We start from the raw sequence: 144179 nt of genomic DNA on the forward strand, positions 1-144179 counted from the left end.
TGCTGCTTGGGCCAGTTGTCACCCTGCACAGAACAAAACATATACCATCGTATCCTGGACACAAAGTAACATACTTTATGTTTGGGATGCAAGAGCTACTACTGCATGCAAGACCTCGGACTCCTGATAAAATTTAACCTGTTCGTCTCATGATGAGTGAATATACATTGCATATAACATTGCCCCCAACCAAATCTAGAAGATAGACTATGTTGGATTTTTGCTCTTTTGGGACTATAAATGATATCTCTGCTGATTGTTTTTTGTTCTTTTGGGGTTTTTTTGTTGTTGTTTTGTTTTGTTTTGTTTTGTTTTTTGGTACAGTGTTGCTGATCCAAACCAGCTGGTCAATTTCTGTCACATAAATATGATTACCAAAACTAATCTCTTGGTACCTGATCAGTTTCTCAAACATTTGCAGTCTGATATGGTATGTCTTAGTCACAAAAACCTCTCAACAATGGGCCAATAGTCAAGATATGACTCTTTCTCTCTCAAATAAATAAATATTTTAAAAAATGGTAAAGAAATAATTCTTCCTGTTGAAAATAAGGCACCTGCCTCCCTTTTCTTAGAGCATCTACATAGAAGACTTGTAATTGCAAGTTCTTTCTCTATCTCTTTGAAATGTTTATAAATCTTTTCAAAAGCTAAATAGGACTCTTGCTCACTTTAAGACTCCAGTATGTCTTTCTCTAGAATCTGGTTTCCATCTTTTTGAAATGCAATCAGCAAAGAAGATGAGTCCCTATCTCCCAATTTCTGTGGAGGGCAGGAGCCTATCTCCAGGTGCCTCGGTCCAAGTTGCAAAACCACTTCCTGCCATCAAGATATAAATTCATTTTTTTCCTTTGGATAAAGTCAGCTGGCTAATACAAACGATCATCCTAATTACCAAATGGATTTAGAATGAACAATGTGTGGTAAATGGTGCTGTCAAACCCTCTTATATATCCATTCTCAAGATCAACAACTGATCAAGTGAGTGGACTTGTATCTTCTATGAAAGGGTGAGATTTATTTGTCTTTGCAATTTCTTTGTGGTTTGCCTGTGATATACATCCCACTCTGGTTTAATACTTATTCAACAATAAAACTATTTTCTTTCTCTTTTACCTTTAAGGAGAGGTTTTCTAGTTTAGAAGGAAGTTATAATTTTTATTATATTTACCCAATAATGGAGATCAAAATCCTGGCACCCAGGGAGGAGGGAACATGTTATGTATGTCCTAGGTGCTAAGGGGAAGGAATGACATTAATTACCTCTTTATTTCAGAACAGCTCCTGGACCCTTCCTCACAAAGGAAAACACTCTGGTGTGGCTCTCTCAAACCATTACAAGCATCTTAAATTTAATGGAGTGCTGGCCTGTTGTTCTTTCCATTTGGCTTTGACAATGATTTGCTCACTATTCCTCGGAACTTTATCAAGAAATCTTCTGGAAACAGCAGCAAACTCTGCCCCTCTCAAACAAGGCACTTGTCAACACCACAGGTGACTTCCCTACCCCTGCTTCTTTGTCAGTCTGTTTCTCAGTCACTTTATATAGCCAACTAGTGGCATGGACATACAGGCCAAATTTGTCTGATTGAAATTAGGCAGATCTAAATATAAGAAATAGACTCAGTAGTTTGAAGGAAACTGTGACTCCTAAGACTCACCGGCAGTTAGGAAGCCACACTGTATATAATGACATTCTATGCCCCCCAGCCAATATAGATCTAATTGTCTGTCCCCATGAGTTATAATTAACTACATGTTTCCAGTGGCATGATAAATATACATGGAACTCTAACCTGTGTTGAAGCCAGGTGCTAACTTGCCTCCTCCTCAAAACACCAGGACTCACACTTTAGAGATAGCCATAAGAAAACGTTAAGTGTTGCATGAAGCACTGGGTGTTATATGGAAACAATGAATCATGGAACACTACATCAAAAATTAATGATGTAATAATGTATGGTGACTAACATAACATAATAAAATAAAATTAATAAAAAATAAAAAAATAAAAACCACGTGCATTAGAAAAAAAAAAGGAAAAAGAAAATGTAAGTGTTTAAGAAAACCAGTGGATCATGTAACCCTTGGGTCATAATGACATCATCATCATCTTTGGTCTACAACCAAAGAGTCTTCTGTATTCTTCCAGCATTAACCTAACGGTTGCAAGTTTACTTTTTGGATTGAAGTATGGCAAAGCTCAGATGTTTCACAATTTCCACCAACTATCTGATGGTAAGCTTAGAAATAAGTGTTTTTTTGAGGAAAATTTTAAATGCCATATTGAAATATTATACTCTATTACTTAGACAGCAAAACATCACCACCTATTTCTGAATGGGAAACAATCAACCTGAAGTTCTGCCTTCAGACGATTTATGTAGTAATGGTAACTAGAAGGATGTGGAAGTAAATGAGTCTTGCATCATGGATAACCCCTAGGAGACATTTGCTATTACCCAGGGTAGAGTGAAAAGTGGTCAGTATAAACGTTTGTCTTGGGATGGCCTCCTCCTACATTTACTTTACCTTTTGTTATGTTACATACAACATGATTTAATAAACTGATAATTGATATTGAATTGATGTCTTAGCTGGCTTATTCATATTTAGTTTAAATTCCTAATAAAAGATGATGGCTCTTTATATACATTAGAATGATATAGTGTATTTAATTAAATTAAAACATTTGATCACAAAATAAAAATATATTGTTTGGTGGAGTGAGATTTATATTTGCTGTTTTGAAATTTTTATGTCCCTTGGGATAAATTTATACTATCAGATAAACAGTGATTTTATTTGTTGTTTTTTTCAGTTGGACATTAATTTTATTAAGTTCAAACGATGTCTAAGTATTCAAAAACATGACAACTATGCCCAAACTAACAAATCATTGCAATTAGTCACAGAAACAAAACAAAACAAAACAAAACACATACATTTTAATGTCTGTGAGTAGTGACCTAGTTTCAATTTACTGGCAAGAGGAATAAAATAAAACGTGTTTTGTGTGAGAAAAACTAAGCACATCAAAAATAAATAAAATACAGCTTTGATTAAGGAATAAGAAACTTTAGTAGCAATAATAATATCTGTGGAATGAGTAGTTTAATTATCTTTCATGTTTTTCCACTACATGAAAAATATTTTATACATCAGTAAAAATATACCAAAATTCCTAATGTTTTTATATTATTTTTAAGAATGAATTTACTAGACTTTTGGAAAAGTAGTCCAATTGAGTACTTGTAAGTATATTTTTGCTCCTTGAATTCTATGTATTTTTAATTATAAAATATAATGCTTTTTACTCCCTAACATATAGTGTTGAATGGCACGCATCATATTTGTAAAAACAAAATAAGTAAACTAGGAATAGAAGGGTACTTTCTCAACTCAATGAAGACTATCTACACAAAAAACCCTCCATTTAACACCCTACTTAATGTAAGAAACTAAAAGCTTTCTCACTAAGATGAAGTACAAGACAAGGATTCTACCCTGCTCCTTTTCAACAACAAACTGAAAGTCCTTCCAAATGCAGTGAGGTAACAAAAGGAAATAAACGTTATACAGATTGGGTATAAAGAACTACACTGTCTTTGTTCACAGATGACACAATGTCTATGCAAAAAATCAGAAGAAAAAGAAACCCTCCATGAACAAAATAGTGATTATACTAAGTTTGCAGGATATAAGGTTAATATTTAAAATTCAATCATCTTCCCATACCAGCAATGAACAAGTGGAATTTGAAATTAAAGCACAATATTATTTAAGAAAAATGAACACAATACTATTGATATTAGCATACCCCAAAATGAAATAGGTATAAATTTAACAAAAATCTATGTAAGGAAAATTACAAAATTCTGATGAACAAAATCAAAGAACTAAATGAAGGTGAGATATCCCAGTTCAGGAATAGGAAAACTCAATATTGTCAAGATGTAAGTTCTTTCCAACTTTATCTATAGATTCAATGTAATCCAAATCAAAATCCCAGCATGTTATTTTATGAATATCAACAAACTGATTCTAAATAAAGTAAGAGGATTCATTTAACCCAGATTCAGGAGTTACTATAAAGTTACAATAATCAAGACATTATGATACTGGTGAAAGACTAAGCACAGAGATCAATGGAACAGAATAGAGGACCCCAAAATAGATTCCCATAAATATAACCAACTGATCCTCGACAAAGAAGGAAAGTCAATATAATGGAGCAAAGATACTCTCCTGAACAAATGGTTCTAGAACAACCTTAGGAAAAAACCTAGGTGCCCTTGAGTATGACAATGACTTTTTACATAGAACACCAAAGACATGATCCATAAAAGTAATAATTGATAAAACGGACTCCATTAAAATTAAAAACTTCTCTGCAGAAAATAATAATAATAATAAAGTCAAAAAAAATAAGAGGCCACAGACTGGGAGAAAAATATTTGCAAAAGACACAATAAAGGACTGTTATCCAACATATATTAAAAAAAAAACAAAACTGTTGGAAGTTAACAATAAAAAAGCAAACAACCTGGGGCACCTGGGTGGCTCAGTCATTAAATGTCTGTCTTCGGCTCAGGTCATGATCCGAGGTCCTGGGATTGAGCCCCACATCGGGCTCCCTGCTCTGCGGGAAGCCTGCTTCTCCCTCTCCCACTCCCCCTGCTTGTGTTCCCTTTCTCTCTATGTCTCTCTCTGTCAAATAAATAAATAAAATCTTTAAAAAAAAGCAAACAACCCAATTAAACTGTGGGAGAAAGGCCTTAATAATAGACACCTCTTCAAAGAAGATATATAAATGACAAATAAGCATATGAAAAGATGCCCAACATCATACGTCATCCAGGAAGTGCATAACACCACAATGAGATACCCTTACGTGTCTATTAGAATGGTCAAAATTTGAAAAACCTACGAAAACAAATACTAGTAAGGATGTGGAGTAATGGAAACATTGCTGGTGGGAATGAAAAATAGTACAGCCACCTTGAAAGACAGTTTGGCAGTTTCTTACAAAACTAAACATACTCCTTACCCTGTGATCCAGTAATTGTGCTCCTTGGTATTTACCTAAAGCAGTAGAAAACAGGTTTATATAAAAAACACCACACTGATATACATATAGCAGATGTAACCATAATTACTAAAACTTGACAGCAACCAAAGCTGTCCTTCTGTAGTTGAATGGATAAATGGTGGTCCATCTAGACAAAATGGTATTCAGTGCTAAAAATAAATGACACAAGCCACAAAAGACATGAAGCAACCTTAGCTGCATCTGAAGAATATAAAGGAGCCAATCTGAAAAGGTTCCATACTACATGATTCTAACTATACGACATTTTTAAATGGCAAAGCTCTGGAGAAAATAAAAATAGCAATGTTTGCCCACTCTACTGTATACTACAGACTTTAGCTTCATCAATTATAGCAAATGTAACACTCCAGTGTGAAATGTTAATAATGGGGAAGATTCTACTAAAGACCAGGAAGGGAGTATATGGGAAATATCTATGGACTTTCCTCTCAGATTTGTTGTAAACCTAAAAAATGCTCTAAAAAATCAAGTCTCGGAGCGCCTGGGTGGCTCAGTTGGTTAAGCGACTAACTTCGCCTCAGGTCATGATCTCAGGGTCCTAGGATCTAGCACCACATGGGGCTCCCTGCTCAGTGGGGAGTCTGCTTGTCTCCCTCCCTCTGCCCTTCCCTTCTTCGCTTACGCACACTCATCCACTCTTGCTCTCTCCCACTCTCAAATAAATAAATAAGGTATATAAAAAAAAAAGAATAGGATATATTGAGGGATGTGGTCCAGAAACTTAGCTGTCTCTAAGCACCTATATGAAACATGAGATTCCCTTTGACAGGCTCTGTAATAGTCATATGCATTTAAACACATAAATAATAAATAAATAAACAAAGTCTTAGAGGAAAAATCATTTCTCACTAAAAGAAATAAGTTCAAAAATAACCTACTTAATCATAAGATGATTGATATTTACAAGGCTTGGTACCTCACATTAAGTCTCTACTTCCTATCTCCTCAGAGAGGATGATAATAATTTTCATATCTCTAGTGGTTACCCAATCTCCACCAGCAGAATATAAACTTGGTGTGTGTATGTCTTTGTGTGTGTAGGAATCATGTATATGACTGTCTTTTTGTATCAGAAATAGTACTTAAGAGCCCTCAACAATGATTCGTGTTTGAATCATTAAACTGAAAGCTTTTTGCAAACCAGGAAAAAGAAAAAAAGAAACTTGCCTAATTGATAGGGCATCTACAAAAAACGAAATAGGCAAACATTGTAAAACATGGCATTCAACTGAAAATATCAAAATAATCACTTCTAAATTTTGAAACAAGAACAAAATACTAAACTGTAGTGCTTCAATTAATAATACTAGAGATCTCTGCTACATTAAAAGACAGAAAATAATTTTAATTTTTGAAGATTAAAAATATAACTGTCATTTTAATGGATATGTTTAAAGGTAGCATAGGAAGCCATAGAAATATAATAATAATAATATTTAATAATATTATTAAAATGAATAATATTTTAGCAACATTATGGTTAAAATAATATAAAATTTTAATTGCATTTCTACTTATAAGAGAGTTTAAAATGAAATGAAAAAGATTCTAACAATAGCAACACAAAATACAGATAATTGAGAAAGTGCTCATTAAGCTTTCATTTTTAACTTTCATTAAAAGTATACAATATAGGGGTGCCTGGAAGGTTCAGGTGGTTAAGCATCTGCCTTTGGCTCAAGTCATGATCCCAGGGTCCTGGAATGGAGCTCCCTGCTCAGCGGGAAGCCTGCTTCTCCCTCTCCCAAAGCCCCTCCCTCTGCCTCTGCCTGCTCCCCCCCACCGTGCTCACTCTCTCTCTCTCTCTCTCTCTCTCTGTCAAATAAATAAAATCTTAAAAAAAAGTATACAATATAAATGTGGAAAAATATAAAAATATTCAAAGAAGTTAAAAGTAATAGGGGAACAATTTCTTATTTCATGGATAAGAAAACTATATTATAAAAAATACAAGTTGTTCCCAAATTAAATAATGAATTCAACACAATTTCATTCGTACTTCTAATATTTTTTGTAGAATTAAACAATATTTTAAAATTTAAATAAAAGTGATGGTACAACATATACAAAGTCTATAGAATTAAAGTTGGGTTCATGTTTGCTTCAATAAGGCATGTCTAAAATTTGGCATTTGTCCGGACTCTAGGAAAGTAACCTCTACACCCTTGAAATTTCCCTTGTGATATGTGTCTTAGTTATTCACAATGAACTCTTCAGGCTACACCTGGTAGTTGATGCTAATAAGATGACTCTTACTGTTAATGAAGGCAGGTTTCATCATTTAAGAAGTTGGCATGAATTAAATAATATTATACTATCTGCTAAAACTTTTAGACATGTAAGGATGCTGCTATAAAATATGGACCCACACTCTAAGATCTGTTAAGGCAGGTGGTTATGATGATAATTAAATATTTAACATTGATTAAAATATCTTTTTGGAAGGCAACCTCATTAAGAACTTGTGTGATGAAAGACATAAGATTGTTAAGTGGCCTACAAGAGTGAAAGATACATTAACTCTTAGGAGGCACTGCAGAAGATGACTTTAAATTAAAACCTGCCCTTATCTTCAGTCTTTCTGAGAATCCCGGAGCACTAACAAGTAATGACAAAGCATCCCTGTCAGTCATTTGTCTTGTCATAAACTAAATAACATGGTTTCAACACTGGTTTCAATTGTATTTTTTTGCCCAGAGGTAGAGAGATATATAGATACTTAAAATTTTTAGATAAACATTAAACAATTATTGCATTTATTCATAGTTTTTGAATATGTACTTTTTCTAGAGATTCTTCTTTTTAGGACATCAAAGAATTTTGCTCATCTTGAACTTTCTCTGATTTCCAAGGCAATGCCAGAAAGTGTTTATGTAAAAAAGCTAATTTTTCACTAATGACTTGATCCTCTTTGATTTCCTCCTTCAAAGGCTCCTTTTGTAACTTTTATCTAAAACCATAAAATTAGCAGCTGATTACACATTTTGTGTTCAAAGATAGCTCAAAGCAAAATTGTGGATTTAAAAAGATTGAGATCTTCCTCACCTCTTTCCTATGCAGTTTACCTCATTTGAAGGAAACATCTGACTCAGAAATGCTAAAATCCCCTTTTAAGAAAATGGTACATCAGCAGTGGGAATAAAAGTAATGGTCTTCCTCTTCCATATTTATAGTTTTAACTTTTCTCTGCTTATTTGGATAAAAAGTTTTGTTGTCTGTTACTCCTTCTCCATAAACCTAAACATATGGGTAAGTTTATTCATATCAATTTAATTCATATCAAAGTTTAGGTCTTGATTGTACATATCACTTCCACAAATTTACTTATGAACACCTTTTGTTAGAATATTATTTATAGTGTGGTCTGAGGATCGACATGAATCTAAATGTTACGATAAGTCTTGCAATAGACCTAGCTGACATGGCTGAAAACTTGGGCTGGGGATGGTACTGATACCTCAAAATGGGATTTGTTACAACTGGTAAACTACAATGAGGACTCATTGCTCTGTGACCTCTGTGACCTTTGAAGGGAAGCAGGAGATCTATTGGAAGATTCTTGAAAAGATTCCACATATTAATATCATCGAGCCCAAGCCTCTGTCTTACCTTACACACTGGAGCCTATTCTGAACCAGAAAGTAACTGAGAGGAATTTACTGATTGCGATAGAAATTTCTCCTCTAACATCTTGTATCCTGATACACTAGGGCTATGTTGGTGTGGCAAATTTGGAAGGTCAGAAGTGCAGGTCTGTGTGACTCAACTAGATAGCTTCTCCAGATCTCAAACATTAAAATTGAGGTGTCTGCAGGGCTGTGCTCCTTTCTACTCTTTAGGAAAGAATCTGCTTCCCAGATTCTAGTTCGTGGTTAAATTCAATTATTTCAAATGATATTCCTGTTCCCTCGTGGATGGATAGCCTAGGATCATGGCCAGCTTCTAGAGGCAGACCTCATTTTCTAGTCTGGGACTCCTTCCATATTCAGACCCAGCAGGGAAGGACTGAGTTCTCTAATTTCTTCCATCAGGTGTCTTTATCATTCCAACCATTTCCATTTTAAAGCACTACTACTCTGAGGTAATGTTTTGGTCACCCTGATTCCCTCAGGGCCTTGAACGAAAATATGAAAATGTATTTTTTTCACCAAGTACAACTTCATTAACCCTGCCAAAGGATCAAAGAATTATTTCAACTTTTGAAAACTTTTACGTAGTTATTGATATTACAACTGAAGATCATGAGACTTCTTTACCTGAATTTTGGAAAACATGATATAAAGCATGTAGCTGAAAACATGTAAGCATCATGCAATAAGTAAAAGGGATGAAGGATGGCAGAAAATTTTAATGCACCTGTTGAAACAATTTTACAGGACTCGAACTGAAAGTAAATGAAGTTATAAGAAGAAATAAATGGCTGTGAGAATGTTGACACTATCCTCATTTGAGAGACCCTAGATATGAGACTAGAGAAATTTAGCAAAGATAAACTCACAGAAATAAATGAAGGCTATTGTGACAAAAATAATGAAGCTGCCCCAGAAAAACTGATGGTGGGCAAAACTTCACAATAAAGGAACTCTCAGGAATATTTCAAGACATTGAAAGTTCAAAAGATAAAATGTTGGAAACAGATCTAAGTTTAGAAAGATTATGACAATTCATTAAGGCTCACTATCATAACTTATATGTCAAGAAAATGCAGGTAAGAACTGCTAAAGTGTAATACCAAATTTATAAAGTTGTTTGGTGTTGTTGTTCTTTTACTAAGAGGTAAAACACAAATTTCTCAAAATTTTCTAATGTTTAAACTGTAATAAATAAATATTTTTCTTCATTTCTCAAACATGTAAAACCAATGGCAAAGGAGTTTTTAATGTTGTAACAGAAATTTGTAGAGGTCATGGAACAATCATAATTTTTCCAGTTGATTCTTAAGATCGTTTGCATGGTTGCACTTAGCGTGGTTATTTTTTTGGTTCCACACTGGTACAAAGCGCTGCCTGCTTGTGCATCCCCAATTCCTTTCTCCCATCACTTTTGCCATGGTTGGCATAATTTTCAGTTTTGTATATGCTATGTGTACACAATACATTGTCTCTCTTTTTGTTTTAATCTAACAGTTATGTTTTGGAGCAGTGAGAAATAAGAAAACGTGATTTGGCTTCCCTATTCCACTTTAGACACTTCATTTATTTGGGTAGATCCAAGTTTCTAATCTATATTATATTTCTTCTGTATGAACAACCACCTTTACTATTTCTTATAAAATAGGCCTACTGATGATGAATATTCTTGGTTTTTATTTTCCTGAGAAAGTCTATTTTCACCACCATTTTAAAGGATATCTTTATTGGGAATAGATTTGCTTGACATTTTTCTTCTTTCAATAATATGAAGATGTCTTCTTACTTGTGTGGTTTCTGATCAGAGTCTGCTATAATTTTTATCCTTTTTCCTTTTATCGGTAATTTGTCTTCTTTTTTCCCTCCATTAAGGTTTTCTTTATGTCTCCAGTTTTCAAGAGTTTGTATATCATGTGCCTAGGCCTTATGTTTTGGTGTTTTGGGTGTTTAGTTTGTTTTGGTATTTTTCCCGCTTGCTCTTTTCTGAACTTCTTGGTGTCTCATTAACTTGAAATGCTCAGTTAGTATTCCTTTAAATAATTCTTTTGCCCTGTTCTGTCCTTTTTTCCTCCTGTGATTCCAATTTATGCATATGTTAGGTTATTTGATTTTGTCTCACAACTCTTAGATCTATTGTTTGATTTTTTTTATATGTTTTTCTCTTTGCGTTTTTAAGTATTTATTTATTACCCTACTGCAAATTGACTGATTCTTTCTTGGATGCACTGCATAAATTGTTTAGCATATTGATGACATTCTTCATCTGCTAACTTTGTTTTTAATTGATATCAATTCCATTTCATTTATTGATTTCACCTTTCTGCTGCAATTACCTATATGATCTTGCATGTCACCTATGTTTTTTTCTTTTTTTCTAAATATTTTATTTATTTACTTGACAGAGACAGTGAGAGAGGGAACACAAGCAGGGGGAGTGGGAGAGGGAAAAGCAGGCTTCCCGCCGAGCAGGGAGCCCAATGTGGGGCTCGATCCCAGGACCCTGGGACAATGACCTGAGCCGAAGGCAGACGCTTAACAACTGAGCCACCCAGGCGCCCCTCACCTACGTTTTCTGTTAAAGATTTTTACATATCATACATTATTATAGTATCATATTAACAAATATGGACATACTTGTTTTAAATTCCTTGTATCATAATTAAAACATATTTATCATATCTGACCTTCTGGTGATGGCTTGGCCTTATCAGACTGTGTTTTCTCCTTGCCTTTTTGTATCCTTTAAGTTTTTGTGAAAATGTCCTTGCCTTTCTAGATGCTTTTAAGTTTTTGTTTTTGTTTTTTTGAAAATGAGACATTTTACGTAGGATGGTAGATAATAAGTTTTTGGATATTTTTTGTTTTGTTTTGTTTTGTAATGATTAGAGATGAGCATGTCTTTTCTTCTCCCAGGCTTTCGGTGTTAAATCAGAATTTGAGCTTCGTTAAATTCTGTTGTATTTGTTCCCTCTAGTGCACCACAGTCTTCCATTCCTTCTGAAAATAACTTGGGCTGGAGAATGAGATACTTTGCAGAAGTGTTTCTCAGTGTCTGCTTCTTTCTGGGCTTTGGATCTTACTGTTTGGCAGCTCTCAGAGAGCCTCCTTCTCTTGTGGTTCTCCTTGGCACTTGCAGCATGGGGGTGCTGGTGGTATGGATTAGCATTCTCTGATGTTCTGATTAAGTCACAGTCTTAGGCAAGTGTGATACTGGGTTTGGGGAGTGTGAGCAGTAAAAGGAGCCTATCATTCTATCCTTCCTTGAGCAGTAAAAGGAGCCTATCATTCTTGCTGCCATTCCCCAGGTGTAGAGCTGTTTTTTCCTCTGTTCTCCTCCCCTAACTGCAGGAGGTTGCCTCCCACCCCACACTCCCCCATAAACCTAGACTACTCTTTCTGTTGCTCTTCCTCTGCAGGTCAAGGCTCTTGATTCTTATGGAGATAGGGGAAATGGGCAAGAGTGGAGTCCTGCAGGGGCCAGTGTTTCCATCATCCAGAAGTACTGGGTGGGGCAAGTTGCATTCTCAGGGTGCTACCTACATTTCCCGGGAGAACCTGGTCTGGATCCTGGAGGAAAACCCTGCAAATGGATGTGAAAGCCCCTCTAATTGTGATCTCCAGGAGCTTCAGACTTTCATTCCTGCTCATAGCTAGCCTTTAGCAATTTATTAAAAATTTCAGGCTGAATCTTCTTTTTAGGATTATATGGTGTCCTTTGAATCATACCCAGGTAATCAAATCCATAGAATCTATTTCTCCCTGAACTAGACTGTTATTCTCATGATTTCACTTAGCCATTTGTCTTATGCCCTGAAGAGTGAAGAGTAGTCATTAATTGGCAGTTTCTCCAAGTTTTCCTCTTGTAAATATGATAAGATGCTCTTTTTGCTTTCAACATTGCTAAGCTTGTGTAGCTTTTTAAATGAAAATTAATATTATTTTCAATTCCAAAATTGATGATTTTTTCTCAATCTAGTTTTGAACCATAAAAAAGTAAAAATAAAAAGGTAATCTGAACTTATTACAATACCATGTAAAAATGTGAAAAAGTAACAATCATCCAGTGTTAAAGCATTTAGTTTGCATTCAAGTATAATCCAGTAGAAAGAATCATGTATTTTTTCATGTTTATTTATTTAATTTATTCATTTTTTTAGGGGGGGTGGGCACTGGGAGAAGAAGAGAGTGGCTGAATAGATTAAAAAACAAACACACAACAACAACTATGACAAAAACAAAACCCATCCATATGCAACCCACAAAAGTCACTTTAGATATAAGCACACACAGATTGAAGATAAGGATATGGAATGGGGCACCTGGGTGGCTCAGTCATTAAGCGTCTGCCTTCGGTTCAGGTCATGGTCGCAGGGTCCTGGGATCGAGCCCCACATCGGGCTCCCTGCTCGGCGGGAAGCCTGCTTTTCCCTCTCCCACTCCCTCTGCTTGTGTTCCTTCTCTGGCTGTGTCTCCCTCTGTCAAATAAATAAATAAAATCTTAAAAAAAAAAGATAACTATACGGAAAAAGATGTTCCATGCAAATGGAAACCAAAAGAAAGCTGGGGTAGCTATCAGACAAAATATATTTTAAAGCAAAGGCTGTGTTAAGAGACAAAGAATGGCATTACATAATGATACAGAATGGAGGTTTCTCAAAAAAAAAAAAAAAAACTATGATCTGGCAATACCACTTCTGGGTATTTATCTGAAGAAAACAAAAACACGAATTTGAAAACATATCTGCACCCCCATGTTCATTGGGCAGTATTTACAATAGCTGAGCTTGGAAACGACCTAAATGCCTATCAACGAATGAATACCAAGATTTCTTTATAATATATACCATATATATATATATGGTATAGGCATATATATATGGTATATGCATATGCATATATATATATATGCAATGGGATACTATTCAGCTATAGAAAATAATGAAATCTTGCCATTTGTGACAATACGCATGGACTTTGAGGTCAGTATGCTAAGTGAAACAAGTGAGACAGAGAAAGACAAATATTAACAAAGCAAACAAACAAAGTTCACAAATACAGAGAACAACAGCCTGATAGCTGCCAGGGGCAGAAGGGGGAAGGTGAGTGACATGGAGAAGTGGGTCAAAAAGTATAAACTGCCAGTTGTAAAATAAATAAGTTATGGGGACAAAATGTATAGCATAGTAAGTATAGTTAATAATATATTTAAACAAAAAAATTCACACTGTTAAGAGCTACACATAAAATTTCCTACAGTTTAGTTCCACAAAGTAAAATATTTTGAATTAAATAATATATATTTCTTTGTTGTTTTAGCAATGCAAATAACATGACTCCTGTATTCCCTCTAATTTGTAATACTGATGAATGACTCTCATTCATCATTTCTCATCTAAACTAACACCAGAGAACCCTGAAATGTCTTACAGTTCAATGAACTTAGAGTTAAATACCAATGAGTTTAGAAGAACAGCAACTCAAGGAATGGCCATTGCAAAAGATAGAGAACACTGTGATAAATTTGAATCTCTGAAATGAAAATAATTCTATCTTGTCAAAGTATTCTTCACTTACTGTGAAATGACAATGCAAACATTAAACAATGTGAAAGAAGGAATGAATAATTTTCAACGCCTTTTATTATTTTTATCATGGTGTGTGTTATTTTTTCCCAACTTTTCATTCTGCATACTTAAAATATATTAAACTATAAATCCGCTTGTCTTTTTCTAGGATATGACTCATTGTGCATACATATAGCTTCAAAAAAACCTTTTCTTCTGGGGCGCCTGGGTGGTTCAGTCAGTTAAGCATCGGACTCTGGATTTCCACTCAGGTCATGATCAGGGTCATGGGACCAAGACCTGGGTGGGGATCCGTGCTCAACATGGAGTCAGCTTGGGATTCTCTTTCCCTCTCCCTTTCCTCTGCCCCACCTGCCTGCTCACCTGCATGCACTCTCTCTCTCCCTCTCTCTCTCTCTCTATCTCAATAAATAAATAAATAAATAAATAAATAAATAAATAAAATCTTGAGAAAAACACAACTTTTCTTCTGCTTGACTTACAAATTTTAATTGGCGGATATTAGATAAAATAACTATTTTGTCTACTATGTAGATCATCTATAATTCCTCTGCTCTTGGTCCCCTACAACTTCCTTTTTTTGTCTGCTTGTTTTATAGATTGCAAGAGTTATACCTAGAAGAAATCCTAAAGTTTTTTATCACTCCCCTTATTTGACAAGTAAGAAGACTAAATTTAGAGACTTTTAGTGATATTCTTCGAGAATTATGCAGCTAATGGAAGTCTCATGGCTGCCAAAATTATACTATGTTCTCTCCTCCTTGACACCAAAAGTGTAATAGCAGTAACATTAGTGATCCCAGGAACTGAAGCTGGATGCATATTTTACTTACAGCTTCATACTGATAGTATTACACCATGATTTATATCTTTGAATATACAATAAAGATTCCTACATGTATGATAAATGATGGACATAAGCAGATATTTTAAAAGATTCTACTTTTTAGAATGGTTCTAAGAGGACATTTTGATAACATGAGCAAAATTTAATTGTATGGTTCCCATCACTCTATTGGTCCATAATATTACAAAAACAAGTGTTATTAGAGTACAGATTAAAGACAGTAGGTTAAAGATGTGGAGAGATACAATGAATTTTTAAAAACCAAACTGTTCAATGTATAAAAATTCTTCCAAGTTTATTGATCAAATAAAACAACATTCATTCTATATTTTATTCTCAAATATGCAATATATACTTTGAAATGGAAATAATCCCTTAGGGTAAGTGATAATGAACTGCTTTCAATTACGTTTTATGGTTATGACCTTTGTTTCAACAATAATTTAACATTTTAATTAAATCTGCAATCAGTCTTTTTTCTAAAAATTTGTTCTTTATCCCTTTTGTTAGAATTTAATGAAGTAATTTTCCATCCCAACCTGCAATATCTGGTTACGAATTTAATACCATTTTTTCAATGAAGTACCTCTATGTTATTTATCTTTTTAAAAATATTTTATTTATTTATTTATTTGACACAGAGAGAGAGAGAGAGAGCACAAGCAGGGTAAGTGGCAGGCAAAGGGAGAGAGAGAAGCAGGCACCCCACTGAGCAGGGAGCCTGATGCGGAGCTCTATGCCAGGACCCTGGGATCATGACCTGAGCCAAAGGCAGATACTTAACCAACTGAGCCACCCAGGCACCCCCCTTTATGTTATTTATCTTAAGACAATCTTTGGATGACTGAAAAATTAAGAAATATTTTGACTTATCATCAAATAATTAACGAATATAAAATTGAGGTAAATTATAATTAAATTATAATTAGCACTTTATTGTAAATGTATTTTATTTTTTTTTAGTGTAAATGTGTTTCAAACTGTCTGGACATACAAATAAATATGTGTAAGTAAGATTTTTCTTGAAACTTTTTGACTCCAGAACTTCACATCATCTTATTTTTCTTGAAATTTCTTTTTTTTAAGATTTTATTATTTATTTGAGAGAGAATGAGAGAGAGAGAAAGAGAACAAGATGGGGGAGGGTTAGAAGGAGAAGCGCACTCCCAACTAAGCGGAGAGCCCAATGCGGAGCTAGAACTTCGCATCACCTTAGAGGGGAAAAAAATGGTGGAAGAGAGAGAAACCAAGAATCAGACTCTTAACTGTAGAGGACAAACTGATGGTAACTGGAGGGGTGGTGTGTGGGGGATGGGTAAAATAGACGATGGGGATTAAAGAGTACATTTATCATGATGAGCACCGAGTAATATACAGAATTTACACCCGAAACTAATATAACACTGCATGTTAACTATATTGGAATTTAAAACAAAAAACTTAATGGAAAAACAACATTTAATGTAAAAAATTGGAGTATTTGAAGTCAGTAGCTTAAAAATGGAAATGTATTTATTCATGTATTTACATGAATTAATTACCTACTAGTTACAAAATACTCTGTGAGTACATTTTGACATAAAACACTTGAGGGGTCCCTGGGTGGCTCAGTCAGTTAAGTGTCTGCCTCCGGTCGGGTCAGGATTCTGGAGTCCTGGGATCAAGCCCAGAGTTCCCTGCTCAGCGGGGAGTCTGCTTTTCCCTCTCTCTCCTCCTGCTCATGGTGTTCTCTCGCTCGCTCACTCTCTCTCTTTCTCTCAAATAAGTAAATAAATAAAATCTTTAAAAAAACACTAACTGAAAAAAAATCTGTGACTCTACCTATGAATACTGTAGTGGTAGTTTGAACTATAGTTTTCATGCTGTGATACAAAGATGTGCTTGAAAGCATAACACTAAATAAAGACAGTAAAAAAGAAAAAAATCTCTACCTTGTCATATAATAGGGAAACCACAGAAAAACTTGTGTCTTGTTTTCCATTCTTTTATTTTCTACTTTATGTCCTACATCCTCTGTAAATAGCATAAGATTATCGATAATATATGATAATGGATAAATTCATAGACTTCTAAGCTAAATGTTAGAATTCAAATTTTAGTTTGCTGTCTTACAGAATTTAACTTTTTCCTACTAGTTTTCTCTATCTTTAGACATATATTAATATAATTTACCACATTAAAATAATAAGTGTATGATTGCCACAACAAATGTAAATTTATCATAATTCAAAATCTATTCCAGATTAAAATAAAAATCATGATATTATCTTATTGAAAAAAAATTCTAAAGCTAATATCAGACATTATGGTGAAATATAAGAATTATACCTTTTAAAATAAAAAATGAGATCAGAATGCCTACTATCCCCAGTTTTGTTAAATAATGTACTGGAGGAACTTGCCAAAGACATAGGACAGGAAAGGAATTTGAATATTTTTAAGGCTACAGGATACCTATTCCAAACAATTACTATCTTCAAGACAATGATGTTTAAAGATATTATTCAAATATTAAATTTCAGCCTGTTTTCTCTATTTACAAGCAATATTTAGAAAGTAGAATCCTTTGTAATATAAATAGTTTAATTATATAAATTATTTGACAATATCAGTAGTATTTTTTTATGTAGTGGTCTGGGTGAAAACTTTGGAGTGGATTTAACAGATCACAGAGGCTATGGGGCAGGCTTGCTGAAGAAGACCATGGGGCTTGTGGGATTGGGTGTATGTGACAATCTACAGGAGAGGCTAAGAAAATTGTACACAAAGATTCTTGATGATCTTGAGCAAATTCCTAACAATTCAGCATATAGAAAGTATACAGAACAGATTACAAATGAGAAGCTGAGTATAACTAAGTCAGAGAGAAAAAGACAAATTTTATAATATATAAAATATTAAATCACTATGATGTATACCTGAAACTAATAAGATATCGTGTGTCAATTACAATTCAGAAAAAAAAAAAAAACTGATTCAGTATCTCTCAGTTAGGTGATTGCATGTTTATCCACAGCTTTAAATAAATCAACATCTCTCTAAAATGGTAGGAAGAAAGGCAGGGGAAACTAAGAGGAGGAAGAGGAAGAACAATTTCCTGAACTCTCTCTAACTTCCTCCTCTCCAACTTCAATATAGCATGCCACCTTACCTGGGGTTGACTCCAAGTAACTAAAAAAAAAGGAAAAATATCATATTACTTGTTCCACATCAAACTACAACCATTAAGTTTAAATTTGAGCAGCATTATTTATTGAGTAAACATTACAATTTTATGATAAATGAAATGATACATAGGAAAAAGTGTTATCACATAATATTTGGGGTCTATCTTCAAAATGCAACTAATTAATGTTGAAGTTTTATAGTTATTTTAGATATGACTTTATACTAACTCTAATATGTTTATTAAAATTACCATATTTCTATAAATATAAAAGCAATTAAATATCTACAAGCCATCATTTCAGAATATTTTTCTGACAGATTTTGGGTTTAAAACAGCAAGTTTATAACAAGAAAGTAGTGATTATGAAGAATCCATAAGAAATCTTAATTCAGAAAAATAGTACCAGAGGAACAAGACTTTTATTCATATTCTTGCTCTGATTCTAATCCAACTTGATTTTTGTTTTCATTTTCTATTTTAACTCTAGAATCTCAACATGTAACCTGTAAACAGATTGAGAATGCCAGGGGAAATCTAAGGATGAGAAATCAACTGGCAGAGCATAGATTAAATATTGAAAATAGACGCCTTTGAAACTCCCATTTGAGAGTTTAGAATTTAGAGATAAAGCTGGTATATTAATTAGGAGCCATTGATTATACCACTACATAATTCAGAATGGATTCAGAAAGAAGCCTAATACATATTTTATGTATATGCTGTTACAAAGTTTTTGAAATTATTATGTTAAAAAGGCATTTTAACTTTGAAAAGTCATGTCATAAATCAAGATGAAGAGGAGAATTTAGAACATTAGAGTCATTCCTGTCCTTTATAATGACTTGTGATATTTAAAACAGCCAACTTTTTGTTTTTTTATGCTCCTTAAGAAGTTAATATTTTAATTTAATATTTTTCAAGAATTATTGCTACCTAATAACTTATATACTAATTAAAACTTGGTAGAAATAATTGTCAAATCTTCTTTCTCCAACTGTAAAATGTTAGCATATTAAATATAACACCATAATATTATCTACCCACCATATTTAATATATGTGTGTGAAGGCATGGAAACTTAAATCATTTTAGGCAAGAAAAGAAAATTTCAAGAAAGTCCTCATGATTTTTTTCTTCTATTTGTATTTATTATAAATAATGTCGATCTATTGCTTAGATCTACTGTTAATACTAAATAGTTGATGAATTACATTAATCTAACCCTTTCTGAATTTAATCATTCTTCCTTTAAGTAGTGTAGAAATGACTTGACAGAGTATTCTTAGAAAAGGAACTAAAAACAACGTGCAATTTGAGCTCATTTTTAAGGGAAAAAAATGCCATTTTGAAGTGAATGCGTGTACCTTTATTTTTCCCTCAAGATTTTATTGGCTATTGCTTTGCTTGAATTTAAGTGCATAAGTAGACAACAAATGTTGAAAGGGCATAAATAAATGGATTTGCCTCTGAGAAGCACTGTTTAATTACCTATATTGAGTGTCTCTTTGTATATGTTTTATCAAAAGTGTTTTACTCTCTAAATACATATAATTTTTCTTCTGATTTCTTAATTATGCATATTATATGTAATTTGGAAAGAAAAAATCCCAAGAACTATAAATAAAGATAGAAGCATAACAAAGTTTATTATAAAAACAAACCAAAAAAAAAAAAGAAAGAAAGAAAGAAAAGAAAACAGAAACCAACCAGATTGTTAGCATTTTCCCTATTAGTAAGTGTTCATCTGATTAGGTAGAACTGTATCTAAAATTTGGCCCCAAGACTTAATGACATCATGATTCTACTAAATTATATAATTTTAAGCTTTAGCTTTCATTTGTTAATGTGTAAACTGTCACCAATGACTTTCGTAAAGATAATATAAGAAAACTGTAAGAGCCATGATTGTAAGAGCAATGCATATTAGTCGTTTTTATTCTTTAGAATGAGCTTCAGTGCTGGGTTGGAGCTGTATCTTAATCTAAATAATTTCTATATCAAAATTCCAAAAATAATTCCGTAGAGAATTGAAACCATTCATCAGATTATATGAATAATTGAAAACATTTTAACATATAATGTTAATTGATTTTTAAAAAACATTATATCCGTGCTTTCTCTCTCTCAAATAAATAAATAAAATCTTAAAAAAAAAAAAAAAGGTGGGGGCCCTCGGTGGTTCAGTTGGTTAAGCAACAGACTCTTGATTTTGGCTCAGGTCATGATCTCAGGGTCTTTGGGTCAATCCCTGCATTGGGCTCCATGCTGACAATGGAGTCTCCCTGCTCCTCTCTCTCTCTCAAATAAATAAATAAGATCTTTAAAAAAATAAAAAAAATAATAAACCATTGAAGCCATGATATTGCCATGATGTTGATATTCTTTCAATGTTTTGAACACTATGCATAACTATTGAAATAATTATTGCTATCTTGTTTATGAAGTTTTTTAGATTTGTTGGTGTTTATCTTTTTTATTTTTTTTATTGAAATTCAATTAATTAACATATAGTGTATTATTAGCTTCAGAGGTAGAGTGCAGTGATCCATCAGTCTTATATAATACCCAGTGTTATCTTTTTTAAAGGTTTATCTGCCATTTGTATCTTTCCTTTGACGACTTTTGTTCAAATTTTGATCTATTCCTCTACTGTAGAGTTTTCTATTGATTTATTAAGAACACGTTATCTTGTGTTTTAGTATTAAGTATTTTTTTAAAGATTTATTTATTTGAGAGAGCGAGAATGAGAGGGTCAGAGGGAGAAGCAAGCTCCTCGCCGAGCAGGGAGCCCGATGCGGGACTCAATCCCGGGACTCCAGAATCATGACCTGAGCCGAAGGCCGTCGCTTAACCAACTGAGCCACCCAGGCACCCTTAGTATTAAGTATTTATAGTTCTTGTATTTGAGTATATTTTCCCATTGTTACTTACATCGCAGCTATTTGAGGACTCTGAACGTAAATAGAAGCTTTAACTAGTGAAGAATATCAAAACTGCAGTAAACCTGAAGAATTTGAAATATCATAGAAAATTCAATGAATTTACCATTTCCCCTGCTCCTGTATTCTTCACCTGAACTTAATGTACCCAGAAACTTGGGAGGGAAAGCAATGACACAGAGATCAGGGAATCTCCTTAATCTTTCTCCTTTCTTCTCTTTCTCTCTCTATACGCTTTATTTATAACCATGCAATAAGCACTTTGCAATGGGAATGAGGAAATAATTCATTTAAAACAGTACAAAATATATACTAATAAAAATATAAGGATATTTAATAAGAAACGAAGAAGACTTTAAAAAAATTCATAAAATGATATTGAAAATAGTAAAATATTTTTTGAATAAGTGGGACAAATGTGTTCTTAAGTGGAATATTTAATATCATTAAAAATTTCAAAAATTATCCACACAGATTTTTTTTAATTTGATAAAATAATTTTAAAGTTTCGGGACGCCTGGGTAGCTCAGTCGGTTTAAGCCTCTGCCTTTGGCTCAGGTCGTGATCCCAGCGTCCTGGGATCAAGTCCCACAACGGGCTCCTTGCCACTTGTTTCTTCCTCTACCTGCTGCTCTCCTTGCTTATGCTCTCCCTCTCTCTCTCTCTCTGACAAGTAAATAAAGAAATAATTTTTAAAAAATAATAATTTTAAAGTTTCTATGGAAGAGTAAATCCTTCACTGAAACAAAACAAAACAAAACAAAACAAACCACCATGAAAAACTATCACTAGAAAAAAGAAAATTTGCTCAGAAAAATACCATGTTACCATAATCAGTTTAATATCATAGTAGGATAAAAGTTGTAACTAGATACATGCAACAAAATAAAGACTACAGAAATAGTCTTACAGTATATTATTCTGAATCTCACTTTTCCCAATATTACATCAGGGGATCACCTCAGGGTTAGTATATACAGACCTAACTCTTTTAAATAACACAAAATGCCAGAATGTAGATGCATTTTCATTGCTATAAATATTTCCATATTATTTTGAAGAATTTTGTACTAATTTACCCTTATGCCAATTGTGATTTTTTTTTAAGAAATTAAACTCTGGAACCAGAATAATTGAGTTCGGTTTCTAACTCTGCCGTATACTTGCTATCTGAATTTGTACGGATTAGTTTACCTAATTGTGCCTCAATTTTATCATTTGTAAAGTTGGTAGTAACTAGCTTGTGGGGATATTTTGAGGGTTAAATGACTCAACATTCATAAATGCATTTATGGAAGTGCCTTACATATAAAAACACAATATAAAGGAATACTAAATTAAGAAATAGTGGTGTGATGGGATGCACATGATTTAAGACCTTATGAGTTAAACAAAAAACAAAATAATTTCCATATTAAAATTATATATTTTCAAATAAATATACACCTTATACCTATACAATGTTATAGTCGATTAGATCTCAATAAAGCTGTAAAATGTTAAATTGCACATTTGGTAACATAGCACAAACCACAATGGTAATAACTCCATAATTTGTATATTTTACCCAAAGATGTGGAATGATATGACTTAACCTTATAAAGTTGCTTTTTTGGTTGTTATTTTTTGCTGTTTTGTTTTTTGTTTTGTTTTCTCATTTATTTAATTTATCATAGTAGGTAGAATAACATTAAAATGAAAGGAAAATTTTAAAATTTTTCTTCATCAACCGTTCGGGTATGTTTTTGTAGTAAGCATATTAGTTGTACAATATGTGAAGTCCTTTCATGATGAAATCATAGATTATTTACACTGTTATTTTGTGCTTTCTGCTTTTATTTTAATGAGTATTTATTATCTACATATTAAAATGATACAATATTTTTAAGTTACCCATACCAATTATAGAATCCCAGGTCTATACTAGGCTATTTCTTTGCTTTATTGAAGCTTTGGAAACATTTATCTGTATTCACTACAAAAAGCTTATTATTCATTCACCTCAAAATGCTTTCTGATAATTAGGAGTGCATTCAGGGACTTTAGCAGTGTAACTTGATACTCCCAAACTCTAGCTGCTTAATTTCACCAGTACATGAGCTATAATGCCTCGACCCCAACTTAGGTGTGAGAGGGCCAAATTTCTTTCTTTATTTGCAATGCAATTTTATTTATTTGATATAATTTATTTTAGTGTTTATAGCAGAGTCTTCATTACTGTTCTTTAATGCTTATTTAATACAAAAGAAAGCCTTATTTTTAAACTCTGTTGATTTCCTTATAGGGAAATAACACATTGGGAAATAGCCTAGGGGCTAACTTGTATGAGCTTATGTATTTTCAGCAAATAATTCCCTGGCTTGTCTTTCTAGTTATACTTCAGTGATAATTTATAAATTTAGCAACTTTGTCAAAGCTAATAGAACATTAATATCCTTTAACATCACCTATACTACCAGATATTTTTTTTTCATTTTGTTCTACTCTAATATTCTGCATAATCTGTTAAGCAGAAATTTTTAACAATCCCTCCTTTCATTGCCTATTTGATTTATATTTCATTCAACTAGCTTCATTTAAACCAATATACGCTATAGAAGTATTCTGTGGCAAAATTATAATTGACATGAAATATGCATAGATGAGCAAAATATAAATCCTGTCTATACATAATGTGATTCACAAAATAATGAAACAATTCTGTAGCATTTGGCACCCACTGAGTTCTTAATGTGTATTTATGTAATATGCATATATGTGGCTTCATATAAGCCACACATTTTATAACATTTAAAAATAAGTTGAAGAGGGGCGCCCGGGTGGCTCAGTTGATTAAGCGACTGCCTTCGGCTCAGGTCATGATCCTGGAGTCCCGGGATCGAGTCCCACATCGGGCTCCCTGCTCAGTGGGGAGCCTGCTTCTCCCTCTGACCCTCCCTCCTCTCATGCTCTCTATCTCATTCTCTCTCTCAAATAAATAAATAAAATCTTTACAAAAATAAAATTAAATTAAATTAATAACAGTTTTCAATAAGTGACAGAAGTAATGTTTGCAATCCCTTAGCAGAGCTTAGTAGTAGACTGAATCAAAGACAGAAGTCACCAGTAGGACTTCACAATTGCTGCTTTTCATTTTTTATCATTTATTTTTTTTAAAGATTTTATTTATTTATTTGACAGAGAGAGACACAGTGAGAGAGGGAATACAAGCTGTGGGAGTGAGAGAGGGAGAAGCAGGCTTCCCACAAGCAGGGAGCCCGATGTGGGGCTCGATCCCAGGACCTGGAATCATGACCTGAGCCGAAGGCAGACGCTTAATGACTGAGCCACTCAGGTGCCCCTATCATTTATTTTTCTTAAGTTAGCATACAGCTATAAATCATTGAAAATGGCAGCAAATGTTTGAAGACCATCATAATTTTGTATAGTTGTTTGAATACTGACTGAGAAATTATAAATAAATTTCTAACTGCAGACTTCTTCCAGCGTTATTTTTAGAAGCTCAATCAATAAATATATGTTGGGGGCACCTGGGTGGCTCAATTGGTTAAGTGACCAACTCTTTTTCTTTTTTTGGTTAAAGATTTTATTTGTTTATTTATTTGACACAGAGAGAGAGACAGCAAGAGAGGAAACACAAGCAGGAGGGAGTGGGAGAGGGAGAAGCAGGCTTCCCGCCGAGCAGGGAGCCGATGCGGGGCTTGATCCCAGGACCCTGGAATCATGACCTGAGCTGAAGGCAGCTGCTTAACCAACTGAGCAACCCAGGTGCCCCTAAGTGACCGACTCTTGATTTCATCTCAGGGTTGTGAGATCTAGCTATGCATCGGGCTCCATGCTTAAAATTCACTCTCTCCCTCTGTCCCTCCCTGCTCTCTCTCTCATATATATATATATATATATATATATATATATATATATATATATGAGATATATATATCTCATTTATATAGAGAGATTTATATATCTCATTTATATATATCATTTATATATCTCATATATATATGAGATTTATATATATATATATATAAATGTTGGAATGTTAAATGTTACAATTTTTTTGAGTAAGCTCTGAACCCAACATGGGACTTGAACTCAAGACCCCAAGATCAAGAGTCACTTGCTCTACCAACTGAGCCAACCAAACGCCCTAAAGAGAGGCAGTGACAAACAGCTTCCGACTTCAGGCTTTGTTTCTTTATTGTTACTTCATTAATAAACTATGACAGTATTTAGATATATTTGTCCCAATAAGCCCCCAACCATCAAGTTATCTTTCTTAAGATAAAAATAAAATAACCTAGTATTGAGAACAAGTTGAATTTCACTGCTTGAACCATTTACACATAATTATGTCTGAAGAAATTATATATTTTATTCTCAACCACAACAATATAATTTTGACATGAAAGTGATCCATTTCCTTCAATGAGTAATTATTTCTTGATTATATACCCATATATACCACTTGAACAAACAAAAGGATGGGGCTTTATTGGCAATATCCTTGGCATAAAGAAATACTTGTCTTATTTAATGAGGGTATTCTCTGTCACTTTACTCTTTGTGAATAAAGTTTCCAATGCATAATTAAGGCATACTGAATCCCCAAAAAATCCAGAAAATACTCTATCATGCCAAATCAAATAATTATTAACAAATGCAATAAATATTCTGTAACATAGTATTTTAGGTATAATTAGAATTATCTTCTAGCATGTTTCCTTCACCTGTGTCAAAATCTATTTCTTACAAGGCAGGTCATTGGTTTAATTCATTATAAAACTATACATATTTTAGATTATCCACTTGATGCCTATTAACAGTGTATACACTTGACAATATGTGATGTCCAAAAATGTCACTGATTAAGAAAACTTTGCTAATAAATCAGTTTTCTAAGCTATAAATAACAGAACACCAAAATATGAGAAGCAAAAACTATTAATAGTATAAGAAATACCTGAAAGAAACAATTGAAATTAGAAACTTTACACATCACTCTCATTTTAGAAAAGATTAATTATGCCTTAGACTGGTTCCTCTTTTACTTAAGACATATCATTAACCTGTGTCTGACTTTCCACTTAATTCAAATAATTTTATACAATTGAGGGAATTGAATTCTCTTATGCTTAAAATTTCATGACCTGAAGTTTAATGTCACTTGAATTTAAATAGGGTCATTGAATTCCTGTTTGCTAGGAAACCATGAAGACATCCCCCACTTTCCAAACCCTGGATACTACTCTATATTTTTGCTATATATGTATTTTTCTTACTTAAAAAAAAATCTTTCTAATTTCAGTTTTAAACCATTTAAACTACTCTGCATTATTTCTAATAGAGGTCTACTGTCACTGAGAAAGACTGAGATATTCAGTAAAATAAAGTTTCTTTTAAAATCAGATTCAGTAGTACTAATAGAAATTACTAACTTCAAATAAAGTAATCACTTTATATAGTTTAGTAGAAAATTGAAAACTAACATTTTAAATTTAAGCATTTTCTACTCACTGGTTCAATTACTTCAAAAGGCACATGAAAAATAAAGGTCAACATTTTCACCAATTAACAGCTTTCATAAGTCAGAGAATAAATTTCTTTTTAAAAGTGTATGTGCTATGGGGAGCGCTGTGAATTGTTTAAAACTGTTGAATCACAGACATGTACCTCTGAAACAAATCATACATTATATGCTAAAAAAGAAAAGAAGAAGAAGATAGTAGGAAGGGAAAAATGAAAGGAGGAAATCAGAGGGAGAGAAGAACCATGAGAGACTATGGACTCTGAAACAAACTGAGGGTTCTAGAGGGGTGGGGGGTGGGGGGATGGGTTAGCCTGGTGATGGGTATTAAGGAGGGCACGTCCTGAATGGAGCACTGGGTGTTATATGCAAACAATGATTCATGGAACACGACATCAAAAACAAATGATGTAATGTATGGTGATTAACATAACATAATAAAATAAAACAAAACAAAACAAAAAATTAAATTAAATTAAATAAAAGTGTATTGTTGGGATGTTCTGCTCTGCAAACAAGTTTGTTATAAAATAAAAATAAAGTGAAATACTCAAAAATATACTTGGTCTAATATTTTTCTTGGTTTGGTGAAAGTAACACTGTGTTGTTTGAAGAAATCACAGGGCAAAAAAATATATAATTTTTTGGAATGTAGTGCGGAATAATCATTCATAATGCTTTTTTACAATGGTAGGTTTTCTCTAAATTCAGTTTAATGTATCTTTTTAATTAAAAGAGTCCAACACATATTGTTATTTGGGGATTTTCTTTCCTCATGGAATAAGAAATGTTATATTAAAAATGATTATTTAATACAGAGAACAGCTTTGTGTTGCCAGAAGGGAAGGGGATTGGAGAAAGGCAAAATGAGTAAAGGGAATTAAAAAGTAGAAACTTATAATTATAAAATAAATAAGTAATGGGGATGCAATGTATAACATGGGGAATATGGTCAATAATATTGCATTAACTTGGTAAGGGAACAGATGGTAAATAGACTTACTGTGGTTACTGTTTTACAATGTATACAAATGTGAATAACTATGATATGCACCTGAAAACTAATTTAATATTATATGTTAATTACACCTTAATAAATAAATAAAAATTATTTAAAAGCAAATCTTAGTGCTTTAATTTTAGAATTTTTAAGTTTTCATTTTGAGCTCAAGAACACATCTATAGATTTCATGGTTTTTGAGCCTTAAAGAAATATTGTATATCAATAAGTAAAAAAAACCCAAAATACCTTAAGAAAGTTACAATTCCATTATCCTACGTGACAGAATAATACCAGCATCATAATTAGCCGATTAAAATATAGCACATTTTCATTCCGGGCGCCTGGGTGGCTCAGTCATTAAGCGGCTGCCTTCAGCTCAGGTCATGATCCCAGGATCCTGGGATTGAGCCCCGCATCTGGCTCCCTGTTCTGTGGGAAGCCTGTTTCTCCCTCTCCCACTCCCCCCTGCTTATGTTCCCTCTCCCGCTGTGTCTCTGTCAAATAAATAAATAAAATCTTTAAAAAAAATATAGCACATTTTCATTCACCTTAATGTCTGTGTCAGGACATACATTTAATAGTATTTGGTGGTATAAAAATATAAAAAATTACCTTTTAGTGATAAGGAAACCTAGGGCCCAGAATTTAAAGCATTTATCCACATTCTCTGACTGGTAAATGACAGCACAGGAAATAGAATTGACTACTGAGTCTGCTGTCTTTTTTTTTTTTTAATATTTTATTTATTTATTTGTCAGAGAGAGAGAGCACAAGCTGGGGGAATGGCAGGCAGAAGGAGAGGGAGAAGCAGGCTCCCCACTGAGCAGAGAGCCTGATGTGGGATCACGACCCTGGGATCATGACCTGAGCTGAAGGCGGATGCTTAACTAACTGAGCCACCCAGGTGCCCCTGGGTCTGCTGTCTTAATGACTATAATACATGTAGTCCCCATTCTAAGTCTCAGTTACTTTATCTATAAAATGGGGAATAATAGTGCCCAAAAGAGAGTTTTGTGAAGGTTAAATGGAAAGTAAACCATTTGGAACAGTGTTCCATAATGTCAACTTCTATGAATACTGTTTGTAATAATATGCTAAATTTTCACTGATAATGAAGAGATTAGCATTAAGACAAACATATAATGGTCAGCAAAACACATTAGGCAAGGGTGGCATATTTCTTTCTATTTTATCAGAGAATTTTTTGTGAATAAGCAGAAAAATTTTTTCTTATATATATGATTTAATTGAAGAGTTACTGCTCACAGGTTAAAAAATAACAAATTTCCAGCACATTGTTTATTATCATATAAAGGTTTTCAGAAATGCTTCCATGATACTTAGAAAATAATTAAGACTGGGAGAAAAACATTTTATTTTATATGTTCTTAGTAATATTAAAGTATGAACTCTTGTTTATTTTAATATTTGATTTCCATGACAATCTTATGTAGTAGTCCATATAATACATAATAACTTGGAAAGTTAGTTTTGAGGTGATTAATTCTGAATACACTACAACCACTTTATAAGAAAGAAAATTAAAAGCCTGCCCTGTAACACATTTTCAATTATGATTCCAAAAAAAAACAAAATAAATGAGGATATGATTATCATGTGCATATATAGATAGGAAATTATATTTTTTATTATTATGCAAGACTGTTGAATCACAGATCTGTACCTCTGAAACAAATAATACATTATATGTTGAAAAAAAAAGAAGAAGATAGCAGGAGGGGAAGAATGAAGGGGGGGAAATCGGAAAGGGAGATGAACCATGAGAGACGATGGACTCTGAAAAACAAACTGAGGGTTCTAGAGGGGAGAGGGGTGGGGAGATGGGTTAACCTGGTGATAGGTATTAAAGAGGGCATGTTCTGCGTGGAGCACTGGGTGTTATATGCAAACAATGAATCATGAAACACTACATCAAAAACTAGACATACTGATATAAATAGCACATTCTTTTATAAAAAAGGATTCCATTGTAATTAACATTTATGCAATTTTAACTTACTTTTGAAAAAAATAAATTTTAATATTTGATATATTATTTTCCATCTCTCTACTAACTTTTTGGAAAATACAAATCTTGTACTGGCAAAATGTAATCATTCTTCCGTTTGTAAAAGAGCAAAATTATCACCACCTTTACTTATAGACATGACAAAACTGGACAATTTGCAACTTTATATGCATATATAAAAGTTTATTACATATTATATTATATATTATATAAAAATATAAATAAATATATATTTATAACATGTAGTCCCAAAATCTGAAAAGATTCAGATTCAATAATTTATGTTTAGGGGCGCCTGGGTGGCTCAGTTGTTAAGCGTCTGCCTTCAGCTCGGGTCATGATTCTGGGGTCCTGGGATCGAGCCCTGCATCAGGCTCCCTGCTCTGCAGGAAGCCGCTTCTTCCTCTCCCACTCCCCCTGCTTGTGTTCCCTCTTTCGCTGTCTCTCTCTCTGTGTCAAATAAATAAATGAAATCTTTAAAAATAATAATAGTAATAATTCATGTTTAATAGAAAGACGAAATGCAGTTTTTAAGTTCTTAGTGCTTAATATTTGCCCGATTGATATATAGCATTTTATGCAGTTGCAAATTGCTAATGCCAGTCACATGTGTATTTAGACTCACGAGGAACATTTTTCTCCACAGTAACATTAGAAATACATATTTTCTTATCATAGTCCAACAGTTTCACAGAAAATGATTATACTGCAAATTAACACTGCTGAATCACTAATTTCTTTATCATATCACAGTCAATAATTTGTTTTATTTACCCTGGGCTCCAAAATCTGCATTCCAAATGCTAAAAGTTACAATTGTGTATTACAAATTAATTCTACATTTTAATATATGTGCAATTGTAAAAGATGGTATTCCATAACTGGTTTACTCCTCAAATGTCTTAAAAATTTAGATACCCAGTATTGGCAGGTTTTTTGCTAGACACAAACACACTCACACCTCTTTATAGATAAAAATATATAGGAAGAAAATATATATATATATAAATTTAAATATTTATTGATTTATTTTAGAGAGAGAGAGAGAACATGTGCGCGTGCAAGTGGAGGGAGGTGCAGAGGGAGAGAATCTTCAAGCAAACTCCCTGCTGAGCATAAAGCCTGAGGTTCAACCTCACTGACCCATGAGCTCATGACCTGAGCTGAAACCAAGAGCTGGACCCTCAACCGACTGAGCCACCCAGGTACCCCAATCAATATATTTTTATAAAATACCTCACCAGGTAAACCATGAGGAAACTAATAACAAAAAAAACACAAATTTTTAAATGCATATGACTGTTATAGAACCTATCAAAAGTAATGTTTTATTTAGGTGCTTAGAGACAGCTAAGTTTCTGGACCATACCTCTCAATGTATACTTTTTTTAAAAATTTTTTATTGTTATGTTAATCACCATACATTACATCATTAGTTTTTGGTGTAGTGTTCCATGATTAATTGTTCACATATAACACCCAGTGCTCCATGCAGAACGTGCCCTCTTTAATACCCATCACCAGGCTAACCCATCCTCCCACCCCCATCCTGCTATCTTCTTCTTCTTCTTTTTTTTTTTCTTAACATATTGCATTATTTGTTTCAGAGGTACAGATCTGTGATTCAACAGTCTTGCACAATTCACAGCGCTCACCATAGTACATACTTAATTGTATGTTTCACTTAAATAAGACAGAAGGAAGGACTCAAGATGGCTTTTGGCAAGATATCATTGTACAAATAGGAAGGCTGAAAATTTACAGTTTAGGGTTTCATGAAGGGAAAAAGAAATAATTAATAGACTTTGAAGTGTGAATTACAGTTACTCAGAGTGATGATGCAAGTTCAGCATCTCTATATTTTCTAATAATGGTCGTGCATTATTCAAACAAAATTTGAACTTTTTTTCATTGAGATATGTAAGACATATACGATTTCATATTTATATTGGACTTCATATTTATATTGGACACTATTACACAACAATTATTTTTAAAACAGAAAGCTAAATGGAAACTCAGGAATATGCATGCATTCTCCCATCTCATGCAAACACTTGATCTTTATTCATAAGGCATACAGTTAAAGTGTATTATACAAAAGCTTAGTAGGTCTAAATTATCATTTCTAAAGTAAAAATTACAAAAACAATATTATTATATACTTATTATTACTAGATTTACCAATAAAATTGACCTATTCATATAGGTACTACTCAGTTTTCTTTATATGTGTTATTTTACAAAATTAATCAGTTTCTATAGCTTAATTCTCAGATTTGATTGTGTACCTAAAAGAATTGCTTATATCCTAATGCAAGACTTCTAGTGATACTGAGAATCAATCTGGGCACTAATCAGGTTAAGAAAATAAAAACAGGTTAAGAGACTATAATAACTAAGGTCAAGAGGGGAGCTGATTAGACTAGATCATCCCCAGGGCACAAATATCTTCCTTAACTTAGGATGGTATTCCATCCCAATAAAGCCATCATAAGTTGAAAATATAGTAAGCCAAAAATGAATTTAATACAGGCACCTCAGTGATATTGTGTCTTTGGTTCCACACCATTGCAACAAAGTGAGTGCTGACAAAGCAAGTCACATGATGTTTTTGATTTCCAGTGCATGTAAAGTTATGTTTATACCATATTGTAGTCTATTAAGTGTGCATTAACATCAGGTATTAAAAAAGTACATACCTTAATTAAAAAAATACTAACCATCATCTGAGCTTTCAGAAAGTCATTATCTTTTTGCTGATGGAGATTCTTGGCATGATGTTGATGGCTGCTGACCAGTCAGAGTGGTGTTTGCTGAAGGTTAGGGTGGCTGTGGCAATTTCTTATAATAAGACAATGAAGTTAGTCACATTGATTGGCTCTTTCTTTCATGAATGATTTTTCTGTAGCATGTGATGCTATGTAATATCATTTAACCACAGTAGAACTTCTTTCAAACTTGGAATCAATCCTCTTAAATCTTGCCTCTGCTTTCTCAACTAAGTTAATGTAATATTCTAAATCTTTGTCATCATTTCAATAATTTTCACAGTATCTTCACCAGAAGTAGATTCCATCTCAGGAAACCATTTTCTTTGCTCATTCCTAAGAAGCATCTCCTCATCCATTGACATTTTACTTGAGATTGCAGAAATTCAGTCACATCATCAGGGCCCACTTCCAATTCTAGTTCTTTTGCTATTCCTACCACATCTGCAGTTACTTCCTCCACTCAAAGTCATCCATGAGAGGAGATCCTGGGTGGCTCAGCGGGTTAAGCATCTGACTCTTGATTTCAGCTCAGGTCATGATCTCAGGGTTCTGGGAGGGAGCCCATGTCTGGCTCTGTGCTCATAGGGAGCCTGCTTGAGGATTCTCTCCCTCTCCCTCTGCCCCTCCCCCCGCCCTCTCTCTCTCTATATATACATATAAATAAAAATAAATAAAATAAAAAATCACCCATGAGAGTTGGAATCACCTTCTTCCTCTGTTAGTTTTGCTATTTTGACCTTTTCACATGAGTCATGAGTGTTCTTAATAGCATCTAGAATGGTGAATCTTTTCCAGAAGATTTTCAATTTACTTGGCCCACATCCACTAGAGGAATCACTGTCTATGACAGCTATAGCCTTATAAAATATATTTCTTAAATTATAATCTTGAAAGTCAAGATGGGTTGTGGAATGGATATTGTGTTAGCAGGAATGGAAATAACATGAATCACATTGTACATCTCCATCAGAACATTTGGGTGACCACATGCATTGTCTATGAGCAGTAGGTCTCAACAGTGAGCTTAAAATATTTATTAAATAATGTTATAAAAAAATGTGCTATCATCCGGGCTTTTTTGTTCCATTTATGAAGCATAAGCCAAGTAGATTTAACATAATTCTTGAGCTCCCCAAGATTTTTGGAAGAGTCTCTGAGCATTGGTTTCAATGTAAAGTCACCAGGGACATTAACCCCTAACAAAAGAGTTCGGCTGTCCTTTGAAGCTTTGAAGTCAGGCATTGACTTCTCTCTAGCTATGAAAGTCCTGGACAGTGTCTTCTTCTGGTAGAACACTGTTTCATCTACATTGAAAATCTGTTGTTCACTATAGCCATCTTCATGAATTATCTGAGCTAGATCTCTGGAAATCTTGAAGCAACTTCTACATCAGCGCTTGCTGCTTCCCTTGTACTTTTATGTTAAAGAAATGGCTTTTCTTCTTAAATATCACAAACCAACCCCTGCTATATTCAAACTTTCTTCTCCAATGTCCTCACCTCTCTCAGCCTTCAAGAACTGAAGAGAATTTGGACCTTCCCCTGGATTAGGCCCTGGTTTGAGGGACTGTTGATCTTCTCTCAAAACCACTAAAGCATTCTTTATATCAGCAATAAGGCTGTTTTTCTTTCTTGTCATTTGTGTGTTCATTGGAGTAGCACTTTTAATTTCCTTCAAGAACTTTTCCTTTGCTTTCACAACTTGGCTGTTTGGTACAGCAGGCCTATATTTTAGCCTATCTTGACTTTCAATATGCCTTCTTCATTAAGCTTAATTATTTCTAACTTCTGATTTAAAGTGAGAGATGTGCATCCTTTCCTTTCACTTGAACAATTAGAGGCCATTGTTGGAGGTTATAAATTGGCCTAATTTCAATATCTTTGTGTCTCAGGAAATAGGGAGGCCTGGGGGGAGGGGTGGAAGAGCTAGTGAGTAGAGCAGTCAGACCAACACAGCATTTATCAAGTTTGTTGATTTATATGGATGTGGTTGTGGTGACCTAAAACAATTACAACGGTAACATCAAAGATCGATGATCACAGATCATCATAACAAATATAATGATAATGAACAGTTTGTAATGTTGCTGGAATTACCAAAATGTGACACAGAGACACAAGATGAGCAAATAATATTGGAAAAATGGTGCAGATGGACTTGTTCAACACAGGATGCCACAAACCTTCAATTTGTTAAAAACACAACCTCTGTGAAGCTCAATAAAACAAAGTACAATAAAATGAAGTCAGCCAGTATACCTAACCTATAGAACATCATAGTTTAGACTAGCCTATCTTAAAAGTGCTGAGAAAAATGACATTAGCCTATGGTTGGGCAGGATCATCCAACACAAAGCCTATTTATAATAAGGTATTGAATTTTTCATGTAATTTATTGAATACTGTTCTGAAAGTGAAAAACAAGATGGTTGTATGGGGACAGTGGTTGTAAGTGTATCAGCGGTTTACCCTCATGATCATGTGGCTGACTGGTAGCTGTGGCTCGCTGTCCCTTCCCAGCATCATGAGAGAGTATCTTATCACATACTGCAATCCAGGAAAAGATCAAAATTTAAAAATCCGAAGTATGGTTTCTATTGAATGTGTATCACTTTCACACTGTCATAAAGTCAAAAAATCATAAGTCAAGTTACTGTAAGTTAGGTTACACCTGTACTTGAAGATTTGTTATAAGGACGCATTAATCCAATTTCAAGGAGATCATCCTAGTGATTGAAATAGTAAAATCAACCCCAAATTTCTGAAGTTTGCAGAGAAGAAATATGTAATAGATGTAATATGTAATATACACGTGTATATGTAATGTATGTAATCTATAGAAGGAACTTGAGAGAGTTTTTGCTGTTATGAAGCAAGATTAAAGGAGTGTCAGAATCAAACAGAAACCAGACTTGCAAATTCCCTGAGCAGACAAAACCAGTTTAGTCATATAAGCAAAGCTTTAATTTAGCTTCTTGGGCAAGGCAAGCTAGAGTAACTTGACTGGGACACTTCTTACTTGTGTCTCTGAAAATCACAGGCAAAACTCAAACTACTCCCTTAAACTGCTATAAGGTAACCACTAACTAATTTCTTATCATTTAAGAAAATTCTACTATTGTAAGCAATCACTATGAAGAATGATCACTGCTTCCTCACTATATAAACAGCCTTATAACAGTTTGCCTCTGAGTCTCATTCCCTGTTTGGTTTGAGTACTCCTGGTTGGCAAATGGTCTTTTTAGTGTGTGCACAATAAGCTTTTACTAATTACTACTTTGATGACTCATTGCTTTTACTTCTATTTCTGGGATTTTGACAGAATAAAGGAGAGTGGGAAGCAGAACACATTTAAGTGTGACTCCAATTTTAATTGCCGTTTATATCCATCAGAAAAAAGTAAGTTGGAGAAAGAGAAAGAAAGAGAGAGAGAGAGAGAAGAAAGAAAGAAAGAAAGAAAGAAAGAAAGAAAGAAAGAAAGAAAGAAAGAAAGAAAGAAAGAAAGAAAGAAAGAAAAAGGAAAGAAGAAAGAAAGGAAGAAAGGAAGAAAGAAAGAAAGAGAAGAAATTCCAACAAGAGAAATGAAATTTAAATATACTAATAAATGTTTAAAGTTTAATAAAAGTTAAACATTTTTTAAAGTTTCATTTTAGAATGAAGTAATCCCCAAATTGGCAAGTAATATTAATGAATTGTTAAACTTTAATTATTTACTAAGAATGAAAAATTTGCTCCCGATGGCCCCAAGCTCTCTCTCATTGTCCTCACTAAGATATATAAGATTGCTGGACTGGGACTGCTCTTTGCTTATCTCCAGAGACACATCAAAGAGTCTGATACTGACTCTCGGCTAAGATAAAGCTAAATATAACATAGTAAAACTTTGAACAAGTCAAATCAAAACTTCACTGCTGCACAGCTGGTTTTAGGATGTGTACATCGATGATATAAACCCCAAAGAAATACTCCAAAGTACTTATGATTGGGAGAAGACAGGGAGATTGCATTTATTCTTTCAGGCTACAGAAATTGATCACAAACTAACGAACAGTCAAGTGATGAAAGAGAAAAATGAGGTTTCTGTAACAGAGGCAGATATAAGTTTGTATGTAGTTTATATGAAAGCTTGTACAAGTGGTATAATTATATTAGGCTATTGAACTACACATCTTAATCTTAGCAAATCTCAACTTTTAATAATTATGGATTTATTTTCTAATAGTCTTGCTATCAAAGTTTGCAAGATCAATGCACACAGGTAATTATATGCAGAAAACAGAATAATGCTAGAGATGAGATCGTTTTCAACGTCTAAATTCTCTAACATTGATTTGTAGACTTAGGATTTGTGTTTACACCTCTCTGGTAGACAATAAACATTTAATCCCTTATGAAATGGAAAATTTCAGTATTTGTTTCTAAAATAATCTTTGCTAACTCATAAATGCTATTTAGAAAATAGCAATCCTATTCTTTCTTACACATACCAAATATGTGAAAATCATCGATGGATAGTGTATTATTATGTTTAGCAATACAAATATCATTATTATTACTAATTTAAATACTATATCATATACCATTAGCTTGCACAAAAATATTAAATTGTAATTAAATATTTTATTAAAATTAAATGGAAAGCACAATTTTGATTCATTGTTAGTTAAATTAGTCATTGAAGTTGAATAGATCCTGTTAATCTAATGTCCATACAAAATTCTCTCAAAATTCTTGCACCATGTTTCTGAGATAACTACAGAGAAATTTAATTTATCTTGAAGAACTAATCGGCATTTAATTAACTAATACTAACTGTTTACATGCAAATTACTTGTCTGAGCAACCTAACTGGAAATGCTTCTCTGGTGCTTTTATTGATTTGACTAAGAAATTTTATTTAGTATTTCATCGGTTTTAGCTGTCTAGAGTAATAGCAACAAGCCTTATCACAACCATATCACATAGTAAATGCCTCAAATGATATTATCTCCATAAGCAAATACTAGTCTTACCCAAATTCACAAATAGTTTCATATTATACTGGTACTATTCATCTAGCTGAACTCATTCAAAAACAATGAATAAGGCTAGAAAAAAAGCTATTTTTTAAAAAACATAAATAATAACTAGCAGTATTAAATTTTGGTCATGAAGTAGAATTAATAACTGTATTTTATATTTCATATCCCCTAAAAAGCCAGAATATTTTTGCTTAATACTCAAACATTCAAACTATTTAAACTGTAAATACTCAGCTCAAGTATTGCAAAAAATGGCAACATAGAGAAGTGTATTTTAGCATAGAAACAGCTATTGGGACTAACAGTTTTAGCACGCATTGTCATGTGACAGTTCGTAAAGAGCAGAGTCTAAAGTCAACTAATCTCTCATATATCAGCGGGACTTGAAATTAAATACTTCAATTAGAGTAATAAAAATAAGAAAAAAGAGAAAGAAAGCATAAACATTTTTGGACCTCTTAAACCCCTTATTTACTATCATTATATTTTCCACTTTTTTACTGCTAAGTTAAAAAAATTATCTCAATCCAGTTGTAATTATTCAATTTCTTCCAAGTTTATTACATACATATTGTTAGAATATGCCATTGTTCTGGTTAGATTTTTGCTTTCCTGCTGATGAAAATGTGATTTAAACTAAACACATTAAACAAATGCAATGATGACTTGAATGAATTTAATATGCATGTATGTACCATTATTTCAGGTAACCTATATTATAACTTCAGTAGAGTCTGTTATGGAATGAATGATTTTGCCCCCCCCCCCCCCATTTATATGTTGAAATCCTAATCCTTAATGTGACGGTATTTATGAGGCAAGGCCTTTGGAAGGTCATTATGTCATGAGGATGGAGCCCTCATGAATGGGATTATTACCATTATAAGAGACCTCAGAGTGTTCTCTAGCCCTCTTTTTGCCATGTGAGGATAGGAGATAGCAGTCTGCAACCTGGAAGAGGGATATCACCAGGGCCCAAACGTTCAAGTGCCTTGATCACAGATTTCACAGATTCCGAAACCATGAAAAATATTATTTTGTTTATGTGACACCCAATGTATGATACTTTGTTATAGTCGCCCAAACTAACATAGGGATGAAGCATTTCTTAAAAAAAAAATAAAGTATTTTTCACTCATAAATGGAAATCAAATAAAAAAAAGTTATTCCATTTGATTTATTTTAAATATTACTTGATACCATATAATACATATATTTTTCCTCCCAGACAAATAAAAAGTTGCTAATTTTCCATTCATTGAACTCTGATGTAAAATTATTATCACAGTTATAAAAGAAATGCCAGGAGTCTAACAAACAAACAAAAAGCAGAATCAGACCTATGAATCAGACCAGAATCAGAGAACAAACTGATGGTTGCCAGAGGGAAATGACTGGGGGAGTGGACCAAAAAAAAAAAAAAAAAGTCAGGAGTCTGGATATGATAATGGTACAAATACATATTGAATTCACTCTCATCCCTTCAAACCTATCTAAAATAAAATAATGCTCACATGAAATAGGATATAGAAATTAATATGATCGTTAATTCTATGTGTCAACTTGGTTAGGTTAATGTGCCCATATGTTTGGTCAAGCATGAGTCTAAATGTTCCTGTAAAGGTGTTTTTTTTTAGATATGAGTTAATATTTCAATCAGTAGACTTTGAATAAAGCAAATGAACCTCCATAATGCGGACAGCCCTCATCCTCATCCTTAAATGAAGAAGAAATTCTGCCTCCAGACTGCCTTTCGACTTGAGACTACCCATCAACTCTTTGGTCTCCAGCCTGTGAGATTCTTTGTCCCTCAATAGATTCTTTCTCCCTCAATAGATAAATAGATAGATAAATAAATAGAAAGACAGACACACCCACACATATCCTACGGGTTCTGTTTCTCTGGAGAATCCTTACTAATACAGATTTCTTCAACTATATCATACTATTAAAGAATTCAATAAACATGTTTTCCTTGTGGCTAAAGTTAAAAAAAACTGCAATTTTACCACTTCTTTTTTTTTTTAAAGATTTTTTTTTAAGATTTTATTTATTTGTGAGAGAGAGAATGAGAGACAGAGAGCATGAGAGGGAGGAGGGTCAGAGGGAGAAGCAGGCTCCTCGCTGAGCAGGGAGCCCGATGCGGGACTCGATCGCGGGACTCCAGGATCATGACCTGAGCCGAAGGCAGTCGCTTAACCAACTGAGCCACCCAGGCGCCCCAGCAATTTTACCACTTCTTATCCAATCTCTTTTATAATTAACCTGCAGATTGGATGAAAATCAAAGCAATCCATATCAATAAGGAAATGAATGCTAAATTTTGGTGGATCCCCGGGGTTGGAATCTATATTATAATGATAATGAGAAATAAGTACAATGAAAAGTAAGCAAGTGGGAAAATATTGAATGTAGACAAACCTCTTATTATGTCTGACTGTGATGGAGAAAAGAGAGAGAGTAGGGATCAAGAACAGTTACTTCTCTAGTTTTTATTTTTAAATAATATGAAATGTATACAGAATGTTAAAAATGGTCAGAATATCTGTATAACCTTCATCCAGATTTACCAATCATTAGCATCTTTTCACCCATAAATACTTCAGTGTATTTTGCTTAAGGAAAATGTCATTCTCTTAAATAACAACCACACAATTATCAAATTCATATGGCTCATGTTCCTAAAGATGTGATCTTGAGCAAATCAATTAATATCAACAGGTTTAGGTTCCTCAACTTTAAACTTACACTAAAGAATTAGGTTATTTGGCGTTCAAATTATGGTGAAAATATATACAAATGTAAAGAATTTTCATATGACTAAGCTAGTTTAAATCCTGGAGTACCTCCAAAATTAGTAATACCTAATTAAACATAGATGAGGATAATAATGACATAAAACAAAATGAAGAAAGAAAGAGAAAGAAAGGAAGGAAGGAAGGAAGGAAGGAAGGAAGGAATGAAGAAAGGAAGAAAAAAAGAAAGAAGAAGAAAGAAAAAGAAAGAAAGAAGAAAGAAAGAAAGAAAGAAAGAAAGAAAGAAAGAAAGAAAGAAAGAAAGAAAGAGAAAGAAAGAAAGAAAGAAAGAAAGAGAAAGAAGAAAGAAAGAAAGAAAGAAAGAAAGAAAGAAAGAAAGAAAGAAAGAAAGAAAGAAAGAAAGAAAGAAAGAAAGAAAGAAAGAAAGAAAGAAAGGTAGATCTGACATCCTTGGTAACGAAAAATTTATTTGATAGAGAATCAAGGCTCAGGAAAACTCAGTAGCTTTTTCCTGTTCTCAGAGAGCTAGAAAAACAGGACCAGATTTCTGAATTTTGGCCGCTAGTCCCAAATCTAACTAATCCTTCAGTAGCACTTTTCATATGGAGAAAGTTTACACAGTATCAACAAATCCTTTATCAAAATCAAGACCCTGAAACATTGAGAAAGTTAAAAGTGTTGTAATCAAAAATCTTCCAGATGAGTTAAATAGATAGACAATGAGGAAAATGTAGCTTAGCTGAAAACTAGAAAACATAAATATAGAATGTATAAATAGATGGTGGGAACTAAGGTATAAGCAAGAAACCAAATAAAGGTGAAGTAAATAAATTAAAAACATAATAATGAAACTGGAAACTACCTGTTGGTTCTTTTTTTTTAAAGATTTTTACTGAATCTTTTTTTTATTTTTTTTATTTTTTTTTTAATTTTACAGAAAGAAAGAGGGTGTGAGAGTGAGGGGAGGGGCAGAGGGAGAGAATTTTCAAGCAGACTCCCTGCTAAACATGGAGCCAGATCTCACTACCCTGAGATCATGACTTGAGCCAAAACCAAGAGTCAGTCCCTCAACAGACTGAGCCACCCAGACACCCCTGTTGTCTATATTTAAGAGTCTGTTTGTTATCTTTTTCTTTGTTTCCTCATTTGTTTTGTTTCTTGAATTCCACATATGAGTGGAATAATACAGTATTTGTTTTTGAATCCACTATATTTTTTTTTATGTGTTCTGAGGCTCTAGGTCCAGGCTCAGAGTTTACCGTTACTTGCATTTATAATCATAGTTTCAGAAAATTGAAATATTTTACTTTCAGAAAAAATTAGAAGTTATGTAAAAAGAAAATTGAAGCACCTTTGTCTGCCCAGTGTGAGATGTGGGAGTTGCAGTGGGGAGGTGAGGGGCATAATGAGGGTATTCAGAAAGAGTAGGGATGGATGTAGTAGTGGCAGCCCAGCATAGGTTTTCAGAACCCGAACACAGATATTCAAAAACCCAAAATAGAAGGAGGGCAAGAGAAGTGATGGAACATTGTTTGCACACAGTGGGATTGATCAAATAACTAAACATATAATAACCGAGTAATAATAACAAATAGATTTTTCACTGTTGGAGAACGGAGTTACAAATAAGTTCCTATAGAGGTGGTAATATTCTCTTTATTGATCTAGGTGTGGGTTTCATTGATGTGCAAGTTTCTGTGTGAATTTAAGTTTTCATTTCTCTGAGATAAATATCCAAGGGAATAATTGCTTAGTCTTATGATAAGTGCATGTTTAGTTTAATAGGAAACTATCAGACCTTTCACAGAATGTCTATAGTATTGTACATTCCCACTATCAATGTATGAGTTATCCAGTTTCTCCAGATCCTTCCCAGCATTTGGTATTATAATTATTATTTTTCTTTAATTTCAGTTGTGTCAATAAATTTTCGGTGATATCCTACTATGGTTTTAATTTACACTTTCCTAATGGCTAATGATGTAAAATATATTTTATGTTTATTTTCCATCTGATCTATTGGAAAAAACCCGTTGATTGCCTTTGCCTATTTTCTAATTGGGCTACTTGCTTGCTTTTATTATTTAATTTTAGGGGTGCTTCAGATATTCTAGTAACAATTCTTTTCTCTGATATTTGGTTTGCCAATATAGTGGGGCATATTAAATTTTACATTTAAATCCATAATCCATTTTCAATTAACTTTTGTATACAGTGTAGCATTGTTTTTTTGTTGTTTTTTGTTTTTTGTTTTGCCTAATTATGCTCAATTGCCATAGTACTTACCCATATTGGACTCAGCAAACAAATTAATACTCGTGAATAATTTATGCGATCAATATTCACCAAAACTCATTGGGAAAAAAGTACACATTTTCCAAGTGAAATACTTGATCTTGACATTTTAAAATTATATAATTTTATCCGTAATCTGCATTCCATTAGTTTTTCTTTTATACACCCTAAAAGTATTTGTTATTTTATACCACTTAGCTTGAAAGTTTTAAGGATATGGAAATTAAAAAAAATAAAAAAATTGGGTATACTAAAAAATGTCACTGTCAAGTGAATTTGAGAAAAAGTAAATAATAATTTCAATATCATTTAAAAATTGGTATAGATAATTATTAGGGACCTACAAGCATAGAATCTTTAACAGCTGAAGATCACCTAAAAAGAGCTTCTAGAGAAATTGGGCTTTTTGTTTTTTAGCCTTTCATTCTAAATAGGTATATGAACTTTTTTATTAATTAATCAAGACTCTCACACTAAACCAGATTTCACATCATTATTATCACACGCAGCCTTTATTTTCAAAAAGGAAATTTCCCCCTATTATAAGTATTACAATCCACTTACAAAGTCCAATTTTGTTCCATTATATGGTTTTCAAGTCTTCCGCCACCTCCCGCCTTAAAAGCTGCTATATGATGGAATATACTAAAAAGGATGGTGAAGCTTGCTCGCACTTGTAACTCTGAAGCATACACCCTCATTCTCCATTTTAGATAATTTAGTGATACACACACACACAAACACAAAGACTAATGCCTCCCTAAATTTGGGAATTGGTTCATACTGACTCAGATAATACAGATCTATACGAGCTGAATAGATCAAAAGCTATGTGTGTTGTTAAAGAAATAGTCTTTTCTTCCATTAGAGATCTAAAATAGATCTTGCCCACATTTTATTGGTACATTGCATTAGTATCTCTCAGTTTTACAGAATGTCATGTTGATATAGCTCAAAAGATAAGACTAAATACAACTCTGCTTTGTCTTGATAAAGATTTCTGTGGCTAACTCTGGTATAAATTAGGCATGAAATGAATGTATTACTGCAAAAGTGTGAAAGTAAAACCCATTATAAACTAGAAATTAATCGTTGCAATGGCAAACCATTTTGTAAGCTGCAGGGTTTTCTTTGAGACTATTTTGCCTTATCCTTTTAAAAGCTTTGCTGAAAAGAAATCATATTTTCTCTTTATTTTTATTACTTAAAACTTCCATATTCATGTTTACCTCATGTATTTGGCATATATTTGAAAAACGAATTGGTTTTTAAAGTTCTCTTGATTTTGTTTCCATGCTCTTTATTCACCTTTTACATCTTTTTAAAACCTCTATCCCACATTATGGAATTGTCATAAGTAAAATATCTAATAAAGCTTAAATCAGGTAAAATTTAATTTTACCTCGTTGATATATAAAATCGGATGGATAAATGCTCTATAACTATTAAAACAAATTCCCTGTTAGCTTTACCCTGTTATTCTAAAATTGCCTGTTGCATGTCCATGTGGTTAGGGTACGGAACAGTAGCAGGCTGGTCTGTTTGTTACCTATTAAGTGAGCTTATGTACATTGTGTACATTTGGGGGGGCCATAATTTGTTATCCTGAAAAAAATTATCAAGTTAGAGATTAATGTGTATATGTAAAATACCTCTTTTTAAAATTTGAAGCTATTATATATGTATTTCTTGTAATATTTGCTTTGTGAAATGTGTTCCACAGCTTTCAAATCAAACATACTAAAATTGTGTAAAGAGAGAAGTTTCTGCCTGAACACCACGCATGTATTTGTAGAAACTAATGTCCAGTAAAAATATATCTAATAAAAATAGGAACGGGGCTAGTCATACTTTGTAACCAAAATACACATACATGAAAATAACTATACAAATAAAATCTAACACTTTAAAACATCTAGCTCATTAAGAAATATTATAGCTAATATTTGGCTTTTTCAAAAGACATAGATGACAGCTATTTGATGGAACATAAGAAAGGCAAGAGACATCTGTGTTTTATAAACAAAAGCAGAAGGAAAATGTATCCAGAAGTTTTAGGTGAAGATACAGTTAAAAGCTCTGTGTGAATTGATGTGGCACTAGAGATGCAGGGCTCTGGCTCTTTGTCTTGTATTTGATTCCTCCCCATAATTATCGCAGAAAACTGAGAATAAGCTCTTCCAAGCCAGAGCATGAAGTCAAGCTAATCCAAAAGGAACATCATGGGGTGACAGAATACTACTCTGTATTGTTTCTGCTTACTAAGTTAATAAACATAGCATTCAGCTGCTAGGTTTCATGGTGATGCAACAAGGTAATGTGCACATTTCAATGAGACTTCCAAATTATATTAAATAATTAGCTTATTTACAAATTGCATATGAATTATTATTGTAGGAAAATATACTGTAACAGAATATACTATATCTTTTATACACAATTAAAAGCGATTTTTTTCCTTTTATGTAATATGTGATTTCCAAAGAACTCTTATTGGAGGATATAGATCCACTTAGGCAACCACAGGAGAACCCAATGATAATACCACATTTCTTTTGTTGTGTGTGTGTATGTCAGGGGTCCTCAACAAGTAGTCTCTTAAAAGGAATTTCCACAAACAAAAAGGCCTTAGAAAACATAAACTGGACCCTCATAATATTTTAGAGTCATGAGATTTCTTTTCCCCTGAGATGTGAGGAGACATTATTATCAGATGCAGGCTTTATTTTCCCAAAAAAAGTCCATGGACTTTCTTAAGCTTCAATGTTTATTCTTCATCTAAGGATTCTGGGTTAACATCCAACACTGCAGAAAGATTGTCATCAGATCAATAAATGTGGGAAAAACTATCAGAAATATTCTTAGTAAATATTTGTTGAAAGCCTTCTAAAGGAAAATAAAAGTGAATACTAAAAGTTGGAGTTGAAGATAGACACAACCTATGTCTCAAAGAATCTTATAATCTAATAAGAAATTTTAGTAATGGAATTCAACAAAATCAAAGCAGTAGATTAATGCTTGTCTAAAATAGGAACAACGTCCAGAAGCATAAAAGAGAGCAATTTAGAATGAATTACAGGTTAATGGAGGGTTTTCATGTAGATATAGTATTTAAAATGGGTTTGAAAAAATAAATACACATTAAAAAATTTAAAAAGGATTATATATCCCTTCTGAAAACACTAAAAGTGACATTGAAGGAGAACGTTATATTCCACCCAAAACATGCTACTCTGATATAAGGATTATTTTGAGCTGAAGGCACTTGAAAAACAGCAGATACAAGAAGGGTATTCTAACTCCCTTTTTCTTTTTGAATACAGGAGATAAAAGCTCCCATGTAAGAGATGACTTCTCTACACCAGAAAAAAAGAAACATTCTTCAATGAGTAGTCCCAGCTGAGAGAAGTCTATACACACAGACCTTGTTAAAATCATTCTTATCTATCTTCCTTTGACCACTGCACATAGTTTAGTTACTTTGTTACAATTATTTCTTATTGTTCAATCTAGTATAAAAACATTTAGCTTTTGCCACTTCTTAAGCGTCTTCAATCCTTATGAAGTCTCCCAGTGTCACATAAAGCTTGTATTAAATAAATTTGTATACCTTTCTCTTGTTAATCTGTCTTATGTCAGTTTCATCCTCAGGCCCTGCTGAAGAACCCTAAGAGTATAGAACTAAAATTAAAAACAATTATATTAACCTTCAAAAGCATTTACAAAAGATGAAAAATATATCATCTGAAGTTAGTTGAAAATCTGTGAATGTTAACTAAGATATTTTTGTTGTTGTTAACCAGGATATTTAAATTAGAAAGAGATAAAGGAGATTAAGAATCTATTTATCTTGATGAGCACTGAGAAATGTATAGAGTTGTTGAATCATTATATTGTACATCTGAAACTAATAGAACAGTGTATGTTAATTATACTTGAATTTTTAAAAAAGGGTTAAAAATGAAATAAAATAAATAAAAATAAATAGAATTTCACATTTTTTTTATTCCAATAAAGGTGTCTTATAAAAAGTCACTTAAGAAGAGTGGCACAGAACAAAATGGCAGTAAGTATAGCAGCCAAACACACTCAGAAAATTAAATGACATTTAAAATAAATAGAAAAATTAGAAGTTAGAGTGCAACTTCTAGGTAAGGTATATAATGAAATTGAAGAATTTTCTGGACTTAAAATGATGACATAAGAACAATATACCAAGTTCATTTATTTTAAATCACCCGAAAAACAAGAACAATGTGAAGAATTGTTCTTTGCTCTAGTTTATTTATTCATCTTCTGGAAGTATGTATGCTTCTCTTGGAGAGTTGACAAGCTTACATGCTGGTGACAAATTTAATAGAAACTTATATTCTAAAATCTGTTCAAATTTGCTGGAATAGAGAGATGCCAGAACTATGTCACCAAACAGACAAACAGGTGCACTTAAAATTGTCAAAATAACTGCTTCTAAAATAAAATTTTCAAACATAAATTTGGAAGCATTATTAGGGAATGTTTCTGGTATCTAGAAGACTCTTAAACGTTCCTAAAGCCTCAGCCTACTAAAAATCGACATGAAATTAACCTTTGATTAATGCTTCATACAAGCCAGGATGTGTTTAGATTGTTTGTAGGAATTTGCAGGTGGTGGCTCTCTAGAGAGGTGGGAGGAGCCTGAGGAAAGACCACAGGGTCTTCTTCTCCATCAGGAGCACCATGAGCACTGAAATGCCAGCAAAATATGTACCTCCGATTGGGGATGTCACGTCTGGTGTTCATCTTATGGCACCTGTGACTTTGCATTCTTTATCTAAAGTGAAGTTACTTGTATCCTTTACCTTGGTTCTTTAGTATCTCTGTTAATCACCCACTGTAATTCTGCCACCAATATAGCATAAGTATCTCACCTACAAAACTCTTATGACACTTTATAAAACTTCAAAAAAATATTCTAACCTTCTAAGTCATTTTCCATCTGAAGAGTTGCAGTGGAATTTGAAAATGCAATCAAAATTATTAAAATATAATATGCACTGATTAGGCTTTAAAAACAAATGATTGATATCAGTGAAGATAAAAATTTATGAGCTGAATTTTTAAAAAATGAACATGGTGATTGAAAATGAAATATAATTTAGTTCATACAGCCCAAGATGTACTTTTTCCTTTTAGATCAACATATTTTGGTAAGGTATCATTTTCTTCCATGTAACCATTAAAATCAAGCATTGGAAATCTACATGTAGGCACATTTACTTAAATCACTGTATTACAAAGTATTGCTACAGAAATATAAAAATGAATACTAGACATGTTACATTATACTTTTGCCACTGAACAAAATATAGTAAAATGTTTAAAATATTCTTTTACTTGTACAATTTAACTTCTATCATTTCCTATTTTGTGTTTTCCTGTATAGAAACCATAAAGAGATATTTAATTATGAAGTTTTACACTTAAATATATTGGTAGATGCATGTTCATAAAAGGCTTGAAAACACTGCTATAGGTGTTAGACTTGATGTTGAATTTGACTAACGATATTTAGGTTAATTAAGACATGTCTGCCTTCTTTACACAAACATAACAGATACCTTATCGGAGTATTTAAGATTTAGGTGAAAGGCCAATCTTAGAAACAATTCTGAAGGCACCGGCGTGGCTCAGTTGGTTAAGAGACTGCCTTCGGCTCAGGTCATGATCCTGGAGTCCTGGGATCCAGTCCGCATCGGGCTCCCTGCTCAGCGGGGAGTCTGCTTCTCCCTCTGACCCTCTTCCCTCTTGTGCTCTCTATCTCTCATTCTCTCTCTCTCAAGTAAATAAATAAAATCTTAAAAAAAAAAGAAACAATTCTGTGATTGAACTAACACGAGGTGGTATTTCAAATATAACTATAAAGGCTTTGGCTTTGTGGTGCTGTTAACTACAGTATGGAATATAAGAAATAAGTCAAATTATAGGGGATTGAGTACGGGAAAATATGAATGTCAGTATAGGCCTGAGAGTAGACAAGGTCACCCAAAATTTGAATTTAGAGCATAAAAGTTGGCTCAGAAACAATATGAGTGCATTTTCACATATTTCACAGAATTATTTATTTACTAAGTTAAATAAGCAAAAGAATATAAATTAGTAAGTGAAAAAAAATTACAGTGATACATTTTAGCTTTCCTGACAGCATACTGTAATGCTTAAATAAAATATCTTTAGGGGCGCCTGGGTGGCTCAGTCGTTTAGGGTCTGCCTTCGGCTCAGGTCATGATCCCAGCACCCTGGGATCGAGCCTCACATCGGGCTCCCCACTCTGTGGGAAGCCTGCTTCTCCCTCTCCCACTCCCCCTGCTTGTGTTCCCTCTCCCGTTCTGTCAAATAAATAAAATCTTTAAAAAAAAGAGAGAGAGAGGCTCCGGGCAACTGGGTGGCTCAGTCGTTAAGTGTCTGCCTTCGGCCCAGGTCATGATCCCAGGGTCCTGGGATGGAGCCTCACATCCGGCTCCCTGCTCTGCAGGAAGCCTGCTTCTCCCTCTCCCACTCCCCCTGCTTGTGTTCCCTCTCTCACTGTGTCTCTCTCTGCCAAATAAATAAATAAAATTAAAAAAATAATAATAAATTAAAAAATTAAAAAATAAAATATCTTTAGAATCAGACTGACTTCCAAATAATTACCTTTGCTAATCAGTAAATGTGTGGCCAGAATGAATTATTTAAAATTCACTATGCTTCTTTTGTCCTGTGTGTACACATGAATGCTAATAAGACTCATAAGGATAAAACTTCTAGTCCTGTATCCTTCAGAAACTTTTGATTTTCAAATTTGTTTTACTACCTTATGTTAGATACTACATATGTTCATGTGAATTAAAATATTCATTAAATACATATTTTCAGATACATTGAAATGAATATTTTAAAAATACATTTATGGTGAACAAATGTATGTGTGTGCATATGTTTAAATACATATATTTTTATAGTGACATGATAAATATATATTTTCTGTGGAAAATCATAATCTAGAATCAATCTCTTTGGTTCTATTATGTTGTGTGATAAGTTTGCTCTTAATTAAAACTTTTGTCTGCAATGAAAACTTAGGTTTAGTCAAAATAATGTTGTATATTAAATATTTAACAGTACTTGTTAGAAGCAACTTCAAAATATATAATTATCTATTTCTTTTTTTTTTGAAATTTCAAGTTTTTATTTAAATTCCATTAGTTAACATATAGTGTAATATTAGTTTCAGGAATAGAATTTAGTGATTCATCACTTACATATAACACCTAGTGCTCATTACAAGTTCCCTCCTTACCCATTTAGCCCATCTCCCACCCAAGTCCCCTCCAGCAACCTTCAGTTTGTTTTTATAGTTAAGAGTCTGTTTTATGGTTTGTCTCTCTCTCTCATTTTCTTTTCTGTTATGTTCATCTGTTTTGTTTCTTAAATTCCACATGTGAGTGAAATCATATGATATCTGCCTTCCTCTGACAGAACTGACTTATTTCATTTAGCATAATATACTCTGGCTCCATCCAATTTTTCTAAATGGCAAGATTTTCAATCTTTTTGATGGCTGAGTAATATTCCATTGTGTGTGTGTGTGTGTGTGTGTGTGTGTGTGTGTGTGTGTGTGTATACACACATATATATGTATATATATACCATTTCTTTATCAATTCATCAGTCATTGGACATTTGGGCTCTTTCCATAATTTGACTATTGTTGAAAATGCTGCTATAAACATCGTGTTTCATGTGTCCCTTCGAATCAGTATTTCTTTATCTTTTGTGTAAATACTGAGGAGTGCAATTGCTGAATCATAGAGTAGTCATATTTTTAACCTTTTGAGGAAACTGATACTGTTTTCCAGAATGGCTCCATCAATTTGTACTCCCACCAACAGTGTAAGAGGGTTCCCCTTTCTCTACACCCTTGCCAACATCTGTTGTTTCCTGTGTTGTTGAGTTTAGCCATTCTGACAGGTGTGAAATGGTATCTCATTGTAGTTTTGATTTGTATTTCCCTGATGGTAAGTGATGTTGAGCATCTTTTCATGTGTCTGTTAACCATCTGCATGTCTCCTCTGGAAAAATGTCTACTCAAGTCTTCTGCCCATTTTTTAACTGGGTTATTATTTTTTGGGGGTGTTGAGTTTGATAAATTCTTTATAGATTTTGGATACCAACCTTTTGTTAGATATGTCACTTGCAAATATCTTCTCCCATTCCATAGGTTGCCTTTTAGTTTTGTTGATTGTTTCCTTCACATGTAGAAGCATTTATCTTTTTATCTTGTCCCAAAAGTTCATTTTTGCTTTTGTTTCCCTTGCCTGAGAAGACATATCTAGTAATAAGTTGCTACGGCTGGTGTCAAAGAGGTTGTTACCTGTGGACTCTAGTATTTTGATGGTTACCTGTCTCACATCTAGATCTTTCATCCATTTTGAATCTATGCTTGTGTATGGTGTAAGAAAGTGGTCCAGTTTCATCCTTCTGCACATTGCTGTCCAGTTTTTCCAACACAACTTGTTGAAGAGAATGTCTTTTTTCCTTGGATATTCTTTCCTGCTTTGTTGAAGATTAGATGGCCATATAGTTGTGGGTCCACTTCTGGTTTTTCTATTCTGTTCTATTGATCTATGTGTCCGTTTTCGTACCAGTACCATATTGTCTTTATCACTACAGCTTTTTAATATAACTTGAAGTCCAAAATTGTGATGCCTCCAGGTTTGCTTTTCTTTTTCAAGATTTCTTTGGCTATCCAGGGTCTTTTGTGGTTCCAAACAACTTTTAGGATTGTTTGTTCTAGCTCTGTGAAAAATGCCTCTGTTATTTTGATAGGGATTGCATTAAATGTGTAGATTGCTTTGGGTATTAAGACATTTTAACAATATTTGTTCTTCCAATCCCTGACCATGGAATGTTTTTCCATTTCTTTGTGTCATCTTCAATTTTTTTCATAAGTGTTCTATAGTTTTCAGAGTACAGAAATGGGTAAATTCCTAGAAACATATAAATCACAAAAAATGAAACAGGAAGAAATAGAAAACTTGAACACACCAATAGCCAGCAAAGAAATTGAATCAGTAATCAAAAATCTCACTACAAACACAAATCCAGGGCCAGGTGGCTTCCCAGGGTATTCTACCAAATATTTAAAGAGGAGTTAATACCTATTCTTCTCAAACTGTTCCAAAGAAATAGAAATGGAAGGAAAACTTCCAAATTCATTCTATGAGGCCAACGTTACCTTGATGCTAAAACCAGACAAAGACCCCAGTAAAAAAGAGATTTACAGACCAATATTCCTGATGAATGGATGCAAAATTCTCAACAAAATACTAGCAAATCAGATCTGACAGTACTTTAAAAGGATCACTCACCATGATCAAGCGTGGTTGATTCCTGGATTGCAAGGGTGGTTCAATATTTACAAATCAATTGACGTGGGCACCTGGGTGGCTCAGTTGGTTAAGCGACTGCCTTTGGCTCAGGTCATGGTCCTGGAGTCCCGGGATCGAGTCCCACATTGGGCTCCCTGCTCAGCAGGGAGTCTGCTTCTCCCTCTGACCCAACCCCCTCTCATACTCTCTCTCTCTCTCTCTCATTCCCTCTCTCAAATAAATAAATAAAATCTTAAAAAAAATCAATTGACGTGATATACCATATTAATAAAAAGAAAATTTCGGTATCCATTCTTGATTAAAACACTCAACAAAATAGTGATAGAGGGAACATATCTCAACATCATAAAGGCCATAAGTGAAAGACCCACATATAGTATCATCCTCAGTCGGGAAAAACTGAGAACTTTTCTTCTACAGTCAGGAACAAGACAGGGATGTCCATTTTCACCTCTGTTATTTAACATAGTACTGGAAATCTTAGCCTCAGCAACCAGACAACAAAAAGAAATAAATTTCATCCTAATCAGCAAGGAAGAAGTCAAACTTTCACTATTCACAGATGACATGATACTCTATATAGAAAACCTGAAAGACTCCACCAAAATATTGCTAGAACTGACACATGAACTGATAAAGTCACAGGATACAAAATCAGTGTAAAGAAATCTGTTGCATTTCTATACACCAATAATGAAGCAGCAGAAAGAGAAATCAAGGAATCAATCCCATTTACAACTGTACCAAAACCATGACATATCTATGAACAAATCTAACCAAAAAGGTGAGAGATCTGTACAATTCTCTATTTTCAAGTTAGAAAGTATTTCAAAAATATTGCCAGAATAGAAATACATATCATAACCATACAATCAAACCTGAAACCATATAGGTAATTTACATTAGTAGAAGAAAGCACTTTAATCCTTGATTCTTTCCTTTAAGTATCAATTAAGGGCAAATATAAAGATACAGATGATCTATGACATCAAAAAATATAGGGTTATCTCAGATATTGCAGTTTTGGTTCCAGACCACCACAATAATGTCCATCAAAAGAATTTCTTGGTTTTTCGGTGCATAAAAATTATGTTTACATTATACTGTAGTCCATTAAGTGAGCAATAGCATTATGTCAAAAAGTGTACCTGACTTAATTAAAAATACTTTATTTCTAAAAAAAATGTTAACCATTATCTAAGCTTTCAGTAAGTAGTAATCACTGATCACATATCATCATAATAAATATACTGATAATTAAAAGTTTGAAATATTGTAAGAATTACCAACATGTGACACCGAGGCATGAAGTGAACAAATGCTGTTGGAAAAATGGCATCTATACCCTTACTGGATGCAGGGTTGGTGCAAATCTTCAATATGTAAAAAACCCAGTATCTGCCAAGTACATTAAAATGAAGTGCATTAAAATGAGCTGTGCTGTAGTAATTTTAAGTGATATCCATCTTTATCCTGAACTACATTTTAAATCATTGCTAAAAATTACAAGGTTTTTTTTTAGAGACACAATTATTTTTTGTGAGATTATAAATAAGTAATGAAAATTGTGGTCCAAAGTAGCACATAGTATTTCTTCTTTATTTATAATTCTCTATTATATAGAGCCACATAGTCATATTTCCCTTTACCTTTCTTTTTAAATGTATATTACACCTTATACATTCATATTTTATATGATTATTTGATTGACCTATATTTTTTCAGTAACCAAATTATCCAGGAAAGCAGTAACATATCTGTTTGGCTCTGCTTCATTATTTATTTGGCACGTGGAATGCTTTGCATTTTGTTTTAAGTTTATAAGATCACATATGTGAGAGCAAACACCTAAAAAATAGTAAGATTTCAATACTTACAATCACAGGTTTTTTTTCCCTTATGATAGCTAAGGGTAGCAAATTTATTTAGGTATATACACTTTTGAATACTGAAAGTGTATTAAGAAAAGTCATCACATGAAAACACCAATTGGTCTATTAACCATCTGCAAAATACCCTCTTCCTCTTGTCATGATTAATTACTATTGTTGGGGTTTCTTGAGTTATTTTAAATTTAAATTCTATGTACAAACAGTTATTGAGAGAAAAAGGATGATTTTGGAAGACACAGAATATATTGACTAAAATTTTGCCCATATAATATGTGATGTTAATGTTCAACTAGAACTACAAGAAGATATATGTGTGTGTGGGGGGGTGTATATATGCATACATGTGCTATCATGAATTTTATTTTGAATGTATTACAACTGAGATGTCTATAGGAATCATTCATTTGAGAATGTTGAGTTTCCAGGTGAATTTATAAGTATGTTTTAGAGTGAGTCTATGAATCAAGATATAAATTCAAGGATTTTTATACAGATAAGGGAAACAGTCTTTGTTGTGACTGTGACCTATTATATTTTTAAGGTCCAGTGTTATAAAACAACTTTTTTTACTGGAACAGGAAACTATAAAGAATGTGAGTCACTAGTGCCGGGTAAATACTTTAAGCTATACATCTATATATTTTTTAAAGTAATTGGTTATAAATAAAATTAACATGGAATCAATGTTAAAAGCCTTGTTTTCCTTATATTTTATCATTTAATATTTTTTTAAAAATATTCAGTGAGCACATATAAGAAAATAAATTATCTAAAGCAATAATTTTATATGCATATACAAAAGATATCCAGAAAAATGTCAAAGGTTTATTCAGAGAGAGAGAGAGAGATGAGGGTGTTCTTCCACTTATATATTGCACACATCTTAAAAAAGTCAGAAGAAATATCTTCGACAGCTATGACTAATAAACTAAGCAACTCCTTGCCTTCTAAAAGAGAACAAAAGCTATGTCCCAGCTGACCACAAATGCATATTAATTAGTCATTTAACCAATTTTAGAGTTTGTTTCATACATCATTATGAGAAATGGTATATGCCATTTTGTATACGATTTTCAAAACTTATGGTTCTGTTTGCTTATTTTATCCAAATTTCTTATATTATCCTTGAGTAACATGAACTTCACCTTGCGGAATCATTTTGCCCCGTGCGGTTTAAGGGCTATTGGCCCCAGAATCGATAGTGTCTTATTGACGCAGTAATGAATTCTGTGCATCCAATCTTACTCTTTCCACTTGAACAGACTTTGTTATTTATCACAAGAAGAAAGAAAAGGGCTGGCTTTTTGTGTGGTTTTGTCTTTCACTTGACAAAAACAAAAGTGAAGCATGTTTGGAGAAAGCCACTTGGTGAGTAGAAAGCTGGTTATGAGAAGCTGGCCTTTTGCAGTCAGATGATGAATTTCAGTGTACAAGTTAAAGTTAAAGACACCATGAAAATTGTGTGACATTGCTTTTTAAAACGCTGTTAGGCTTCTCTTTGGCTACAAAATGCAGGCTTTTGTAACTGTATCCCTACCAGCTAGTGAGGACCAAGGCAATGATGCTAGTACTTCAGGACATCCTGCAAATCACTCTCACAGAATCCAAATTCAGAAAAACAACAATGGGCACACCTTATTATTCTCAGCTGTAATTAAAAAACCAGAAAAACAAAAACAAAAACAAAACAAAACAAAACAACCAAGAAACCAAAAAAAAAAGGGAAGTTTCTTTTTAACCTCAAATTAGCAATATGAATGTTTTTTTCAAACATACAACCTTTAGATCTTAGCAGGCAATTTTTATTGTGTTGTTATTCCTTCTGAAGCTTGTCCTGATAAATCTAGTTTTGACATAAAAGTGAGTTTTACTTAATGATATTGCTTAGTGATATTATTTAAGGAATACACTGCTTTGTCTTGACAAATGAACTGTCACTGAATTCCAGTCATGGGTCTAGGGCATCCTCCAAGATGTTGGTAAACATTCTGAAGAAGTAAGTGGGCATCCACCCCACCTCCCCTGAAGGGACATCACTTAATGGTATGTTACAGTCTGTTTTTCTCTCCCTCTATGTATGTGTATATATACCATATACACATACATAGTTGGTAATTAATGTCAGGGAGAGTTTGCAATCTCTGAATAAAATTTTTGTCTGACTTCTTTCTAGTAATCTTGAGCTCAAACAAGCCTGTTTGCAAAAGTAACTGGTGTTCTCTTCAGTCTTGCTACCACATAGAAAGCTCTACTTTCATGGAAAAAGTTACCCTATCTTTCAGGCAAAATGTGTCATCCTGCAACTCTAGATATATTCCATTTATAGGAGAAGGAATGAGAAGTCTCCTTGAGATTTAGAATAACACCCAAATCTGTAACATACCGCTTTGGATAGAAAAAAAATTAAATTTTATATGAGCTAGAAGGGCTTCTTGTTTGGAGAATCTAAATATTCACCCTGCTTGTTCAAGAATCATACTGATATGATTAATATTTGGAAATGTGGTTTTTTCCTGCAGCTGTAAAAAGAAAATCAAAGAAAAAAAAAGAATGATGCAGATAGAAGAATCTAAAATAAATATCAAGGTTAGGTTTGAAATTGCAAGGAAGAATAAAACAACTTATCCGTTGTCTTTGTGAGAATTTTATCTTTGTCCCAGAAGGGGGAATGATTCTTAAGCATTCCAAGTTTTCAGAATTTGTGACAACATAAGTGCCTGAATTTCTTAGTGTCTTGCACTAAATTTCACATGACTTTCTTATTACCATTCAATTGACAATTCAAGGAACACATAAATTCCAGCAATTAGAAAGGAAGAGGAAAGTAGTATTTTGTGTTTATCTGCCTTGTGCCAGGTACTGTGACAGTAACTTTATACAACCATTTCATTTAGTGCTTCAATGCTATAGTCAATCTTTCCAAGAGCTCCTCTTACCATGCTAGTCTTTCCTGTGGTCCTAAATATTTACCAGTCTGAGCAACATACATTCCTAGTATTTGAACATTATCAAGCAGGCTGCTTGTAACCCATATTTTCTATCTGAAGCAATGTTGTTTCTTAATGTTCAGGCTTAGTGAATAAATGTCTAATTGTTACTAACATGAAGCCATTAGGTATTTTTTCTTAAATAAAAAACAAACAGTTAAGCAAAGAAATAAGAAAGAAAACAATACTCAAAAGTTGAATATAAGTATCATTCTTATATTTGATATTTGAAAAAAAAGAAGTAAATAATACCTGATATTTTTTTTTCTAATTCTACCAGCATAATGTTGTTAACTCACTAACATGGAAGATAGTACACTGGGGAGCAAAAAACAGAGGTTGAAATATTTTCAAAGATTCATTTGTAAGTACTTATAATTCTGGTTTCAGTACCTTTATTTAGTAAGGAAAATTATATACATATGTGTATATATATACATTTACATATAAATATATTTATATATGTATTTATAAATATATATTTATGTCTATAAATATAAAGTATAAAGATATAGTCCCCTTTTTTTAAGATTTATTTATTTGAGAGAGAGAGAGAGAACAGGGGGAGGGACAGAGGGAGAGGGAGACAGAGAATCTTAAGCAGACTCTATGCTGAGTGTGGAGACAGATGCAGGGCTCCATCTCACAACCCTGAAATCATGACCTAAGCTGAAATCGAGTCCAATGTTTAATCGACTGAGTCACCCAGGTGACCCTATAGTTCCCTTTTTCTAATGTCTATGTTTTCCTCGGAAAGAAAAAAAAATAGATATCTATTTCATTTCCTTCAGGGAAGCTAATTTTGATCTACACACATTTATTTACCATGTTCTTATGTTTAACAATTTACATAAAAGATTACTAGTTGCTTGCATATTGTTTGTATATTCTGCTCCTCTTATATTTATTTATGCTAAAATTTGCATAATTATAAATATATTAGATCTTCCAAGTTATATTATCTCCTATGAGTTAGGATTTCTTATTTCTTTAGTCTCCAAACTATAAATCATTTATATTCACTTGATCTTGAATTATTTTAAAATGTCTATCAGTGAAATCTGAATATTTTCTAATTGCTGAAGTAAAGATTACTTGAGTTTTAATATTTTGAATTCCTTTATTTTGGGGGGATTATAAATATATACTGATAATTTATTTGAGGAATCTATTATTCCCTAGAAATATATTCTTAAAATCTACTTGGTAATTTTGGTCATTTTGAAAATATTTAGGAATATAAGTCCACTGAAATATAATTTTTCTTAAGTATATATATTCAACAGCTACAATGTATTAACTGATCAGATTGACTTAAGTCTTCTCATATGATTTTATTTTTTTTATTTATTTATTATTTTTTTTAAAGATTTTTATTTATTTGACAGAGAGAGATAGCGAGAGCAGGAACACAAGCAGGGGGAGTGGGAGAGGGAGAAGCAGGCTTCCCGTGGAGTAGGAAGCCCGATGTGGGACTTGATCCCAGGGTCCTGGGATCATGACCTGAGCCGAAGGCAGACACTTAATGACTGAGCCACCCAGGCGCCCTTCTCATATGATTTTAAAGATGTGTGTGTGTGTGTGTGTGTGTGTGTGTGTGTGTGTTGATTAGATGTTCAAAGAACTATGGATCTTTTTAAGAAATATTTGTTATTCTTTACTATCAACCACAAAAAGTCAGATCCAACTTAACGTAATCTTAATATTGGATTTATTATCAAACAAATTCCATTAATGGTTTGCAAATCCTAGTATAAGTGCATTTATTAACCATGGCTGTCTCCAAGAACATCTCCAGTTTTTTCTAATGTGTTTATTTTTACATTCAGTGAAAAATACATGTTAAATTATGTTCTTGATAATTGGGAAATGGAGGATTTTTGCACAGCCTTTATGTCACACCACACTTTTTGCAAGAATGTATACCATATTTTGTGATTGATTCCTGGCTGTTCCCTGTGAAACTCTGAGTCTAGGTGTAATTCTCAGCTAGGTGTGTTGTTGTTGTTGTGTTTTTTTTTGGCATGTGCTTAAAAAAAAAGTTTTCTGTTTATAGGGGCTAAGATTAATTTTCCTAGATCCATGATAGGAAATAGAAGAGAATTTTATGTGCTAAGGTCAAGTGTTACAAGTATAACTGAGAAATCCATACTGAGAAATGTTAACCCTGCCACATCTTGTATTAATTTTTAGTGTTACTAAATCCAAGAGGTAGTCATTGCAGGAAATGTTAAATGCCAAAGAATTAGGAGTTCAGTTTTCTCGTTAGAAGAACTTTTGTAATTCATGATGCCTTAGAAAGATTCATCTTTAACTCTCTTTTCAGGTCATAAAACTTTAATTGTCAACCAAATTAAAAAATAATCTCCTCGCTGTCATTCCATTCTGTTTTGAAATTTCATCTCTCTGATTACTTTCCCTTTATTCAATATTCCCACCAGACTAATACCCTATTCTCGAATGTTATGTAGATGGGAAATGTCTTTAAGGGATTTGATACATCATTTCTAGAAATATATTAATTTTCTATTGCCATATAACAGATTATTACAAGCTTAATGACTTAAAACACATTTCCTATAGGTCAGAAACCTGGCATAGCATGGCTGGATTTTCTGCTCCGAGTCTCACTGGGATGACAGATATAACTTCCTTGTGGTCCTGACTTGGGTATTAGTTTTCTTGCCAGTTGCTGACCAGGGGCCATTACCTCTCCTAAAGTTTACCCACATTCCTTTTCATATGATCCCCCTCCATTTTCAAGCCAGCAACAGCAAGTCAAATCCTCCTGTGTTTCAAATCTTTTAATTCTTTTTTTGCTGCCAAACAGAGAAAATTCTGCTTTCAAAGGGCTCTTGTAATCAGGTCCATAGTATAATTTCCTATTTGCCATATAATTTACCATAATCTAGGAAAGGATGTCTCATCATATTCACAGATTATACAGGAGGAATTTTTATACAAGGGGAAGGTCATTAGGGGTCATCTGAGAATTCTGTCTTCCACAAGTAGTGAATTAAGGACATAGAAGTCTGGCTGTTACTATACTCATATGGTGTATATTCGAGAGATCCATAATTTCTTAATTTCTCACCATACTCTAAGTATTTTCCAGAAATGATGCTTGTTTTTCACATTTTTTAAGTTTATTTCTTCATTATTGAATCAAATTTTGGAATCTCCATAATGAATTTATCTTGTTTGGCAAGTCAGAAAACTTTGAAAAGTTTTATTCATTGCAATTCAAATTTTCTGTCACCATTTTTCAAACTGTTGAATTATGTTTTGCCCAATAAAAACCTTAATTCCATTATTCTACAAGCTCAGTGAGCATTGTCTTTGATTTTTTTTTCTTTATTTTAAATTCTGCTATGGCACTTTATATTATGTTGTATTATTTTCAATTTAGTCACTGTCCTCTGTTTTAAATTCAATTTATTTTTACCCATTTTTCACTGCTCTTTTTTAGAGGACATAGACACCCACAGTACATATTTACTAATATTTTCTATCAGGGCAAAAAGGAATTTTCCCAGAGATGAGCTTTATTATGCACATTGAATGCAATGCTTCACTTCCCACATGATACAATTTAGCTTTATTGTGCACCATTTATTTTTGCTTCATTTTCTCATATTTGAGTATATATCTATCCAAGCATGCATTAGGAAAAAAAAAAAAAAAACTTTACTACTGTTACTGTTCTTCACTTGTATAATTTCAGCTTCACATCTCAGCTCCAGGTGTGAAAAGCAGTTTCTAAACGTATAGCTTATGTTTAGAAATATTCCCCTGGTGTTTGTCTATAACATTGAGTTGTAATCTTCTCCTGCTATGGCTTTAATTCTTTTTTTCGACATTTTGAGAATAAGAAATAATGAAAATTTTCATACAACAAAGACTATTTTCCTACATGTACTGTGTTTTGTAATCTTCTCTACTTTGTCCTTACTTACACTGATTTTCCTAACTGGTCATACTTTCCATGCTTTTCCAACCCATATTCCTTGATTTCATGATGGGTCTGTCATCTTGCAAGACAGTGAATGGAAAACTTGAATAGAGTATGACATAATAGAAGTAGCATGGCTTGTTCTGAAATAGTTGGCATGCAGTTGGGTGGTGTGTCAGCTTGCTAGGGCTGCCATAACAATATTACAGACTGTGTAGCTTAAAAAATATAAATTTATTTTCTCACAGTTCTGGAGAGTAAAAGTTCATAATCAAGGTGTTGGCAGGTCTGATTTCTGTGAGGCTTCTTACCTTGACTTGCAGATAGCCATCTTTTCAACTGTTCCTCATACGGTCTTTCCTCTGTGTATGTGCATCCTTGGAGTCTATGTGTGTCTAAATTTCCTCTTAGAAGGACACCAGTCACATTGGTTTAGAGCTCACCCTAACAGCCTCATTTTAATTTAATCATCTTGAGGAAAGCTCTGTCTCTAAATATGGTTATATTCTGAAGTACTGGGGGTAGGGATTTTAATATATGAACGTTTTTTAGGGAGGAGGGAAACAATTCAATCCATAACAGTTGGATGATATAGTTTTTTGTTTTTGTTTTTTTTTAATTCAGAGATACACTACATGTTTAAATAAATGATATAGACAAATAAAATTAAGATAAATTATCTTTACCAATGTAGCTATTACTGTAAATTTTCTCTAGACATTGACCTTTGCTCCACCTTAGTCTTTAAAATGTGAGGATAGTAAAAATAAATAAATAAATACATAAATACATAAATAAAATGTGAGGGGTGGCTGGGTGGCTCAGTTGGTTAAGTGTCTGCTTTCAGCTCAGATCATGATCCTAGGGTCTGGGGATGAGCACTGCATTACTGGCCTCCCTGCTCGGTGGGGAGTCTGCTTCTCTCTCCCTCTGCACTGCCCCCTTACCTTGTGCGCTCTCTCACTCTCTTCCTCAAAGAAATAAATAAAATCTTAAGAAAATTTTAAAAAATAAAATAAAATATGAGAGTAGTGTCTGCATTTGAATGTAATGGTGGTTTTGGAAGTACTATGTGAGACAGTACTGCCAGGTATTGTGTTAAATGAGAAATCTTATTCATAAGAGATTTTAGATTGGAATTGAATCTTATTTCCTATGATGCTGTATCAGTTTCTCTGGGTATCTATTTTATCTCTACTCAAAAGTTTTGTAAATACGGATATGTTGGAATTAGCTCCTTGAGAGTGTAGTAGCTTTCCTGGCTTATGCAAGTAATCTAAATGATGATACATTATCAATTTCCTCTAAAGTTTCAAACCATATATCATTGACAGTCTTCCCAGCATAGCATAGCATATCACATTCTCTAGAACCAGGCTTTCTGAGCTTGAATCCCTGGTCTATTACTTACAATAATTTCTGCTTTGTCATCTGGTGACAATAGTACTTATCTCGTAGATATTTTATAATGTTTAAGAGTCAATATACAGAACACATAGGATAGTGCTTGACAGTAAAAATCTACATGAAAATCTTAAAATAAATGTTGAATCAGTGAAGTTTCCCCACTGTGATCTACAAAGATATTAGACTAGGTGCATATTCAAAAATATTTCTACAATTGCAGACAGCATTATCCTCTCCCTTGTGTATTAATATGTATTTCCTAATTTTCCTTGCTTTGTTCATTCGCAGTCCTCCTAGGTCTCTAATCATCAGCTGAATTTGGGATTCTGATTAGTTTTATAACCAATGCATAAATTGTGTAACTCCTATTGCCTGTTGGTTTCTGACTTTATCTCACTGAGCTCCATCTAAATTCGGTCATTTACACTGGAGCCAGATGAAAACATTTAGAGACATTAACTGAAGATTTTATGGTGCTTCTCTTATATGTAATTTAAAATTAATGCATAACTAATAATAAAAAAAGAAAGTCAACAAAATTCTATTTTAATAATATTATGAAATCAAATATAAGTTTTATCACAAACTATGCCTTGGATTTTCTAATTCTTTAAATTAATGCTTAAGAAGCTTATTTGGTAATTTAGTCATGACTGATCTCTTTTATGGGTCTCTTTCTTTCCCATTTCTCCACATCTATACATTCTTTGTTTCCATGAAGTTGGAATTTCTTTGAACACTGATTTATTTTCTGTCCTCATTTACCATTTCTATGGATAGATGGAGTGGTTTATCAGATGAGCAAATATTGTTGGAGTAAAGTTAAAATGCATAGCTCAGCTCTCTGTGTTTTCTTTGTACTTCTTCTGGGGATGAAATCCTCTTTAACATTTAATAACAAACTTAATATATATCTGCTTCCCTTGTGGAATGGGAAGTAGATACAGATTCCAGTGCTGTCTGCAATTAGATGGCTAGCCAGGGATCCATAATGACCTCCAAGCAAGATACATTAACTAATGTATTCCTGCGAGGATTATAGGTGATGCTTTGATTTTTATTTTTGTTCTTGATTTCATCAACCAATTTTTAAAAGATGTAAGCATGAATTATTAGGGGTTCTGTTGATGATCCTAATGAGGGTTTTTCTTTATTTTGTTTGCTTTTCATTTTCCAATTGCTATTAAAATATGTTGCCCATTTTAACATCAGTTTTGGCATATTTTTTATACATCTGGAGGTGTACTCATTCCCAGGATATAATAGTAAATAACATAAGATCCTTTACCTAAAATAAATTTATTTTAAGAGATATAAATATTTTTTAAGAAACAATTACTATTCAGCTCCTATATAAGGGATATTTACAAAGTACAAAAACATAGGGCAGTGAGTAACCATAGCTAACTGGTAAATGAATAGAGTGTTGGGGAAATGTGGAGGGACATATTTATTCCAAATGTGTCTTAATATGCAATAATGATTTAAAATTGTGTCCTGAGAAATGTGGTTTGAGCCACAGTGAATAATGCAGTATCTATGCTATTTAAAAAAGGCAAGAATGCAAGTTTAATTTATAACAATAGAAATTGGCAGGGATAATTTATTTTTTTAAAGATTTTATTTATTTATTTGACAGAGAGAGACACAGCGAGAGAGGGAACACAAGCAGGGGGAGTGGGAGAGGGAGATGAAGGCTTCTCTCAGAGCAGGGAGCCCAATGCTGGGGTCGGCTGGGATCAAGACCTGAGCCAAAGGCAGACGCTTAACAACTGAGCGACCCAGGCGCCCTGGCAGGGATAATTTAAATGATTGCAGGACTTTAACTGCATTGGTTGTAAGATAGTACATCTAAAATATACAAAAATTGGTGTTTATTTTTTTTTCCTGTAGCTTTGAGTGTATCAACTGTCCTTAAATAATATGGCTTCTCTTTAAAACAGAAAATCATCTGCCCTGGTTATTCCATGGTAATAAATCAACAAAATTTTGTGTTCCCGTTCAGATGATCTCTTTCTGAAGAAATCTAGATGATGGTGCCATTCTTTCAAGATAGAAACAAAGAATCCAGTTCTCGTGGTGCTTAGGATATGACCTGGACTTGATTTTTCTACTGCAGTGTCCTTTGCATTTGTTGTGTAGACAATTGGAGGGTAAAAATGTGTCTACATAATATACCTCCCCTACATCACATGTTCAGAATATGAGTTGTTAGTTGATATCACTAAACAGTTACTGTGTAAAAATGTCTTTTCATGTAAGTGTCCGAATGTCAGGATTTAATACAGCTGAGACATGTATTTCAAGTTTTTTGGGAAGAATCCTGAAAGAAAGTACTTATAAAGCAATGAATGATTTTAGCAACAATTAACCATATAAAATAAATGAAATTTTATATTTTATGCCATTTACAAAAATCAGTTCAAGACATAACTAATTTCTTTGTGAATGCCATATTTTAAAAAACCTATAAAAATACCATGTATTGTTATGATTTGCAGAATGAAAAATTAGGACAAAGAGTCAAAATTTAAACTAAAGTTATATAAAGATTAAGAATTTCTTTTCAAAATATAACAATGTTACTGGGAAGGCAAATCACAACTAGAAGACATCTGCAATAATTATAAAAGGCAAATGACTGCTATGCAATATATAAAATTCCCACAAATCAATAAAAGACAGCAACACATTAGGAAAATGAGCAAAAAGGCATTAGCAGGCATTACACAGAAAAGCAAACAAAAATGATCAATAAGGTACGGAAAATTGTTCAACCTTATTTGTAATTAGAGATTGCAAGTTAAAAGAAAAAAACATAATGAGGTAATATTTCACTTCCAACAAACTGACAAAAAATATAAAGTCTGTGATATAAAGGTTCATCGGTATGCTCTAGGCATGAAAAAGGTTCATCGGTATGCTCTAGCAGTTTAGAAAATACTTTTGCATTAACTATTGAATTTGAAGATATATGTACTATTTGACCTATTCCCCAGAACATACCTGTGAAAAACTCTTTTTCATGTGCCTCAGGATTAATGTTCAAGAGACTCAAAGCATCATTTACTATAATAAGAAATGTGGATCACAACCTATTTGTTTTTGACAGTGTAAAGTATAAATGCATTGCGGTATTCACATATATTATAAAGTAGATTATTTTATAGCTGTAAATGCAATGAATTAGATCTTAAATTTTGATATGGATATTATATGGACAATAATGTTGATTTTATAATCAGACTGTTAAATAAAAAAGCCTCATCTTTATATACCCTAGGATTCTGCTTACATAGAGTTCAAAAATAGACACAAATAAATAGTAAAACTATAACAATTGGCAACACATAACAGTAATTTCAAGTAATTTCAGGTTATTGATTTCCTGAGGGTGTGGGAAATATTATATGAAATTGAAAAACACACAGTAAACAATCAAGGTGCTGGCAACATTCAGAAATTCCATTATATTTGTCATATCATTTGACATAACAATACTAATATTTTCCAATGTTGTTATTATCTTGGGCATAATAGACATAAAATATTCTCTGAAAAAAATTAGATGCAGCTCTGTGTACAAATGTAAAAAGTTAAGCAAATATTCACATAAATATAAATCAAGGCAAAAGAGTAGAGTTATAATTTAGATGGAGTTCTGAAGAGTATCATATCCATTATCTACACTAATTTTAATCGAATAAATTTGCATTGAATAAACTTAGAAAAAACTGACAGATAAAGTTCAGGGAGTGTTAATAAAGCTTAGAGAGTGACCTAGAGGCTTGGATTGGAATCCAGACCGAGCTCACTACAAACCTGAATGACCCAGCTCTGAGAAAAATGGTCATAGCCTGAAAAATCTACAAGTCTCACAGAAGGAAGTGATCATACAGCTATTTTCATGTTTCCCAGTCACTAGATAAATTTAGTTAGAAGTTACTCTAGTTTTGAAAAATTAGTGAAGAGAAGAAAGAATAAAACTATAGTAATAAAGGAACATAGGGGAAACAAAAAAGTGAAATTGAATGAATGACAAGAAGAGACAACGTCAAAACAACACAAGAAAAGAGGGAATAAGAAGAAAGGTGTCGTTTGGGGACTTATATATCTTAATTTTTTTCTTTAAAGATTTTATTTATTTATTTCACAGAGAGAGACACATTGAGAAAGGGAACACAAGCAGGGAGGGTGGGAGAGGGAGAAGCAGCTTTCCCACCGAGCAGGGAGCCTGATGCGGGGCTCGATCCCAGGACCCTGGGATCAGGACCTGACCGAAGGCAGATGCTTAACCAACTGAGCCACCCAGGTGTCCCCTTAAATATATTTTAAATCAACACATTTATACCTAAATATATCTTAGCTTGTGGCTAGATAGTTCCTTGAAAGTTTTCCTTAAAATTCTGATAGTCTTATGACTTTTTTTATTTTTTATATCTTGGGCTGACACAAATATTTTTAAGCTCAAATAATCATCTATAGTTTAGGAGTTAGAAGACTCAAATATTGAAAATATAAGAAATCTTAATGAGTTTGTGAGAAAAACCCAACGTGTAGGGCATGTAGTACAATGGGATATCAGTTAAAATTTTAGTCAGGACTTGCTAATTTTGTGTCTGGGACAAGTCATTTAACTTACCCCATTTTAGGTAATTTATCTTAAAAGTGCCTACTAAAATTATTTGGAGGATTAAAACTTATAAACAAAGGTTACATTAATAATCTACATAGCATGCTGCGTTGCACATAGTAGGTTTTTTAAAGGTCTGTTTCTTAATATTTTTCCCTTTGTATCCTCAAAATAGAAATATGAAACAAGTTTCATTCAACAAGTGTATATACTGAAATCAAGAACTCAAAAATCAGGAAAAATTATAGACACTGTTATATGAAAAAGAAAGTCATCTCTAATCCAGTTAACAGTGTATGCAAAGTTTAAGATAAGTAGATATTGAAGATAATACAGTGGAAACTTCTCACAAACTTTTCTATAAAGTAAATTTGCTCACTTTATAACCAAAGCATTTTTTTCTTCAAAGCAAAGTGAAATAATAAGTGTCTATATAAATATTATCATAAATTATAACAATTATTTTATGAAATATTCATTTAAACTAAAGAAAGTCTTTAAAACTCTATTTCAGTTTGATGTAATAACAACAAGAAAACTATGTTTTATTCTACATTCAAGAATGGCGGAAGAAGAGAGAACCACCACTTTTTCCATTTCAACAAGGATATTTTACAAGTATTCATACTTTTCAGAAGTCAATAGTTGTCAATTTAAAATTTATGAACAGTTTAATAGATTATCAGACAAGGCACATAATTTTTAATTGCAGAAAACCAAACTGAAATGCTCCTATTTATAGAAAATATCACTCTCTGAATTTTAAGTCTTTAAAAATATGTTGATAAAATAATATTTCCAAGGGCAATTTTGCAATAATAAAAAATGGAATAATATTGTATATTTTTAACATGCCTTTATATTTAAAAAGATATAAGACTGGAGATTGCATAATATTCTCAACACTCTATCAAATTTATCTTTTTGAAGGTTATATAGCTTCAAGTTATATCCTTCTACAGCTTCTAGCAAGGGAAGATTTTACTCTCTTTAACTTTCAAACATTGTATCCCCTAGAGACATTCTCAAGGCTAACCCATGAAACTCATTATTTAGCATTAAATAAAGAAAGCAAGCAAAAAACATGCTCAAATCCTAAATTATGGAAAACAGTGGGGTAGCCGGGTAATGGATATTAAGGAGGGCATGTGTTGTAATGAGCACTGGGTGTTATATGAAACTAATGAATCATTGAACACTACATCAAAAACTAATGATGTACTATACAGTGGCTAACTGAACATAATAAAAAAAAAAGATGGTCAAAAAGGGACTTTTCGGAAAACGAATATAAAATATTTGATGTTTTGGAATTATTATTATCTGGAATTATTATTAAGAGACACAGAAGTGTGTCCAAAGTAGCTGTAGTCTAAGCATATTTATTATAAGGAAAATGACACATTTTTTTGAAACTCAAACACCATAGCAAGGTCTAACAACCAAAGAAACTGAAAACTACCATGAAAACCATGTTCAATTTTCTCATTGCTAGTCTCAATTCCTTTAGGAATATTTGTTTATTTATCTTTCCCATTTTTGCAATCCAGATTTTTCTATTGCTTCTTCTTGATCAATAGGGCCCCACAGTACACCTTCAATATGGAAGCCCTAGATCCAACTTTCTTCATGTTCTAACTCCTAATTTTTGTGAGATGTCACCTGTTTGGTTGTATTTGGTCACATACTTATCCCTGACTCTTCATTTGTGGCTAGGATGGAGAGTGGTGTTGGAGGGGAGTTGCATATAACCTGTCTTTACATGAATAAGTGTTGCAAAAGCCTACTGTCTCAGAGGAAGAGATGTCTGAGCTTTGGAAGATGGAAATTCTTCAGGAAAGGGGATGTGTCTGGTAAGACATGCCAAGGGCTATATAGATACAAACACTGATAAAAAAACTGTTGAATATATTAAAGTAACTTGGTATCTTGATGTCAGAAAATAATTTACTTTCTATTGCTTATTTCCTAATAATTCTATTATCATTTTTCCACCCTTCAGTAGCTTGTTCATTCTATTGAAAAGGAAATTGTTGTGTAAAATGCAATTAACTTGTGCAAAAAGCCGTAAAACCTTCTATTAGGATGAAAGCAGTACTATTGGAATAAGACCAAAGGAGGAAAAATCCTGAGGAGACTGGAAACATCACTTCTGTTAATTTTGCTGTTTTGCTAAAGTTAACTAAAAAGAAATGGTTAATTGCCTATTTATTTTATTTTTAATTTAAATTCATTTAATTAACATATAGTATATTATTAGTTTCAGAGGTAGAGTTCAGTGATTCATCAGTTGTATATAACACCCAGTGCTCATTACATCATGTGCCCTCCTTAATGCCCACCACCAGTTATCCCATCGCCCCAACACCCTCCCCTCCAGCAACCCTCAGTTTGTTTCCTATAGTTAAGAGTCTCTTATGTTTTGGTTCTTTACATTCAACTCTAGGTAGCTGTTGTTGTTATACACTAGTATTTGAACCTGATACCTGCCAAAGAAAAAAATAGTACTATAAATGAAAAACTCGATGCATAATTTGAATAAGAAAGTGTCTATTGCGGCGCCTGGGTGGCTCAATCTAAGCGGCTGCCTTCGGCTCAGGTCATGATCTCATGGGTCCTGGGATCAAGTCCTGCATCTGGCTCCCTACTCAGCAGGGAGTCTGCTTTTCTCTCTGCCTCTCCCGCCTGCTCATGCTCTCTCTCTCTCTCAAATAAATAAATAAAATCTTAAAAAAAAAGCAAGTGTGTGTTATCAGAAAGCAGATATTGAAATACCAAATGCTTTGCATGGTCTATGTTTTTTATGTAAGTAAATGTAACAATTTTAACCCATAAACAGATCTTAAAGTCAAGAGAGAAAATGTACAGACCTCATGAAGAGTAGCTAGACTCCCTTTCAGTGTTTTGTGTGTTTTATTTTTCCAGCACTTTCCAATTTTGCTGAGAGTAGTTTTCCAATATTATGCTTTAGTATCCTTTTGTATTTATTAAGTAAAATATAACTTTTTCTTTAAAGATAAAGAAAATGAAGAATAAACATATTTTATGCCAGCATAGTTTAAATAACAGATTCATATTCTAAGGAATACTGCTTCTTGCTAGTGCTTATATTTTATAGTTTAAGGGAAAGTAAAGATATATACCAGGTACAGTAATGCACAACTATATCAAAAGAAAAACGTTTCTGACTATTTTAAATATATCCTTGGATATGTATTTTCTCTTAATGATTGACTTGCATCAAATGGGATAATGAAATTTTTCACCTTAACGATTTTTACTTTAGGCTTGATTTATTTATCCCCAGGATTTCTAAATAGTGTGTAGAGGACGAGTGGGCTATTTATGAAATAAGTGGAGTGTACTATTTCATTAAGGATGCATTTCATTTTTAAGGTAAATATCTGGCAATATGATATGTTAAAAATAAAATGGATTGGGAAGATAGATCTGTGCCCAAACTTTGATTTCAGTGCTTTCTTGCCTGATAACTAAACAAGACCCTTCACCTCCTTGAATCACACTGGTTTGTCTGTAAAGTAACAATGATACCATATTTTTCTCAACTCAAATCTATATATGTCTCTGAGATTAGATTGCTAAATTCTACATAACTTCCTCACTGACAGGCAGAGGATGACGTGTGATGAACCTTTGCTTAGGTGAATTGAACCAAAGATTGGAGGTATCTGCTTGTTTTATTGTTAATTCAGTTGATATATTTGCTTCCATCGCTATGAAAATTGTCAGTGTTTTAGAAGAGGTCAGAGTAGGAAAGATATGTGAGAATGATTTTGAAAGACTGTCAATTAGGTGCAGAATCTGTCACAAATACAAGTTGACCCTCAAGAGAAGGTAATCATTAGCAACATGTAACTAAATTAAGGAGAAATTAAATTAAAAATCTGAAATAACAGATTTTGGCCAAATAGGAAATGGAAACAAGCCACACATACTCTCCAACATGCTCCACCATCAATTCTAACGTTTCTAGGTTAGGATTTACGAGGAGCCTCTAACACAAAAAGCTTGTGCTATTGTTAACAGTCCTCTTGGCTAAGGAAGGCTTATAGAGGCCTTAGCAGGGTAGTAATCTCACTGAAGAAGGCATAAAATTAAATTTTGATACTGAATATGAAAATGAATATGTGGCTATTTATCTTTTTGATTATTACTTAAATGGTGTGTTAAAATCAGGTTTATTTCAGGGCACCTGGGTGGCTCAGTCACTAAGCGTCTGCCTTCGGCTCAGGTCATGATCCCAGGGTCCTGGGATGGAGCCCCCATCGGGCTCCCTGCTCAGCGGGAAGCCTGCTTCTCCCTCACCCACCCCTCCCTGCTTGTGTTCCCTCTCTCGCTGTGTCTATCAAATAAATAAAATCTTTAAAAAAAAACTTTAAAAAATAAAATAAAATCAGGTTTATTTCAGGCTTAATTTAAACAAAGTAATGTTCACAATTTTTGAGGGTACCATTAGAGGTCTTAAAAATGTTACAAGTGTATGAACATCACCACATTCAAGTTATAGAACATTTCCATCAACCTCTCAATTCTTGTCCTGCTCCTTTGCAATCACATCTCCACCCAGACCCTACCATTGATTTTTTTTTTCCTGTCTATAGTTTTAACTTTTGTGAAAATTAAAATAAATGAAGTCATACAATGTGAGCTATTTTATGCCTGGCTTCTTTTGCTTGGCATCATAACTTTCAAATGTATCTATAACATCGTGTATATCAACAAAAGTTCCTTTTATTGCTGAACAATAATTTATATTGAATCAAATATATATACACCAAAATTTGTTTATCCATTTAACGATAGATAATTTGGTCATTTTCAATTTTTTTAACAGTTTTATTGAGATACACTTTATATACCATAGAATTCACTCATTTCCATGACTTTTAGTATATTCACAGAATTATGCAACTGTCACCACAATCAATTTAAAATATTTAATTAGCCCAAAAGTAAATACCTCATTTTTTAGCAATCACCTCCAACCCCACTTCGACTTAACCCATCTCCCAACAACTGCCAATCTACTTTCTAGCTCTACATATTTGCCTATTATGAACATTTTATACAAACGGAGACTTATAGTATTAGTCATTTGGTTTTTTCAATGTTTCCAGTTTTTATTTAAATTCTAGTTAGTTAACATAAAGTGTAATGTTATTTTCAGGAGTGGAATTTAGTGATTCCTCACTTACATGTAACACCTAGTGCTCATCACAAGTGCCCTCTTTTTTACCCCTCACATATATAGCCCAACCCCACCCACATCCCCTACAGGAACCCTCAGTTTGTTCTCCATAGTTACGAATCTCTTTTATTGTTTGCATCCCTGTCTTTATTTTTTCCTTTTCCTTCCCCTATGTTCATCTGTTTTGTTTCTTAAATTACATATGTGAGTGAAGTCATATGGTATCTGTCTTTCTCTTTGCCTGACTTATTTTCTTAGCATAATACACTCTAGCACCATCCACGTCATTTCAAATGGCAAGATTCCATCCTTTTTGATGGCTGAGTAATAGTCCATTGCATATATAAACCACCTCTTCTTTATCCATTCATCAGTTGATGGACATTTGGGCTGTTTCCATATTTTGGCTATTGTTGATAATGCTCCTATAAACATCAGGGTGCATGTGTCCCTTTGAATCAGTACTTTGTATCCTTTGGGTAAATACCAAGTAGTGCAATTGCTGGTCATAGGATAGCTCTATTTTTAACTTTCTGAGGAACTTCCATACTGTTTTCCAGAGTGGCTGCACCAGTTTGCATTCCCACCAACAGTGCAGGAGGGTTGCCCTTTCTCTGCATCCTCGCCAACATCTGCTGTTTCCTGTGTTGTTAATGTTAGACATTCTGACAGGTATGAGGTGATATCTCATGTAGTTTTGATTTGTATTTCCTTAATAATCAGTGATGTTGAGCATATTTTCATTTGTGACTGACTTCTTTCACTTAGTATGAAATTTCTAAGGTTAGACAATGTTGTAGTACATATCAGTACTTTATTTCTTTTCGTTGCCAAGTGTATAAATATATCACATTTTATTTATCCATTCATCAGCTGATGGGTGTTAGGATTCTATCCACTTTTTGGCTTTTATGAATAATGCTCCTATAAACAATCATGTATAAATTTATTTTGTAGACATGTGTTTTGACTTCTCTTGTATATATACCTAGGATTGGAATTGCTGGAGCACTTGGTGACTCTGTTTACCTATTTGTTTCCAGCTTGCTTTTTGTTTATTTGTTTTGCCTCTATAAATACAGGTACTATGAAATTCATTTAATAGTCTTTTTGCAGAAATAGTTTTTGTGTTTTTTGTTCACAAATTTCACAAGTGGATTTTCTGTATAGTATAAAGTGTATATTTTCCCTTTTAGAAAACTGCCAAAATGATTGCAACATTTTGTACTCTGACCATGAATAGTTATAGATGACATTTATTCTTTCTACCATTAGGCAATTTCAGCCTTTTAAAACTTTTGCTGATATAGTAAAAGGGTAAAGATATATAAAAGTAGTTTTACTCCGTGTTTCTCAAATGATTAGTGATGTTGAGTATCTTTTCACATGACATTGGCCATCTGATTATCTTCTTTAATAGAATGACTGTCCCAATCTTTTTGCCATTTTTTTATTAAATTGTTTATCTTCTTTTTGAATTGTTAGAGTTCTTGACATATCCTGGATACAGAATTAAGCCAGATAAAATTTTTTATAATATTTTCTCTGTAGACTGCTTCTTAATCTTCTTAACAGTGCTTTTGAAAAGCAAATATTTTTTTTTCAGTTTTTGAATATTTGAAAAGCAAAATTTTAAGAATTTTGATAAAATCAAAGTAATCAAAAATTCTTATATACTTCTCAGTTTTTGTGTTCTAAGAATTCACTACCTAACTCAAAGACACAAAAATGTCATTGATGTCTTTTAAAAGAGTTGTAGTTTCAGGTCTTATATTTCCATTAACGTTGAAGTTAATTTTTATATATATTTTTGAGGTGAGCATGGACATTTATTTTTTCTCATAGAGATATGTTTATATACAGCATTCATTGAGAAAGCTATCTCATGCACCCATTGAAGTACATTCACACTTTTTACAGTCGACTATATATATATGTGTGTGTGTATATATATGTAGTTCTATTTTTGAAATCTTTTTGTTCATTGATATAATTGCTTATTTTTACAATTTCTGTAAAAAAATCATACTTTCATACTTTCATAATTTCCTATTTTTATAGCTTCTAGATAAGATGTGAAATCTGGTTATTTTAGTCCATGATTTTTTTCCTTCTATTTTATTCTGTGTTAGGTTCTTTGTATTATATATTAATTCTAGAATCAATTTGTCAATAGGTATAAAACAACATGCTTGAATTTTTTTTTTTCTTAAGAGGTGGGGGTAGGGGCAGAGGGAGAGAGAAAATCTTAAGCAGACTCCACAACCAGTGTGGAGCCCAACATGGGGTTCAGTCTCACAACCCTTAGATCATGATCTGAGCCAAACCAAAAGTCAGGCACTTAACTGACTGAGCCACCCAGGTGCCCCATCACATACTTGATTTTGAATGGTAATTTATTAAGTCTATAGATCAAATTGGAGAAAATTTATATCTTAATATCAAGACTTTTGGTTTCTGACCATAGTAGTTCTCTCCATTTATTTAAATCATTTAAACATCTCAGCAATGAATGACTTACAGTTTTCAGTGAACTGATCTTACACAGGTATTATTAAATTTCTAAGTATTTGATAAAATTTCATCTTACACAGGTATTATTAAATTTCTAAGTATTTGATAAAATTTCAATGTTATTGTAAGTCGTATTTTTAATTGCAAATTTCAATTTTTCATTGCTGCTAGTGTACAGAAATACAAAAGATTGAATTTGAATATAACAGTGTCTTTGTTATATACAGAGCATAACTTTAGTATTTTTATCAAAACTAAAAATATTTGCTTTTTATTTAATGTCTTTATATCACTTCAATTTAATGTGATTATGATTATGACATATTGTATATTTTTTATATGATTATTGCATATGGTATATTTTTCATCTTACTTTTGTGTTTGTCAAATTTGTTTTTTGTTTCATTCTTTTTTTACTAATTTATTTATTATTATTATTTTTTAATGATTCCACTTTAGGTCAACTACTGGCTTATTGACTAAATGTCTTTTTTTTAAAGATTTTATTTATTTATTTGAGAGACAGAATGAGAGAGAGAGCACATGAGAGGGGGGAGGGTCAGAGGGAGAAGCAGACTTCCTGCACAGCAGGGAGCCCAATGCAGGACTCGATTCTTGGACTCCAGGATCATGGCCTGAGCCGAAGGCAGTCGCTTAACCAACTGAGACACCCAGGCGCCCACTGAGGCACCCAGGCGCCCACTGAGCCACCCAGGAGCCCTAAATGTCTTAATTTTATTATTTAGTCACCTCTTTTATTTTAGAATATGTTTTTATTGATTGATTTTGTTCCTAGTGTGATCATATTGTTTCTGCCCCTGTGAAAGCCTGGTAAGTTTTTAATGCATGCTGGACATTGGAAATTTTACATTTTGGGTGCTGAGGTAAGTTCTGTAAGGTTTGGAATTTTTCTGGTTGTCCAGTTTAGTAACTTGGAATTGACTGTATCCTATTAAGTCTTGCTGTTCTGTTATGGTGGACAGAGAGGAAACTTTACTTGGCTAACTTATTGCCATTACTCTACTTTAGGAGTCCCAAACTAAAGTGATTTTTCCCTGGTAAGACAAGTAATAAAAAGAAATCAAGGAAGACTGATAAATACAATAAGGTGATCTCTATAGAGATCTGGAGCATATACACTCTCAGTAAATGTAAAATATGCTATTTTTTTCATTGATTTTTGCCAAAATGTAAGACGATGAGTACTATATTTTCTGAATTTTCAAGGAAAGGCAGAAATCTAGATTTTTATGTTAAATATTTTGATTATTAAATACTGGGAATCAATTAAAAATCTTAAAAATCCTGGACAGCCAAAGATATACAGATCATGATAAATAAACCTAAGGATATATTTTTAAATGGGCTATAATATATAATATATATAAATATCTAACATTATAAAACATTCATGGATTTAATAAGCTTATAAGGCCTTATTAACTCCAGGTACGAGGAGCCTGTTGACAACATGTACAAAAGTTGAGTATCTATCTTGCCTAGTGTGTGGATGGTAAGTCAAATATACAAATATTGACAAAAATAAAAATTAAGCTATTAATTTCTCCAATCTGAACATTCATCTCCTAGCGGCTCAATGTCTTGATCATCATTTCAAAGCTATGCACCTTACCTGACTACAACGTGGCTGTGGTGGTTGCCAATACAATGTAAGATGTGAGGATATGACAAGCACTTAATGGATTTTTGGAGGCAAATGGAATTAATAGAGGAAATATAAGGCATAATGGGTCTAAAAATAGTGTTTAAAATATGTTTCTTATTAAAGAGAACATATTATTTAAGATATTCTGGAAAAAATAATCTATGTTCAAAGAAAATGCTTAAATAAAATTTTTATCATATTTCAAAACTGTACTCAGTTATACACTTAATGCATTTAAGTTATTTAAATTTTACCTTTACAGCAGGTAAAAAGAAGAAAAAAAAAGAAAGAAACAAAAAAAGAAGAAATTTTGTTTTGCTTCTTTGTGGAACTCTGACACTTAAAGGACAAATTCTCAACCATTTTTTATCTACAAAGTATAGGAAAGTTTCATCTAGCAACTGCTTTCAGCTGAGCAGTCTTGTAGTCATAAGAAAGATGAATAATATGAAAATAATTTGTTGGAGATTGGTACAGTAGGAAAATAGTGAGCTTAGTGACCAACCAGTCAAGCTTTATATGTACTCCAATTTATTAATTTATTCTGTAACTTGAAACACTTACCATACCTAAGTTCCTCACCTATCCAATATAAATCATAATACCTCTTTTGCTGTTATGCTTTGAAAATAAAAGATAATGTGTAAAGTGCTTGGTGGATAATCGGGTCTCATTATATGGTAACTCAAATGAAGCATATTGATTACCAATCCTGTCCTTTTATATGCATTAAATTTAAATATTTAAAAAGTGGAAATTGATCGCTTACAGAATATCAAAGTTTAAACAGAAACTATATTTTCTCATTGACATTTGGTCTGTTGTGTGTGATAATATTCAGGATGCATTTAATACCTTTGTAAAGCATTAAATATAAAATGGACTGTTAAAAACATAACATAACATAACATAACATAACATAAACTTCTTTCTATGGAGAATTTGACAATACTGTCTTGTATATGGAATGGTACATAACATAAACTTCTTTCTATGGAGAATTTGACAATACTGTCTTGTATATGGAATGGGTACATTCATATACAATGACCTATAATACTCTAATTCAGGTTTTTTTGCTAAATTATTAGCAAATTCAATAACTCGCATATCAGAGTACTGTGAAAAACACATAACATTAAACAATATAAGCAGTTATTGATTTATTAATACTTCTCAGCTGTGATTCTAATTTAAATAAAAACAAATACATGAAGTTCTATTTTAATGCAGTGTACCATGCTTTAATTAATCAAGCAGACCCTGGATGAGGATATTTCATGATGCTATTCAATTGCTTTTATTTGCCCTTTAATTTTCAACCGGATCAATAGAGTCAAATGCAACTGCTATAGGTATTAAAACTGCAAAGTCTAGGGGAAATGGAGGTTAAATTGTAAACAAAATATTTCACTTGCATTGATCTCACAGTCATGCTGGCAGAGGCTTTTTTTTTTTAATTTATCAACATCAGTGAATAAATTGCACAAAATGACAAAATAGATGGAGTTGATTATTTTGCCTTGAAAGGTAAATTTGTTAATCCTGAAAGTGTTTTCCAATTTATAAAAAATTAAGTAAATGAAATTAATTTTTAGTTAGTGTTATAGCCATTTGCAGTGATTACCCAGGATTTCTCAGGTTATATGAGTGACTGGTTATTTTGCTGCCTATGTTAGGTAACTTGAAATCTATACATTTCATTGCATATTTTGAAGCATTGTAGATATGAGAAATAGCAGCTAAAGTGTACTTCATTCAGTAAGACAGACTGTGGACAAAATATGAACAAAATAATTTTCATTGAATAAAATTAGTGATAAGCTATTAGCAATAGTTTATTACACATATATTTATATAATATAAATAAATACAGCATAGGCAAGTATCTAATTTAGATTAAAATGACTTAATCCAAACATCCATAATTTGGAAGTATGTTATTTAAGATTCTCACATAAACATTTTATTTATTTATTTATTTATTTATTTTAAAGATTTTATTTATTTATTTGACAGAGAGAGAGAGCACAAGTGGGGAAGTTGCAGACAGAGGGAGAGAGAGAAGCAAGCTTCCCACTCAGCAGGGAGCCCAATGTGGAGCTCAGTCCCAGGATTCTGGGATCATGATCCCAGCTGAAGGCAGATACTTAACGAACTGAGCCACCCAGGCACCCATCCCATAAATATTTTAAAATTTCAACTTGTTCTGGTATGAATTTTCCAAGAAGTTCTTGAACAATTTTTCAAGTATGAAAAGTTATGTCAGATTTCAAATTTGTACATATTTAAGAAAAGGAAAAAGAAGTCATCTTATATTTTGCTTTTATTTTTTTTAATTTTTAAAGATTGTATTTATTTATTTATTTGAGAGAGAGAGAGAGCGAGTTGGGGGGGAAGCAGGGGGGATGGAGAGGGAGAGAATCTCAAACAGAATCCTCAAACAGACTCTATGATGAGCACAAAGCCCAATGAAGAGTTTAATATCAGGACCCTGAGATCATGACCTGAGCCCAAACCAAGAATCAGATGCTTAACCAACTGAACCACCCATGCACCACCAGTCACCTTACATTTTTAATATGTATCTTTCTTTTAAAGTTGGCAGAGATGTAAGAACACATTCAAATTGCAACCATAAGAACATAGAAATCTGTATAAAAAGTTTAAATTTAAGATTAATAACAGAAAAAGTCATTGAAAATTCATAACTGACATGGTGTATAGATTAAGATGGTATTACTTTGTAGTACAATTTTGGTTTTGGTTTAAAAATATGATTGGTATCTTCCGAACTCTTGCTCTCACTTTTTTGACTCCACAGTATAGGACATAACACTTATTACTCTGTAGAGTAAAAGCGTGAATTAAAACTTTAATGTTGCAAAACAATGATTTTGCCTTAATACTAAAAATTTCCTTTCATGGAAAAAATCATATAAATTTATTTTGTAAAGATATATTATATTTCAAAACCTTGAAAGCATTAGAAGTCACACAGTAATGTGTATCCAAATGTATACATATAGATAAAAATGCCTACATTTTGGAAAAAATTAATTTCCTAACTACATCTGAGTTAGTTTTACTATGAAACAGAAACATCAGATGGTCTTTTGATTATTTCATTTTGTGTTAGCACCATCAGTCCCTATCATTTTTCCAAATTCTTGTCATTAGAAAATAAACAAATACTGTGCATGTGACATAATTTGTTTTCTATTCTTGAAACTTAATTCCATCACCAGAGGACAAATTCTTTTTTAAAAATTTAAAAATAAAGATTTGATATTTTTGAAATGGTTTTATTTAAAATCTGACTTAGATTGTCCAACACACAGGTTTTTTTTAAAGATTTTATTGATTTATTTAAGAGAGAGAGAAACAAGAGAGAGAACACAAGCAGGGGCAGAGGGAGAAGCAGACTTCCCACTGAGCAGGGAGCCTTACGCGGGGCTCCATCCCTGGACCCCAGGATCATGACCTGAGCTGAAGGCAGACACTTGACCAACTGAGTCATCCAAACACCCCAAGAAGGAAGTTTTAAGAATGCCTGGGGCACACATTACTATTAGAACACTTGGCCAGTGCTGCGGGGGGTAGTGTATACTTTGCTTACTATTAGAAAATAAGTGTTCTAATTTACTTGAGTCATAATACAGAGAGGAAAATTGATCCTGGAAGCAATCATTTAACCTTTATCAAATCCATAAAATTGTTATTGCACTACACAGAGGCAATTCTCTTGATATATAACTTGTTTTGATTAAAAATTAAATCTTTTATTGTATTTGTAAAGTAGCATTTGAAATTTAAGTCCTCTAATTTTTTCTAAATTTATTAGTATTAGTTTTGAGATACATTTTTTAATAAGTTCATCAAATGTAAATAATATTGAAAAGTCATCTAAACAAAGGGATTTAATATTTTGGTAGTAGAGAGTTAAGAAATTTGGACTAACTAATCAATGAAAACAACAAGAAAGACTGGAGTGAAAAAGAAAAAGAAAAAAGGAAAAGGAAGGAAGGAAGGAAATTAGAAACCTAATAAGGTAGTAAAGAATTGCAGGACCGGGCGCCGGGGTGGCTCAGTCGTTAAGCGTCTGCCTTGGGCTCAGGTCATGATCCCAGGGTCCTGGGATCGAGTCCTGCATCAGGGAGCCTGCTTCTCCCTCTGCCTGTCTCTCTCTGTCTCTTCTGAATAAATAAATAAAATCTTAAAAAAAAAAAAAGAATTGCAGGACCAAAATCTAAGAGACAAAGAACAAATAGAAGTGTGAGTCCTGCATTTAGAATCTACTTTCCTGGGGTTATCTGCTAATTCAGAAAGATTAGCTGAGTGCAAAAAGCAACACTTTTCAAAACTTCCTAAAGTGAAGAAGAAGAAAAAAAGCTGGAGTCTAGGGTCAGCCTAGAATGGCTTTCCCGGTAAAACCCTAAGCTTTAGACTCAGACCCTAAACATTTGCTGTGTAGAGCACTGGGTGTTATATGAAAGTGATGAATCATTAAATTTTACTCATGAAACCAATAATACACTATATGTTAACTAACTAGAATTTTAATAAAAGTTTGGAAAAAAAAACTAACTAAAAAAATAAAAGAACAACTTTATGAGGTATAAATGCAGTACAATAAACTGCACATATTTAAAGTGTTCAGCTTAGTCAATTTTTATAAATTAATACATTTGTCACCACAATCAAGACAATGAATATTTCCATTGCCCCCAGAAGTTTCCTTGTGTCCCATTGTAATAAGCCCTGTCCCACCTCCTATTCTCAGGCAGCCACTGATCTGGTTTTTTCCACAACTGATTTTTTTTTCCATTTTTCCATTTTTTTTTCCATTTTCTAGGGTTTCATATATATTTTTTTGTCTAGCTTCTTATATTTAGCATAATTATTTCAAAATCTTTACATGTTATTTTGTGTATCAATAATTCATTCTTTTTATTGCTAAGTATGCACCATTAAATTCATAGACCAATTCATCCATTCATCTGTTAACATTTGATTTCTTTTCAGTTTAGGGTTATTAAAAATAAAGTTTCTATATATATTGATGTACAAATGCTTGGGCATGTTTTTGTTTAATTTGTGTAAATTCTTAGGAGCACAGGGTCTGGGTTGCCTGGTAGGTGTATGTAGATTTGTAGTTTCCCCATGTCCTCACCATCCATAGTTTGGTCAGTAACATTTTAATTTTACTTTAAGAAATGTATTAAACATCAAAAATGTGTATTTTGCTAAAAAATACTACTTAAATATGATGCTTTGTCAAAGATAACTTCATGCTTGTAAGTCCTGAGGGTATCTTTTCTGAAAACAATCTTGAAGTAAGTATTTTGGAAAGAATAGCAATAAAGCCAGAGGAAAATAAGTAGGTATTAAGAATAAATGAATAAGAAAAAGGCATTGTCTGAAAGAGCAATTAAAAAAACCAAACAACATAGTAAATGATGCTCACCATGTGCAATAGCAATGTTGATGATGTGAAATACCCAGATTTAAATCCTATTCCTTCTTTACAGTGAGGTTGAAATGTAGTCAAACTTGAGAAGCCTTTTCCTGTTCAAATTTAAGGTTTTCCTTCTGCTTTCTACTGAAGAATGTTTTCCTCTATAATTAATCCTATAACACTCTGTATTTTGATGTAGCATTTTGTCTTATAATAAAGGGGAAAAACATGGTGATGACCTTGATTTCACACTTACTTAGGTGGCTAGACAATCACTCAACTGTATTTCTCTTCTATAAAATGGAGATAACTAACAATGTCAAGGATTGTTAAGGGGGTTAGACTCTGAAGCACCATGGATTTTTCAACTATAGTTCCTAACTTTTTTTATCACAAGATTACAATGTCCTCACAACATTGAACAAATTTCTGTTTTATTGAATAGATGCAAAAATTGAATATTTGAGTTTTCCACACACAAACACACACACACACTTCTTCAGTATATACTCTCACGAAGGAAAAGTGATTATTCATCCATTAGACCTGTAAAACATTTATATGCTATTGGGATTAAAACTATTTTGTGATGTTCTGGTTATATTCTTTACAGTAAACATAGTTCACAACAACAAAATAAGGCTCAAACCATATCCTGCAGTGGGTAACATAGCACCTGACAAACTATAATGCTGGTATCTCCCTTCATAGAATAGTTTTCAATCATTTGCTTTAAAGTTGACAGAAGACTTACTGTTGGAAACACAAAAGCAGACACTTTATAATGAGATCTGCTGTACTCAGAAGTGGTTGAATTCAACCAAGTATCTACCCCAGCCATTTACCCTTAAGAAGACTGCATGTCAGGTACAACTCACTATTCCTATATGCCCAGAGTCCCAAGTAGAAGCCAATTGTATCCATCCAGTCCTAACCATGGAGTGACTTAACACATGCTGCCCCATAGTAGCAAACATCTTTCTCTGGTTTTCATGAAAGAAGGAGAGTTAAATTCAGTTTTAATCAATATATTAATCATAAGAATAGATGTTCACCCAATATGATTCTAAATTCTGCATGGCCACAACTGAAATACAAATTTCACAGCTGAACACATTAGAATGGCATAATCTCCCTATAATGACACAAATTCCAGCTTTTTGTTTGCTTTTGTTTTGTGGCAAATAATTTATGTTTTGCTCCACAGAAATGCAAGTAGTTATTTTAATGAAAAATAGGGATTTTTTTCTATTTAAAATAATCTGTAGCCTTATTTTTCTCTGAAGTTAATGTACTTTGACATTGTTGGGTATGCAAATAGCCAAAACCATGGGCAATGTATTCAGACATATTTTCTGAAGTCTTATAATAATTTTTAGATAACCCAAATCACTCTTTGTGGTCAAAGCTGGCTATTATAAAATGTTCTCAATCTATTAATGGGCTGCCATTATCTAATCTTTGTGAGCATTTTACTTTGTATCCTAATGGTCCATAGCTGTTCATGCATTTATCTAGCTTCCTTGTATTTTATCCCTGTTCCATCGCTATTTTTCTCAATAGGTGTTGAAAAATGACATTGCTTGGTACAGAAACTGAGGTGTGTAGCTATGCTGTAAAAAATAGGGCTCTGCTTTTTGCTGAAGAAAGAATTATGAATTTTCCCCACCTGTGCTCTGTGTGTGGCTGAAATGGGAAATAAATACCCAATTCTCTGTGGAAGAAGCTGAAAACTATTTCTAGACCCATTGTCTTAGTTTCGTATTGCTGCTATAACAAATTACCACAAAATTGGTGACCTCAAAGAATACAAACGTATTATTTTATATTTTGGAGGTCAGAAGTCTAAAATGTGCTCTCGGAGCTACATTCTTTTTGGAGCTTCTAAGAAAAACAAACAAACAAACAAACAAACAAACAATTTCCTGTCTTTTCCAGTGTCTGAAGTCTGTCCCCCTCCCCTAACTTCCAAGCCAGCAGTCTAGATCTTTTCACTCTCCCTCTTCCCAACACCTGACCCCTCTTCTCTCTTATAAGGATCCTTGTGGTTACATCAGGCCCAATGGGATAACGCAGGATAATTTTTCCATCTCAAGAAACTTAACTTGATCACATTCATAAAGTCCGTTTTTGCCATATAAAACAATATAATCCCAGGTTTTGAGGATTAGGACCTGGACATATTTGGGAGACATTATGCAGCTTACCACAACCATAAAGTCCTAATTGGTTCAGGGAAGTTGAGCTGGTGAGGATTTTCTAGCCTTACCATCATGAAGAGGATTATTATAATGATATTACAAGCTGACAGAGATGTACAAGTACCTTGTTTTGTTTTCTTCAATTAATGATATTTCTTGTTTATGTAGTAGGCACAGGTGGGGGCTTAATTAAATCTATTCTAGTTTTGTTAGACTAATTTAATTTGACTTGTTTCTTTGGTTAGTTCAGAAATTTGGAGACAAACTATATGTAGAGGCAAATACTCAGTCTTTCAGGTTTCTCCTCCCTTTCCTTTCTAATCTCCAAACTGGCTTATACAACCATACGGTGCAGAGGGAAGACCGATTCTACAGATCCACACAAGACTTCTGTATCTTCTCTTAACTTCTAAGGAGTTAGCAGTGTGGTCTGTTTCAAGCACTGGTCTCTGTTGAGGTGTTCCTGATGTCCTCTGGCTGTTTGGGTGGCTTATTTGGAACATAGAGTTCTGGGCCATCTGCCTCCAAACTCAATATTTGCAACTACACATGTCTTATTTTCCCAATCCCATACTTGTTCTCCCAGGTCTCATGAAATCTAAACAACTCCATGCCTTTTATTGGAATGGATGAGACCCAAAGAACTTCTACATAAATTTATAAAACCATGATGATCCAAGAAAATTCCTTAAATTCACCTATTTAGCTTCTTCCTGATAATGATTCATTATCTCTGCCTTGTACCACTTTTAGAGTGCTCCCTAAAGATGACTTGGTGGTCCATAGCTTGTCTTATACAAACCTTAGAAAATGCAACACCATTCTTGATTCCTCACTGCCAAGCTGAAGTTGTGGGAAGTTTCTAACCCCACTCCCGCCAACAAGTATGGACTATACACGTTGGTAAAAACCTGGCACATGACATTCTTCTTATGAATCTAAGACGTTTCATTCTCATTACAAAACCATGGTGTTGACAACGGAGAAGTTTTTGTGTTCCAGTTTTTTATATCTTGTGTCTATTGTGCATAAGTAAGAAAGCCTCATAATGTAGTTATCAATGGCAGAAGTAGTAGTCACCTATAATGTGGAAGAATTTCTTGTAATCACTCATTTGAATATTTGAAATATATATTTTAGTCAAAAAAGTTGGATATAAGTTCCATTTTGCATTTTGTGTTTGTTTCTCTAGTATTAAAACTTATTTTAAATTTGAATTTTGATATTGCTTTATTTTGTTTCTCTTTTGTTAATAATTCAGAGTATAGAATCTAATAAAACAAAACTTTCTTACTGATAAAATCATTTTAAAGCATTTAAAACATTAGAAATATTTTCTTGAAGTTTAATTTTAAAATTACATTATGATGTAATGTATTACTTTAATGAAATAACTGGTATTCATGCAATCAGCAAATATTTAGTGAGTGAAAGATATTTTGCTAGGCACCAAAAGAGAGAATGACTGTATTATAATCTGAGTTCCCAAGTGGTAATCTAGCAGTAATGTTTTAATGAATAAATTAAGATCATAGGGAAGTTATTCATGCCTGAGCAAACAAAATATTATCAGTTATTAAGACAAGAACTCATGTTTTACACATTTTAAATAGTAATAATTTTTGTTGGGTTGAAACATAGTTAAAATAAAGAGCAGACAGTTGGTATTAGAGCTAGACACTTTGATAGCATATTAATAGCTATAACTTCAAATGCATAAAGAGCCAGTGAAGGTTTTTGAACAGGTGGATGATAAAAAACTTTTCTTTAGAAAGATGGTTTGAGGTTCAATATTGAAGATGCACTTTAGGTAGGAGAAGCCTATAGGAAGAACTACGAAATATAAATTTATGAGGTGGCTAATAAAAATATTTGGGTATATTTGCAAGAGATTATTGCCCAGGCAGAATATATCCATTCATAGAAAATGGCAGGAGGTAGTTAAGATGACTTTAAGTTTTCATTCTCTGTGGCTGGCAGAACTATGTTATGAAGAAAAGAGGGAAGTAGTGAAAAGTTCACACTGTGTAAGCTCAGAAAAATAACTACTTCTAGTTAGTTTTCTGATTGCTTCTTTCCTTCTCTTTTCTAGGAAACTTCATGTGGTCTTAAAAAATATAATGATGATCACTCTTAGATTGTGGGAAACTAATGAGAAAGCGTCTTTCTGCATAAGATAAAGTTGCACATTAGATATCAGTGCTCCTTTCCCTCAAGGCCGCTGTGATTTTTTGGATTTGGTTATTGGTAAGAACAGCTGTGGCTGGTGCTGGGTTCAAACACAGATGATACAGCAACTTCTCTGGGTACCTGCATTCCAGAGAAGCAAAGCACAATAGGAAATAAGCCTCAAAAGATAGATTTTCAACCAAGATCCTGTTACATTAATCAATTCCCCTTGTATGAAACTTTCTAGAATAATCTTAAATGGGCTTAATTTCACTTTGAGGGAAAATCCCACATTACCATGTCCTTGCAGAGTTGCTGGGGTTGGAGGAGGTTAAATTGTAAGAGATTATAGTATAATACATTGTTATCAGAATATCTTGGGCTAGTCATTCTTAAATAACCCTATGTATAGGGCAATAGTATTGAAGATCATTTCATTTTTAAAAAGTGTCCTGCATGAAGTATTTTTTTCCTTGCTTTTATTACTTTTAGTACCAAGTCTCAAGGCCATGATTTATATAAAAACTACTTCAACAACACACTCAAATGTTCAAGAATGTGCAATCATTTAATTATGTGTTACTCAAAGAGCTGATAGCTACATGCCAGATTTGCATAAATCAGGAGAAACATACTGCTTTACTTCATTTCCCAGGGCAGGAATGTGTTTTTCTGGGATTTGAAGTTAGATAATCTTGGAGATAACATTTTACCAGAAGCTAAAGAAATTCTTTTATTAGATATTATGCTAAGTTCCTAAGGAAATGACTTTGATCCATTCAGAGTATAAAGTACACTTGCTATTGGCAGACATGCATCCTCAATCACTTTAGTGTGGCCCATGTGTGAGTGAAATTCTACAGGATTTAACACTTACTGCTATTCTTGGGAGTTAGATTTACACAACCCATGAAAGATTCCTTTGGAGTCCAAATAGATGAATGTTAAAGCAAATAGTGGCTACAATGCATGCATTGACTTCATAATACCAATATACAGAGGGAAAATATGCTACCTATTTGCCTAATAGATGAACTACTCCTATCTCCCAGAATTGGTAGAACTATGGTTTCAAGAATCAGAAATGACCAGTTCCAGATAGGAATGATGCATAGTCAACATTGATTTATAATCAAGGTTCTTTATTAAATAGTGGTTGACTTCAACACAACTTAACAGTAATTATGGAAGTTATAATATTAATAAGAAAAACAGTCTATTATGACAGTTCACCAAAAAAGAGTTAAATTAATGAAACCCCAGATCTGAGAAAAGGGTGATTTTCGCATGATAGAAACCAGAAATTCTACTGAATGATGGTAACCTTTCTTTGTTTCTTTACAGAGATGTCTAAAATACAACCTCTTGGTTTGGCAGTTGAAACTATTACTTAATTGTCAGCAGGTCAAAATTTATTGTCAATAGAATCATTATAATATTTTATCTATATATCCCGGAGTATTGTTCTAAACCTAGGGAAGTAGGGAGAATCACACACTTGTTTTAGTGAGGAATATTTGTGCTCAATTTTCATTGCAAGGGGAAAAGAAAATGACACTGAGACAAAAGGACTGGTCATATTCCTAGAATTACTAGAGACACAGATTGGAACATCGTACCCCACCTTTTACCTGTCTTCAATAAGTCAAAATGAGAAGAACTATATTTCCTTGGATACTGGGTATCCTAAAGAAGAATGAGTCTGGAAAATTCTTCCAAGTCCTTTGGAAAAATTGCATTCTCTTCAGTATAATTAAGAGAAGCATGTTGGGATATAAGTTACAGTCCACTTTTTATGAGCCCATTTTTGTCATATCTATACTAGAACTCTGTGTTGGTTATACAATAATGTGTCCAAAATAGTTTCTTTTATTCCTTTTATTTTTTTTAAATATTTTATTTATTTGTTTGAGAGAGAGAGAGAGAGAGCATGAGCAGGGGCAGGAGCAGAGGGAGAGCGTGAGGCAGACTCCCTGCTCAGCAGGGAGCCTGATGCAGGGCTCCATCCTAGGATTCTGGGATCATGACCTGAGCTGAAGGCAGATGTTTAACGGACTGAGCCATCCAGGTGCCCCCAAATGCTTTCTTTTAGATACATTTAGACTTCAAAAGTTTATCATCTTCATTGAAATATAACCAATAACCATTAACTTTGAGATTATAAAAGCTAGGTGCTTATCATGATTTTCTATATTTTAACTTCATTTCTATGTAAAGAGCTTTGAATTCTCCTGTAAATCAGATAGCGGTTGGATTGCACCCATCTTTCTTGCAATGAGCCCATAATTATAAGTTGTTGGCCATAACAGATTCATTTCTCAAAATAAATAGAAATGGGAACTCTTTTCTGTCACAGTTACATGTTAAAATTCCTTTCCAATGACTTTTGACATATGGACTTGCTTTCAAAGTGTCTTTTTGCAAATATTGGTACACATGGTACTTACAATTTGTACAGTTACATAACTGAGTATGCATTAAACATCAGCACCTCAAAATTGGGAAAGGGCTTAATGATGTTCATACAACTGGTTAAATATGATAAAATTTCAAAAGCAAGGGTAATGTGGGACAAAAAAATGTCATGTATAACCACAAATCCCAGCTAACAGAAAAATATTCATAAGATTCAAATTGATTTAATGTAAATATTTTTTAAATACATCTGAACTTAAGAATGTATTTAGCATTCTACACATGTCCTACAAAGACATAAAAGATAAAAGAAATAATAGTTTAATAATGTAAAGTCCCCGATGTTTATAGAAGCAATGTCCACAATAGCCAAATTATGGGAAGAGCCAAGATGTCCACTGACAGATGAATGGGTAAAGAAGGTGTGATATATATATATATATATATACTATTATGCAGCCATCAAAAGGAATGAAATCTTGCCATTTGTGATGACGTGGATGGAAATGGAGGGTATTATGTGAGCGAAATAAGTCAATCAGAGAAAGATATATATCATATGACCTCACTGATATGAGGAATTCTTAATCTCAGGAAACAAACTGAGGGTTGCTGGAGTGGTGGGGGATGGAAGGGGTGGGGTGGCTGGGTGATAGACATTGCAGAGGGTATGTGCTATGGTGAGCACTGGGAATTGTGTAAGACTGATGAATCACAGACCTGTACCTCTGAAACAAATAATACATTACATGTTAAAAAAAAGAAAATAGTAGGAAGGGGGGGAAATTGGTGGGGGAGACGAACCATGAGAGACTATGGACTCTGAGAAACAAAATGAGGGTTCCAGAGGGGAGGGGGTTGGGGGGATGGGTTAGCCTGGTGATGAATATTAAAGAGGGCACATTCTGCATAGAACACTGGGTGTAATACGGAAACAATGAATCATGGAGCACTACATCAAAAACTAATGATGTATGGTGATTAACATAACATAATAAAATAAAAAAACGAAAAACTAAAATAAATAAATTTTTAAAAACTAAAAAATAAATCAATAAATATACAATAAAAATAATGTAAAATCATGTGAAATATACTACTTCCATGCTAACTAGGCAAGTTTACAGACATTGAATTGATACAGCTAGGGCATGAACAATATTAATGACAGTCTCTTTGAAGATTGGTAGTGTGTATATAAATTTGGAAAAATAAGGTTATTTTTCTAGATTATTTTTGCCTTTTCAACTGATTTGTAAACACTTTCCTTTTTTTTCTGTAACTGATACTCCATAATATTAAATAATTTAATAATCTATAATTTAAGGGCTGATGACAACATATCATTTTCCTCCAAATGTAAGAAGGAAGAATCAAGATTACAATTTAGGGACCGTTAATATAAAAAAATTCCAAAAATAATGCAAATATAAGTATAGAGGGGGACGATCTATATGAAGGAAAAGAGTATAATTGTAAAACAAATTGTCTTCTTACTATGGAAAGAAACTAACATTTAATATCATCATGCATAATAAGAGAAAACCCATGTATACAGTTTATTATTTAACTTGGTTTACATAGAATTGTAAAATACAGTATATTGGTTTATGATTTTTTAGTTAAGTACCAAAAATTAATGGTACTACATTACCAAATGTGCTTCTGCATCAATAAACAAAAAATAATTCTAAGGTTGGTTCTTTTTTGTACTCTGACTAGTGCTTTCCAGAATTCATCCATGACTTTGTTTCATAAAAGTGTTCATACTCCTAAACCACTTCTTTCAATCTTCTTCTTAGGTTATTTCATATTCTCCTTGAGTGAAATAATCCATAATTATGACTTCATCAATAATCTACATAGTTAGGTCATCCCACTTCCTAGAGCTCCAGATTGTTTATTTTGCTTGTAAACTATTAGAAAGTTTAATATCTGCCCTCTCATATCTTAAGTTGTCAACCCCACCTTCACAATTGTCCCACAACCTGCATTTTGTATTGTGAATATTAGCATAGCCTATAGATGGTTTTATAGAAGACCTTAGGTATTGACCACAAAACAACCTTTTAGAGTTCAGAATGATGATTATAATGATACTAGCTGGGCTTGAAAAAAAATGGAAGATACTAAAGAAACCCTTTCTGGAAAAATAAAGAACTAAAATCTAACCAAGTCAAAATCAAAAAGGCTATTAATGAGGTGCAGTCAAAAATGGAGGCTCTAACTGCTAGGATAAATGAGGCAGAAGAGAGAATTAGTGATACAGAAGACCAAATGATGGAAAATAAAGAAGCCGAGAAAAAGAGAGATAAACAACTACAGGATCACGAGGGCAGAATTTGAGAGATAAGTGATACTATAAGACGAAACAACATTAGATTAATTGGGATCCCAGAAGAAGAAGAAAGAGAGAGGGGGGCAGAAGGTATATTGGAGCAAATTATAGCAGAGAACTTCCCTAATTTGTGGAAGGAAACAGGCATCAAAACCCAGGAGGCACAGAAAACCACCCTCAAAATCAATAAAAATAGGTCAACACCCCAACATCTAATAGTAAAACTAACGAGTCTCAGAGACAAAGAGAAAATCCTGAAAGCAGCTTGGGACAAGAGGTTTGTAACCTACAATGGTAGAAACATTAGACTGGCAACAGACCTATCCACAGAGATCTGGCAGGCCAGAAAGGACTGGCATGATATCTTCAGAGCACTAAACGAGAAAAATATGCAACCAAGAATACTATATCCAGCTAGGCTGTCATTGAAAATAGAGGGAAAGATAAAATCTTCCAGGACAAACAAAAACTAAAGGAATTTGGAAACACAAAACCAGCCCTCCAAGAAATATTGAAAGGGGTCCTCTAAGCAAAGAGAGAGCCTAAAAGTAACATAGACCAGAAAGGAATACAGACAATATACAGTAACAGTCTCCTTACTGGCAAAACAATGGCACTAAATTCATGTCTTTCAATAGTTACCCTGAATGCAAATGAGCTAAATGCCTCAATCAAAAGACACAGGCTATCAGACTGGATAAAAAAAAAAAAAACACTCATTGATATGCTGTCTGCAAGAGACTCATTTTAGACCCAAAGACACCCCCAGATTGAAAGTGAGGGGGTGGAAAACCATTTACCATGCTAATAGACACCACAAGAAAGCTGGGGTGGCAATCCTTATATCAGACAAATTAGATTTTAAACCAAAGACTGTAATAAGAGATGAGGAAGAACACTATATCTTACTTAAGGGGTCTATCCAACAAGAAGATCTAACAATTGTAAATATCTATGCCCCTAACATGGGAGCAGCCAATTATATAACCTAACTAATAACAAAAGCAAAGAAACACATTGACAACAATACCATAATAGTGGGGGACTTTAACACCCCCCTGACCGAAATGGACAGATCATCTAAGCAAAAGATCAACAAGGAAATAAAGACTGTAAATGACACACTGGAGTAAATGGACTTCACAGATTTATTCCATCCCAAAGCAACAGAATACACATTCTTCTGTAGTGCCCGTGGAACATTCACCAAAATAGATCACATCCCAGGTCACAAATCAGGTCTCAACCAGTACCAAAAGATTGGGATCATTTCCTGCATATTTTTGGACCACAATGCTTTGAAACTGGAACTCAATCACAAGAGGAAAGTTGGAAAGAAATCAAAAACATGGAGGCTAAAGAGCATCCTACTAAAGAATGAATGGGTTAACTAGGAAATTAAAGAAGAATTAAAAAAATTCATGGACACAAATGAAAATGAAAACACAATTGTTTAAAATCTTTGGGATGCAGCAAAGGCAATCTTAAGAGAAAAATATATAGCAATACAAGCCTTTCTCAAGAAACAAGAAAGGTCTCAAATACACAACCTAACCCTACACATAAAGGAGCTGGAGAAAGAACAACAAATAATGCCTAAACCCAGCAGGAGAAGAGAAATAATAAAGATCAGAGCAGAAATCAATGAAATAAAACCAAAAGAACAGTAGAACAGATCAATGAAACTAGGAGCTAGTAAAAAGGAATTAACAAGATTGATAAACCGCTGGCCAGACTTATCAAAATGAAAAGGGAAATTGCCCAAATCAACAAAATCATGAATGAAAGAGGAGAGATCAAAACCAACACCAAAGAAATACAAACAATTATAAGAATATATTACGAGCAACTGTATGCCAGGAAATTAGATAATCTGGAAGAAATGGATGAATTCTTAGAGATGTATAAACAACCAAAACTGAACCAGGAAGAAATAGAAAACCTGAGCAGACCTATAACCACTAAGGAAATTGAGGCAGTCATCAAAAATCTCCCCACAAACAAGAGCCAGGGCCAGATGGCTTCCGAGGGGAATTCTACTAAACATTTCAAGAAGAATTAATACCTATTCTCCTGAAACTGTTCCAAAAATAGGCATGGAAAGAAAATTTCCAAACTCGTTTTATGAGGCCACCGTTACCTTGATCCCCAAACCGGAAAAAGACCCCATCAATAAGGAGAATTACAGACCAATATCCTTGATGAACATGGATGCAAAAATGCTCACCAAAATACTAGCCAATAGGACCCAACAGTACATTAAAAGGATTATTCACCATGACCAAGTGGGATTTATTCCTGGGCTGCAATGTTCATCATTGCACTTCATCATCTGCAAATCAATCAATGTGATACAATATATTAACAAAAGAAAGACAAGAATCATATGATCTTCTCACTAGATGCAGAAAAAGCATTTGACAAAGTACAGCATCCTTTCTTGATCAAAACTCTTCAGAGTATAGGGATAGAGGATACATACCTCAATATCATAAAAGCCATCTATGAAAAACTCACAGCGAATATCATTCTTAGTGGGAAAAAACTGAGTTTTCTCCCTAAGGTCAGGAACATGGCAGGGATGTCCACTATCACCACTGCTATTCAACATATTATTAGAAGCCCAGCCACAGTAATCAGACAACAAAAAGAAATAAAAGGCATCCAAATTGGCAAAGAAGAAGTCAAACTCTCACTCTTTGCAGATGGTATGATACTTTATGTGGAAAACCCAAAAGACTCCACCCCAAAACTGCTAGAATTTATACAGGAATTCAGTAAAGTGGCAGTATATAAAATCAGTGCACAGAAGTCAGTGGCATTCCTATACACCAACAACAAGACAGAAGAAAGAGAAATTAAGGCATCGATGCCATTTACAATTGCACCCAAAACTATAAGATACCTAGGAATAAATCTAACCAAAGAGGCAAAGGATCTGTACTCAGAAAACTATAAAATACTCATGAAAGAAATTGAGGAAGACACAAAGAAATGGAAAAACGTTCCATGCTCATGGATTGGAAGAACAAATATTGTGAAGATGTCAATGCTACCTAGAGCAATTTACAATTTAATGCAATCCTTATCAAAATATCATCAACTTTTTTCAAAGAAATGGGACAAATAATCCTAAAATTTCTATGAAACCAAAGAAGACCCCGAATACCAGAGGAATGTTGATAAAGAAAAGCAAAGCTGGTGGCATCACAATTCCGGACTTCCAGCTCTATTGCAAAGCTGTCATCATCAAGACAGTATAGTACTGGCACAAAAACAGACACATAGGTCAATGTAACAGAATAGAGAGCCCAGAAATGGACCCTCAACTCTATGGTCAACTCATCTTTGACAAAGCAGGAAAGAATGTCTAATGGAAAAAAGACAGTCTCTTCAACAATTGGTGTTGGAAAATTGTACAGCCACATCCAGAAGAATGAAACTGGACCATTTCCTTACACCACACACAAAAATAGACTCCAAATGGTTGAAAGACCTAAATGTGAGACAGGAGTCCCCCAGAATCCTAAAGGAGAACACAGATAGCAACCTCTTCGACCTCAGCCGCAGCAACTTCTTCCTAGAAACATCGCCAAAGGCAAGAGAAGTAAGGACAAAAATGAACTATTGGGACTTCATCAAGATAAAAAGCTTTTGCACAGTAAAGGAAACAGTCAACAAAACCAAATGACAACCGACAGAATGGGAGAAGATATTTGCAAATGACATATCAGATAAAGGGCTAATATCCAAAATCTATAAAAAACTTACCAAACTCAACACCCAAAGAACAAATAATCCAATCAAGAAATGGGCAGAAGACATGAACAGACATTTTTCCAAAGAAGACATCCAAATGGCCAACAGACACATGAAAAAGTGCTCAACATCGCTCGGTATCAGGGAAATCCAAATCAAAACCTCAATGAGATACCACCTCACACCAGTCAGAATGGCTAAAATTAACAAGTCAGGAAACAACAGATGTTGGCAGGGATGTGGAGAAAGGGGAACCCTCCTACACTGTTGGTGGGAATGCAAGCTGGTGCAGCCACTCTGGAAAACATTATGGAGGTTCCTAAAAAGTTGAAAATAGTGCTACCCTATGACCCAGCTTTTGCACCACTGTGTATTTATCCCAAAGATACAAATGTAGTGATCCGAAGGGGTACATGCACCCCAATGTTTATAGCAGCAATGTCCGCAATAGCCAAACTATGGAAATAGCCAAGATGTCCATCAACAGATGAATGGCTAAAGAAGATGTTTTATATATACATAATGGAATATTATGCATCCATAAAAAAAAAAATCTTGCCATTTGCCATGACGTGGATGGAACTAGAGGGTATTGTGCTAATCAAAATAAGTCAATCCAAGAAAGACATGTATCATATGATCTCACAGATATGAGGAATTCCTAATCTCAGGAAACAAACTGAGGATTTGCTGGAAGGGTGGGGGTGGGAGTGATGGGGTGGCGGGGTGATAGACATTGGGGAGGGTATGTGCTATGATGAGCGCTGTGAATTGTGTAAGACTGATGAATCACAGACCTGTACCTCTGAAACAAATAATACATTATATGTTTAAAAAAAGAAAAGATAGTAGGAAGGGAAACATGAAGGGGGTGTATCAGAGGGGAAGACTATGGACTCTGAGAAACAAATTGAGGGTTCTAGAAGGGAAGGGGGTAGGGGTGTGGGTTAGCCTGGTGATGCGTATTAAAGAGGGCACTTACTGAATGGAGCACTGGGTGTTATATGCAAACAATGAATCATGGAACACTACATCAAAATACTACATCAAAAACTAGTAATGTAATGCATGGTGATTAACATAACATAATAAAATTTTTTAAAAAGCATATGAATAAATGAGGCATGAGAAAACTCTGTTAAGGGTCTTCAGAGAAATTATTTCTTTTTTTCTTTTTTGTCCCCCTGGACCAGACACACAAGGCTGATAATCTCTTGTCCTCTTGTCATTTTTATTTTATTTTTTTGGTAAGATTTTATTTATTTATTTGAGAGAGAAAACGAGATAGAGAGAGAGAGCATGAGAGGGGGGAGGGTCCGAGGGAGAAGAAGACTCACTGCTGAGCAGGGAGTCCGATGCGGGACTCGATCCCGGGACTTCAGGATCATGACCTGAGCCGAAGGCAGTTGCTTAACCAACTGATCCACCCAGGCGCCCTCCTCTTGTCATTTTTAGATGTAATACTAAAAATGTAGAGCTTTTCTAACATGAGGATAAACTTATCTAACAAAGTTGACAAAGAAGTAAAAGTGATAGGCTGGCTATTAAATGACTTCACTAAACCACTGAATGAATTAACCATAGACCTACCATACATTGGGACTTCTTATATGTATTACACCTTTGAGTATAATTGTTTATGTAATTAGGATATATATATGTGTGTGTGTGTGTGTGTGTGTGTGTGTATTGCTAAGCTTAATTGAAAGCATCCTGATATAAATGTATATAACAGAAAAGTGGGAGTTATCCTCTACACCACCTTAAGACCGTTCTCCCATTTTTTTCCAAATCTACATTCTATCTATCATTTGAATGAGATATTTCCTCTTTGTCAAAATCTGTGCTACTTTAGTTTTTAAGAGAAATTTCCTGTTATTATTGAAGCACCCTCTGAAATCCGTAGACCTACCCACTATTATAGCCTACATCCTTTTCCAAAAAAAAAAAAAAATCAGGTTGTTTAATATGATGAACTACTTGAGGGTATTATTTTTCTTTATTTTTAATATTACTAATGCTTAGTATAATCCTGGAAAATATAGATACCAAATTCATTCAATGAATGAATTATTATACAGCAAATTATATTAAACTTAATAAAGAAAGATTGATTTCTATCACTTGGCTTTAATTGTGATGGTATTAGATAAAATTTACTTCTTCTATTTTACAAATACTTTTGTGGTAGCCCAAGAAAAATGTTTTAATATTTGTATCTTGTTTATGTGAGAGTGTAAACTAAATTCTTAAAGTAATAAAATCAGTATAGTAGAAAGCAAGATGAAGTAAAATAGCTTATATTTAATTTGTGACTCTTCTACTAATTGGATATACAGTGTTCGAAAATGTACTTAAACATTAAAAACTTCAATCTCCATAAAGGTGTAATGATGATAATTATACCACATATTGTTTTATATCAGAATAAAATGAGATAAATTATACTGAACTCCACTGAAAATGGACAAGGCTGTAAAAACTTGTGTTATTAATAGTAAATATTCTATTATAAAAAAACAATGTAAATTGCCAAAAACTGCTGTGCCAATAGATATTATCATTTGAAGTAGTCCAGCACATTTTAAGAAAAGTAAAAAAAAATGATAATTTGTATTGACCAAACCTAATCAAAATTTTAAAGCCATCTCTACCAATCCTGTGGGCTTCTTTCTCTTCTCCCCAAGCACAAATGAAGTATTTGATTTTATAAAGTGCTAAACTATAAAGAGGTTGTTTGGTAATTTTCAGAGTTGTATTAAAATGAGAACAGATCAATTTCCATCATCTTTCCCTTGGGAAGTCATGAATCAATAATAAACTCACTTCTACAGAAAATAACAAATCATTGTTTAAAGGCTAGTTCTTCAGATAGCTCATGAATCATATATGGAATGTCATAATAAAAGCAATAAAAGTGATAGCATTAAAAACATCTCTTGATAAAGTTATTACACAATGCAGTTAAAAACATATATGGGCTTTGTGAAGTAATGCTCTAGAGATGTAACTGGGGGAATAGAAAAACAAGTCCTTTCGGCTTGAGAAACATTAAATGCTTCATGCCACGCATCATGTTCCAGCAAGTTTCTACTGAAGAGAATATGAAAATTCCTCAACCAAGTTAGAGGCACCAGGACTACCTTTATAGCAAGTTGAAAAATTGTTTGTATAATATTTGACATATATGCATTTGAAAGTTAAAAAAGAAATTTGAAGACAGAGAGTTACTAAAATGTATAAAATATAGAATAAAGGAAGAAAATACAGTAAGAAACAGGAAAAATGGAAACAGACAAGTGGAATGTTGAACGGGAAGCATATGATGATAATAAAATCAAAGCATCACAAATCTTTCAAGGAAGGGAGGGAGACAATCTGTGTAGTAAAATGATAGCCCAGAAGGTTGGAGAGGAGGTTATTCCCATGCATGAGAAAATACATTAAAAAAACTAAATATCAGTGGAGAATGTCTGTGGAAATGGAATGGAGCCATGTTAATGACGACCACTGTGTGGTTGGGAAGGTTGTACCCTGCAAAGGGTCACTTGAATGAGGGTGGCTTGTCAAACAAGTGTGGGGCTGCATCACTCCTGTGAAAGGGGCCATTCTGTAATTAGTTCTGCCCCAAAAAAGACATAGAGAAGAGGGCCTTCTCTTCCTCCTCAACTTCTTTCTCCTCCCCCTCCTCCTCCCTCTTTTTCTTCCTCTTTCATTTCCTTCACCTTCTTCACGCAAAGGAATAGAAGAATATGCTTGATATAGACCCTCTACCTCCTCCCCTGAAAAATAGAAATAAGGTTATAGGAAAGTATGAAAAATGTTTAAAAGTCATAAAGTCTAATCGGAACTGTGAGAAAACATATTGTTTTGTGGTATGGGTCAAGGGTGGGTATAAGATTATTTAATTATTCCAGTGGATAATTAACAAAGGTAGCAGCCAGAATGGAAATTGACAAAATGCTCAAAGGACATGTTCATATATAATGAAGCTTAATTTGGTTATTACTTGTATGTGGTGATTATAGAGAAAGGGAGTGTATGTATCACGATTTTGGGGGGGCGGGGCTATGAAATTTATTAGAGTTGACATTACATGAACTTCCCCTGTTACTGCTATAATATAAAGAAACATCATGAAATACATGGAAGATATAAAATTACACATTTTATTTTTCAATTTATTTTCTATTGCAATTATTAAGTTACTGAGTTTAATGTTTAACTTTATAACTTCTATGTTCTAGAGAAAAATATGTAGTGTGTGTGTACACATACATGTGTGCATATGCATGTTGTGTATATAGATAAACCTACAAATACAGAACCATGGAAGATAAAATAGCATGTGATTACTGTTGTTTTTACTTACAGGATGCTTCTGAACACAGAAAATTAAAAAAAAAAACTATGCTAAAAGAACTTTAAAGTAATAAAAAGAGAATATATAAACGAGGCATAAAGTAATTTGTAATTTTTAGAAATAAGTAAGTTAAGGTTAAGAAAAAAACATACTTTAAAAATGTGGTTTATATGTTTTTAATAAATGGATACATAAGGTTTTTAACCAGAAAGACTGGAATGGTACTATTAGTAGCCAAAGGAAGGGAGAGAGAGGAACTTTGTAGGTAATGGCACATGAATAAATGTCTTATGTTGAAAGAACAAAATTAAAAATAAGCCATCCACATTATTTGGGGGGTAAAACCCTTAAGATAAGCCTTAAAAAGCTGATGAAATAATTGACTAACATTTTTTTCATTATTTCATTTACCCCCCCCCAAATAAAACAAAACAAAACAAAAAATACCCCCTTTTTCTCAGGTCCTATTATATTTCAGGCATCTAGTAATGCTCTAGAAATATAAAAATAAGGACTTTAAAATGCCCTTCAGTAGATATAGACCAACCCTGTCACTCACACATCAGTTCATTAAGTCTCTAGTAGAGAATCCACCAAGGATATGCAACATACAGTAGCATTCTGGGATTCAACTCAAAGTATTTGAGACCTTAACATATATTTATTAAAATCAATATGATAAATAATGGACATTTTTTACAAAGGTAGATGAATATTTATTTATTTATTTATTTATCTATTTTTAATTTAAATTCAATTAGCCAAGGTATAGTACATCACTAGTTTTTTACATAATGTTCAATGATCCATTACTTGAGTATATCACCCAGTGCTCAGCATATCATGCGTGTGCCCTCTTTAATGCCCATCACCCAGTTATCTCATCCCCCCACCCATCTCCCTTTCTGCAACCCTCAGTTTGTTTCCCAGAGTCAAGAGTCTCATGGTTTGTTTCCCTCTCTGATTTCTTCCTATTTAGTTTCCCCCCCACCCCTATTGTCCTCTGCACTATTCCTTATGTTCCCTATATGAGTAAAACTATAAGATAATTGTGTTTCTCCAATTGATTTATTTCATTTAGCATAATACCCTCCAGTTCCACCCATGTCGATGTAAATGATAGATATTCAACCTTTCTGATGGCTGAGTAATATTCCATTGTATATATGAGCCACATCTTTATCCATTCATCCATTGATCTTGGCTTCTTCCACATCTTGGCTCCTTCCACAGTTTGGCTATTGTGGACACTGCTGCTATGAACACTGGGGTGCATGTGCTCCTTCTTTTCATTGTTAAATTAAGATAAATTTTAATGAAAATGGTCTTAAGAGTATAATATATATCACGTTCCTTAAAGGATTAAAAAGCAATATGTTTTTGAGATGGCCTGGCACCTTCTAACAATTTTAACCTAATTTCTACGAGTAAATGCAGTTTTAAGTATGAAATCATTACTGACAAAATCATTGCTTATAAATCATGGATTTTTAACTGAAATTTCATAAGTTAGGGTTTGCCTACAATGACTTTAAAATATCCCAAGACTATGAAATTTTATAAGGAAATACAAGAGTCATCAACTTACAATCATTTAACTTTTTTTTTTTTTTTTTACTTTATGATGGTGCAAAACTGATAAGCATTTAGTGGAAACTGTACTTCAAATTTTTAATTTTGCTCTTTTCCCAGACTAATGACATGTAGCAGGACATTCTCATGATGCCGGGCAGTGACAGAGAGCTGCAGCTCCCAGTAAGCCACATGAACATGAGGGTAAACAACTGATACACTTATAATAATTCTGTACCCGTACAGCAGTCCATTTTTCACTTTTAGAACAATATTCAATAAATTACATGAGATGTTCAACACTTTATGATAAAATAGGTTTTGTGTTAGATAATTTTGCCCAAGTGTGGGTCAGTGTAGTTGTTCTGAGCATGTTTATTTTATTTTATCAAAGATTTTGTTTATTTATTTGACAGAGAGAGAGAGAGGAAGAGAGCACAAGCAGAGGGAGTAGCAGGCAAAGGGAGAAGCAGGCTCCCTGCTGAGCAACGAGCCCCATGTGGGACTCAATTCCAGGACCCTGGAATCATGACCTAAGCTGAAAGCAAACACTTAACTGACTGAGCCACTCAGGCATCCCTATGTGTTCTGACCATTTTTAAGGTAGGCTAGGCTAAGCTATGGTGTTTCATAGGTTAGGGGTATTAAAGGCATTTTTGATTTATGACATTCTCCAATTATGATGGGGTTATATTCTGATAAACCTGTATATAACAATTAGTATAATAATTAATATCTGCATGAAAACCTCCCATATTTCTTCTAAGGTAATTTTGTATTTTGTACATTGTATTTCTACATTGATTTAAAACAAATATTTAATAAAATATCATCCTATTCAATTATGGTTTTCAATGATGCTAACAGAGTACAAATAGAGAAAAGGGAAAATATACCAAAGTGTGCAAAAGTATGTCAATGTTACCAAAGCATTTACCATCTATGACTATATCTGTGCCCTTCAGCATGACCATCATGCCATGCCTTACAAACCCAGGTGTCAACAAGCATAAAGAGATTCTGCCAGGAAATCATTTCATGACTTGTTAGTATACCTTCTCTCACAGGGGGGAGTGAAAAATTGCAATGGTGAGAATTTTCCAAGTTGATAGACAAGAAAAAGTATATACCCAGTAAATATAGTGCAAACTATACCTATCCAGAATTATCTAAGAATTCTTATTAAAGATAATACAGTATCCATCTGTGTTTTTAAAGTGGAAAGTATGAATGTGCAATCAATTTGAGCTTATATTTTATAGCAATTAAGGTAAAATTATTCTAGTTCAGCCCTGGAAAAACAAATGAATTCATTAAATATTTGAATTTGTTTCAGCTTTCTATTTCCTTGAAGATAATAATATTCAGATTCTTATGTGATTTCTATACCATGTGTTTAAAAACAAACTATACTGAAGCAATGAAAGCAAAAGAGATGCAAGTCTCCTTTTTGAACATTGTGCCAGAATGATATAGAAGTCTATTTGTAGTTTTGCTTATTTGCTTGTTTGCTTTTTTTGTTTCAACACATTATTTATTATAAGATTAGGAATTGGGTCTATTTCAGTTATGATATTGTAATTCTTCTTTAAGAATGGGTTGACTTATCTAAATTTCACATCAATCCCACTGGTAATTTACTTATCTCTTGTAGATTTTACCAATAACAAAAAGTCATAAACTTGAAGTTAGAAAAAAAAAAGTTGTACTTCTTTAAACCATTTGTAAGCACTGACAAATTTTCTTTTTGTAACATGGTAACCAAATCTTATTTTGAAAATATACTCTCCAAGCGTAAGTTTTCTGGGATATTATTGTGCGTTGATTTTAAATTGCTAACAATATGGTTTCACATTAACAATGTTTGGTTCAATTTCAAGTCACATTCAAAATCTAAGGCATTTTATTCTGCCCATGTAATGTCTGCCAACTAGAAATTTTTACTTTAATGGTGATGAATGGACAAGAACTCAATTACAAATTCTAAATAATATCTTGTGTTATATCCAGAATAAAATGCAGTGTTTAGTATAAGGTTGAGAGTACATATTGGTGGATAACTAAATTCTCTAATATAAAATAGAAATGTCAAAATTTAAATAAACTATATTGAACCTGTGAGAAGAACATCAGTCAGTTGTCAAGTCGAGTGATAGATATATGTTTTAGGATAAATTTTATTTTTCATTTCTAAAAATATTTCATTAATGATGCTTGATTTCTCATCTGTACAGATGCTTAAAACAAAAAGATATTTGGATAATCAGCATTCCTATTCAAAAATACATAAACATAAAAATATTCTAGAATTCAATCACTATTTTTTAAATTTATACATCACTATTATTTTCAAAACCTCAAGTCAAAAATATTTCTGAATAAAGCGATGAAATGAAAATACCTTTATTGTATTCTCCTTTTTAAAATGAATTGAACATTACAAAAATAATGTAATTAAGCCTTAAGGTATGCATGTGTTTGGAGCCAAATAAAGTAGGATCCTGGAACGACAAATATTTCTAAAGATCTCATCTCCCATGCAAAATCCTGTAGAAGCTATATAGTACAACTGATGATTTCTTACACGGAATAACACGTAAAATTATCCTTTTAAGCCATCTCAGAAGTATATTATATATTGAAATATAGGGAAAGAGTCATATTAAAATGATGAACCAGACGAATCTGCCATAATTACAATGATCAGAAAAGCAGAATCCACTTCAGATAACACGCCGCCCGCAACTTTTGGAAAGTCTGGAGGTAAAAGGAAATGAAAGACCAAATCAAAACAAAACAAACCTTTAGTCAATTACAATGAAGTGCTTAAAAGAAAGCAAATTTTAGAATTTACTAAATTATGCAGTTAAAACAACATGAATACATAATGAGTTCAGTAATTAAAAATAGCATAGTTGCCTTTAATCGCATTAGTTGGATGAATCACAAGTACAAATAACTAAATATTAAATTTGCAAAGTAGACTATAAGGAGTTTTATGACCCCCAGAGGACCTTGATAGCTAAATAAAAAACCTATCCTTGTGATCCTTCTGAATTCAAAATGTTAAGTGAGTTGAGGATCTCACCAGATTGCATATGTGAAATTGATTTATTGTATTGATTAGGAAGCATACAGCTGCAAGGATTTACTATGTGAGAGAATTTGGGTTACTCAGAGTCCTTAAATTCCCTGGCCTCCATCTCCACTGAGCTCATTTTGCAAGAAGCAGTAGCAATGCTGCCCTTGAAAGACGAAGTTCAGTCCTTGCTTTAATAATTCATAATTCCCTCATGTAAGAAGCTTGTTTGGAGTGGAAAGCTGATTCTCCTCATGCTCCATTCCTCACTATGTCTCTAGGACTCTCATTACAACCTGATATATGCCTGCCTCTAGGAGGGGTAAAAACACAGGAAGCTAAAAACATAAACTTCAGAAAATTACTAACTATGTAAAAAAAACTCTAAGGATGCTAGAAAAAAGAAAGAGAATATTATAGTTTTACACAGGACTGAGTTTTTTTAAATAAGTGTGTTTTCCCACAAACTGGATTCAGTGGACTACATGAAACACTAGACTATGGTTTCAATTGCTCCATTATTTACTTGGTTAGTTAACTGGAACATGGACTCGAAGACTAAGGTGAGAAAATTAAAGAAAAAAAAAAAAAACTAGAGGAAACAAAGACTTGGGGATATAGTCACCTGTGCCCAAACTATGTTTGAAAAGAGATCTCAGAACTCATCAATTTTGAGGAACATATTACTAAGGAGAAGACCAGCTTCTCTATATAGAAATTTATGGTGATAGGGTTTATGATGCTGTTGGGAGATAGTGTTATTGAAATTAGCTCCCAGATTTTAGTAGGAAAAATGACCTAAGGCAACAGAGATCACATACTTGTACTAAGTGCCCAAAGTAGTAGACTCCAAAAGAGGTGGGCCTGGTCAATTAGAAAGATTAGATCAAAAGGAATCGTTAATGTTGCTTAATTGTGCACAGGGTCCCTGGATTAAAATAAATGGGCAGATCACTTGGTTTTCTTTTAATTTGTATCACTAAAATTATTCCAGCCATGTTAACAGAAGCCTAACCTCAGACGCAAAGACTGAAGTTATAACCTCTTACACACTTTATAGAATTAAGTGAGTTCACATATTCAGGATCCACTGAAACAAGTAAATATTTGGTATACTTGAAATTGTGTCTTAAAATAACCTCATGAAAAATTCTAAGAAGTTTCATCTTATATTTCAGATTTATATGAACACATACTGAAAGATTATAAAGCTAATTTACAATTTGGGTACTCATTAGAATGAAATCTGCTCTTAAACACAAAATACAATAATAAACTTGGTTCCAGAGTTTCTCCCTGATTTTTATGAACTATATAATCGAAGTTTCACCTAGGATCAGAAAGAACAACCTATCTACTTTATAGGAGTGTCAGAAAGTAGTTAAGTTTGCAACAGTTATTTTGTAATGGAGTGATAGAGTTACCAAAGAGAGTTAAAATACTGTTGTTGTTGTTGTTTTTAAGATTTTATTTATTTACTTGACAGAGATAGAGAGAGAGAGCACAAGCAGATGGAGTGGCAGGCAGAGGGAGAGGGAGAAGAAGGCTTCCCGCTGAGCAAGGAGCCTGACGCAGCAGCACTCAATCCCAGGACACTGGGATAATGACCTGAGCTGAAGGCAGCCACTTTAACTGACTGAGCCACCCAGGCACCCCATAATATTGTTTTTTTTTAATGCAAATCAAAATGAAAGTGAACTAAAAAGTTCTAGAAAAGAAAAATAGTCTTAGCCAAAAAAGCTCTTCTAACAATCTTCCTCTTTACTCTCAGAACAAGAGAGGAGTGGAAGACAGGAATATTGAGAGGCAGGTTCTATTTACATGTAACATATTCATAGGAGATTCTTGTGTCAATAGAGAACAGCACAGCCGATGGTAATCTTAAATTGCGTTGCTTATGGAAGTGTTTTTCATTCAAAGGGTGATAAAATATTAGTAATTAGTAACAGTTTATTTGATCCCACCATATATTTTTGAATGGAATTACTGAAGTAGATTACAATGGAATAGAATAAATTCAATAGAATCACTACGGTACATTTGATATTTTAAATCTTCATTGGGATATCAGAAATAAACTCTCTTATTGTGACTGTGAAAAAAATAAGTTTTCTCCCCTAAGTTATGAAAGCAATTCCTATTGTATGTCAAAATATAATTTAGAATTTTTGAATTTAAAGTATTACCCTGCCTATGTTAATTTAGTTTCAGAACTAAATAGTGACAACTAATCAATAAAAAATAAATGAATATTGATGTTGTAAGAATTTTCAATACTTCAAGCTAGACCTTGCATGTAAGGAATCAATATGGTGATATGGAAATTGTAAGGCTAATATCTTGTACTTTGAATTCTTATTGTGATGAATAGTTGTTAAGTATTTATCTCCTGATGATTTACTTCCTTGATTAGTTTGCAAAACTTATTCCACTTTAAAAATGAGCAAACTGAAATTATTGATTTCCTTTACATTGGATTATACAGACGTTCACTAATGCTGGGGGAAAAAGAAGAAAAGAAAAAGATCATCTAGAAAAAAAACAGAAGGAAGCTGGATGCTCAGTTTATTTTTTCATAAGTTTTGAGGTATAGGATAAAAGAAGAGGGGAAGAAAATGTTAGCTGCCTTTCTTTAAAATGCTCAAATACTTGATATTTAACATCTTTTACCATGTTTTCTGGTTTAATCATACATTTGTAAATATATAACTTTCTTTTATGCCCTGGCCAACTTTCATCTTTTCCCAATCTTACACATTATTATATGCAACATTTCTGTCTTTAAAGTATTTAAAATTATAGAAAGAGATTCAAGGGAGACATTTTGTAGATTATTATATATAATACTTAGAAATATCCTTTTTTTAAAGATTTCATCTATTCATTTGAGAGAGAGAGCTAGAGGGTGTGTGAGAGCACAGGAGGCAGGGGGAGGGGCAAGCAGAGGGAGAGGGAGAAGCAGGCTTCCCACTGAGTAGCGAGCCAGATATGGGGCTCCATCCCAGCACCTCAGGATCATGACCTAAGCCTAAGGCAGACACTTAACTGACTGAGCCACCCAGGCCCTTATACTTAGAAATATCCTTAAAGATCATGAAGTCCTCCTGGCTTTGTTTGTGTTTCTCTGGGACACAGACTACAGACATGAATCCAGTTTCCCTATGAGTGACCCTTGATGTTCTTTATTTTGACCAAATATAAAAGAGAAAAATAAATAAATCTTATATACCTAAGTCATTTTATTTTCAAGAATAAATATAATTTGCATCCATTATATGAAAGAAAGAGGATAACAATGAACAGAGGAAGCTTTGGGAAGTTCTGAGGAAACTATACAGATACCCTGAAAAGAGAAGAGAGGTATGATCTTAAACATATTTTAGTCTTCACTGAATACTTTTTTGCCTCTAGCCCCTGAGGTACAATAGAAACATCCTGGGATTTTTTAACAAATAAATTAAAGTCTCAGTTTGAGAAAGGATCAAACTGATTTGGGAAAGGAGAAAAACTATCTGGTACTTCTTATCCAAGTTAACCTACTAGTTGCAACTTCAGAGTACAAAAAAAAAAAAAAAATCATTTACAATGGTAAAAAGATTTGATGCATCTTAAGTTCTAAAAAAAAAAATCTCAAGCTATTATTTTAAAAACTGTTTTCATTTTTTGAAAACAAAATATTCCAAATGAAGCTTAATCTTAATAGTTTCGTAGTTTATTTTCTTGTTTAGTCAGAAACTTATTTCTTATCTACATAACAGTTTATACTTCTAATTTTTATTTCCATTTTTTCAATATTCTAGGCTTCAACTTAATATATATTTTTAAAGATTTTATTTATTTATTTGACAGAGAGAGACACAGCGAGAAAGGGAACACAAGCAGGGGGAGTGGGAGAGGGAGAAGTAGGCTTCCTGAGGAGCGGGGAGCCCGATGCGGGGCTTGATCCCAGGACCCTGGAAACATGACCTGAGCCGAAGGCAGATGCTTAACCAACTGAGCCACCCAGGAACCCGAAATTCATCCATTTCATATTGTTACAAATGAGCCATATATATAAAGTATGTCACTCAACATAATCCCCTAACCTTAATGACAAGGAATGGGAAACTATGTATGGTAATTAGTTGAGAGAAGTGAGAAATTCTTTACATATCTCAAAATATGCTGAGTAAAAAAAATGTCCTAAAAGGGTGGTGAAAATTAAAGAGAAACATTTTATTGTAAACCTGTATAAAATTATCTTAAAATTCATTTCATTGAATAAAAAATAAATTTTAGTCAATAATGTTGGGTGGGTTCATTTCTAGGTTTTCTATTCTGTTCCACTGATCTTCAACAAAGCAGGAAAGAATAACCAACGGAAAAAAGACAGTCTCTTCAACAAATGGTGTTGGGAAAACTAGACAGCAACATGCCAAAGAATGAAGCTAGACCACTTTCTTAAACCAAACACAAAAAGAAGTTCAAAATGGATGAAAGACCTAAAGGAGGCAAGAAACCATTAAAATTCTAGAGGAGAACACAGGCAGTAACTTTGGCCGTAGCAATTTCTTTCTAAGTATGTATACTGAGACAGGGGAAACAAAAGAAAAATAAACTATTGGAACTTCATCAAAATAAAAAGCTTCTGCACAGTAAAGGAAACAGTCAAAAACACCAAAGGGCAACCTACAGAATGGGAGAAAATATTTGTAAATGGCATACGTGATAAAAGGTTAGTATCAAAAATATATAAAGAACTGAGAAAACGCAACACCCCAAAAATGAATAATTCAATTAAAAATTGGGCAGGGGAGCCTGGGTGGCTCAGTTGATTAAGTATTCAACTCTTGGTTTTGGCTTAGGTCATGATCTCAGGGTCCTGAGATCCAGCCCCCTGTAGGGCTCCACACTCAGCACAGAGTCTGCTTGGGATTCTTTCCCCCTCCTTCTCCATACTCCAGTACTCCTCCCCTGTGCGCTCTCTCTCTCTCAAATAAATAAATAAATAAATAAATAAATAAATAAAATCTTTAAAAATTGGGCAGAAGACATGAATAGATATTTCTCCAAAGAAGACATGCAGATAACCAACAGACACATGAAAAGATACTCAACATTGTTGACCATCAGGGAAATATAAATCAAAACTATAATGAGATATCACATCATACCTGTCAGAACGGCTAAAATAGAAGAAACAATAGGTGTTGACAGATGAGGAGAAAGGGGAACCTCCTACACTGTTGGTGGGAATGCAAACTGGTGCAGCCACTCTGGAAAACAGTATGGAGTTTCCTCAAAAAATTAAAAATAGAACTACTTTATGATCCAGCAATTGTACTACTAGCTGTTTACCCAAAGAATACAAAAATACTAATTTAAAGGGATATATACCTGGATGATTACAGCAGCATTATCAACATAGCCAAATTGTTGTCAACAGCCCAAATGTCCATCAACTGATGAAAGGATAAAGAAGAGGAGGCATATATATATATATGTATATATATATATACACACACACACACACATACATACACACACACACAATGGAATATTATTCAGCCATAAAGAGACTAAAATCTTGCCATCTGCAACAACAGGGATGGACTACAATGTAAAATGCTGAAGTCGGTCAGAGAAAGACAAACACCATATGATTTCACTCATATGTGGAATTTAAGAAACAAAACAAATGAGTATAAGGGAAAAAGAGAGAGAGAAGCAAACCAAGAAACAGACTCTTCTCTATAGAGAACAAACTGATGGTTACCAAAGGGGAGGTGGGTGGGGAGATGGGGAAATAGGTGATGGGGATTAAGGAGTGTACTTGTGATGAGTACCAGGTGCTGTATGGAAGTGTCGAATCACTATAGTGTACACTTGAAGCTAATATTATACTCTATGCTAACTGGAATTTAAAGAAAAATTATTTTTAAAAAATGTATGTTGGATAGAATTCTCTTAGGTCTAAAATTTTGTTTTATGTTCATGTTTTGCAATTTCCAGGATCCAACTTTAGTTTTTAATTATAAATCACTGCAGGTAGTTTGGAAAATACATGAAGCCACAAAGAGAGTTTTGTAATATTGTTTAAACTAGAATATTTGGTTTAAAAACAGAAAAAGTATAAAAATAATAAATCAAGCAATAAGTTTATCTTAAATTCTATTGTGTACCTAGTAATTAATAAGCATAATTTATGAACTGTTTACATTTCTTACATAGCTCCGCTTTGTTATGTTTCTCAGTTACTAAAATGTTTTGACCAAAATTATGGTCTTGAGAAAGATAATGTTTAAAATTTTAAATAAATTCAATTACAAGAAGAACCTATGTATTTTTTTCCTTTTAATAGAAGATACAACAAAGATGTTTGTTGCTCCTGATAAAGTACAGTGTAAGGGTTGACTACATCTTAAGTGAGAACTTTGCTTTAAAACTCATTGGTAAGCTAACCCAAACTCTTTGTTTAGTTCACCAGGTTGTAAATCCATCTCACTGATAGTAAATGTATTTTACCTGTAAACCCAATAAACAAAGTTTTCTATATTCAAGTGGTTTACTTTATATTTTTCTTTAATTAATAATGAGTTATTACCTAAAAGAAACATTTCTAGTGATATGCTTGCATTTTTTAATTATTATGTTCAGTTAGCTAACATATAGTACATCATTAGTTTTTTTTATTATTTTATTGTTACGTTAATCACCATACATTACATCATTAGTTTTTGCTGCAGTGTTCCATGATTCATTGTTTGCATATAACACCCAGTGCTCCATTCAGTAGGTGCCCTCTTTAATACCCATCACCAGGCTAACCCATTCCCCCAACCCCCTCCCCTCTAGAACCCTCAGTTTGCTTCTCAGAGTCCATAGTCTTTTATGGTTTGTCTCCCCCTCCGATTTCCCCCCCTTCATTTTTCCCTTCCTACTATGTTCTTCTTTTTTTTTTTTAACATATAATGTATTATTAGTTTCAGAGGTACAGGTATGTGATTCAACAGTCTTCCCCATTCACAGAGCTCACCATAGCACACACCCTCCCCAATGTCTATCACCCAGGCACCCCATCCCTCCCACCCACCACCGCTCCAGCAACCCTCAGTTTGTCTCCTGAGATTAAAAATTCCTCATATCAGTGAGATCATATGATACATGTCTTTCTCTGATTGACTTATTTCACTCAGCATAATACCTTCCAGTTCCAACCACATCATTGCCAATGGCAAGATTTCATTCCTTTTGATGGCTGCATAATATTCCATTGTATATATATACCACATCTTTTTTATCCATTCATCTGTCATTGGATATCTTGGCTCTTTCCATAGTTTGGCTATTGTGGATATTGCTGCTATAAACATCGGGGTGCACATACCCCTTCAGACATCATTAGTTTTTGATGTAGTGTTCAACGATTCATTAGTTGCATATAACACCCAGTGCTCATCACAACATGTGCCCTCCTTAATACCCATCAACCAGTTACCCCATCCCCCAACCCCTCTCCCTTCTGTAACCTTAGTTTTTTTCCCGGAGTCCAGAGTCTTTCCTGGTTTGTCTCCCTCTCTGATTTCTTCCCATTCAGTTTTCCCTCCCTTCCCCTGTGGTCCTCCAAGCTATTCCTTATGCTTGCATTTTTTAAGAGAGAGCTCAAGTAGATGTTTCACAACGCAAAGATGTAAACACATGAGCATTAATTAATGGATTTTTCCTGTGAGTACATTACAAAAAGAAAAGATGAGAAGATCCATGAGTTATAAGACAACATTTTTGAGTAGACAGTTTGACTGAATAGTGAGTGTAATTTATAAGGTACAGGAACATTTACCCCAAAAGCACATACTTAATCAAATGATTACAATGCAGATAATTCTACTTCAAGTTATGCATTTATTTCTAAATTTCCATGCTATGAAGGCATAACTTCACAACATTAAGTCATTCTACCTATGGTTAGTGGCATACTGGTAAATGCTTAACAGTTAGTTATCTGAGGAAAAAATAGCTCATAATTCCAACTTGCAACACTTGTCAATTTCTGGAGTGTAAATGTCCTCACCATGGTTTATTTCAAGATACTAGCATGAGGTCATTGAAGGCAGAGTTGAGAAGAAATGTGAAAGAAATAGCACACCATTACATAGTAGTTCCAATACAAAAATATTTGTACACATCTTCAAGAATATAGATAATAGTAGAATGTAGTAAGATAATAGGGAAGTCTTGACTTTTGAATATTTATTTTGCTTTTAATATAATTAATTTAATTGTAACTTTATATTTTAGTTTTTGACAATGTCTACCTTCAAAAATCAGTTTGCAAAGTTCTTAAAAAAATTAGCAATCCACTCATCTGAGCGAGTATGGGTCAGCTCCAACTCACTACTGACAGTAATTCATTTTGAGATATTCATTTATAATAGGGGACAGTGACACCAAGAGTGTGAATCAGGAGAAAGGGGCAAAAAGGGAGATTGATTTGGTGATAATAATGAAGTGCACAGAAATGAATTGTCTTTTAGAATATTTCATAGAATTGCCTAACACAGCAACTTGGAATGGACACTATTTACAGTGGTAATACAAATAAGCCATTCTTGTATAAATTTTATTTTAGCATTTTAATCCATCAATCCATTAAGTAAAATTTATAGGAAATTTGCTATAGAAGCACCATTCATTCTCATATGTACCTACATTTTCTAACTGTTCTTTATTATTAGATATCAACCACATCTTGACACCCCCTTTTATGAATGGCTAAATGCAATAATTCATAAATTAATGCAATTAAATATCCCTAATATATATCCCTTTATTATATTTCTTTTTTTCTAAAGCTCAATAACAGGTTTATACTGTTTTAGGGTGAAAGCTTGCAAATATGTTTTTTCTGTTATGAATACAAATCTTATTTTTTTATAAATACAGTTTTCTATTATGAATCTAGATCTTGGAATACTAAGGTGACCAATAGACTTCTTGTCAATGAGTTTTTACAATACATGATCATAATTCACACATTCTCTTAATTTAAAATTTGATAGAGCCAAATAAGAAAATTATTAAAATCAAATCATTTTGAACTTTGTGCTCAAATATATTGTAGGGAAAATAATTGTGAAATGAAACTTATTTGGTTCCATTTTTCTTTAGAGTTGAAATAATTATATTTTAATATATAATATATCCAATGTAAAAATATTAAATTATTTGTAAATAGCAACATTCAAGTAATATTTAAAAATATGTTGAATGATGAAATTAATGTTCATGTTTCCTTGAGAACTACTTACTCTGGAAATTTTATCTTTTTTTTAAGATTTTTATTTATTTACTGAGAGAGAGAGAGAATGGCAGAGAGAGAGCAAGAGAGGGAGGAAGTTCAGAGGGAGAAGCAGACTCCCTGCTGAGCAGGGAGCCCGACACGGGACTCAATCCTGGGACTCCAGGATCATGACCTGAGCCGAAGGCAGTCGCTTAACCACCTGAGCCACCCAGGCACCCTGGAAATTTTATCTTATTGATGATCCTGCCTTTCAGCAAACTTGCACTCAATAGTTTTACATTCGTCTCTGAAGTAGGAGAGAAAGGTCACACTTACTGTTTTTCTTTTATCCTTGAATATTTAGTCTTTTCTCTCAGATATGTATGCCTCTTATTTGGTTCCATTTCTTGGTATTTTGTTAATTTCTCCAAATCTTTAAAATATGAGCTTAGTAACTGCAAGGGGTTCAAGATGACAACATAGGAAGATCCTGAACTCAACTTCTCCCATGGACACAACAAATTTAAAAGTACATAAAGAGGTGAATTCCTCTGAAAAACCTTGAAAATTAGATAAACAGAGCCTCCACAACAACAGATGAAAGGACAGTGTCAAAACCAAGTATGAGAAGGGCACCTGGCTGGTTCAGTGGGTAGAAAACCGGTCTCTTGATGTCAGAGTCATGAGTTTGAGCCTCCCAGTGGGTTAGAGATCACCTAAATAAATAAAAAAAGAAAGAAAGAAAGAGCATGTAGGAGAGGCAGGCACGTGGTCTCACAAAAAAAAAAAAAAGGATGGTGAACAAGAAATGGGAGGATATAAAATATGCAGAACTTTTCCTTGAGAACTGAAGGGTCTGTGCTCCAAGTTAGGCGGGCCAACCCCTCGATCCCTCACATGTGAGACAAACCCCCAAAATACATAGCTTTGAAAACAATGGGGATTATATCCAGTAAAACCATAGAACTATAGGTAAAGGAGTCCATTCTTTTTTTTTTTAAGATTTTATTTATTTATTTGAGAGAGAGAGAGAATGAGAGATAGAGAGCACGAGAGGGAAGAGGGTCAGAGGGAGAAGCAGACTCCCTGCTGAGCAGGGAGCCTGATGTGGGACTCGATCCTGGGACTCCCGGATCATGACCTGAGCTGAAGGCAGTCGCTTAACCAACTGAGCCACCCAGGCACCCAAGAAGTCCATTCTTAAAGGGCTCACACAAAGATTCACTTGCCTAGGACCAAGCACTAGTTTGAAAAGTGCATGGACCATGTACTAGACCCTCTTACTAATGTTAAAGCATCTGCCAGAGAGGCAGTAGCTCTTTGGGAATGGAGACACTGGCATGTGACATTTCTGCAATCTTGTTCTAACTCACAAATGCCAGCACTGGTGGGTGCCATTTTGGAACTCTCTTTCTAAACTGTTAGCACTGGAGGGCATGCCTTCGTAAGGGCCCAGCCCTAACCTGCACCAGAACCCTCTGTCACAGCTGGGCTGAGTGAGAGCCCTGTCAAACACTCCTGCTGCCTGCAAGAGATTCACTTCAGAAGTAGATACACAGACTGAAAGTGAAGGAATGGAGAACGATGCCCCATGCAAATGGAAATAAGGAGAAAGCTGGTATAGCTTTACTCCTATCATGCAAAATAGACTTTAAAATAAAGACTGTAATGAGAGACAAAGAAGGGAAAAGAGTGACACAGGGGGAGATGGTGGAGCGCAAGGACCCTCAGTTCACCTTCTCCTGTGGATTCACCAAGGCTACAACTACATGTAATGCAACTCACTCTGAAAATGACCTGGAGTCTAGTAAATAAGCTCTTCCACACCTGAAGATATAAAGTTGGGTACACATTGAGAAGGGTAAGAGAGGCAGAAGTATGGTCAAGAACCAAGCCGCAAAGAGGCAACCCGTAAGCAGGAGGGATGTGGGGTTCCTCCCTTCCACAGATGTGGATTCCTTCCCAACGTGAAGCAATCAAAGCCCACATCAAGCACCCACACCCTAGAGATATAGGTCAGGAATACAAGTCCCCATAAAGTCTTGTTTTGAAAATAAGCAGGCCTTAACTCCAGCAGTTTTGAAAATCAGTGAGGCTTAACTCTAGGAGAGCTGGAGAGCTATAGGAAATGGAGACTCTGCTCCTAAATGGCAGGCACACTATATCACTTGGTCCCATTTCCAACATGGGGGTGACAATTTGAAAAAGATTCGGTTAGACATGACTGGTTTGGGGGCATAAGCTGAAGAAGTAGGAATCTGTGGGAACTTTCTCCAGAAACAAAAGTGCTGGCGGGGACCATTTTTCTTGCCCCCATCCCCGCCCAGCCAAGATAACTGGATGGTGGTAGAAGCTAGTTCTGATACTCTCATCTACCTTGCTAGCACTGCTCACCCTGCACTAGCCTTCCTCTATAGAACTACTGCACCTAACATGCCTGCTCTGGCAAGTGGCCTTCCAAAGTGGCTCCTGTCCTGTCATACCTGACAGGCAGCCCTGCCCAACCAGTGCCCCTCCAAAGCTGCTGATGCCCTGGTGAGGGGAGTAGTCCTGCCTACCAGCAGGTCATAGCTGCTTCAGCTTGGCCTCTTGTCAGCCTCACTGGGTGTCAGCCCTACTCACCAGTGCACATGAAGTAGTCATGCCAGTCATTGCAGCCCACTGGGCTGGGTGCCAGCCCCACCCATCAGCATGCTTACAAAAGTCATGGCCCAGGCACAACAGATTAAGGGATACATAAATAAAGTAATCAAATCATAAGGGAAGACAGCAAGAGAAGAAAGGGACAAAGAAGAAATACAAAATACCCAAAAAATAATTAATGAAAAGGCAATGGGATTGCATCAAACTAAAAATTTTCTGCATAGCAAAGAGCAACATCATTAAAACAAAAAGCAACCTACTGAATGGGAGAAGATATTTGCAAATCATACCTCTGATAAGGGGTTAATATCCAAAATATACAAAGAACCCATACAACTTGACACCAAAAATTTTAAAAAATAAAAAATGGGCAGAGGATCTGAATAGACATTTTTCCAAAGAAGACATACAGATGGCCGACAAGCACCTGAAAAGATGTTCAGGTGCTTATTAATCATCAGTGAAATGCAAATCAAAACCATAATGACATATTACCTTATACCTTACACCTATTATACTTATTAGAATGGCTAGTATCTAAAAGACAAGAAATAACAAGTACTGGAGAGAATGTGGAGAGAGGAGAAATCTTGTACACTCTTGGCACAATCATTATGGAAAACAGTATGGAGATTTCTCAAAATTTAAGAATATATCTACGCTATGATCCAGCTCTTCAACTTCTGGGTAATTATCTGAAAAATACAAAAATATCAATGTGAAAAGATATGTGCATTCCTATGTTCACTGCAGCATTATTTACATCAGCCAAGATATGGATGGACCTTGAGGGTATTATGCTAAGTGAAATAAGTCAGATGAGGAAAGATATACTATATGATTTCACTCAAGAAGAAATAACAAGCAAAACAATAAGAAAACAAACATAGACAGAACAGATTGATGGTTACCAGAGGGTACAATGGGAGTTGAGCAGAATGGATGAAGGAGGTCTATGGCATGCTGATGAAAGGTAACTGGATTTTTCATGGTGATCCCTTGGTATTGGAGTGTAGTAATGTATACAGATACCAAATTATAATGTTGTTCACCTAAAACGTATATACCTATTTTACCTCAATACAACAAAAATGAGTTTAGTTATTCCAGTGTTTTAAATGGTTTATGTATATTTTTAATTCAACTATTTTATTAATATATGCACATAACATAAATATGGAATATCTATCTCTCTACATCTATCTATCTGTCTATCTATCTATATCTATATGTAGAGAGAGAGAGAGAAATAAAATTACTCTAAGACCCAGGGTTTGAATCAGTTGGAAATAAAGCATTCTCAATTTAGGATAATTTTCATAATTATGCTAACTTGCTAATGTGCTTTTTGTAAGTAACATAACCAACTCTGGTCAATTTAAGCAGTACATTAATTCATTACATATGTTGTGAAAAGCACATGGAATATCCAGACTATAGGAGATTCAGCCGTGTAGGCTGAGAATCCAGAAACAAGGCCCATAAAGATGCTTCACAACAGGTTCTGGGAATGGTAGGGGCAGCTCACCATAGTTTGCAACTACCTCTAGAACCAAATGGAATCCATGCAGCTCATGTTCTTTCTTGCAATTAATTTCCACTTAAAACTCTGGGAATGTTTTAGATAGTCTGAGACTGTTACTGTCTGCACTCATACTAAGAAGATTGGCTGGGAAAGGTGTCTAGAACACCTAGTTTCCATCATCTGAAATAGATTTGTCTCATAAAGTAGGTGATTGTCTTCAAATAGGAAGGACTGGGGAGACTGAGAGCATGGCATATGCCCACTATGGACTATTAAAAATGCAGAGCCCTAATTCCAGTAATATTTTCTTAGAAAATTTTACAATGATTCATATTTTTTAAAAGATGTTATTTATTTATTTGAGAGAGAGAGAGTGCATGCACACAGGTATGCAGGGATGGGGCAGAGGGGGAGGGATAGGGAAACAGAATCTCAAGCAGACTCCGTGCTGAGCATAGAGCCCAAGGCAGAACTTGATCCCACTACTCTCAGATCATGGTAAGAGCCTAAACCAAGACCAGACACTTAACTGCCTGAGCCACCCAGGCACCCCATTAATTAATATTTTTAATTTGGTCCAAGCCCCATAATATTCAGAGCTAAATGCTTCAGGACACCTAGGCACTGAGTAATAAAAGTTTCCCTCTAGAAAGTGATTTTGAAAGGTTCAGAGTTATTGTTTTGTTACCAAAACTATCAGATGTCTTGGCTTTGTTTTCTCTATTTAAGCCAAATTAATTTTCTTGCCTTCTTCATAATTATTTGAAACAGGTCATTCTTTTCAATCAGAATAATTTTTTCTTTGATATTTTGTACTCTTTGGCTACCTGAACATTCAAATGAAACAGTTCCAAGAACTCTTTCATGGGGTAGTTTACTTAATGTCTCACTCAATCAATGGATGCCCCACTCAGTATAAACGTATTATTTATTTTGATTATTTGTGATAATTTATTTCTATTTTTGTACCCGTGCTCTTCAGTTGTTGGTGGTATGAGTGTTTTTGTTTGTGAATCTGTATTTATTATATTTTAAACTACTTGAAAAATTAATCCTTATATTGTTTAAATAGTGAGTATTGGAAAAATGAGGTTGACACTCACATACTAACTCCTTCATTGTCTTCGCAAAATAACTCATATTATCCTAATGTTCCACATACTTGAGAAGCTGATCCTGCTCCAGTAAATGTTTCTGATATCCACTGTAGTTTAATGTGTACCTCACAATGACCACCTTACATGTCATGGATCTCATCTCTTGGCCTTTCCCAGGAAGTTTCTGTCACCATGTTGCTGGATTTATTCAATGCCCTATACCATAGGGGACTCAAGTGACCCTAACTTCAAGGCTGCAAACTTCAGGAAGTCAGGAAGGGAGTGCCAATGGCCCTCAGTTGTCACTGATTCTCCTGAGTTCTGTGGCTCACGCCGTAAATGCTTGCCTCAGCTATTGGGGATCTGGTTTCAGCCAGAGTAGTATATATTTTGTGATCTCAGTCTTCCCAGAACTGTTCTGGTCCTCTGTCTTCTTCATACTCGCTAACATTTCTTAAGTGGTTTTTATTAACCAGACACTATTCTAAATGCTCTGTTTGTATTAATCGTTTAATTCTCACAACATTGAAGCACTTTGACCATCTTTATCTGACTGATGAGAAAACTGAGGCACAGAGAGGTTAAGTAGCTTTCCCAAAGCCATAACAGCAGTAAAGGGCATAGGTGGGCTTTATGCCCAGGCAGTCTGGCTCTTAAAATCTCTTAGTCCTTAGACAGAGTGGGTTTTTGTTTGTTTGGTTGTTCATTTGACTAACATCAAGCTGCTCAGTGCCATGACTGGATTCATTCATCAATACAAATGAAGACAATAAGTTTCCTCACAGGATTTTTGAGATAATTAAGTAGAATGAAACTCATAAAAGTGTCCAATCTTACAGAACAATGGTAGTTGCAGTATTTAATAATGGTAGTCATCATGTGAAGTCATTCTAAAGAAATACCCTGAAATATAAAGAAAAGTTTGTGCATATTGAAATTGAAGACAGTTTTATTATTATAGTAAAAAATGAGAAACAACTTATATATAACCTAAGTAAATGGTTATAAATAAGTTATGGTACATCAAAGGAACATTATGCAGCCAGTAATATTACCTTTTAAAAATATTTAGTTCCTTGGAAATCTTTATACTGTATTAAGTGGAAAAAAGAATAAAAATAGTGTGAAAGCAATTATATATCAACACACTAAATGTATGACTTCAAGAAACTGTTCATTGTTACCACTGATTATTTTTGGCTGGAGGAATTATGAATTTGTTTCCTTTTCCTTTGTACCTTTTGTATTTTTCAAATTCTTTACAATAGATATCTATCAATTTTATGTCAAAATAAGCCATATTTATATATACATTAATTTAAATTTTGATGTCTGTACAATATTAGGAGAAAAGTGAGATTTTATAACCTGATATTGCCTTTTAAATTTTATATCATTATGTACTATAATGAAAATACTCATATTTAAAAAAAATATTAAAACAATATTTTAAAAATCTATTATTTGCTAACACGTCATAAGTTCTTTTTAAAAGTATACTCATCAAATAGCCAAATTATAGCACTGCATGAAAATTGCCTTTAGTAATTTTCATTAAGTTAACCATTCTGCTGTATTTTCTTCCCTAAGCACTGCTAGAGTTCTTTTTTCCGATAGAAATACTATGACGCTTAATTAATAATTGTAAAGTATTTAATCTCTAACAAATGCATGCAAGACTTGTAAGAATTATAATCAACATGTAAATCCAAATAAAGTATTAACATAAGCAAACATTAATTACGTCCTTATCGCTATTACATGACAAAATTGTGAATTCTGGTACTTAGACTCCCTTCCTCTGTTCAAGCCTGAGAAATAGTTCTGTCCCTTAGTGAGAGCTATGAGCCCAGGAACCTCATTTCCTCTGCTTGGCCTCTCATCTACCAGTAGGACAGTGTGTTTCTTCACAACATGGTGGGTCAGGGCTCCAAAAGAGTGGAGATAAGCAAATGCTGCAAGGCATAAGCCCTAGCCTCAGAAATCAAATTGTATCATTCTGCCAAAATGCAGTTACAAGCCTAGCTCAGATTCAAGGAATTGAGAAATTGACTCTATCTCTTGAAGTGAGAAGTAGCGAAGTCATATTGCAAAAGAGCACAAGAACACGGAGGAATTATTGTATCTGTCCCAGAAAACATTCTCTCATCATACCTGTATTTCCATAGCACTGTCCTTGGGCCTGCCCAGAGCAAAGGTGAGACACTACTATTTCAAATGGTACTCTGTGAGATCTCTTTATATTTCATATTTTTTAATTGGCACCCACCATTCTCAGTAAGAAGAGAACTCTGGAAACAATAAATAACCTCCCATAGAGTACAGGTTCAGCTCCATGCATTTTTCTATGAAAAAAATCAAAAAGTAGCTGAGTTTTTCTATTACACAGAAGGCAAAGTACACAGGCATTAAAATGTGAAAGTACAGCAGTGAATATTTACTGAGACTAGTTTATGTTTAACATTAATAAAACCATGATAAAAGTTTTTTAAAAATAAACGTCATGTTCTTTGCCCTCAGGAAGGCTACTGTCTATCTAGTTGACAAATATAATTAATATAGATTCAAATTAGAAAACAGTTCATTATATAACAAATATAAAAATGTGCATACAATTTAAAAAATACATGTTTGTTTAATATGTTACTGAGAGTTAAAGTATCTTTTTTTTTTTTCTTTTTGTGGACAAAGTAGAACTTGAATGTAAAAGATAATTTATATTTGAATAGTTTGTAAAGAACACAAAGTAAATTTCATACAAGAATAGCCAGAGGTAAGATAAAGAGGGTTCTCTTAAAAATAAAAGTATATTTGAGTAGATATCTAAGACCATACTTAACAATTTTGAAATGACACCATAATAACAACAATTGAGAAAATGGTCCCACTATTTATTTGGTTGTTCGAACTAGAAAGGCAGTGCCCATCCCTAATTCCTATCTTTCAAATACCACTCTCACACAAGTATCTAAGAGCAAAAACCAACACTTAATTGAAAACTTTCTACCCACCTTTTCAAATCAATGTCCTTGTCTAACAATGTATAACAGTATATTTTTGTAAGCATAAATAGATGAGTGTAAGTAAACCCTTTAGAATATAAGGTGACATTTAGTAATATTTAAATAAATGTTAACTATTTTAATTATCGTTAATATTTATATTACCATTCTTCTCTTTTTTAAAGATTTTATTTATTCATTTGAGACACAGAGTTACAGAAAGAGAGAGCAGGAGCTGGGAGAGAGGCAGAGGGAGAGGGAGAAGCAGGCTCCCCGCTGAGCCAGGAGCCCAATGTGGGGCTCAATCCCAGGACCCTGGGATCATGACCTGAGCCGAAGGCAGATGCTTAACCATCTGAGCCACCCAGGCGCCCCTATTTTACCATTATTCTTCTGTACCAAATTCATCCACTTATCTCTGTCTTTACTGGAACTACCCTATTCTAAAATACTATCTCTTTTGCCCAATCAGTTTATGATGGCCCCTTCTCTCAATTTAAACTTTTGACTTTTAATAGACATTTTTTTAAAAAACAGTGAGATAGATTTTTGTTAGTATAATAGACTTTATGTCAATTATTTCTGATAGAAGTCATATTTTATTTTTATCACTGTCTTGTATATAATGTGTGTTTTAGCTTTGACTTCTTTTAAGACTTGCTCCTTATCTTTAGTTTCCAGAATTTTTTGTCTATGTGTACGGTGGACAGACCCCAAGGTGATCCCAATGGTTCCTGGCCTCCTGATGTTCACATTGCTGTGTATTCTTATCCCCACGTGTCTGAACAAGATCTCTGACTTGCTTCTAAACAAAAGAATATGGCAAAGATGATGAAATGGCACTCTCTTGATGAAATGTGATTAGGTTACACTATATGGTGAAGGTAATGGGAGGACATGCCCATGCTCCTATTATGTTAGAAAAGACTCCATATTAGCAGAATAGGGCTGGAGAGTCTCCTGGCTCGTTTTATGCAGTAAGGGTAAGTGGCCATGTTGAGGCAGTCCACGTGGCAAACAATTGCAGATTGCCTTTAGTAGTTGCAGTCAGGCTGTAGCCAACCACAAAGAGCTGGGGCTCATTCTTACAGCCACAGGAAATGAATTCTTCCAGCAACCTGAATGACCTCAGCGATGGGTTAGTCCCCAGTCAGGCTTCCAGAAGAAAATGCAGGCTGGCTGTCACACCGATTGCAGCTTTATGACACCCTTGCCAGAGGATCCAGTTAGGCCAGGCTGGCACTCTTGACCCACAGAAACTGTGAGGTAATTAGTGTGTGTCTCCTAAACTGATAAGGCTGTGGTGTTATGTGTGTGTGTACGCACCAATATCTATATCCAGAATGCCTTGAATTTGGTACTTTATTTTGATTATGATCTACCTTGCTGATCCTTTATGAGGGAACAAGAACCAATGCTGATCGTATAATTTCTAAGTATATTTGGAACTCAGATATTATCTGTTTAATTTCCTCTTATCCCCATTTATTTTATGACATTCCACAAACCCCTCCTGAAGCTACATGACAGAAATTACACTTCAGCCGAAACCCACATTTTTATGTACTTGTTTTTAACCCTTCACTATGTTGAGGATAATTAGTTATATCATACAAATTGATAGTGTCATGAGAAAAAAAAAAGCAGTAAGTACTTTTTTTCCTACATCACATCCAGAAGCAGATGGAGTTTGTCTCTATGGGCCCCAAACATTTAATTCAAACTTCATGTTAATTAGCAGAATGTAATGTTTATAATCGGGAAACAATACAAAACCTAGAATAGGACACATAGAATGATGATACACATACATATGTGGCTCCTTGACTTCTGGATTTGTAATGAATTTGCTTTAGAGCTCTATTTAAAATGTTTAAAATTTTTCAAAGGAAAACTATTTTATGACCTCATTAATAAGCTTATGGTTTGTCTTAAGTTATTCAAATCCATAAGAATTCCAAGTTTTTAAAATGTTCAACAAGAAGAATAAAGGTACACTAGGTTTTTTAAATATTCAACAAGAAGAATGAATAAATAAGTATAAAAATAAAATTATATTGGTGCCATATCAAAAATGTTTATCCCCATATTAAATTTTGTTGAATACCTCTAAAATTTCTCAGCTTTCAGAAAATGATTGCTCACTCATATTTTTGCTGAAAAAATAGTAATCTTAAAATAGAGTACCCTCCAAAATCTAGAAAGACAGCATCATTACTGCCGTTCTTATAAATGTGTAGTTCATTCCTTTAGCAAATGATAACTGCATCTGCCCATTTCAGCAACCTCTTGTGGCAATCTTCTGTGAATGCTGTCCAGTATACCAATTCCTACTCTGTCACTTATCGCATAATAAAGGATTAAGTATTAGAAACTCTATTTCTATTCATTTTTTTCTTAATCACAAGGGCATAAGAACATATTAAAAATAGCTCAGAGGTGTCTAAACAGCCTATGGAAGTTAATTTTTTTTATTTAAATAAAGCTTTTTAAAAAGTAGTTCCAGTTTTTAAAATTATTATTTCATTTTCATATTCTGGCCATTCCTATATGTTGTTGTAGAAGCACGGAATAATACTTATATAATTATAGATGTTATGAATGTAATTCATATAAAGATTCACATCTTTAGTACTAGTCCTTCCCCTTCCATAAAATGTCAGCTTAAGGTTCCAAAGCACATCAGAAAGTTGATGAGCAGCCATAAAGGGTTAATATCAAAATGCGCAAACTTCCCACACTTTACCACATTCCACTCTCAAAATTCTCACAGAAGGAATTGAGAAATATTTTTCATAAATGACCATTTCATAGAAACCTGAGATTAAGGCAATTAATATACTAACTTATTATAAAGTTACAGCATTCACATCAGATTGGAGGTACAACCAACCTAATAGTTTTAATTTACTTTTCTCATGAGGGAGATTTGGGGAAATGGAACATTTGGTCATAAAAATTAGAACTTATTTTCAAAATATAAAACTTAAGCTTAATAAAAGATCGGTCTTTATACTAATTATTTGAATTCATCATTAATAACTTCAGCTAGGCAGAAAAGTTTAAAGTAACAAATAATAAAAATTTTATATTACGTCAGTCTCTGGATTCCGTTGTCTCTACTCCTAAGATCTCAAGTCATGCGATGGTAATAGTCCTAAGATATAGGATTTATAAATAAATACAAATTAAGCAAAGCTTTTATGTAAATGATGCATGGATATAATGGAGGGTTTCAAACTAGATTTTCAAAATCTATTATTCCGAAAGTAAGTTATGAATGGGTAGAAACAGATTGAGATGAAGTATAATACCAAATAGCTGATGTTTAAAATGTGATTCTGGAATATATATTTTTCCCTTAAAACGTGGGAGTTAAATTGTAAGTCAGAATTAGTATAATGCAAAAATCATGTATTCTACCCATATACGTTTTCCATGATAAATAAGGTAAGACATATGAAATTTATCATTAAATTACACTTACTAAGATTCAGTATGATTGAAGTATATAAGAAGATATTAACTATGAATAGTCCCTGCTCCTTGAATGTTAAACCATGCAGTTAAATGGGGCCTCTTGCTCCAGAGGACCCCACTTTGGGGGTTTAATGCTCTGTAGTAGTCATCTTGAAATTCTTAATTTTATATTTGAATTCCTAAGTGATGCATTTTTAAAATGAAGTTCTATGAGACAATGGATCATGCACCAGGGCCCTGGAACTTTAGCCCATATACCATACCATATCCTGCCAACTGTCCATTGCCCTGCAATGGGTTCTTAGCCACCTGTTCCCTATGCCCCCATACCCAAACCTCATCTGACCTCTCTCATGCAATCTCTTTCCCACAGTAGCCGCTGCCCGGCACTTGCAGTGGTAATTGGATCACATCATTTGGAAATGGAAAACCTTCTTTTAACCATTGCTCTGCACTCCTGACGGGGTCCTCACTCAGTCTTGGGGAGGATCAGGACTCCCCACACCCTATGGTTTCTATCATAGGACAAAGTGACAGCTATCCTCTCTTGGGACTGTAAGCCCTACGTTGTGTTCAGCAGGCAAGTCCACAGGAGCCTCTTGCTCAGTACTGATCCAGGCACCAACCACATCCTGGCAAGGATTCCTTGCCACGTGCTAAAGCCCCACAATTTAATTTTCCACTGACCCTATAAGTTATGTAGCCAGATATGATTGTGAATGAGTATAAAGGCCGTTAAGCAGTTTTAATATGAAAGGTTGTTTTTTTCCCACTACCATCTTTTTTATTGTCTCAGATAGTTTTTCACTAGCTTGATGATTATTTTGAATTTCAAACTGAATTATGCCAGTCATCATCGGATTAGTAGAAGTTTATCTGATACTCTTTTCTCTATTGCCCCATCACACACACACACATCTCTTTCTCCTAAGCCTTTTCTCAGTAACTTGTATTCAACCTAATATCTACAGTCAAGCCTTCATTCCATATTGACTGTATTCAGTTTTCACAGTATATCATACACCTTATTGCCTATAATTTATCTCACATAGCTATTCTCAGGTTAATTTTTTTTAATTTTATCCTAATTTGATTCTGCCACTTCTCACCTGTATAATCTTCATTCATCATTCAGGTCTTGACATAAATGTTCCATTTTTTTTCTAGTAATCATTATATGTTACCCCATGATCGGGTTATATCCCCCTTCCCACGCTGATGTAGTCATTTTCTAATCTCTCTGATAACCATACATCAAACTATTAAATCCTCAAGGTCTCCTATCTTTTATCTTGTTATATTTACTGTTACATTTTTCAATCACTGGAAGAGTGCCTTGCCCCTCTATTATGTTGAACTTTATCTAGTGGAAACTCTTTTGTACTTAATAATATTCCCATACCAGCTCAGAATTCCCAAGTAAACTCATAACATTTCAATACACATTTCTTAATACATATTTTGCTAAAGCATTTAAGAGTGCATGTCCGATAATCAAAATGCCTGAGTTTGAAAATGCCTTTCACCTCTTAAACTGTGTGATGTTGGGCAATTGGCTGTTCTCCTCATGCTTTTGTCTCATAATCTATTAAGTGAAGATTAAGCAGATTATGAGTTTGTTGTGAGTGTTAAATGAGATTATGTGTGTGAAATCCTTAGATCTGCATCTTCAGTGTCAGATATTGTGATTATAATATCTGTAAAACAATAATGTGGGCATCAAAAATGAAAAAGATGAAAAAATATGATCCTATACCTACGTTTTTGGAACTCACAATAAATGATGGATATAGACCCAGTTGTGATTCTGAAATAAGGAAAATTGTAATGCTACACAAGAGGTACAATTTCACAGTGTAAAAGAGAGTTTAAACTAAATGAGAGTGGTTTTGACACACTCTTTGGAAGAAAGAGAGTTTGAATGTTTCCCCAAAAGAAATGTAGGATAGAAGAATTCTCCCTTTTCAAACCACTAAAAAATTGTCTGAATCAAGATCACCGGAAAGGACAGGGGCTTTACCAAAATCACTAAAAGGACAAGCCACCTATACTTCTAGAAAATCAAAAATTATAAGCAACTGCTAAAAGTGTGTTCTCTTCAATATTAGACCTTCATGGAGGAATAGGCATCTATCCGTTGACCTCAGTCCAAATGTTCTTCAGATACTCTGAAGAATGTTTATGTTCTAATCCCCTTTATGTGTGCATTCATCAGTATTATTCATTCATCCATTTATTATTACATCAGAGTGTTTTCATCTCTTTCCAAAAAGTCTGCTCATGTACATTGTGTACATAGTGATGAGTTTCTTTCAGCACTAAGTAGAATCGCTGCATCCCTGTTTTTTCAACAACTCTTGTTTTTTCCCTATAACTACTTGTTTTTATCTCTGCAAGCCTAAATCGTAACAACAACAACAACAAAACTCAAACCAGAAGAAAATCTATATGTTCTTTTAAATAAAAACTCCATTGTATACATCCTTCACACTGTTAGAACTACATATATATATATACATATATATAATATGCAGTTTTTATTTTATTATATATATGTAGTTATTATATACATATATATATAATATGCAGTGCAGGTTAAAGCAAGAGTTATTCTCTTATTGAACTGATAATAATAGAATTTTATTTCTAAAATGTATCTTTGAGCTTTCAAAGATTAAAATACAATACACAAAGTTTAACCACTCCTGCCTCCTTGCCTATACAGGAAACAACCAAGTTGTGACATTTATCATTAATGGACACATCAGGCCTTAAATCATATATATCTTTCATTTTTAGAACTATATATATAAATATGTAAATCTTGTGTTATGTGTAAATATATATAATTTCTAATCTTTTTAATGTATTATAGACCTGATTTGATAGGCTAAATGACCATCTATCCCATAAACTCATTTTTCTACTCAAAGTGTACCTATTCATTTGATAATAACCATAGATCAATAATAATGATAAAAGTCTGTTAAATGAAAATTTTTTTAAAAATAAACTGCCAAACAAAATAAAATAAAGTGCCAGTAAATTTTCATCATAAAAGTTTATAACTAGAAGGGACCTATAGCGATAATATGATCCAGATTACTCTTATGTAAGAGGGAAAACATCTAAAGCTGGAAAAGTTTTCAAAATTTAAAAAATGGTAAGAAAAATAAAAACTCCACTACAAAAAAAAATGAGATTAAAACAATAAAGGAGGTAATTAACACAAGAGGAAATGCAAGTGGCCAATAAATGTGTATCAATGCTTAACCATTATGTCAAGAAACATTTTCTTCAGTAATTATTCAAACTCCCTACTTGTAGTGTACAGCAGTAAAATCTATACTAGAAGTTTTTCTTTATTACTTTTTAAATTCATTTTGCCCTTGCCAAAAAAAAAGCTCTTTCTTTTTTTTTCTTCCTTTCTCTCTTTCTTTCCCTTTCTTTGCATCAAAATATTGTAAGATCTTGGGAAATTTTCAACCCAGAAATTGCTCACACAATCTACCATATATGTATAGACATTCAGTAATGCATGCCACTAATAAAAATATTTGAAATGTTGGTTATTATTCCATAAATTTAAAAGCTAAAAAGTGATTCTTCTGTCACTCTATACAATAAAGATATCCTGCAATACTATAATTATCCAATGCATAAAAATCTTGCATTCAGTTAATTATGTACTCATTCAACCTTAGTAAAACATAAGCCTTTCTAAATTAAATTGAAGAATTATATTAAATATGAAAAGCAAGCTTTTCTGGGAATCAGCAAACACTGGATTGAAATATTATTTCCCAAGCTTGAAATTTTAATTAGCTGTTAGTATCAATTACACACAATTATCTGCATAAAAATTGTTGCTTCTGATTATTATTTTCCTGTCTTGGAGCTAATCTTTACATTGTGCCTTAACATCTGACTTTCAAACATTTAAAATACTGAAAAGAAGACTTGGTCTCAACAAACAACATTGTTCTTAATACCAAGCAATGGATCTCTAGTAGACATAGTATACTTGCTATAATAAAATATACGCTTTTAAACTATACTAACTACTGAAGTATTTCAACATATTAATACCACTAAAATACATTCAGAGTCCTCAAATTTAGTTGTAATTAAGTTTTTCAGACAAACATTATGCATATTTAAAGTTGATTCTCTATACAAACTTCCTGATTGCATTATTAAAATCTTAACCTCCAAAACACAGCCACAGAAACACGAGAAAATGGCAAATAAATATGAAAGGTTAAATGAAGTTTTAAAAGGAACATTAAACATGTTTTAATAATGTGTGTTTATATTTAAAACATTTACATTTTCCAAAGGAGAAAAATTCCAAATATTTAAGCACTTCTCCATAATTTTATCTTCTGTAGATAGATTCCTTCTTATATAAGCAATCTATATGTTGCCCTACACATTTATACATACTGAGCTATACAAGGGGTGCCTGGGTGGCTCAGTCAGTTAAGCGTCTGCCTTCGGCTCAGGTCATGGTCCCAGGGTCCTGGGATCGAGCCCCACGTCGGGCTCCCTGCTCAGTGGGAAGCCTGCTTCTCTCTCTCCCACTCCCCCTGCTTGTGTTCCCTCTCTCGCTGTCTCTCTCTGTCAAATAAATAAATAAAATCTTTACATACTGAGCTATACAATTCTGTAAAGCATGAGTCAAAGAGTATCTGGTGAAAGACTAATCAAAATAAGATGATGAATATTTTATTATATACACAAAATTGGCAAAAGTGGTTGACAAAGACTTGACATTAAAATATTTTATTTTCTGAAGTCCAATCAAAATTAAGGAAGAATTTCAAAGCAATCTTTAGCCTGGAGCAATATTTCCTTAATGTGTACATCTATCCAGTAAGTACCTCATTCAAGTCAATCATCATAATCATTTAAACTAAAATCTACCATATAAACTCAGGGAAATGGAAAATAAAATATGTCGGAATAGAGAATAGGTCCAGCTAATGAAAAATAGAAAAGATGACAAAGATGGTAAAAATGATAAAATGAGGGGTGCCTGGGTGGATCAGTAGTTAAGAGTCTGCCTTCGGGTCAGGTCATGATCCCAGGGTCCTGAGCTGGAGCCCCGTATTGGGAAGCCTGCTTTTCCCTCTTCCACTCCCCCTGCTTGTGTTCCCAGGACTCTGGGTTCATGACCTGAGCCAAAGGCAGACATTTAACTGACTGAGGCACCCCAAGAATAAAATATATCTTTAACTGAAGTATATTTGTATATTATTGCCCTGCTTGTTATTATTTTTCTACAGCAGAAATAAGTACAATCAATCATATCTCTAGCTCTAATAGGCACCTGCACCTGAATCTAAAAGACTCATTCTCACATTGCTTGAGGTCTCTCCTGAATAATGTCTTTCAATGCAATTTTCATGCTCAAAGTACTTTTGAAAGATCGATAACTAAAATTTCTGTATGACTAAAAATTATTTCTCACCTAAAGTGAGATCACTTTTACAGTCTAAAGTGATTATGTTGCCACAACATTTACAACAAAATACTGTCCCGATGCCATAGCAGCCAAAGACAAGATGATGGAACAAAGGCAGTCTCTTCAACTAATGATGCTGGAAAAATTGGACATCTACATGCAAAAAGTAAATCTAGACACAGACCTTACATTATTAACACAAATTAATTCAAAATGGATTGGACCTAAATGTAAAATGCAAAACTATGAAACTCCTAGAAGATAACATAGGAGAAAACCTAGACGACCTTGGCTGTGGCAATGACTTTTTAGATAGAACACCAAAGGCCCCATCCATGAAACAAATAATGATAAATTGTATGTCCCTAAAATTAAAAATTTTTACTCTTCAAAGCACAATTTGAAGAGAATGAAAAGAAACAGACTGGGAGAAAACAATTGCAAAATACACATCTGAAAGGGGCTATTATCCAAAATATATAAAGAACTCCTAAAACACAATAAGAAAGCAACCTGATTTAAAAATGAGCCAAAGGTGTTAATAGATCCCTGACCAAATAAGATGTACAGATAGCAAATAAACATAAGACAAAGTGTCCTACATCATATGTCATCATGGAAATGTAAATTAAAACAACGAGATACCATACACACCTATTAGAATGGCCTAAAGAACAGTGACAACAGCAAATGTTAGCAAGAATGTGCAGCAACAGAAACTTCCATTCATTGCTGGTGGGAATGCAAAATGGTACAGCAACTCTGGAATACATTTTGACAGTTTCTTACAAAACTAAACATACTTTTACCATAAGATCCAATAACATTACTTGGTATTTACCCAAAGGAGTTGCAAAATTATGTGCATGCAGAAATCTGCACATGGATGTTGATAAGCAACTTTATTCATAATTGCCAAAATTTGGAAGGAATCGAGATGTCCTGAAGTAGTTGAATGGATAATAAACTGGAGTACATCCAAATGACAAAATATTTTTCAATGCTAAATATAATTGAGCTATCAAGCCAAGAAAAGACATGGAGGAAACTTAGATACATATTATTAAGTCTACTAACAATAAGGAGACAATCTGAAAAAGCTTTATACTATATGATTCCAACTATATGACATTCTGGAAATGGCAAAAGTATGGAGAGTGTAAAAATATCAGTAGTTGCAAAAGGCTGGAGGGCATTGGGGAGGGATGAATTGGTATAGCATAGAGAATTTTTAGGGCAGTAAAAATAGTGTGATGCAATAATGATGGATACATGTAATTATACATTTGTCAAAACTCATAAAATATACAACACCAATAGTAAAATGTAAACTATGTGTGAATGAAAGTTCATCAACTGTATCAAATGTACCACTCTGTGGGGGATGCTGATATTGGGGGATATTGTGCATGTGTAGAGCAGGGACCATACGGGCCATCTCTGTACATTCTCCATTTTGCTGTGAATTTAAAACTGCCCTAAAAAATCTTAAAAAAAAAAAAAAGTAAGGCAGAGGAATTTAGAGTGAAAAATAATAAGTAGGTCAACAAGGACAGAGAGCCTAAAGAAAGAGGTTAGGGATTATCTTTGTTCTATTATACCATTTTAGAAGTATTTTATGTTATTTTTTTTTTTGTCCTCTTCTATTTGTGTGTTTTGGAAAATAGGAAACAAAAGTTATCACACCCAATAATTATTTTTCCAAATTTCATTAAGTTTAAGGCTATAACTAACATACACACAAATATACACATTCTCAAACCAAAGTTTACTCTTTCATTCTAATTTAGGAGTAGAACACAGAAGAAGTTTTAGCTCTGTGGTAGCCTCAAGACATATCTGGATAGCATGCATTATGACCATTTAAGGAAGTGTGCCCAATGACAGGTGTGTGCACATCATATGAAGAATAAAAAGGATGAAAGAATGTTCTGTAATTAGAAACTACCAATAAAGTTTCTGCTGTCTTTAAAACCAAGTCAATATCTTTTGTTAAAATTAATTTCATTATAGAAGGTCCCTGTACAGCTTCATAAATGATCAGTTTATTTTTCTTCTTTTTCATTTTTCTTAAATATATTATTTCAAGGGCTCCTGGGTGACTCAGTCCATTAAGCATCTGCCTTAGGCTCAGACCATGATCTCAGGGTCCAGGGCTTGAGTCCTGCATAGGGCTCCCCACTCAGTGGGGAGTCTGCTTCTCCCTCTCCCTCTGTCTCCCCCCTGCTCATTCCCATTCTCTCTCTCTCTCAAATAAATAAATAAAATCTTTAAAAAAATCTTTTATTTTTTCAATCAGTAATTTACAAATCTCTAGTAAGTAATATGTGAGAAATACACAGGATGGTTGTTAAAAGAGTAAATAATGTAAACAATATATAAAACAACAAATTTTGAGTAACTACTAATCCTATAATATCTAGTTTTCTACATAGTGGGTTTCTTACAGTATGCTATTTGCAAGATATAATGAGGACTGGAAGATGCAACTGTCCTCTTTTCTTTCTTTCCTTTTTTTCTTTTTTGTTTTTTTTATTTTTTTAAAAGATTTTATTTATTTATTTGAGACAGAGAGAATGAGAGAGAGATAGCACATGAGAGGGGGGAGGGTCAGAGGGAGAAGCAGACTCCCCGCTGAGCAGGGCGCCCTATGCGGGACTCCATCCCGGGACTCCAGGATCATGACCTGAGCCTAAGGCAGTCGCCCAACCAACCGAGCCACCCAGGCGCCCTTTTTTTTTGTTTTTTTAATGTGGTGAGGATATTTTACATAAGACTGACCCTGTTAAATCTTTAAGTGTGCAATATTGTATTGTTAACTATATGCACCATGTTGTGTGGGAGATTTAAACTTGTTCTTCTTGCATAACTGCAACTTTACACCACTGAACAGCAACTCTCAATTTTCCTCTCTCCCTAGCACCTGGCAACCACTATTCTACTATTCTAATACTACCATCTACTCTTTCTAATTTTGATAACTTATATAATTGGAATTTTGTGGCATTTGTCTTTCTGTGCCTAGCTAATTTCATTTAGCATAACATAATATCCTTCAAGTTCATTCATATTGTTGCATCAATTAGGATTTCTTTCTTTTTAAAAGACGAATATCCCATTGTGTGTATATGCCACATTTTCTTTATCCATTCATCAGCTGATGGGCATTTAAGTTGCTTTCATAGCTTGACTATTGTGAATAATACTGCAATTAACATGGTTGGTATCTATCTCTTGATATCTTGATTTCAATTTTTTTTGGGTATATGTATCCATGAGTGGAATTGCTGAATCATATGGCAATTCTATCATTTTATTTTTTAAGGAAATACTACACTGTTTTTAATAAGGGTTGCACTATTTTACATTCCACCAACAGTATATAAGTATTCTGATTTCTCTACATCCCTGCTGACATTTTTGTTTTTTGTTTTTGGTAATAGACATTCAAATGGTATAAGGTGATAGCTCATTGTGGTTTTGATTTGTATTCCCTTTGTGATTAATGATACTGAGAACCTCAATAGCATCTGTTAGTCATTTGTTTATCTTCTTTTGTAACATGTCTGTGTAAACCCTGTGCCTGCTATTTAATCAGATTATTTGTTCTTGGCTATTGAATTGGAGTTCGTTAAAAAAAAAATATATTTATTTATTTGAGAGAGAGAGAGACACATGACCCTGAGATCATGACCTGAGCTGAAACCAAGAGTCAGATGTTTAACTGATTATGCCACCAGGGCACCCCATGGAGTTTTTATATATTTTGGATATCAATCCTATTTTCCAACAGAAAGGGAAAACTATCTACTTAAAAAATAACTGACATTAAAGCCATATATTATGTATTTACACCTATGTATATATACATCATATGTGCACATGTATATGAATGTATATTGAATATATGAATGAATGTGCATGTGTGTGTGTGTGTGTGTGTGTGTGTATACACACACACACACACATACATATACATATGTATTTATATTTGAATTCCTGTTCATGAACTCTGGGCTCTGAAGTGTTTGAGAACCTCATTTCTAAAGGGAGTGAATACTTGGCAGGGTCAGCAAGAGTCCCACTGAATTATAAGCTACGTAAGATAAGCTACAACTTGGACACTCCAGACTCCTACTGTCTGGGGATAAGCAGGTTAGAAGAGGATTCATCATACTGGCAGAGGAAATTAATTCTGATTAGGGAAGGTAGAGCTGTTGATACACATTGGGGACAAGAGGAATATGTGAGGAACTCAAGTAATCCACATGAGTGTCTCTTGGCAATTCCTTGCCCAATTGGGACTGTAAATGAACAAATGCAGTAACTAAAGCCTATGAAAAATATAGTTACAAGAGACACAGACTCCTCAAAAATGAGGACTTGGGTTATACTACCAAGTATTCCACCAAGGTCAGCAGAACTGCTAGCTGAGACAAGGAGTATTTAGAATGGACATGAGAGAAGTGAGACTTTGGTTATCAACTGTGACCATAAAACCTATTCTAACAATGGGGGGCTCTGAGACAGGAAAACTAAAGTATAACATAAAAATCTGCTTTTTCTCCTATTTCTTCTATTCTTGCTAGGACCTATACCCCAACCCCACTTTACATATGCCTTGTAATGCAAATAACATATGTCCTTCTTGTAAGGGACAAGTAGTTAATGATTTCTCTAGAATACATAATATCTATGTGAGAATGACTGGGCAAAGCTATCATATGCATATTCCAAACTACCAGAACTAGACATCTCAAGGCCAAGACTCCCAGGCCCCAAGGAATAATACCTGGGCCCTCACCTTTGTTCTAGTCATTTCCTGGATGCCTGAGAGGACACATATACTAAACCACCATCCTCAATAACAACCCCCGGACTCCAAAGACAAGGCTCATGCTCCTTTCCTTCCTCAGTCTCTTGGATTTCCATCCTTCACAAAGCCAAGGACCCTCTTGGCTGTCCTACAGGACCTCATCTGAGTACCCACACCCAGACTGATGGCATCAACTATAGAGCATCCTAATAACCATCCTTTCCTAAGTTTATCCTCAAGAAAAAAGCTTCTAGAATGCTAGAAGAGTGGCTCCCTGATGTGTATGGAGAACTGGATTTGTGTCATGTAAGGGCTGGATCATAGAAGCCATAGAGAAATGTTGCTTGGATTTCCCTTCAAGAGAAAACTTGCCATTCAGTTGTAAAGAGTAGAGTTAGCTCACAGAATTCAATTTTTAGCACCTCTAGGATTTGCCTCAGCATTTGAGACCGACCACCCTCTTTTCCTGTAGCCTTCAGCCAGGATTTAGCACAGCAGGGATTCTAGAGGCTGGCTTTTTCTGGACAACTTGGGAGTCTCCTAATGGGCAATCTTTACTGCTGTGGTCCCCACTGGGTTGGTGAAGACTTTGTCAGATATACATCACAGTGTGAGACTCTAGCTGCAAACAAACACACAAACAAACAAACTCTTCCAACACCCTTTCCTTCCAAAGTTGTTAAATCTGAATGACAGGTTTTCAGAGCTTCTGTCCCCACTCTTTGATCTTTGTTAAAAGTTATTCCAAACAAAAGGCTTGTGCTCCACAATGTCTCAAGCTTCTGATTCTCAAAGAACTTAACAGACAGATTGTTCTTTTGGTATCAAAATATTTGGATCAGGTAGTATTGCCTTTTAATGCATCAGCACGTGGTAAATAGTGCTCTAATGAGATAAGTCATTAAATTATTTACTTTTCTTTATAGCTTATAGAAAATGGCATACAATGTTGCCTGAACTACTTTTTTTTTTCCTCTTTCAGGTATTTTATTTACTACTTTGAGTATTTACTACCACTTTTCTGAGGAACAGTATTATATAACTACTTATTATTTTTTCAGTTTTAGACATTTTTTGGGGGGTAACATATAGTGCAATATTGGTTTCAGGAGTAGAATTTAGTGATTTAACACCCTATGTTCATCACAGGGGCCCTCCTTAATACTCATCACCCGTTTAACCCATCCCCCCCACCTCCCTTCCAGTAACCCTCAGTTCTTTCTCTATAGTTAAGAGTCTCTTATGGTTTGCCTCCCTCTTTTTTTTTTTCTCCAACCCTTATGTTCATCTGTTTTGTTTCTTAAATTTCACATATGAGTGAAATTATATACTATTTGTCTTTCTTTGACTGGCATTTCACTTAGCATAATACCCTCTAGCTCCAGCCACATCCTGCAATGGCAAAATTTCATTCTTTTTGATGGTTGAGTAATATGCCATTATTCCAATATTCCATTATGCTCACATTTTCAAGATACCAATTTTATTCAAAACCTCTGGGCTTTATTGATTTAGTCACTGTCCTCAAGTATCTTTACCCAGTTAAATATAAATTTTCTGCTTACATTTTTAAAAAGAACTAAATATTAAGAATTTTAGTATATGTGCTGCCAAAGTGAGCACTAAAATTAAGGATTGCATTCTAAAAAAGTCCATGAAAGCCAACAAATTTAAGTTCTTATAAAGCATTTATCATAAATACAATTAAAATATATGTCAGGTTTTTGAAAGATTAAACCCTAACATATTTTAATAATGATACTTGGATGAATTAAGAATAATATCTTTCAAAATCAAATTTGTAACAGATTGATTTCTGAATTATTTAATTTGCTATATTGAAATATTTTATAGAGAGAAAACAGTGAATATTAAAATGGCTGAAATAAATTTAAGGATTATATTTGCATAAAATATTCACTCTGATTTAAATTATTTGCTTATATTTATCTTATACTTGAAGTCAATATTAAGAAAAATGTTATGACTCAATGGATTCCATTATTAATATTAATTCTTTAGAAATGATTTCCTAAATGTGTTCATGTTCAATTGTTTTTTCAGAAAACAAAAACTGAAAATTAATATTCTCTAATTGTTAGAGAATTATATAATGTTTACAGTGCAAAGATCTTAGATATAGTTAAGTCCTATAACTAATTTTTGAGATCAAGAGAGTGAAATGCAAAAATCAGTTCATTGTGTATCCGTATCATCAGCATCATCTCAGTAAATCATAATTATGGGAATTAAATTTCAAATCAAAGAGCAATAGGAATGTGGAAATTTGTGAGTTCCTGATTATTCTGACACCTTAACTTTATCTTTTTACATTTTATTTATTTATTTACTTATTTATTTGAGATAGAGAGAGAGAGAGTGTGTGCAAGGGAGATGGGCAGAGGGAGAAAGAGAATCTCAAGCAGACTCCCCACTGAGCACAGAGCCCCATGAGAGGCTGAATCTCACAACCATGAGATGAGGACGCTGAGATCATGACCTGAGTGGAAACCAAGAGTTGGTACTTAACCAACTGCACCATGCAGGCACCCGTACACCTTAACTTTAAAGCATAGGACCGAATCTATGCGAAGCAGTTAGTTAACTATTTTAATTTAGTAAAGTTAGTTAATTTTAAAATTAAAACAATTTTTAATTGTATCACTCTGCTGCCCAGCTGTATTGTCATTTAAAATAATCATGAGAAGGAAGGTAACTAAAGTTGAACAATTTAATATGTCCCAGATTACTTTGCAGGCAGACTCCTTGAACTTTTTCCTCTGTCATTGCTAATCAGATAATTCATTATTGAAATGGGACTCTGAAAGTTTACAAGTAATACATTTCCATTTTTTTTCGGGGGCACAAATCTATTAATTCATTTAATTAGTAGTAAGAGGCATTGATTTTGTGGTAACATTTTACATTAAAAGCAAAGCACTTTTCAGTAATCAGTAATTAGGGACACTGAGCTAGTCAATGGTTCATTATTCAAATACTGTAAGGGAACATAGAATGGGATAATTAATAATTATGGCTTCAAATAACATTTTTAAAGATTAACATGGAATATAAAGTTTTACATTGAACTAAAACTGTAACAACTCTAATTTTAAATATTAAATGTACAATAAAATATTACCATTTTGTTTTATTTTTATTTATTTATTCTTTATTTTTTTTAAGTAGGCTCCACACCCAGGGTGGGGCCCAATATGGGGCTTGAACTCACAATGCTGAGATCAAGACCTGAGCTGAGATCAAGAGTTGGACACTTAACCACTCAGTCACCCAGGCGGCCCCAAATATTATAATTTCAAACAATAAATAATTTATGGAGTTCATTTAAAAGTCTAAAAAGAAATTGCATGAATTGTTATCAGATCATACGCTATTTTGCAAAAGAGGGTCCAAAGTCACAAATCTAAGTTGTCATATATGTTTTCTATATTTCCCCAGAAATATCTTAAACTAAACACCACCTTCAATTTAATTAGGCTTCAGAGTCAGGAATATGTCACAATATCCAAGAGAAATCATAAACAAATAGGTCTAAACTAATAATTCAAACTTCTTGTGTATACATGATACTTTTTAGAACTAGAATGGAAGATTTTACTGTTGCTTTTTAAAAGCATATTCTTGAAGCGTTAATACATTTAGTTTCTAGTGATACTTGCTATGATGAAGAGTCTTAGTATATATTTAATCTTTTTAAAGTCCCATGTTAAATTTTTTAAATACAAAACAAAAATTTTCTTATAGAACACCATCTGAGAGAAATAAATGTGATGAAAATATTTTTGATCCTATCTCTTTCAAGAAGTGTTTGATTTTTATTATACACCACACCATTTCACCAACTTACACTGCCTTTCAAGTCCAGAGCACGTATGTCATTGGAAGGTGGGACAGCACAGTGGACACCAAAGCCACTTGATGGTTGCTCTGTAGCCACTGACAGGTAGCCACATTCTTCCATGTTATTTAATAGATGTGTGATTATTTGCAGTTTCTTTAAGGATAAAACCAAACAAACCAAAACTATGTTCTTCATTTGACTGCTTTGCAAAAACCCAATTGGGAGTTTTTTACTTTTTCTGTCATCTCAATATTTAGTTGGTTACTATATTGTACTATCAAATAAGTGTTTTTATGGAGAACAGTTTGGCTAGGAAAAAGAAAGTTTAAAAATGATGGATCTAAACCTCTTATTGTCTTTTAATGTATTAGCTATTTGATTTTAAAAGATTAGACATAATTTCAGGTCAAATCAATATTTAATATTATACTATGTGAGATGATGTTTTATAGCATCCAAATCTGTATCATATATTATATAATCTCAAGCAATATGCATTTTTTAATTTTGAAGTACCTTTGCAAGTCATAATTTTATATGTATTTACATAATATTTTATCATAACTTTTGGTTCCTCAATATTTTTTTAAAGTTCTATTTATTTATTTGAGAGAGAGAGAGAGAGCATATGTCAGGGAGGGGCAGAGGGAGAGGGAGAGAGAGAATCTCAAGCAGACTCCATGCTGAGCACAGGGTGCATCACGGGGCTTGCTCTCACAACCCAGTATCATGACCTGAGCCAAAATCAGGAGTTGACACTTAACTGACTAAGACATCCAGGTGCCCCCCGATCTCTCAATATGTTTTTAAAGATTTTATTTATTTATTTATTTGAATGAAAGAGAGAGAAAGAGAGTGCATGAGCAGAGGAGAGAGGCAGAAGGAGAGGGAAAACCTGGCTCCCCACTAAACAGGGAGCCCAACTCAGGGTTGGATTCTAGGGTCCTGGGATCATGACCTGAGCCAAAGGCAGATGGTTAATGACTGAGCCACCCAGGTGACCCTCACTATTTTAAGTTAATAGATGTAGGACCTACATTTATTATATTTTTTTATTAACATATAATGTATTATTTGTTTCAGAGATACAGGTCTGTGATTCATCAGTCTTACACAATTCACAGAGCTCACCATAGCACATACCCTCCCCAATGTCCATCACCCAGCCACCCCATCCCTCCCACCCCCCACCACTCCAGCAACCCTCAGTTTGTTCCTGAGATTAAGAGTCTCTTATGGTTTGTCTCCCTCTCTGGTTTCGTCTTGTTTCATTTTTCTCTCCCTTCCCCTATGATCCTCTGTCTTGTTTCTCAAAATCCTTATATCAGTGAGATCATATGATACTTGTCTTTCTCTGATTGACTTATTTCGCTTAGCATAACACCCTCTAGTTCCATCCACGTCGTTGCAAATGGCTAGATTTCAGTTTTTTTGATGGTTGCATAATATTCCATTGTGTAAGTATATATATACATATATATATATATATATATATATATATATATATATGTATACCACATATTCTTTATCCATTCATCTGCTGATGGACATCTAGGCTCTTTCCATAGTTTGGCTATTGTGGACATTGCTGCTATAAACATTGGGGTGCATGTGCCCCTTCAGATCACTACATTTGTATCTTTGGGGTAAACACCCAGTAGTGCAATTGCTGGGTAGTAGGGTAGCTCTATTTTCAACTTTTTGAAGAACCTCCATATTGTTTTCCAGAGCGGTTGCACCAGCTTGCATTCCCACCAACAGTGTAGGAGAGTTCTGCTTTCTTTGCATTCTCGCCGACATCTGTTGTTTCCTGACTTGTTAATTTTAGCCATTCTGACTGGTGTGAGGTGGTATCTCATTGAGGTTTTGATTTGGATTTCCCTGATGCTGAGTGATGTTGAGTACTTCTTCATGTTTCTGTTGGCCATTTGGATATCTTCTAGGCAGAAATGTCTGTTCATGTCTTCTGCCCATTCCTTGATTGGATTCTTTGTTCTTTGGGTGTTGAATTTGATAAGTTCTTTATAGATTTTGGATACTAGCTCTACATTTAGTATTTGATCATTTATCTTTCCCCATCACCTAGCTTGAAGACTGGCACATGACAAGGTATTGGCAAATATGAGTTGTATGTATTAGAATAGCTCAAATCTACTAATTCTCTTATAAATATCTAGAGGGCAAATTTGTTGGAGTTTCTACACCTATTTGGACTACATAAGTAATAACAGGATTAAAAAAAAAAACCTTGTTTTATTCTGCTTAAGTAACCAAAGTTACATTTGGTTAAGTAAATGGTATCATCATCCTATTATCATTTTTATCATGCTATTATTATTGTAAATGGATTAACTCAGCGTTATAGCATTTCACTGGTAAAGATAATCATGTTAAATCTCAAAACAATCCTATATAGATTGACTTTGATTTTTCTTTCTAATTCTTTATATCTGTTTTCCTCTCTGTTGACATTTATACATTTCTCCAACAGATATTTATTGAGTAAGCATTCTGTCAGACACTGTGGTAGAAAAAGCTTGGATATATAAGTGAAGAGAATAAACAAAGAAACTTACTCTTGTGAGGCTGAAATCCAACCAGGAGGAGAAACAATAAAACACTCATGTGCACATGGACATACACGCCCAAAAGAAAATACTAAGAAGTTAAATTTTAAAGTATGGTTGAATGTGATAAATGCCACTAAAAAAGAAACAGGAAATCAGGTTAAAAGGGATAAAGATGGAGATTCCATTTTCAAGATGACTGGATAAACTTCATTAAAAAGGTGACATCTGTGTAAAACATGAAGTTAATGAGGGAGTAACTCCTGTGAGTACCTGGAGAAGGAGAGAAAGGAGCCAAGGATACAACCAGTGTGAAAGTCCTTAGTATCATGGATTAAAAGATGAAAAGGAGCACCATCGGGTTGTGGCAGATGGAGTGAGAGCTGTGTAGCAGACAGAGTCGGAGAAGATAAGGACAGAAAAGTCAGAGGATGAGAAGGTGAGTCCGAGGGGTGTGTATATCACATAAGTCCTCAGGGGCTTTTACAACAAATACAAGTGTACATTTTGCTGGATTTTGAATAGGAGAATGGCATAATCTGATTTAGACTTTCAAAAGATTATTCTAGACTCTAAAATGACAGGGATGGAAACAGAGATAGGAGGCTATTGTGTCCATCTAAGAAAGAGTAATAGTGTTGCAAACCAAGAAGGTAGAAAAGGCTGTGAGAAGTAGCTGATTTGGGACATAATTTGAAGGTAGAGCAAGCAGAATTTCCTGATGGAATGAATGCAGTGTGTGAAAGAGAGGAGTCAAAGACTCCTGAAGGATACTACTAGTCATCTTTTCCTTTAATTTTCTATTCATACCTTAATTTTTGTTAATTTCTGCTTTTTTAAACTTCCTTTTCCTCTCCTCTCTTAGCACCTGTGATTTGTGTCTTTTGAAATCTATTTCTGTCCTCAAATGCTTTCTATTTTCAGCATCTCTTAAGGCTCCTCACATGCCCTATACTTACTCTCTTGATATGTGAGCCACTATCATCATTCATCCTTGTATTTAGATTGCTTTCATGTGCATGCTTCTAACCATTCCCTTATAACTAATTCAGTCCTATTAGCCATCTTCAAGATCCTACTAAATGTACCTTATCTTACAGCTCTTGCTGAACTGCCCTCCAATCTCAAAAGTTTTTATTTAGTTTTGTTTACTTTATTATATTATCTATTTTCTTGATTTATTTTCTGTAAGACAATTATCTGAAGGCAGATCATTTTTTATAAGACATATATATTTGCTTTTACCTTTGTTCATTGTAAAGAAAAGATGTAATAAAAATATTTGTGTTTGACAAAAGAGGCATTGTGTTAAATATTATACATAACAAATACATAAAATGTTCCTCCTCTCAAAGTAAATGGATATGTAATATTGTAAAAGGAAAACAAATCCTTGAACTCTGTAATAAAAAAGTGTTTTAAAATAAAAATTTTAATATTTAGCATTAAATTTACTACTAAATTACTTAGATCAAGATAAACTTATCAATGTTGAATCATTAGTTTATCCACATTTATAGTAATATCAATATTTAATCCATGTAAAATTTACCCTGTTTTTCTCAAAAGCACCATTTAATTAGAAAATACACATTCCTGGGGCACCTGGGTGGCTCAGTCAGTTAAGCCTCCAACTCTTGGTTTTTACTCAGGTAATGATCTCAGGGTGGTGGGATCAAGCCCAACATGAGGCTCATGCTCAGTGTAGAGTCAGCTTGTCTTTCTCCCTCCCCCTCAGCCCCTCACCCGGCTTGTTTTCTCTCTCTCTAAAATAAATAAATAAATAAACATTTTTTATAAAAGTAAATACACATTCCTGTGTTGAATATAAATCAAAATGTAATCATCTTTTTAAAATTGACACAAAACTATGGTAATATGAGTATTAATGTTAATATATAGTCTCACTACCAAACAAAAGATGATTTGCAGGGAAATAAAATTTAAATATTGTTGTAGATGTGAAAGTTCTAACACATTAAAATGCATGAACTTTAATTTATACTAACATTGCTGAAGAATTCTCTCAACACATACCTATACACCTGCTCTGAATAAGAGGTATTCAAATGTACACAGTAATCAATATGCTAACTAAACAATACTCTGAGACTGAATTAGTGATCTGTAGATCTTATTCTGCTAACAATTGTTGATAGGCATGTCAGTTTGCAAGACAATGTAACTTCATTTGCATTTTAACTGACTTTTGCAATTGTTCAGATAATGCATTATCTTGCCAGAATTTTAATGGCACATATTCTATTCTTAATTATATATATATATATATATATAAATTTTTGAGACTATAATGAATTAAATAATATCATTGATGATATTTTAATTAAAATAATTTCCACATAAGGAAATTATAGAGTTACTGAATTGAGTTACCCTGAAATCAGGCATCCATTTATTTATTCATTTATTAATTCATTCATTTATTCATAGATTCAAAATATCTAATAAATATCCCCTATGAATCAGACACGACCCTGGAGTGAAAAAAGAAGAAAAGTACAATGCATGCAGCCTCAAAACCTTAGAATAAAACTGTAAATAGAGGGGCATCTGGGTGGCTCAGGAGGTTAAACATCTGCCTTTGGCTCAAGTTCTGATCTCAGGGTCCTAGGATTGAGCTGCATGTCAGACTCCCTACTGGGTGGGGAGCCTGCTTCTCCCTCTCTTGCTCCTGTTTCCCCAACTCCCACTCGTGCACACTCTCTCTCTCTCTCTCTCACTTTCAAATAAATA

The sequence above is a fragment of the Eumetopias jubatus genome, unplaced genomic scaffold (assembly GCF_037043125.1).
Source record: "Eumetopias jubatus isolate StellerSeaLion01/CBP00866 unplaced genomic scaffold, mEumJub1_p1.0 scaffold_2, whole genome shotgun sequence".
Classification (NCBI taxonomy): Eukaryota; Metazoa; Chordata; class Mammalia; order Carnivora; family Otariidae; genus Eumetopias; species Eumetopias jubatus.